Source organism: Seriola dumerili, unplaced genomic scaffold (genome assembly GCF_002260705.1).
Source record: "Seriola dumerili isolate Sdu_G_001 unplaced genomic scaffold, Sdu_1.0 BDQW01000331.1, whole genome shotgun sequence".
In the NCBI taxonomy this organism is placed as follows: domain Eukaryota; kingdom Metazoa; phylum Chordata; class Actinopteri; order Carangiformes; family Carangidae; genus Seriola; species Seriola dumerili.
In genome coordinates, this window is record NW_019174586.1 from 9386635 (window position 1) to 9530813 (window position 144179).

General features: G+C 39.8%; 1 protein-coding gene across 1 annotated transcript; it reads left to right on the forward strand.

Moving 5' to 3' along the window:
• The first annotated feature begins 8094 nt into the window (after positions 1 to 8094).
• Positions 8095 to 107612, forward strand: htr4 (5-hydroxytryptamine receptor 4). Its single transcript, XM_022760176.1, has 6 exons — positions 8095 to 8303; positions 61851 to 61964; positions 67407 to 67607; positions 83542 to 83695; positions 86648 to 87225; positions 107549 to 107612. The coding sequence occupies exons 1-6, from the start codon at positions 8095 to 8097 to the stop codon at positions 107610 to 107612; spliced, it is 1320 nt and encodes a 439-aa protein (XP_022615897.1).
• Positions 107613 to 144179: the final 36567 nt, after the last annotated feature.

The window sequence follows — 144179 nt, forward strand, 5'->3', positions numbered from 1 at the left end:
CAGATAAGATGAACAACAATGAGTCTGGAATGGGGTCGGAGTTATGAGATATAGTTGTTGCACTTGTTGGTTTTCCAGACTGGAACTTTGTGTGAAACTCAACCAAGTGTTAAAAGTGCTGTTTACACCAGGCTGGTTTAACCAGCACAGACTGGGGCTCTTACTGGGAGAGAAAAAGACAGTGTGAGGGGCGAAGACCATGTGGGAACACGTTAAACACGCATCTCTTTTCCTTGTAAACAGATGAAACTGGATGGTAACGTAGTTCTGTGGAAAAGGAGACACCAAATTAGATTTTGGTAGCATATTTTGGGTTTTCCCTACAGAGACAATCATGGTTTTTATCTATGATTATCCTTAAAGAGATGTAATTCAAATTTTGATGTATCTTCCTGTCAGGATCAATCTAAACAACTTCCAAGGACAATCTTCTAATTGTTTCCTCATGAACTCCCTCACCTGTTACATCAACAATATCATCAATGATATTCACATACAATTAAACTGCTGTCCCAATTAGGTTGTGGTGGCATCGTGAACACTGGCTGGGAAGTGCCACATTTCCACAGTCCCGTCTGTGGTTTAGGCAACAAAAACAAGGTTTGGCAAAGATGGTGGTTTTCGTTGATTGTATCTAAACACGTTGCGTCTGAAGTAACTGAACTTTTTTCTGGATTAAACCAGACCAGCATCTCTGAAAGACAGATATTTAAAAGAGTAGACAGAGCCCGTATCTGTGTGTGACAGAGTGTATGATCATATGTTTACATCTTGGCAGAGTGTGTGTGTGTGACTGAGTATTTAGCTTTAAAATCCATGAGTCTGTTCTGTTTGCACCTGTTATCACGCGTGTTCGTTAATCAATTACAGTCGGGTTTCGATCACACACAAAACAGATGTAAACGCACCCACTGTGTATAACTGTGTCTAATAAAACAAATCACCAGTAGGAGTGAGTCCTGGGAACATTGATATGTAGATGCAATTTGTCTTGAGGGCCATCTCCGAGTTATGTTACTTGAAATGAACATTAATTCATGTACATACTGTATCCATCCAGCTCGGTAATCAGCAGGCAGCACAGACAGTAATGTAATACTAGGTTAGTTTAGATGTGGATCAAGTGAAATGAGGTGTTTACTCTCAATTTTTAAGGATGTTGATGTAAAAAGGAAGTGACGTGCATGAAAATGTGATCAAGGGAAAGAGAGATGCCAGGATGCCGGATGCGATATAATATGTTGAAATAATACGTAAGTGATGGAGAATGTCAAGATTAAATGTTTGCTTTTTCATGGAAATATGACAACTTTTCTAGAAGCTGTAGTAATTGTGACAAGTGGCATATATGGTCATTTAAGTTGAAGAACTTTGTTGGAAAATCAGAGACCACACTCCCCACGACCATGACTCCTCAGACCCGGCTACCCTACTGAGTTTCAGCTTGCTCTCAGTCCCTCCTTGCTCTCTTGTCATCAGGTATAAAGGATTTTTAAGTCTTCAAATTCACAACTTTGTTTTTGTTAGTAGCATTTTTTTCTGTGTCTGGTGTCAGACAATGGAACAAGAAACAAACAGGGATATGATCATGATTAATAAATACTGCCTGGTTACCAGGCAGCCATCACTTTGCAGAGCAAGTAGGGCTGGGCAAAACGATTATTTTTGTAATCGATTAATCTAGTGATTATTTTTTCGATGCATTGATTAATCTAACGATTCATTTTTTCAATTCGATTCGAATTTGATTTGATTCGATTATCGATTATTTTCTCATTATTTGACTTATAAAGCTAGGATATTGTAATAAGTTGAAAACTTACGGTGTTTTGTCATCCACACAAGCTGCGCCTGGATGCCGCCTTTTGATGTGCTGGTGCATCGCCGTCGTGCTTTTATGATAAGCCATCTCCATTTTACACAGCCGACAAACGACAGAATGGCCTCCTTTTATGGAAAAATACTCCCATACCTTTGAACTACGAGTTCGTGTTCTACATTGATCAGAGTCAACTGACTCGCTGGTATCGATACTGCCGCTACTTGCTGCCGCCATTGTTTGTTTTCAAACAACGCATCGACGTACAGTTTTTGCGTCGACGTATTTTTTGCGTCGACATATTTTTTGCGTCGACGTAATCGATGACGTCGATGCGTCGCCCCAGCCCTAAGAGCAAGATGCAGATGGATGCAAATGTACATACTGCACCTGCAGAAACTGAAAACAACACTCATTACAAACTCTTTCAGCTGTTCCTACTCCTGTTCTGACTTTTTGTGTTAACATTAAAGGACTGAACCAATACCTGATTGATTTACACACGCTGAACAAGGAAGCTTTAAATTGAGGTGGAGCTGTTGCGGTGCTGGATTATCACTTCAGCTCTCGGGCAGACAAACATGTAAATTTTCAGGAAACTCTTTGGAGGGGCTGAGATGAGACAGAGCGATATGATATCGCTGTGGGAGCCACTGCAGAGTAAACACACCACACATGCTGAAGAGGAGCGTGTGTTGTGCATTCCTAAGAGTGAAATCCACATGCACACAAATTGGGGTTTTTGTGTGCATGTTGATTTCCATCTTTAGTTCTAAATATAGACTCATGTCGATCATGAAGCCTATTGTGTTGTTTGTGCAGATGAAAACTACATGTGTGTCCATCTGCTTGCCTGCATTTTTAAGGCCTGAATTTGTGTCTGTATGCATGTTTACTTTTACGGTGTGGGGGCGTGCGTGCACATCTCTCAGTTGTGTTTCCATGCATTGACAGTGTTTATCAGACAGTCGACAAAAGTGAGTTTACTAATCGGTCTCTTGCTGAAGCAGCTGTTGGTTGGCTGGTGATAAGTAGCTGTGAGGAGCCGCTGTAAAGATCTCGCAGATGATCACAGATATGCTCCTCTAAACAAAAACCCTCCTCAGAGGCTCTGAACTCACTGATGCTGTAGTGGGGGCTGCTGTATGCATAATAGTTTCTTTTAAACCTGCTTAGTTATTAGTCCTAATTAGTCACAAAACTCTCCCAGCTCTGAGCCAGTTTCCAGATCCTTTTGATTCATGTATTTGCAAACTTTTGACTGTTCAAGCATGTAGAATAAAATATGTGATCACAACTCTGAGGAACATTAATCAATCTATGGATTCTTATGTGAGTATTGGAAAACCTGGTTAAAACCTCTCTTCTCCCCTTAGCCAGATATTGATAATGAAGATCCAAAAACAAAAGAATCTGTCAATCATCACTTCAATGATAACACAATACTTTACAAACTTTTTTTTTCGTGTTTCCCAGTTATGTGTTTGTTGATACAAACATCATATCCTGGTTTCAAGACCTGGACAAGCCTTTATCCTGGTCCTTAGAAACCTGATTATGCTAGTTGGATTACTTGGATACCATGGTTTTTGATCACTGTTGTGAGCCATCATCTGGAGTTAATGTAGGTAGTTTCTAAGACATGTGATGTTGTTATTAACTGAAATTAAAGTCAAAGTCCTTCTCATTTTCCTTAACTGGTGATCAGATGTAGAAACCAGAAACTTAAGTGGGTTCATGTTCAAATGTTGAGGTGACTTTGTCGTCATAGAAGTTCCAGGAAGTGTCTACAGTATTGATGAGAGAAGAGCCGTCAGCACCAACGCACACAGTAAAAAAAAATCTGGATTCTGACTCATATACAGGGACAGAAATAACCAGGTTTCTCTATGTCCACTATAAATTTCGTATCCAAAATATAATCAAAACCAGGATAAGAGTTAAAAGTACACTATTAGTTTGTATGTTCATATACTCTGTATGTCCTGTCCCACAGAAATGTTGTTACTGCCTGTTAATATCCAGAATCACAGCGATGTGTTCTCCAGTATTTCTACAGTGGGGAAAAAGTGTTTTCAAATTAGTAGATATTAGTGTCATCAGTCTCTCTAGAGAACATCCTTAAAACCAACAGCTGAGAACAGATCTTTGACTTTTCCAAACGGCTCCCCCTGTGGTCAGAGCCAAAGTGCAGCAGTAAAAAGTGGGTCTCTCTCACTGGTTTTATTCCAGTTGTGAGGTCCATGTCTGAAAGGAGATGTTACATAAAGATGAGCTATAACAAACATGTTGTTTATCGTTCATAATATACTCTGTAACTTAATACCTGTATCTTTATTTAATTGAAGCCGGTAGCCGTGTGTGAATAGACAATGCAGAAATTATTTCCTGCCTGGGGAATGTTTGCATTTGGAGTTGTACAAGAGTCTTAATTTGCTGCTGGCGTCCCTGACACACTAAACATCTTGGTTATCTCCCTGCGCTCGGATGGATGACGTTGATTATTTCCATCCATGCAAAACAGCAGACACTAACAGACTCTGAGTCATCACCTCCCCAGGTGAACATGAAGAATCAGGTGAATTAAAATCAAGATTTTAATGACAAAGCGGACAGTTTTGCTGAAGCTCAATCAGGTTATCAGGCCTGAGAGAGACAGCGATGACAAAAAAAAATCTCATAGCTGCCCAAAAACAGTTTAATGCACATATTGGAACGTCAGATCTGCCCCTGATGTGCAGGTCAGCGCTTTGCATGGCAGCGCCACCACCAGTGCTGTACATAAATGTCTGTCTGTGAATGTGAGGCTTTGTTAAGCACTTTGTTCTCAGGATGAAAGTGCTATAAAATTATAGAGCATGTACCATCTGTCAAACCACCACTGACCAGACCTTGAAATAGCTGACAAAAGAAACAGAACTGCAGCATCCAATATTTCTTACACTATACTGAAGCAACAATAATGTAGCAGCACTTTACTGTTCACAAAACAGCTTGAGGACAACACTTTTATTGACTAAACAACGAATTGATAATTAAAAATAGAAAATCCAAATTATCACATGTTGGAGCTTTTCCTTTTCAGTGGTAAAAGAATTTGTAGAATTAATAAAAAAAAATAGGTTCTGCAATTTGAAATACAAATGAAATGATTAAGTGCCTTTTAATATATTGTATGTATACTGGCGGGTACACACACCAGAAGTTAATGTATTTCCACAATTAAGGGAGGAGTTCTTTGTGTTGACGGAGCGATCGAACATTTCAGCAGGTGTGTCAGTGGATCAGTGCAGGATTAATGTCGAGGCAGCCGCCACTGCAGGTACTTTCGGTTTGTACACGTCAAGAATATTTGCCAGACTCCTGATTTTGGAGAGGCTGGCAGGCAGGCTGACATGGTGCACAGAGACTCAGTCCTGTGCCACCTGGCCTCATTCTTCATCAGCCCCCCTCTGACTGTCCCGGCCCCGCTGAACAGAAAGCCTTTCCAAGTGTTTGCTTTTCTGCGTCTGTGTGAAGAAGGCTGGAGAGGAAGGCTAAAAGATGAGAAGTGAGAGAAGTGGTTTCAAACAGAGCTGGTGAAAAGGTCTGATATTTTATCAGGCAGATGTGAGTCTGATTTAGCTTGTTTGCTCTTGCGTGTGTTTTTCAGCTTTTTTTTTTTTTTTGGAGCTTTTCTGTCTGTTCCACAAATAACAAAAAATCCCAATAGGCCTCTGAAACTGTGAATTTAAACCAGAGGTGTGAAAATTGCTGTTATGTTATTATTCTTTTTCAAACATTCAATTTAAAGGATTAGGGCACCAAAAATTATTAATAGAGACTGAACAGTCTACAGGTCCCCAATTTGAGGCTCAGGGCCCCCACAAGGGGTCACAAGATGAATCTGAGGGACTCTTGCATGAGCTGGGAACAATATTCTTTTCTCTAATTCTTTAATTTGTCATTTTCTTGCTGAATACTTTAACTTTTATTGGCCTCTACAGTTATTCATTTGTTATAACCTGCTCTGACCTGGTGGCAGTTTATCATTTGTTCCTCTGATTGCCTTTCTCTCCTGTATCTCTCCCTTTCTCTTTGCCCACTTGTTCAGAGTATTCATGCACACTACAGACAATGTGGAGGGAACAGAGGGAGAGAAATGAAAAGGAGACAGCAGAGAAAAGGAGGAAACATAGATTTTGGCAAAAAAAGATGAAATGGAGTGAGGAAAAAAAGGTTTTAAACTTTAAGAGTTGAAAGGAAAGTATGATGGAGAGAAGGGAAAAAAGTGAAAGCTTGGTGTCCTAGTTGTGTGCAGTACTAGTGCACTTTGCCTGGAAGGGCCATCCGTGTGCACCAGCTGGACTTCTGCTCCATCTTAGGAAAGGGGTGGACGGTTACGACCCACAACAAACTCTCTGCTCTCACATAGAAAGACAGAGGGGCGATTTGAGAGAAGTCGAATCAGCTCAAGGAGAGATTTAGCCAGAGGAGAGCTTGTCTCTCTGCACCGTTGGACCCTATGAAGGAGGGAGACAGAGAGAGAGAGACAGAGAGAGAGAGAGCACAACATTCCTGGAGCTGACACTTCAGTCCATGAACGCCCGTCTGCAAACTGTCTGACTATTTACTTTAGGTCGTGAGGTTGGTGAGAACTCATCAGTTTATCCTGGCAGCGCGCTCAGTCAGTCAGTAACAACAGGCTGAGGTAGCACCAATAAGACCTCAGGACCTGGCCTGCCTGAAAGAAACACACTGCCTGAAATCATAGCATGCATTTAGGTTTATATACTGAGTTTGAACTCTCCTTCAACTTGATTTGCAAAGGCTACAGCAGTCAAATGAACCTCAGTAATAAGATTATCGACATTATAAGAGCCAAACAGTGTGAATCTTAAGATCACAGCACACTGATGGATTTATGTAGGATATACATGTGACCATAGAATGATCACATCGCAAGAAACAAGAGGTCAGGCACTTTTAAGGGCATTTTTAATTTTTAAATTCTAATTTTAACCTAAAAATACTTGTATTTTTTAAAATTTAATTTATAAGTTGTATTAACAATCTGTATCTGCGTAATGATATTGAATAAAGGGAAGCAATGCTGCTGTATGAGTGCTACGAGTACAGACTGAAATACACAAATCAGCCTCAACAGTAAATCCAGACACTGGTTTTAATATTATGCCTAATGGGTGTATGTTCTGCTGATGAAAGAGAATGGCACTCCAGAACTGTTTGCTCAGAGTGCAGACATAATCCCAACCAAGCAACCAAAAATGTATCCACTTAAATTTCCTCTGATATTTGGCAGATATTTCTTATTCCTGGAAAGCTGAACAGAACCAAATGGAAGTCTGGACTGACGCTCAGACTCTCCTTCATTCATTGTTAATTGCTGAGCTAATTATCTAGATTAATGTAGACCCCATTCTATTTCCCGTAAGAAGTTGTAGTTTTATTCAAAGTAAATAAAGCTTTAATAGCTGCAGTACTTCAGCCAGTTTTAGGATAAAACCGTCCATTCTAGTGGCAGGTATTTTTCTTTCAACCAGCAGGCCTTGTTTCCACACAGTGTCCAGTCTGCATCCTGCTTTACATGAGGTGGGCTGAGGTGCTCTGTGGGAGGGCTTATTTTTAGCAGAGCTCCAATAGGAGATGATTTAATAGGACACAATTCCCATCACACACTGCTCCCTGGGAGAGCTTACTGTCATATGCTAATATATTAGCAACTATCTGATGAATAAATCTTATGATTTAACAGTGGGATATCTGCGACCCGATAGCCGGTTTGGTGATAAATAATAAGACATGATCAGTTTTGTATTTTTGAAATAAGAATGATTATTGGAAGGGGAATTTATTTTGATCCTGTGAAGCTATTTCTTTTCTAAAATTAGAGTTTATTATCCCCACAGTGATGAACCCCATGAAGTCGAATGTGGATTTATTAGTGTGTATTTATGATTTTGTCAAGAGCACAACTTGTTTTCAAAGCAGCAGAGGCAGTAAAACATTTTGTCTGGAAAAACACTTTCCTGCAGACAAATAAGGGCGAGTCCTGTCTTTAACTGTTTATATAAGAAGTGTAGGAAAACATAAACTGCAGTGAAACTTAGATTTTAGTGTAATTTCTTATGTAGATTTATGTGGTATCACTTTGCTAAATTAAAGCACACAGAAGAAGAAAAAAACAGAAATTGAGGACAAAACCCCAGTAGAAGAGATGCTGAAAGATATTGAACAGCTAAAAAACAAAAACCAAAAGCTGAAGGCAAACGAGTATGTGGACCTTTCTGAGGAATTTGGAGAAAATGTTCAACTCGTTTGATAAAATGTTCACTGAAATGTTCAAAGTCAAGTGGACGGAGGTGTCAAACAAGAACAACCGTAAGCAAGGAGACAACTTTGATGCCTCGCTGACAGAGGAAGACTCTAAGAAGAAGGATGAAGAAGAAGAGGACTCAGAAGAAGCTGATGGATTTACAGGAGGGTATGATAGAACTTCAGGAGTTGAAAGGACTCCTGAATTATGAGAAGAAAGAAACGGTGCCCTTTAGAAGGAGATATAGCAGCTTAAAGAAAATGCCAGAGCAGAGAGGTAGGCGCTTGAGGACAAAACAAAACGAAATCGAGAACCTGAATTTGACAGTGGCACAGTTACTGAAGACACCTGACAGGAACCAGGCAGATATAGCTGTTCTGGAAGAGAAGACCTCCAAACTCGAGACACAAAATAGATCATGCCTATAGGAGGAGTTAAAGAAGGAGCACTGTGATGAGAAGGAGACGAAAAAGGGAGAGACGAAAGAGGTGCAGGAAGTAGAGGATGTGAGGGAGGCGAAACAGAAGAAGAAAAAGACGAGGTCCATTAAATCCCATGATCAAAAGGAGAAAAGAGAGAGGAGATGGCGGAGTCAGAGGAGGCGAAAGTGAAGGAAGAGGCAAAGAAAGAGAAGGAGGTGAGAGAGGAGAAGGTGGAGGCAGAGGAAGTGAAGGAAGAATCAATTATGGGATATGTGGAACAACTTCAACACAAAGTAACCACAAGCATTGCACATCCAAAATGATGACATCGTGAGAACACACTTCTAAAAGGAAAAAAAAAATGAGACAAATCAATAAATCAAAATGAATCCAATATATTTTAAAATAAAATCTCCAGTTACTTGGGAAGAATCATTCACGCAGATTAAATCTCTCCGACCTGAAATGCTCAATTGCGGCATAAATATGCATTTATAGAAAACATTTAACATAATAATCATTTAATAAACATTTATAGTAAAAGTTCTCATTTTTTTTGGTCAAATGAAAATAGCAACAGGTGTTTCCCCTATGGCCTGAACACAGTCTGACATTTACAATCCATTCAAACTAACATAAATGAAAAAAAAAATGTGTTAAAATAATAATACATCTTATTTGTGTAGCTCTTAAACAACAGTCAGTTTCGCTTGAATGTCCTTGTCAATCCTCTTGCATACAAAATATTATTTGACATAATGATACATAACCAGTGTTGCGTTTGTATCGCATTCAAATTGGCTTGTGCAAGGATGTTTTCAAGGTTTTCCCCTCCAGAAAAGACAGATGTCATTTCCTTCTTGCTCACTGCTCTCATTGTGAGTGACACTAACAACATCTGCCAGCCGTCATCCTGCTCAGCTCCGAGCACATAAGAGTCAGGTCAATGATGGGACATAAAAAAACAAAACAAAATAGAATTGTATTGCCTGAAAATAACAGAAACATTTTATATTTAGGCAACCAGTGGCTCCCTCTGCTTGGTGGCCTTTATGATGTTTTAGTAGTTAAGCAGAAATTAAACACGTGAAACCTGCTTTGGGGTACAGGCTTATTTATACAACCTCTAATCTACTTTTTTTTATTCTTAATTTTTATTTTTTTATAAAGATGGTGATAGTGGAGCAGCCATTTCTTTGCGAGGTTTTTCAGTGTGAAAAGTTTTAGATGCTTGGAAAGGTCGATCATCTGCTGCACCTATATTTAATTAAACCGTTTTCTGAGTCATGCAGAAAGTTTTAGTCTTTATTTCTATCTTCAGGAAAACTATCAACATGATAGTATATTCTTTTTCAGGTGAGCTGTCACTATTCATCCATCATGTGATGCAGCTAGTCCATCTTGAATTGCAGCACAAACATTTTCCTTTTTAGTCTGGTAACACTCCTCATTAGGTCAATATTGTATTTGATCTTTCCACCTCTTTGTAAAACATAAAAGCTCAATGCAACAAATTGACGCAAGTTCTCTGGGTCTTGTTGTAATTCTTGCAAAAGTAGGTAATTGATAAATGGAGTTGAAATACACAAAAGCAGGTTCAGGGTGTCTGTAACGAAGAGATAAATTACAACATTTCATCATAACAAAAGTCCTGGAATGTGTTGATACCGACCGTGTGAGAGCATCCAAGGGTGATATTTACTTTAAGCAGGCAGGATGGAGTTTTAGTTATGCAAACTTTCCTGCGAGGCAGAGCTGCTCTGGAGGCATAAATAATCTCACTGGTGGGGGTAAATATGGGTGGACCCGAAGAATTAGCAGTTTTTTTCCGCTCTAGAAAACATCAGAATGAAGATGAATAAAAGAGGTGTATGAATCACAGGGGGTCAAAAGTGTAGTGCAGTTGCATCTTGTCTTAGCTTTGCTTTGCTGAATGTGTGTTTGATTTGAGGCCCAGTTAGTGGTATCTCATTACTGACCTGCTGCAATGAGTCAGCCTGCCAGCCCAGTCTGTGCACGGGCAATGAGCTGATGTAATGAAGCCTATTTTTAGCTGAGCCCCCACTGTTTTGACTGGTCTACTTTGAAGACGGTTCCTTCCTACAAATATCTGAATTAGTTCAGTTTATGGCACAAAAGGCCCTCATACTGTTCTACCAGGGACTGAAAATAACATAAGCCTTTATTCACCTAAACTAGGTACACAATGCTCTAAAGTCAAGTAAAAAAACAACTTTATTGATTTTTTTTTTTTTTTTTTGTGGTCTTTTTTGAGATACCTCATTGTGAAGATACCTCAAACATAGATACCGCTGCTGTGTATCACTGCGATGTGCCAGCACGTCCACACGTCCAACCCCTGTAACTGAATTTAATTTCAACAATTAACCCATATCATGTTTAATTTCTCACGTTTACAACAAACCAGATGTGAAAATGGGTTGAGAATGAAGCGAGTTGTTGAAGTGTGCGTCTCTGTTTGTTTATTGGCAGATCTCGAAGGCTCCAATATGGCGGACGCCTGTCAAATCACTGAATGCATCTATATCTCTGGGGAAAAAGATAAAACTGACTAATGGTGACACATGCATGACACGTTCAGTGTCTATTGCACTGTATGGAAAGTCAAGTTGTCCTGAAAAGTGTGTCATGGGAAACTACACTTGGTAAATATTATTTTCCACAGCGATGTCACCAAGACAAATTGCTGTTATGATCTGTTGTACTTAGCAGGTGAACAACTTCTGCATTAGACAAAAAATAATGACCTGCAATATAATTTATTATATTAGATACCAAACCGTAGGTAGTTGTGTGTGTTTATTTTGTAGGGTCATAAATAAAGTTTGCATTAAAGCTCTATTTTATTGTTAATATCTTACAAAATAACAATAAATAAGGTGACATATAATGTTGGTGGATTCCCTCACAGTGACAGACCCACCCCTCTTTGGAGCTTTTCAGCCTCTTTTAGCTCATTGTTCATGCAGTCATTACATCCGTTGTTTATATGAAAATATTGATCAGTTAGCACGAAACAATCCAAAACAAAATTGCAACTAAAGCATCTTGAAGTGATTCATTACTCTGTATAATGTCATAGTTTTAACTCTTATCTTGGTCTTTTTGTTGAAGTAGGTCTTCATTATTTTGAGAGCTGGATGTCTCATTATGAAAAGACACTTGTTCAGTAATGTTTTCTGGTCGTGTTCAAGTATCAGGGCTGCTGAGGTCAAAGTCTGGCCTCAGTTGATGATCAATTTATCATTAATACTGTGAGACAGAAAGTGATGGCTTCCTCGCAGATCGTTCTTTCTAATTAAAGCTCTCCTAGCTAAGGCCAGGAGGACTGCAGAACAGTTTTATCTTTTTATTGTTCGAAGTTTCCAACTCTCAGCAGAATAAAGCATCTAATCTAGTAGATGGCAGATAGTAGCTTTGTAGATCTATGGTTTATAATACTATCTCTGACACATGGCTGTGGACTCTGAAGTCAAGTCAGTTTATCATCTCTGTGGTGCCACTGTGCCAGGAATTGCTTGCTTAAGACTACCAGGGTTATGGCACTACAATAAAAAAAGGCATGAACACACACACACACACACACACACTCAAAGGAAACTGCAAACTCACAACAAGAATCACACGGAGCAAAAAAGAAAAGAAGCACAACAGAGATTAATCTAAATGAACATATAAAGACATAGACAGAAAAATATCCACACACACACACACACACACACACACACACACACACACACACACACACACACACACACACACACACACGCACACACACACACACACACACACACACACTGCACAGGGCTGATTTATGCACCTTATTACTTCATGATAGACTGTTTCATAACCACATGTTGATACAACGGACTTTGGCATTCATCATTCATGGGAATGTGTGGACACACATACATACACACACACACACACACACACACACACACACACACACACACACACACACACACACACGCCTTGAAGTCCCATTTTGTTAATCGGCTTCATACTGAGACATGTGTAATATGTAAGAATCTGATTGTGATGATTGTGACTGTCCATAGATCATTTTTGTAATGACGAGGCAGTTTTTGATTGTTGAGTTATTATTAGTTTATATTTGAGAATGTCTTTTTCATACTTTAGCAATGGCTGCTGCTTATTTATTTACAATTTATTAATGTTAATGAAATATTTAAGATTTAAAACAAAATATCCAGATACTTTAAACCTATTTCTCATGCCAGAGTAAACGAAAAAATGTAAAGCACCCAAAAGGGTTTGCTCCAGTTCTTAAAAAAAAAAAATTTTTTAAGGTGGAATAATCCCACCAAATAGTGTTTGGCTGTTATGTGATGCTAGAAGTAAAACTTTTATCATTAAATAATTATGTTATGTTATCAAAAAAGTGAAAATATATTGGAGAACAGGCAGCTCCAGTGATGCTGGTCGGTGTGGATGATGAGTAAACTTGTGTTGTTTGTGCAGAAAGGCACAGCAGGGTTTTCCACTGCTGAGTTTGTGTTTGCTAGGTTCGTATCTCTGGCTGTTTTAACCAGAGACCATATTCAGGTAGCAGTTCCCACTGTCGTTAATGAGCTGCTACAGTGATGTACAGCCGTGTTTGTGACCTACATGCCCGTAGCTCCTATCGATGCAGCTTAACAGAAATGACCATTAAGGTTAATGGGACTGGGGACACATGCTGGCTGTGGTGGAGTTATCCCCAGTGTTCTCCTGTGTCTCTGTGAGTTTGCTGTGTGTTTACAGGACTTAATGTCACTTTTAATGGCCAGTTTTAATAAGGTTTTTTATTGGATTTTCAGTTTACAAACAAAGCCAGAGGCAGAGCTCCTCTGGAGGCAGAATTCATCTCATTGGTCAGTTTAAGTCTCCTGGGGTGGAGCTGAAGAGCCAGAATGTTTCCAGCTTACAAACTGAATTCCAGTGAAAGGCTGTGCTGAAATGAACACTTAAATAATCAGTTAGTTGATCAACATTAATCAGAAACTATTTTGATAATCAGTTAATCATCTAAACAAATGTTTGCAGTTCCAGTTTCTAAAATGTTTGTTTTTCTTTGTTTTGTTTTATTGTAAATAACTTTTACAGTGACACAAAGGCCAGTTTTTTTTTTACAGATAATGTGTTAAGGGGTTATTGAAGAATTACACAAGAAATTAGTTATAAATGAAATAATAGTGTGCATCAGTCTGTAAGATCAAATCAAAGATTGGAGGTAACAAATGATAAAGGCTAGTATTAAAAATTTAAGATAAAATGCAGCCTGATTCATTAAACCAGCTTATTTTTCCATTGCATGTCTAATGTGTTTAATATATTAGTTCACATTTCTCAAAATTCACTCAACCAATGAGACTCTTTGTCTCTCAAAGACATGTTTGTATCCCAGAAAATACAGGTATTTTCTTCTCTAAAAGTTTTAACTTTTGAAATAATTTATGTTTTTTTTCCTTCAGTTGTATCAGAATACTATTAAAGTGGGTTTAAAAAAAAAAAAGTATTTAAAAAAAAGTGATGTCTTGAAGCCGTACAAATAATGAGTATCGTCTCTCAGTACAGCTAAACGTCAACTTTGTTGTCTTTTCACTGTGAACGTAATCCTCATCTGCAACAAGTCATTTTATTTCCCTAAGCGTACCCAGGCCTAAACCATAGAGGTGGCAGATCCACCTGTGAGTTGTTTTGAAAGGCAATGATCAACCTCTGTTGTTGTTTTGACACCTCTTAGGTTTGATTTGTGTGGTAACATATACCCCTCATGGTTTTTATGACATGTTTTATTACATTTCCGCAGTCTGTGCGTCTTCTCTAGACTTTAGTCACATTAAAAGGGAAGAGATTGTTTGCCAGTTGGTCGTTGCCAAGTTGAGGTTGAACAATGTTTCCTGAATAGTCACAACACACCCTCCGAAGTGATTACACCTGGCGTTAACCGAAGACTCTGAACACATTGTCCTCTTGAAGCAGTTTACTGAAAACAAACTAAAGTCCTAAATGTCAATTATGACTTCTGCAAACTCTGATAATGAAAGTACAGATGGAGAAAGAAGACCATCTACGATATTTATTCTTATTATTAACCATCACTGTACCCAGGTCCAGTATTACAATGTTAAGGGTACAGGAAACCAGCTCTGGTCTTGGACTTTGCCCCAGATGACCTGAATAACAGGAATCAGGGCTGTTGGCATTGGCTCGTTAAGTTGTTGGGGGTGTTAGCTCGTAAAAATTTGGCATGCGTTAAATAATGCATGAGACAAGAGGTTGCATTGTTCACAGATGAGAGAGAAATAATGTTCTGTCTGTGTTGGCGATGGTGGGACTGGGAATCATCGCTTGTAATAAACTCTTATTTCAAGGTTGTATTCTGCTGTAAAAATCAGAACAAAGCAATTTTGTTGTATATTTGTTGTATTTTAGTTGTATATTTGTGTATATATTATTATTAAAGAGAACACATTATTTACTACAAACTTACAGCTATCTCAAAATTATATGGTATAGATTCATAAAAGCAATATTTACAAGAGACTGCCATGACCTGTCAACATCTATTGTTGCTGGTTGTTAACATGATGAGATCCTGCATTGACTCTCTGGTTAGATAAAGTTAGTTTTTTTTACATAATCCTTTGTGAATCAAACTGTTGATCATCCCAGTCCTGCATGTGTCCTCGTCTCCCTCCTGTCTAACAAGGAAAGGACATTTAAGAGGATTATTTTCAGTTGCTACATTAGAGCGTCATGAAAATTCGGTTGGGAATAAAAAATGAACTTGATTTAAATACAAAATTACAACTGAGTACAACAATTTTGGCAGTAAGTAGTATGAGCTATGGACCATTAGCTCTAAGGGAGATGAGGTAAATTTTAATCTCATTGTGACTAATTACACAAAGCCCTAACATAATGAAACACAGCTAAAGAATTTCATATGAACATTAAGTGCTTATTTTTTTCAATTATCTGATATCAGAGCTACTTGTAAGGTTCATTAGGGTTTCATTATGTATTTTCTATCAAGGCCCACAAACCTTGGCACTACCTTCTGGTTGAAGTTCACTCAGTCACGCCAGTAAATTCTCAAATCTCATTTATATTGGCCGTGGTGATGATTGATGGTGTTGCTAATTTATTTGGCCCTGCCTCATTTTAGAGTGTATATTATTATAGTCATGCACAATACCAGTGAGTCTAGGGTTATTGGACTTTTTATTCTTATTGTCTGAGAAACAGAGAACAGTTTTTATACTATTGGTATTTACTGTATAATACTTTTTTGTAACAGTATTTCATCTGTAGTGCCCCCTGCAGGCCTGACACCTGCAGCGCTGATACGGTTAACTTCAGCTGTTTGCCTCCGGGGAAGAAGGAACAGAACTCAAGTATAATAAGTATAAAACTGTGTGTGTGTGTTTGTGTTTGCATTTGAACTCAAGGACACTGAGTATGTATTGACTTTATGACTTATTACATAATCAAGTGCTCTATTAAATTATCATCAGGCCTCTTACCATTTGTTCACCATCTGCTGTTCCCTTCTTCTGTTCCCCGTTAAAGTTCGTACCAACTTTGCTTTTAAGCAGTAACTGTTCCTGACATTTATATCATTGGCCTGATGTCTTAAAGGTTCTGTGTGTGTGTGTGTGTGTGTGTGTGTGTGTGTGAGAGAGAGAGAGAGAGAGAGGTTCTTTGGCCACAGATTTTACAATCACGGTGTGTGTACATGTGTGTGTCTTCAGTGACATAGTTTATACAGTTGTGAGTCACCTTCTCTCCTGACGCTCTTTGGACAGTCGAGCAGGTTTTTATGGCTTTTTCTCCACTGAGTCACTCTGCAGCTTGATGCTCCCAAAGTTTCTGTACACTCAGGACAGACAGACGTACAGACAGACAGGACAGCTGGTCAGGGACCACTCCTGAGCGCTTGTGTTATTGAGTGTTCTGACATTCAGTTCAGGCCAATACCTGAACAAAATGCCATGTGCTGTTTCTGCCTCCACTCAGTCTTCTTTACCTGCTCAGACTGGGCTGAGTTCTGACTTTATCAAGTCTTTAGGTGGGGTTCTCCCCTCAAGAATAACATCTGTCCTAGGGCTGCGAGTAACGATTCTTTTTTATTATTGATGAATATGCAGATTATTTTTTGATTAGTCAGTCTATAAAATTTCAACCAATGTTGAAAAAAATGCACTCAGCAACTTCCCACACCCCATGGTTATGTCTTCAAATGTCATGTTTTATTTCCAACAGTCTCAAGCCCAAAGTTTATGATGATATGACCAAACAATCCTCTCAGTTCAGAGGCTGAAGTTGGGCATTTTTTCATGGTTTCTGCTGAAAAATCATCAAAACGATTTTTTTTCTGTTGATTGACTAATTCATCCATCGACTAATCAGTCAGCACTAGTTGAAAAAAAAAAAAGAAAAAGAAAAAAGTGTCTACTTGATTGAAATACACAGATCAGGTAGGGGCAATCCCTTGTATATACTGCGTGATAAAAATCTCTAAATAGCCGCAAGATGAAATGAAGCTTCTGCATGAAAAGTCCCCCATTTTATTCAAATTCATACAAGTTAAATTTATTGAGAGAGCCTTTGTTTTCCCAAATAGAATGAAAGCTTTCATAACAAACCTAAACTTGATCCAAGTACACTCCTTATTTATTTGATTTCCGTGTAGAGATTGTAGTCTAGACATAATTCCTCAAAGTCTACATCTAACATTCACATTGGTGCTTGAATTCAGACCAGCCCCCTTAATTTGGTGCAGCTCCTGTCAAGACAGCATGCGAGGGGGAGGGACATATCCTCAGTTTGTCCCAATTACTTCAGTCTGTCATTCAAAAGTTTGTCCAAATTATGAAACCATTTACTTGGAAGTGAAAATAAAGACCTAAACTGTCTGTTCTCAAACATCCAAAACATCCATTTGATTCTGCAAAGCCACTTCCTGGTTTATTCTATGACCCAATGTATTAACTGCAGCTGCACGTGCAGCTATAGTGCAAAGGGCACTGAAACAGACGCCTCCGGCTCACTCCCTTTTTGGTTTTACCTCATATGAATGGTTCAGTTATGCGGATTAAACTTCAGAACTGTCTAAAACTCATCTGGTTGGTTGAACTCGTTGGACTTTCAGCAATGAAACTGGTGAGTAAAATGTTACTATAACTGCTAAGAAAGAAATCGAGATGCAGGCTGTCAACTAAAGAAATTAAGGGGGAAAGAGTTTTCACCTTTAAGTACTTGGCCCCGTTCCTTCCTCGTCTCTCTGCAGTCTAGGGTTTATTCTCAGTCAGAGGCCTTGAACTAAGACCATACTGACATTTAACAGGGCAAATGCCCATGAAATACCATCCAGTGTCAGCTGATATTAGGAATCAATAACGTGATGAGACACAGACTGAAATAACTCCTGGCAAGGTCCCATACGCTTTCTCTCTGTCTGTTTGTCTTTCTGTATCTTTTTAATTCTTCTTTCCTCTTGAAATCCTTTTCCTCTGTGATATTTTTAGCTGTGTTTGATTCTGCATCTATTTTGTTTCCTTAATTTCATTGCATTTCTTTTTCCCTTTTCTCTCCACACATGAAAAATTCAAGGCAAAATGCCAATTCCTCAATGGATACCTTAATGAACCTGAACAGAAGTTTGGGTTGAGTATGTTAATGAAAGTTGTCAAAAAGCCTTGATGGATTTCATCAGTGGAGAATGAATAGACTCTTAGCAGCTCAGTGTTCTTGCATGTGCAACTAAAGACTGCAGAATGCTTATTATTATCAGTTTAGCGAATTGGGCTCTGACTTTTGGATTAGCTGAGCTCTCCTGGTGTAGAAGTCGTACTGAAACAGTTGTGAGAACGAATAGGAACTTAGTGAGTCTAAATACAACATGGGAACTAAAGGAGAAGCATCCATTTTGCTTTTTGAGAGAGAAGAGCCCCAAGACTGCCATCAAATTCAAATTAGCATTTAAATTAAATTGAAAATTTCATCAAGAAGTACTGAAGTGTGCGTCCTTGTCTTGTGGGTTCTGAAGAAAGCCATACCTCTCCGCCAGACCTTAGTTTTCTGTCGCGCACATTGATTCACATGGACTCTCACTCTGTCACAGTAAAGCATTACCCCGCCTGGAGATCCACACAGTTGGCAGCTCGATTGCTCCTCACCAACAGGCAGGCAAATTTAATTACCGCTGTCAAATAAAACCAAACAGAGTCCTCCGTGTGCCTGCACTTGGAGGGAAACTAGAGAGAGAGAGAGAGAGAGAGAGAGAGAGAGAGAGAGAGGGAGAGAGGGAGAGTCTGTCCAGATGTCTAAAGGGTAATTTCTGTTGCTCCTTAAGACACCACAAACGGGAAAGTTATGAGTAATGAGGGATTGGTTGGAGAGTCTGGGAGAACGCAGGAGCATGCAGATAATTGGAGTGAATCAAAACAGAAGGGAGGAATTTGAGGTGGGATGGCAGCTGCTGTGAAGATAGAAGCTGGCAAGGACCAAGCTTTAACTCCCCCTGGAGGACCAGAGCAGGGTAAAGATTTAAATCAGCATGTCCTAAACTAGGAACACACACTTACCAGCCTGACCCTGAATGGCAATTAGCAAAGTTAAGCTCCTTGATATCAGGTGTAAAATGCAGAAAAATTCATATATTACTTCAAGGTTTTCAGATCCCTCTCTGCAGTCCTCCTTTTAAGATGTAATTTTATAATCTGAGCTGAATTAAAAGACAATTTTCTTAGTTTGACAAAATAATCTTCAATCAAAGTCCAGTTAGTAGATGTTTCCTCACGGATAACTTGAATCTCACGCTCACAGATGAAGTGCGAGTCCGTCCACTGATGAAGACGGTGAGATGCATTTGATTTAAAGACATCCCATTAGAAGACTGAGCAAACAAACTCCTCCCACTGATGAAAGCAGTGATGATTCAGCTGAAAGCCCTGGGATAAGATGACTCCATCACTGAGATACATTTGAAAGCTTTTCCAAAATCTCAAATCAATGTCCGTTTGCTAGCATTTTCCAAACTTTTTTTTCTTCGGTTTTTCCAAGTAACTTTCACACTCAATCCAATCTATTTTCAAAATTTAGTTAATTTCATTGCTCATATCCAGCCTTATATTTTGCTATTTTTAAGATAACATAGTGTTTATTAATGGAACTAAACATTCAGGAAAGATTATAATCTTAGTCATTCTAGTTGACCTTATTGGTGATACCAGTAGTTTTTTTTAGCAGTTTATCAAATGTTTACGCAACAATGGGATACCATTTTTCTTAATTTAAACTTTGTCTTATTCATGAACTACACTGAACTCTAACAACCATTTAAATTGCTTCATTATTTTGGACACGTAACTGTAGATCTTACAGGAAGTTCAATAAGAGAAAATCAATACAAACTGTATAAGTAAATTTACTGAGGTGAACAACTGAAGACTTTGGCGATTGGACCCCATTGATGCGATACATCTTTGATAAGCAGAGGCCAGTGAAGATAGGAGATAGTTTCATTCCTCCAGAGTCTAGACACTGGTGGTGGTGGTGGAGATAAGTTGATGGAAGACTGAATGTTGCTGCTGAAAGACTTGGATCATCCTGCAGGATAAGGTGGTGATGGGGAGCAGGTGTGTTGCGTAATTGTCTGTCTGAAAGAGAGACTGATGGAAGCACAGTGATATTTAAATAACAACCCCAGAGGACTAATGGGCTTGAGGAGCACGTGCAGAAAGATCATTGGCCAGGTATGCTGCCTCAGAGATGAATGAAAGGGACTTTGACAGTGTGGGAAAAAGGGAGTGATGGAGTAGATTGAAGTGGAAAAGCAGTATAGCAGGAATTTTCTGAGAGGGGTGGAATGAGAGGGAAAATCTTACTTATTTGATTTTCTCAAAACCCTCATTAAAAGTAAATGTAGTATTTAAACTGTTAGACCATAATGTACATGGACAGTAATTTTAGAGTAATTTAAACATTCAGTTTTGTAATAAAAGAGCAATTCACATATGTATCGAGGTACAGTGGAAATTGAATCCTAACTCTGGCAGTGTATAGCAGTACTTCACTTTATTTACTGAAATAAAGTATTGGTAATGTAATACAGTATATACTTCATATATATATATCATATACTTCATCATAATTTGCACAGTAGAGGTATTTTAGAAACTGTAGTGACACCACAGATCAGCAGATTTTAAAACTGCTTGCAAAAGGTTGGGTCGGTTTCTTTTGGCATCCTGCTGACATGATGCAGCAAAAGGCAAAACAGTAGTTATTTATGTAAATGATCGCAGGCGGATGATGGGGATTGTAACTGGATTATGGTGATGAAATACATAGATAGCATAGATGAAATCTCTGAAGTGCATTCTCTTTAGTCTAACCAGACTGTCTCGACTATACCATAAATACAGTGGAAGGTGAACCCACCGAAAAAAGTTGTGTTCACTGTTGAGGTTGTAAGTCGACTCACATCATGAGGCAAACACTTCATCAACAGTGTAAATTAGTAAATCCATATCTCAAACTATGTTCTTCTAGTCCTAACAATTACATTCATATGCAACTAAAATCCATATAGATGTGATCATCGATAATTTATGATTCGGTCCAATGCAGGACGCCGTGTGATGTTCAAATGCAGAGTCAAAAGTTGAAGGGAGAAGGTTTTACATCCCCTTTTTTGATCCAAACTTTTTCAATTAGTAGCATTTTGTTAATCTTAACCATGTATTTTAGCTGCCTAAATAATAATGAATACATTGACAATGTTTAAGTTATGAGAAGCAGATATAGCTATTGGAGGGAAAACAAATAAAAAATACTGTCAGTAAACATTAGCAGATATGTTTGTTATAAGCATATCTTCCAAAATGATGCCAGTGAAGATTATTATTGTTAACAGCAGATCTGGACAGCATTATGTTTTCCCCCAAAACATGTTTAGTTTTGTTTTCACTGAATTGTGAGTAGAAACAGTTGGCAGAGAAGCTCAGGTGTGTTTCCTGTCTGAAGCATTCTTGGCCTATGTCCAGAGAGAGCTCTCGCCCCTGTGGTCTCCTCTTGAAAAGTTCTCAGTTTGGGGGAGTGTCATTGCTGCCAGAGGTCCTGGTGCAGTTGGTTGGCCCCCTGACAGGGCCCGGCTCAGGTCGCCTCCCTCAGCAGTGAGTTCTGTACTGAGGCTTAATTGGGCCCTCACTGGGGAGACGGGCAGCAGATGGAGCGGGTGACAAAACCACACAGCTGGATCATTACAAACACATACACGCACATTGGTGATTTAAATCTAAGATGTATGTGTGTGTGTGTGCGTGTGTGTGTGTGCATCCCTCAGTATGTGTAGTCTTTATCCAGTCTTTGTTTTTCTCATTTTGGCTAGTTATCCATTTGAGTGGCATTAATTTACTGTCAAAACAAGTATAATAAGTGTTGACAGGACATTAACCCCAGAAACTGTGGGAGCAGAAAACAGCTACCTGTCATCCATTTCATTTACAGTTTTAACTGTGGTTTCTTTCAGAGGTGTTTTAATTATTTTAATTCTTAAAATAATTAAAACCTTTTAACACAGTCTGACATTTCAGAAATAATTATACCTGTAAAGTGTTTTCATCTTTACATGTTGTTAAATCTATCATTATACCTGTGGAATAATTTGTTAAAAGTTAAATGTCAATTTGCATTTGTAATATTCTCTGTTGACTAAATTATAAAGCAGGTTATCATAGAAGTAACATTGGCTGCTGTGAGGTTGAGTCGGTCTCTTCATCCACTCAGAAAGTTTATCAGAATTAAAGCTTTATATGTGGCCCTGTGTATATCTTTCATACTCAAAGGAAAATGTCTTTCATGACGTTTTAGTGGCCGAAATATGTTTGTTACACATCAGAGTTATTGTTATCGTATGAAATGAATATATCAGCTGGCTTCATGGGAGATGCTGGTGGTAATGTTGTGCAAATATGTTGTAAAGTTACCAATCAGTTCTGTCGTTCGTCGAATAATGTATGACAGTGGTAGACTGTAGAGGAAGCATTTCCACATCACATGACATGACTCATCTCATTAATTCAGTTGGACACCTGCTGCGCATGAAAGTACCACAGCTGTGCCGTGTCTTGGTCAAGCAGCTTGACTCTTAACTGTTAGAACTATAGGACTCCCTGCTGTGTGTGAGGAAATGTAAAGCCATGTGGTTGGGTCAGCGGGTTGCTGCATGAAGACAACGAGCAGGGTAACTGAAACCTGAATGACACCAACAGACAGAGGAAGGATATGGATGAATAGATGATGATGGGGGGGGCAGTCGGATGTTGGAGGAGCATCAGTAGTTGAGAAAGTCCATCTCAAAATATAAAAATATTTCTGCAGAAAAATGTAATATTAAACAAAAATGTTTTTCTTTTAAGTCAGAGAACAGTTGTTACAACTCTAATTGCAAGTCCTGTAGTACTGACTCATGTGTGATGATGTTCACACCCTCAACCCCAAATAAACCAGAGGAACCTCAGATTGACATGATGTTAATTTAAAGGTTTTTGTAATTGTAGTTCTGCGTTGAGCTCTGCAGGTTTTCTCACAAGATAAAAGGGAGTATAATTTATTGAGTTCACTCGGGTCCAAATAGTTTGACATTAAAACAACCACTGTTTATATTTTTTTCAAATCTTTCATGCTGTTAACGTTGGAAGAAAACTTCTAACTGAAAGGTCGGATCTCATTCATATTCCCAGCTGACTAAAACTACATAATTGATATTTAAATTTCTGAGTTCTCACATCTTTGTCTCCATCTTGGAGTCAGTGAAGGCCAATGTTATTATCTTTAGACTGGATATGCCAAGAGCAGGAAACATCATCTCCGCATCAGCAGCAACAACAACAACAACAATAAAAGAAATTAATTGTCTTTCTCCAAATTGTATTGTTACTTTAGACAATTATTTGACATTACAATTCCCCAGTGTGCCCCCTCCACAAACGAGATGGCCAGTGTAAGTAAATGAGATACTAAGAGTGTACACATGTTTTACATTTCTAAGCCGGTGCACACGTGTTTTGGATTGCTAATGTCATTATGTTAGGAATAAAGCTGTTTTCAAATTATGTACTGACATTGGTGTTGAAATGTCAATATTATGAAGCTTGGCAGGCACCAGGAGTGTAACAAAACATATTGAAATGTCCATTATATCCATTTAAGAGCTGCAAAAAGACTCCACATTGTGTTTAACAGGCAGAATCCAAACCATATGGTCACATTTCAAACCAAATCAAAATAAATGAGAATCACATTCAAGCTGCTCATTTAGTTTATCCACACCCCGACAACTCTCACTGTTTATTCTACGCTACGTGTGTGCAGCTACCATGAGTTAAATGAATTGTGATTCGTGACTCAGTGCTCATGAATTGGGAAGAGCTCCTCTCTCTCCTGCCGGTTAACATTTTCTGATGTGATTTAATGATAAGTCTCTCTGGAAAAGATGTTTAATCTGTCTGTCTCTTGATCAGTCCACTTCCTGTGTTTCCTCCCAATCATGATCTGATAAATTCATGAGAAGTCTTAAGAAAGGTTTGTTTGACCCGTGTCCTTTACTTCCATCCAGTATTTATCTTCAACTGAGGGCTGTTTGTTTATTTGTTTCTGTTTGTTTGTTTGTGTGTTCTTCAGCTGATTATGTCAAAGACCTACAATCTGTTAGTTGTTGTGTTTTTTCTGAGGAAGATGATTTGATATGTTGGATAAGTTGTAAAACCCTCTGAGACAAACTTGTGATTGTCTTCTAAATAAACTTGACCAAATGGAAATGTGAGTTATAGTCCAAGGAATGAGTGAGTAGCTTTTGCACACAGAACTCTGAATTTTACACTATTTCTATAGTTTTTTTTTTTAAATATATTTTTGCAATATTCTCATGATCTACTAAACTCATTTGACTTAAACATATCAGGAACATGTATGCTGTGAATGATGATGGAGATAAAAAAAAATGTAATTCTTTACCATTAAAAGTACAAATGGAGAATTGTGTAGCCCCAGTGGAGGTATACACTTTCTGAATGCTTTCTAGGTTTGTGTGTGGTCTCTTTACATTGTCTAATTAATCCTAGTTTGACATTTTTGTGATGACATTTTTGGAAAGTGAACATTTAGGGGGTTGGGGGGTGTCCATCCCAGTTTCTCATGAATCCGAGGTGTCTTTAAGTAGCTTGTTTTGTTTGACCTAAAGCCAAAGTTCACAATGATACTGAACACAGAGAAGTTGAAATTGGGATTAGGTGTCTTGTTCAGGTGGTTATTAAACTTCAGGTCCTCACATGTATAACGTAAGTAAAAACGTGACCCGGGGGGCACAAACCTGACCGGTGAGTTACAGCTGTGCTCTAACAGCCTGGCATGATGCCATCTGGTTCCTGTGGTAAAACCATTAGTTCAAGCTGCATTTGCGTTAAAGCCCTCTGAACGCATCCAGTGTTTCCCATGTGGATGTGCATTAGGACATATGGAGCCAGCTTAAAGGTCAAGTGTCTGTGTGTGTATTTGTGAGTGTGTGTGTTTGTGAATGTGTGTGTATTTTGTTTCTTCAGAGTGACTATGGCAGAGCTATCCCTACACCACTCACACAATATCTATGCTGTTCTAAATAGTTTAATATGGTTTTAGAGTTTATTAATCCAAAGGGTTTGGGTTAGGGTAGGAAATGTCACTGTCTATTTTTAGACTCTAATTATTTTGTGCTCCTCCTCAAGGATTACAAAACTTTTTCATCTCGCTGTACCTTAATACACTTTTATATTTACCCAAATCAGCTGTCACTGTAAATAACAGACAACTAAATTTCTGCTGTGCTGCTTCCATCTGCTGTTCCTACATCTCTTCCCTAAAGTAATTATACATCACTGAGGCTGAAAGTCTGTTGTTCTCTTTGGAGCAACAGCAGTAGGTAAAAAATGTGACATTGTATGAAATAAATTCAAGGAGCTTAACTGGTTTTCACTGCAATAGAGAAGACTCAGGTTTGACTTCACTGCAGGATAGATGTAGACTGAATGGACTGGTAATATAGATTTGTCTGTTCAGTTTTGGAGCTACAGGCTAAAGTGTTTTATTGTTTGTTGGTTGTTGGATTCTGTTCTGTTTGAATTCCAGCCAGGGGACACTGTGTGTGCGTGTGTGTGTGCGTGCGTGATCCATGACTTCTATTGAAACGACTCTTGATAAACATACAGTGGTTGTGGATTATCATAGAAGTACCATTATGTCATAAAGAAGTTAATAAGAGCGGACACTCAAAACAAAAGTCCAGTGAAGAGGTGAAATGTGTTTCTATGCACCAGGGCAATAAATTGAGGGAAGAGCGTTGCTGTTAGCTAGTAACTCGTTTTATAGGATGTTTAATGTCTGAAAAATGCAAATCTGAATCTGCTGATTGTGGCACTTTTTATTAACACAAGTGATGCTGAGAAATCTACATGAATGAGAACATTCATATGAATGTGTTTGTAAATTTATGTCTTTCCTGTCTTTTCATAGTATTATGTAGGATGCCAGCATATATATATATATATATATATATGCACCAATAGTTGTAATGTTTGAAATTACATCACATTTAAAGTATATACTTTAATACTTGTAGATATTTGTATTATAAGTGTGTATACGGAACATTGTAAGTACTGTAAAGGTACTTTCAGTATATACACACTTTTGTAATAAAGCTACTTCCAGTAGTGTTTAAATTCTCTAAAGAGAGATTGAAGCAGAGGTGTAAAAAGAGTTGAAATATGCTCTAAATTCCACCTAAATATGAGGCCAGGAGGCCACTGTGCCGAGGTATCATCTGCACACAGGAGCTTAGTTTTGAATTAGCCTCACCTTCACTGGAAACCTTTGGCTGAACTTCGGGAAACCTCTACCAACTTTCACTCACAGTCTTAACAAACACAGATGAGCCCTCCATCCCCTCGATTCCACTCAGACTGGAGCTGTCTGCTCATCTTGATGTGTTTGTCTTTCTTGTTCTACATTATTTCTATTGCCCCTCATGTTGTGTATTTGATTCACAACATTCTTCTCAGTACCTTGTACATGCACAGACACAACTCTTTCCCAACCTGCTCCAATTTTTATCTTACAATCTGATCTACTCTCATATTGAATAGGGTCCTACATTTTATCCATTTCTTCTTTGGTTTTTGCTTTTCCTCGACACTCAAACTAAAAGTTGGCAGAACAGGAACACCAGCTGTTGTGGGGCGTCCAAGTGTTGCAACCGCTAGCGAGTAAAACGGACTATCCCATCACAAAAACACCAACAATCAATAGCACAGTAATAGCAAATGGGAAAACCTTTTCATGCTGCCTTGACACAATCGCTCTTCAAATGCAGCCTTCGAAGGACGCTTCCCCTGAATTGAGACACAGCTCACAGGTCCTTTTTGTGCAAGAGCAAACCCAGAAACAGCATCAGGCTCTGCCATGATTCTGGCATTGTAGCAGCAGTTTAAGTTGTAGGGTATGTGACATGCTCCGGTCCAGAAAGACTTTTTTTCATTCACATTGTAAAAAAGTTACTGGGCATACATTCAGCATTTTTGGAATCATCTTGGGGTTATTATAGTTTTGAAAATTTAAAACTGACAAAAAGGTCTGAAGGTCCAGAGGTCAGCAGGTTCCACCAGATAAGTGCTCATGCTCTATGAACCAAAAATGTATGAAACAGTTGAGCATCTTGGGATGGAAAGCAACCTTGTCCAGACAGTTAACAGGTAGAGCTGACCGGGGTCACGTCAATGCCTAAGCAGCACAAGAACACGCTGTCATAACTGTCCAGAAACTGAGCGGCAGCTGGTGACGAGAGTTTAAATATTTCATGAGACTCAGTCTGGAGGCAGGAATGTTCTGAATGTCCTGTCAGCTGCTTTCTCAATGACCACAGTGAGACCCAGATACAGAGTAAACAGACCAGCTCCACTAGGACCAATAGTAGTTCTACTCCATAAACGTAAACATAACCACTGACGTGTTCTCAAGTTTCTCATATTAGCAGTATCTGTGTTTATGTGTTTACAGCAGATTGACTGGGCTGATTGGAATATGATCTTACTTGGGCTTTCAAACTTGGCTGTTCAGTTTTTGTGCATCAGCCTAAAATCTGTTTGTCTGACTCACCAGATTGAGAAAGTGTCAGTGCATGAAAACACAACAATTTGCTGCATCGTGTCTGTCTCATTTTGTCTCCTTCTTGTCCAGTGTTTCTTCGTCTTTTTCCATTACCATTGCGATTACCTTTCTCTTTCTTTCACTCAGCTCCATCAGCTTCTCACACTGTCATACTCTTCCTTGTACTTCTCCTCTCCTCCTCTCTGTGTGACTGGATGAGAGCTGACAGACTCCAGTAAACCCTCTCAGCGGCCTCGCCCATTAGCTCTGTCATGCGTTCAACTTACCTCACGTCCCCGACTGTGTCTATTATAGAACAGAGTAAGCAGGCCCCCGGTGCAACCTGAAGACGGTGCCAAGCACATTTCAGACTCCTGGCAAATCAGCTTTAAGATGATATAATAATCTGTCCTGGATTAATGAATGCTTGATTACACTGGTGCCATGACCTGCATTACATGTATAGGAGGAAGGTGGCAAATTCTGTTTCAGTATGTGCTTATGTTGCCCATGTGAGCTGTTGTTTTGCTCCACACATTCCTGTACATTCATGTTCCTGGTGATTTCATTTTTTGCATCATGAAAAATGTAAAACAATGTCATGAATAAGGAATGTAATAAAGAATTTGTGAGACAAAACAACAGCCCACACACTGGAGAAATTTTCCCACCTTTCTTCTAATAACACAGATCACTGCAACAGTATAACAGGGTACCTCTCACATCTGAAGGTGCCAAGTCTGTCTAATTAGTTTAGAGGTACTTGATAATAAATGTAAATGCTGTTACACAATGGTGCTATTTTCCTAAGTGACCCATTTCTTGCTATTGGAGGGCTGGGATTATGTTAAATCTACTTGTCTCTTTAGATGTTGTGTCTCCTTAGTTTGCCACTGGTAAACCTACGCCTGTAGGAATCATCTGGATTTGCTCAGAGTTGGAGGGTGTTTGAACCCCGCGGCACTTCTGGAGTGCTGCGTGCAGTCACCTGGGGCTAAACTAGCTGCTGATGCCAGTAAACACTTCTCAACTGTAGCCTGGCTGCTTGTTAGACCACAGTGTCTCAGTTTGTGTTTCCACAAATTCAAAAGATGTGAGTGCAGCAGCTCTGCAGTTGTTCAAAGGCACCAGTGATGGAGATGTGCTGAGTAATGGAAAGTAATGTAACAAATAATGTAATGTCATTTAATTACTTTTTTGAGAAGTAATTGATTACACTTTTCGAGTGACTTGGTCAATACTATTAACACATAAAATCTGCCATTAAGTCACCAGAGTCCACTAACTTTGACACTTGCCAAACGAACAGCGGCCCTCATTACTCAGAGGAGATGAGGGAAAATCCATAATGCAAATAACTTTGCCAGTGCATTTACTAATAATATACTTTTGTATTGATTTCACAGAGACATTTTGGCATAAAAACATTAGAGTGCTTTACAGATGAGTTCCTGACATATTTTGATTGAGTTGATGAAAAGGTTTCCAAAGTAAATTTCAAAGTGTACATGATGCATTAAAAATTAGAATTTTATTTTCACTTACTCAAGATAAATGTCATCTATGATACCATAGTTTTAATATACTGTTCTTTTTAAGCCAGGCTCCAACTTATCCAGATATGTAGATATCAGAGCTTAACCCTCAACAATCACATAATGTAAGCTTAAAATTTAAAATGTGTATTTATGTGAATGAAATATGTGCAGTTTGGAGGTCGCTTCTATCCAAAGAGCCTCACAGTGTCGTATGAATACATATTCATAAGTACATATGAACATACATACTGGTTTGATTTGTTACACTGGATGGATTTGCATATGTGTGTGTGACGACTACCAGCACACACGTGTATTCATGTGACATCCAATTAAGGCCATCTCCTTTTCTCCTTTATTCTAAGCGGACTGTATGTGTTGAGGATAAATCATCCTGGCAGGCATATATATATATATATATATATATATGTAATACTTGTGCAGGAAGATTATTCACAGACACTGTCATATGTCATTTTGCTCCACCGGTCTATACAGCCGCCCTTTAACCTCTTATCCCCAGCAACCTCTGGGTCTCATCTTCCCTTATTAGCATGGAAACATGGGTTCTGTAGCATCTTCAGACTCAGTTGATACTGAGTATTGTGCTAGTAGTTTTTAGTCCTGTTTTTCTGAAAATTCAAAAGTATTATTTTTCTGGTACTCCTATTTATTTAAAAATGTTAAGACAAAATGTTAACTTATGTCATTAATAATCATAAATGAATGATCCAATTATAACTAACAAAGAAAATGAATGGAAGTCGAAATGGCAGAATTTTTATGAAATTAAAGGGAAAACCAAAGTAAAGTGTCCATGAAGCTGTTGTGGTGGCCCAACACTTTTCAGTGCTCCTTGTCATTGATTCTCCAAGTCTCTAAACTCTCCTGGAGGGAGACTAAATTTGTATTTTCCCGAGCTTGAGGCATTGAAAGTGTCCAGTAACTCACCTGTGGAGGTTTCCTGTTAAAAAAAGAATATGAATCCAAAAGTTTTGTAACATTTCAAAACCATCCACTGACCTGTCAGTCAGTGGAATGGCAATGAACTGTCACCAAGAGCATGTCACATACAGAAGTTTTATGCTGACTCACTTGACACACTAACTTTTGTACCAAGAGTGATAGAAAGTTTGTGAAGCTTATTGTGGTGTCTTTCCCACAGCAGTGGACTGAGTCGAATCAACTGTCAAATGGCCTGGAAAACAAAAAGTGTTGCTGACTGTCACGTTAGCAGATGGTGAAACTTTGTTGTCCCAATTGCTAGACCTTGACAGATAGTGTGTGTGTGTGTTTGAATTTCAGAATAAAGAAGTTAAAGCCACAATTGAACAGCTGAATTAGCCACATAAAGGTGCTTTATTGGAAACAATAATTCTTCTTATTGCAAGTGAAAAGGCGTCAATGAAAACAGGTTTTAGCGGGAAACAAAATGAATATTAGCACCATTTGTTATTTAAAGATAATGAGATCGCTCTGTCATTATGACAAGTGAACAGGCCTAAAAATATATTTTTAATGACTGACTGTGCTCAGTTTCCTTGTGGATACAGTCTTGTCTTCACATCTGTAAATAATCCAGAATAATGAATCCATAAAACAGTTCACTCCAAGCAGGTCATGTCCATCCAGGGTATGTGTGTTAAGCATCTGGAGTATATGCCATCTGTTGGATGGTAATCCACTGTGCAGTGATGCAATATAAGTCTATGTTTACATGATTGCATGTTCAGTTGGTCTTGTGCATCTGTGTGTGTGAGAGACAGTGAATATTGTGTAAGAAGATTATGTACACCAGTATTATTCTGGATGTCATAAAACTGGGTTTACTTCATGTTACTACTAAGACTAACAAACATTTTGTGTGTGTCTGTGTTGTCTGATCATCTATAATTTAAATTACATTTTGTTCATTCTGCCCGGGACCATTTTTCAACATTCTCGTCAGTTTCTCAGGAAACTAGAACGGCAGTCAAGGCCAAACACTCCCACCAAATTGTACAAACTCGTAGATGTCAACATCATTAATGTGTCTGGATCTTGATGTAAAAAGAAAAAAGAAAAAAGAAAATCAAACTTTATTTCCTGAGAAATTTGATGAAAATGTTGAAAAATACCCTATCTAGCAATGTGAATGGGTTCAGTTTGTGTAATCCTGGTGGCAAACAAACAGAACAGACATGGGTGAAAACACTAACATTCTTTCTGGAGATGGAACTTAAAATGTCACACACATTTATGGTGTTGAGATCTATGAGATTAATGAGGATCTGGTGGAAGACGATGCTGAACCCACATTGCACACACAGAGTTGTAGTTGTTATTAATAGTAAGTAACAGTGCATGTGGCACCAGCTGTCTTTTTCCTTTTATTTCCTTAGTATAAGAGCTATAAAAACATGTATAGGACTGTTTGGCCTTGGCGGAGGCATGTGCTCCACTGAGTGTCACTCTAGTTGATATCTTTACAGAAAATGTGTTTACAGCAACTCTTTTAGCCGACATTTAACCTTTCGCAAGCTGTTCATGCTAAATTAGTTGTCCCTGCTACTGAGAAGCGAGTCTGTGGGAATTTTATTTTTCATTATCATAAAAAAAAATCCTTGATAAGAATTTAAACACAGTAATTATTTACCACATAATGATCATTATATGAAACAAAAATGACCTATAGTCTGTATTAGATGCTGGTTTTGGTGACCACTTGACCTTTCCTCTGCACGCTGCTGTTGGTTGGCTGCTGTGCGTTTGGTGGACACGTTTAAATGTCCACATGATGAACTGGCTCTGACAGCTGCCCATATGGCTGAAGTATAATGGGTTTTGTTATTGAAGGGGTAAATCTGCAGGTCAGGATTCTTCCTGACCTCTTTGTCATGCCGACCTTCACTGTCCATCCTCTTTGTGTCACCTCAACAGCCGGGCTTTGCTCCATCACTGTTTTAGTTGAATTCTGCATGAGGGAAATGAAGTATGAATAACAATGTACTGTCTGATGCATTATTTCCCCTCATTAGCTATCTAGGATTGTCTCTATTTTTGCAATATGTTTATGTTTTACTTAGCAGAAGTCACAGCAACCTGTTTATTTATTTATGTACCTACCCTTATTTAAGATTTATACCAGCCTAAAAACCTTGATGAACAAATTTTAATCAACCCTCAGCTGCCTAAATCTGCTCACATATCATGCCGGGTCAAACGGCAGTGGACTTCAAATGTCAAAGAAAATGGCTGCATTTGCATAACTCATATTTGGTTCAATTCAGTTATGTTAATGTAATCTGCTCAATCGTTAATGGCATGAATTGATTTACATTTGTAATCCTGTAATAATCAAAATGATTTTGTCAATTTGTTAATTATGATCTTCTTTCTGCAGGGACTCTCTGCATTTATGGTCACATGAATGTCAGCGCTGCAGGCCAGATGCCGGTGATGGAGGAACTTGTCAGTGAGAGGTGAGAATGAATCAGTTCTTATGTAGAAGTCTATTCTACAAACATACATGCAAAAAATCTTCAAAAACTTTATTTTAAGTCTAAAGATCATAACACTGTAAACTGAGAAGAAGACACCAGAAACACTGCACGATCTGTGCTTTATTTAGTTACGACATTCATGTTTAATGGTCTGTATTATGCCTAGACTAATTTTTTCAGTGGAAGCCAGTGACCTTATTGCAACATACAGTCCTTGAATTCTTCAATTGTGTTCTTGTTTAAGGAAGTGAATGTACTATGTTTACATCATTACAGCTATAGGAAGTCAGTTGACCTTAATAAGAGGCTAAACGATATTTCCAGCATCTTCTGATGGTTGGACTCTCAGGCTTTATGGGTGACATTTGTAGAGATGGATGACAAAGGAAGAACCAACATAAATGTCTTTTTAAGGTTAGATTGTTCCACCCTGAGCTTCTTTACTTGTTGGCACAAAGTTTCCAACTCTGTAGAAGTCTACTGGAGGGATGGAAACCATTCTTCTCACAAATATTCACTCATTCAGTGTCTGATGTCTCCTTTATTTACTATATGGTGCCATTGCCATGAAGCTGTACCAACATAGATAATAAATATAATAATAAATAAATAAATGCATTTTTCTGGACATCAAATGAAATCAAAACATACTGAAACTACCAACAGCTACAACAGCTGGGTGCATCTGAATTGTTCGTCTATTCATCCACACAAACTGTTGCCTCTTTATCTGGGAGAAGAGCAGACATAGTTGCTGCATTGTGTAGTAAACCAGTCCCACAGGTCTGCAGATCAAAAAATTATTTGAATGCTCTGCCTCTTCTTTAGAAGCATGTTCATCTTCAGATATTTCAGCTGAGGAAACAGTAGAAACAGTGGGATTTGTACCGCGCCGCTCGCTGCCTCTGTAGCTCTCTTGCCCTCAGGATTGTTGGTTTCATTAAAACAGGGATCCTGCTAAAACTTTTGGGTGGTCTTTTTTTGCAGCGCTGGAATGTAAAGAGTCATTTCATAGCTTCCTCTGCTTGCCTAATGTTCTTTAGCCCCAAGGGTAAGAGAGAGAGATTTGTGATGGTGCGGTGGGACCACTCTTCTCTGACAGACTGATAAGAGTAAAGAAGAAGATAAAGGGGAAAGAGACGGAGAAGAAGCCTGGGTGTAGTATTTCAAGAGTGCAGAGACACTGTGGGAGAATAGGAAAGGTTAACCAGAGACAGAATTTGTATGTTTTTGTTTTTATATTTATACACCAAATATATTCACATTAAGAAAATTCATATGCTAGTTTAATGTCAAAACTTATTGTTTATTTCTTGTTTATTTGGATCGTCATTCGTTGTTACCGCGGTAACAACTAGATGCTTCCTGAACTAACTATGAAAAAGATAAGAGCCTGGAGTAGGAGAGCACAAATATCCCTGAACACATTGTTCTTATTATTTAAGTTCAGTTTTAAATTATTTTCTGTCTCTGCAAATATGTCATTAGATTTAGAAATTTAATGTCCATCTGATCAGTCAACCAAACCTCAATAAGCCGGTTCTTGTGGGACATTTGAAGAGGGGTTGCACAGATGATGTTAAAAATGATGATGGGTAAAGAATTAGAATTCAGGTAATGAAGATCTTCAGTGTGGTAAGACCAGCTAGTTTATGAGATGGTGGGTTTACACCATGCGACCCAGTTTGGTGCTGCTAATGTTATGAATTGGCTCCATCCATTTGTTTCATGGCAGCCTCCAACTGTCTTGAGAGACACCTAATGGCTTCAGGCAGAGAGTGTGATTTATGGTGTAGTGTCACACCTGCCCACAGGTTGTCCTACATACATACATACATACATACATACATACATCCTGGTGTCACATATGTTAAGTAGTGTGGTGTTAGACGATGATTCCTGCATCAGATGTGGTCATTATGTACATGATGTGTACTCCTGTGGCGTGAATTTGTAGAGATAATGTGGTACGGTTTACTGGCAGCTTACCAGGATCTTTTGATGCTATAGTTGCCATGTCACATCTTGTGCAGACGGCCTGAATCATAGCACTATAAGTATAATTTGTTCACCCTGAATCATAATTAGTTAATAACTGCATGACTGTTTATATTAGAATTGTTCCGATACGATACTAGTGTCAGAAATACTGGCTAAAATACTGGATCAGGTATTGGCGAGTACACGAGTCAATGCACTGATCTGATATGTATGTAATGTAGTTTCACATCTGGATAAAACAGCAGTCTTGCTGGAAATCAATTCGACTAATTTTGAATTTTTTAATCAGCCAAACATGGCTGATCTTCTACAGCCTTTGAAAGGTTTTTTATTGGTGGAGATCATTTCGAAAATCCTTTCTGTTAGCTTGTCCAGGGGGCCAGATGATAGCATTTTTCATGTCACCCAGTTTTTACATAATGATTGTTGGGTGGGAATGTACAGAGAACACAAACATTTATCACCTTTATTTGCCAGGTACATTACACCATATGTACATGAGAAAATGGAGCAAGGACCCACCTCTTCACCACAGTGTTCATAGTCTATCCATTCAATTATCTGTACAACAGCAGTTCATGACACAACAGTAAACATACCACTTTCGCTTTATCACCAGTAATAGACAGAGCTCAAACTTCCATTAACTGGTGCAGCGTTTCCTCTAGATTAATAAGAAAACATCTGTTAATGCTAACGTTGGCTGTGTAGCAGAAACAGAACTTACAAGTAGCTCCTTTAAAACTCATTAAAAGCATCAATTGCCCTTTAAGAAGACCCTGAAAGTTTCCCAGCCAACTCTGGTGAAAGCAGAATGTCTCTGCAAATGTCCATAGAGTGTCAGACTATAGCTGTGTTTAACCAACACCTAATGTTTTGCATGTCAAACATATTCTGCAGTGTCGTAGCTCATCTCGGTGTGTGCAATCACCACACGGGATCATCCTGGACCAGGCCGACGTGTTGGAGCTATGAGTCAATACGATGCAGTCAGTCAGACTCAGAGAGATCAGATAGCAGCGGGCTTCTCTTTCCTTCCCTCGAATCAGCTTTCCCTCTCGCTCTGCTGTTTCCTCCCCCCTCTCCTCACCACCTCAGGTGTCCTGTGACAGATCCTGTTTTCTGGATGATTGCTTTCACCAGGAAAGTTTGGCCTGAGACAGCAGGAAGCCAAACAGAAAGATGGCAAGGGAAGGTCACCTCTGCTCGCTCGTGTTGTTACAGTACATTTGTCAATTGTTTGCTCGTTCATTCTTCTATTTGCTCATTCATTCATTTCATGCAGCTGTTCATCCATTTTTTTGTCTTCTGTGTGATCCACTCAGGGACGTGGCAGGAAATGGATAAGGAGTAAATATCCCTCCAGTTGATGATGATAATAATACAAATGATTACTGGTGGAATGAAAATCTACTTTTTACTTCATACTAACCAACAAAGCTGGCTGTTTAGTTTTGGCAACAAAAACTACTGGTGAAGGTTTGGGAACAGTCTTGGCCGTGATTGAACTTTCACCTAACACCTAACGGAGTGTGTTTGGTCTTCAACTTTTAACTTTCATTTGCCACAACCGTGAGATTCTCCTAAACTTAACTGTACTTGCAGATAATGTAGATAGCCGAGATTACTTCATATTTGTGAATTGTCCAGCTCTCTAACTCATCACCTTCTGTTGTGTGAGTAAATAAACTCATTAGGCTAACGTCTATTTTTTACAAAGCCACCAAACAGGTTGTGGCACTTCAAGCCACGTATAGATAATTTTGTTTTTCTTTTCCTTTTGGGCATTTCTGCCTCTAATTCGATAGTTGCAGTAAGAGATAATTTTGACACTGCTTCTTCACTGCAGTGGTGGCAGGAGGACAATATGAGCGTACTTGACTCTTTCCTATCTCTCCATGCCAGCCTTACTTATACCGATTGGTGGCTGTGTTGCAGAGTGCAGAGTTGGCAGTGTGCCATCTTTTTCTTTCACAGACTGAATAATTCATTCAGCAACTGCTTATGTAATCTCAATAAGAAATCTTCCATTCATATAAAAAGCATTGCTGATGCATGAAGCAGAGCACGCACATACACACACACACACACACACACACACACACACACACACACACACACACACACACACACACACACAAACTGCGGTGATGGAAAAAAAAGAAACAAAAACAGGATGCCCAGACTTCCATTCAGCTCAGACAGGATCATATCTGTGAATCGAAGCACACGAACGACGCAGTCAAAATCTCCGGCAGTAAAACTGATGTCTGTCAAGCCTCTGAATCCGTTATCCACCCAGATGGAGATTGTGTGTGTGTTTGTGCGTGTTGAGTGCTCCATTATACTGTGTTTCCACCCCATTTCCGTTTATGCCTGACAAGGTGATTCATCCCACCTGTCACTGATAGCACTTCCAGGCATGTGCATGATCTGCCTCCCTCGTCTCCTCCCGCTTTTTGATCCTTTTCCTTTCACACACATTCAGAAAAATCTTCCATCACCTGCTCTTTCATGTATCTCATGTCTTCTCCTCAGAAATGATTCACTACATCTGTGGATGCTACTGAGGACAAGGTCATACCCTCTCTATTTCTCTGAGGATATGAATGGATGACATGAATGAACTGTGGTACAGAACTACGTTTTTTTAAAGGCTGATAAACTTAGACCAATTTTTTTTTTTTTAATTTATTTCAAGCTTCATTATATTTTTGTTATGAATGGATCAAGTGACTACTACATGAAAAGGTAGTGACAAATTTATAGAAAATCATCCTACACCTCCGTACCTCCCAACAGCACTACAGAGCGTTCTCTATGAAAACGACCTCCACAACTTCACTCTTTGTTTGCTTAACCCTGTTTCCAGTAGGGCTGAACAATTATTGGAGTCCAGTTTTTGGTTTAAGCTGTTATGTTTATCTCAGTACAAAATTTAGCCTCTGCAAAAACTTATTCAAAAGTTGTTAGCCCCAAAGAAATTGAATGTTTGAGTTGTAGAACCCATTGTCCTTTTGTAAACCTTGAATTTTAGTTTTGAATTAAATGCTCTGCACGGGTAAACGTCTCACAGACTGACTTTCTGAATAAAACGTCATGGGTTGTTATCATAATATTATTCATAATATTTCATCCCTCACCAACCATCCCACACCATTTATCACTCTGGAGTGCTGACTTTTGGTTCTTCAGCACTAATACGGGATAAAAGCAGGATAAATGAAGGTAGTGGGGCTTGTACAATAGCTACCTTTCTAATGTGTCACTTCTGCTGAATAAAAGCTTCTAACTTAAGTCGTGTTGTTTGAGCTCAGACGAGGACAGAAGAAAGAAAATTAAAAAAAAGGGGGGGGGGGGGTTTATTTGCCAGCGTCTCCACTGAGGCAGATATTTCATATTTCGAGTTGAAGTGCAGAACAATTAGCTAATTTGTGCTGACAAGTGGCTCTGAGCTAAAGTCTGCCCTGTGTTTTCACATGGAGTTGTTCTCTTTTAAACACACATTCAAGGAACTGCTGTGGAGTGTGTTGATCTTATTGACACACACACACACACACACACACACACACATGTCCACAGTTAATATATCCCCTTTTTTTCTGTGATACACTCAGAAATATAATCACATTTGAGCAAACACTCGCACAAAATCCTTTGCACACACTCTGAGCCGTATATACTGACACACTTTTGTGCACACACAAACATGCAGAGGAAAGCCATGCAGTAGCAATTGGGAGAGTATTTTAATGATGTGGAGGAGGACGAGAAAACTGATGTTTGCTTTGGGTGTCTTTGTTGTGGTTTCAGTCGTCAGTGCATCCACACCGCTGATTAAAGATGCAGTGTGGAGGGGATTAGACCAGGAGCGGGGAACAGGAGAGAGGATCTCGAGCTGCAGGATACACGCAGCCTATGCAAAACTTAATATGTATAGTAGTTGCACTCTGCATCTGTGCTGAAAATGGAGCTTTAAAAATGTTACATGGGGAATTAAGTGACATTGTACTGTTAGGAAAGGGTGGGTTTAGTTTATTTTGCAAAGATAATAAAAAAAAAATGAGAAGAAAATACACATACACATATGAAATAGGGATTGGGTCATGCCAAAAATCCATACGAACTAATGAAGACGGAGCAGCAACCATAACAGAAAAATACTAAAAATACTAAAATAAATTGGCAACTAGGTAAAAACAAGTTTGTATGAAATAGAAATGAATAAACTATGAAAATTACAAATTTTGACTAATTAAATTTTTCTGTTTCTTCAACTGACGCTTCAGCTACAGTCTGCTACTGAAATAGCATGAGCTTAATTGAACACAGCTGTACATGCGTTAGGATTGATTGCATGCACCTGAGTATGCCCTCTGAATTAGCAGCACAAAAGGATTGGTTTCTGGGGGCGTGAGCTCGTTCCCACTCCCCTGCTGGCTGAAAGACAAAACAACTGGCCAAAAAATTCCAGAAAAAATGCAGTTACTGGGCTTTCCAAGTAGTAGCAAGGACACCATACACAGGAATATCTGTGAATAAGATGTCGCACTTTGGTTACAACTGCAGCCTCCACATGCCCTGTGTTCTCCTTGATCTGCACATTTTGGCTTCAGTGAAGGAAACACTGAACAAAAAGAAGTCAAATGCAAACTCTGCAGAAAAACAACTTCAGCGACCAAAGGTAAACCCACTAATTTAATTTATCACTTTGAACACAGTTACATTTCTGAATATGAATAGTGCATGGCTCAATAAAAGAGAAGCACCGATAAGCTCCAAAGTAATTGTTCATAAATCATAATTGAGGTAAAAGTTTGAAATAATCACGATATTCACTTGAAGTCATATCGCTCAGCCCTAATAATGACTAAGGTGTCCAAAAAAACTAAGTCTGAAAGAGGCGTCACCTCTGGTCTGACTTCATCAAATTCAGCCAGTAACAAGATAGTAACAAGTAACATTATTGAAACATCCAATTTAGTGTTTTGAATGGTTGATTAAATCTTTAATGTTGGGATTGGGAAAAATCAAAATGCATAATGATGTATTGATGTTAAAATAATAACCAGGGTTCTTCCTATAGTCCTCGTCAGTCAAACTTCCTGACGTGGTGAAATCATGGAGGGAACGTAGTACCTGACATCACATGCTGTGTGGTTGTGTGTGTTGGGGGAGGGAAGGCTCCGGTTTCTTGTCGCATTTGATCTTCCGAGGAGATGAGAGGATGAGTGTGCATGAAAATAGACCTGTTTGTCTTGATTACAATCAGAGAGATGTGACAGACTTTTTCCTGATGAGACCAGGATGCGAAAATCCTCATGCAGAATTTTAATGTGCTCTGGGGTGAAGATAAGGATGCACCATGTACAGATTAGCAGTATAGAAAATGCACCACTGATACCTAAGAGCTGAAATTAGTTTTTATCAGTTCAATTAAAGTAAAAGTGATTTTGATACAGTTTAAAAGAGGGAGAGGACCTGTCTCCTCTAGACAAGTTCATATGCTCTTTTATTACCTGAACTGTGACGACACTGAAGTCACTTTTTTAAAACCATGTCCTCCCTGATCACTTGACTGTTTAACCACCTGAAGAACGGTTTTAAAGCTCCGAGTGGGCTGCTCAACCGTCACCATCTTGGCAGTGGCCAACTCCACCCCTGACTCCCAGCTAATCCAAAAATGGGCAAAGGGATGGGGTGTGTGTGGAACCGAGACTTCAGTGCATGCCAGTTTGTGGCAAACATACCCTCACCCAACTGACACTCACATGGACACGACGGAAATTAGCTATAGAGACCAAAACTGTTTTTTATACAAGGCCGTAAAACATGTTTATTTCTGCTATAAAGTTGGGCATTTTAACATGGGAGTCTATGGGGATTGACTTGCTTTTGGTACCAGCCTCATGTGGCCATTTGAGGAACTGCACTTCCATGTTGGCTTCATTTTTCAGCCCCAGAGGTTGCCACTTGTGTCATAGAGCAGCAGTTAAATAAACACCGCTGCTCACACAGTTCTGTTTGTGGGTAAAGTTATAGATATATATAGATATAGAGTCAGTCCAGCTTTAAACTGTAAGAGATTTAAAAACCCAATTCTGTGTTAAAACTGTTTTGAGCTCTGTCTTTTTCCCTGAAATTGCGGGCAGTAAATGTGCACTGCTCGTATAGGAACACATCCAATTTTATGTCAGCATTACACGAACATCCTGAGAAATGAGACCTCAGTTAGTGTTATCAGTCACTGCGGGACTGTGGAACTCCTTCATGGCGAACATTTTCATCTCTCAGCACAGGTGTAACTGATCATATTAATAATGACTCTGAGTTTCCCAGTGAGTGATGTCAGTGAGGCAGCACACACAGTGGGACAGCACGGGAACTGGAAACCTAACACAGCCATGATTAATATTAATTACACCTGACATTAAAATTCTGTGACTGATTATATCCTCACAAGGTGAAAGAGGATGATCAGCCAATGATGAAGATCTGCGGGAGTGGGGAATAGGCTTGTCCATACAATTTCACAGTGACTGTGACTTTAAAGTGTGTGTGCACAGCTTTATAAATCTGATTTATAAATAGTGGTCTCTTAGTCCAGTTGTTTCCTTTGCTTCCAGTGCTCAATTAAACTTCTGTGAATAGAAATAAAACTTCCTAATTGGTATTTTTCCAAATCACTATATGATAATTCCCATGTTTATAGCAAAGGTCTTGAGAGGACGCAGAGTCATTTGTATTAGAGTTATATTTTCATTCCCTTTGCCTCAAAGCACTTTGCAACAGTACGTGTCAGTTTTTTAAAGTGACGCATCTGAAAGGCAAATTTCATCTCTCCTGTGGTTGAAGGAGCAGGAGTTGGGTACTGACTTAATCTATTGAACATTGGCGGCATAGTGAGAAGGCTGGCTGTCCTTCAGCTGGAGGACCATGTTATAAGAATCTGCCAAAGTGTCCATGAGCAAGATGCTGAGGTCCTACAGTCTGCTCTGATTCTCCCACTGATTAATCTTCTCACAACAGCAACAAATGTGAGACACTGAGGCACAGAGATTAGTTCACAACAGCTAAACTAAAAGCTTTGTTCGAATTTACATGGAGCAGATGGTTGAAGTTTACTGCATCAGAACTCATCACATTAGTCATCTGGCATTCAACAGTGTTACATTCATGTGCTGTTTTGCTGAAATCAAACAATAGGCAGTTGGAAAGTAAGTGTGTAACGCACCCTATATTCACGCCAGAAACCCAGTTTGACGTCACGTCTGAGATCTACAAATTATTTTTTAATGTCTTCCATTTATCACATAGTTATACTATTCATTTAAACTGTGTGACAAACTGTCTTTAACCTTAATGAAGTTTCAATATAGTTGCATTAACTGTAAGAATCTCTTAACCACACTGTAGTGTTTGTGTGCAGATATTTCAAGAATAAATAATGAAAACCTTTGCCACTAAACATAAAAAAAAAGGTCTTGAGTATAATGCAGAATTTAAAGGAATTGACTGGTATACTTTCAATGTTCTGTGCAGTGAGTGGTTTGCATTGCACCATGTAAAGTTGGGTGCAAACCTTTCTTAGATTTTGACCTTATTTATAATATTTATTATACTTAACCCTGTCTCCTAGAAATTAAGTTCATATACAACTAAACTTCCTAATTACGTTTCGTGGCAACGTATTCGTTAAATGTAATTCCTAAGTCAATGAAGAGCCACATCTGCTACAATGACAGTGGAATTGGCATGAGCTGTTTTTTATATGTAAAACATCTCAGATGACTGTGTCTCTGTGTCACTGTGTCTCTCTGATGAAAACTATGTTTTCCTCACGACGTCTGTTTCTGCTTCCATCTGTCTGGGTTGTGTTTTTTTTCTCAGGGTGCACTGCGAGGCTTTGAGCCAGAAAAGTGGCACTTTAGTCTAGCGTGTATATGCTCCAGGTTTGTTTCTTGCCTGCGTCTGTTTGGTATATTGGTGACTCGCTGTCAGCTCCACTGTGGCTGAGTGGGAGGAGGTGCAGTTGGCGCTGTCAGGAGGGATCAGGCGGCACAGAGCGACTCTGCTTTTCACGTCTGTCCTGCTTAGACCAGATCAAGATTCACGGTGAGAAGTGCAAGGGGCAGCTAGATTATTTTCATGTTTATACCACGTGATGCACACATAAGCAGATCCTTCTTAACTTGCTCTGAGGCCTGCTGGTTCTTTTTGTGGGTGACAAGGGTTGGTAGAGTTGTTATAAGATGGAAAAGACAAGATATGACACCGTGGAGCTCCCTGCCTCCTCCCAAGCTAACTGAAGGAGTTGTAGCTGTATTCATTCTGTATCTATACCAATCTGCATCTCTGACACATGGTTATCGTTCTGCAGAGATGCCTCAGTGTTGAATTGGCTCTGAAAAGGAAACAAATGACATCAAAAGCAGCTGCTATATCACATTGTGTTTATGCTCTTCCTGTTGATAAGTGGTAAATGTAGGTTTGTGATATACCAAGACAATACCTCAATGATCTCCAACATTTGATGATCCGTTGGGATTAAGGTCTACAGAAAGAAAATCTTTACAGAAAAAGTCATTTGTTTGTATTTTTGTCAGTGTCAGTGAACATCAACAAACATTGAAATATTCTAGAGTCAGATAGGATAGACAGGGTAGATCTAATTCTACACCCACAGCCAAGACTGTATATAAATGCTATATATTTTTTAAGTACCAGCCAACTACAAACTAGTAGTGTAGTAGTATTTTCTTCAGGTAAAGTTCAGGTAAAGCATTTTTTAAATTTAAAAATAATAAATAAATAAATAGAAAAAGGTTTATAGATAAAACTAATGGTATTGGCAGTAGTATTGACATATTTCCTACCCATAACAGCAGAGACACTGCAGCAAAAAAAACTCAAAAACTCAAACTTCAACTCAACTTCTTCAGTGAATCATTACAGATTGATTCATTTCATCTGGTTTTAATCTCAGTCATTAGTTGCCATTTGGAAAACACTACATATAAGTTCACTGTTTAAAATAAGTCTATAACAATGCAATGGACCTGTCAGGACAGTAGCAAAGAAATAAAATAACTCTCACACTCACACCAGGTGTCAAGGTGTGTGAAGTAAAACCACTTTGTTTGATCAGCTGCATTAATTTCTCTTGTCACTGCAGCTTTTTCACTGGCTGCCATTTACCAAAGAAAACAAGTAACCAAGCAACAGAGAGGACGCTCACATCTGATCAGCTGCTGAGACAGAAACAAAGATTTATTTTTAAGTGAAGCAAACACCCTCATAAGAAAAGACAATAAGAGAAAAATGTGACTTACTGTAAGTTGAGCACTGGTCACAATAAACATTCAACAGTTCTATGTAAAGTTCCACATGTGAACGACAGGTTACTTCATACATAGACCATTATCTCTTCTAGGTGTGGGAATCACAGAGTAACTCTCCATTCGTTGTCTATGATGATGACGGTATCACGATACAGCAATTCTGCAACACTACATTGCAAGACAATCATCTACGATACGTCACAATATCTTTGAAAGTGAAGAAGCAAAAATAACCTAAAGACGCAAAAAGGAGGGATCATGTATTTATTCACATACACTGAAGTGTAAGTGTCACACAATTTTACAACTGAGATGAAACAATGTACAACAAAGTGAGTCTTAGCTTAGTGCCGCTTAAACACTCACAAACACCGTCACTCCAGTGTAGAATAACCATAAACTGGCAAAAGGCTGAACGGCCAGAAAGCAGAACAGTTAATACAAAAATACACATTTCTCTCTTAAATCAATATCAAACACACATGAAAAAAAAAAACAAACACATTCAGTGCTTCATCAACTTGTTTTTTTGTAAAGCTGGACACATATCAGTTTTCAGACTTGCAGACTGCAGTCTCTGTCTCTGTCACCTTCCAGTTATAATTCAGGTGACAGAAAAATGCCCAGTGTGTGGGTGTTTGTTTCAGACTCATTAGCAGCAGACTGCTGACCGGTCCGCTCCTCGTCATGAAGCCTGTGTGTGTTTACGCCCAGGTGTGTGTTGGTGTGTGAGAGTGAAAGACCTGCTCACTCCGCTGGAGGACATAGAGCCTGGCTGCTGAGACAGCGCTGAGTAGTTAAAGTGTATGAGTGTGTGTTTTTGCACAGGACAGTGTCTCAGGTCTGGCAGTTTTTGTGTGTGTGTGTTTTTGTTTGTGTGTGTGTGTGTGTGTGTGTGTAGTGTTATTGCCGCACAGTCTTTATTGATTTTATTTGTCCCGCGAGTGTTATAAAAGTGGGCCCAGACTTTTGAGTTGAAAGCTGATGGTACCTCTGTGATTTGTTTTCCCCCGCTGTCTGCACTGTCCGCCATATTCCCACTGTGACTTTCTTCCTCTTCGCAACAAGTTTACCCTCATTCAATTTAGAAGTGCCATGGCGACAAGCCATGAAGTAGTGACTCTGGTAAGTGAAATTAGCAGGGGAATCTGTTTAAAGGGCCTTCATGTTTTAATAAAAATATCCATATTTGGCACCAGTGTATCAATAACGTTTCGCAAGAGGAAGTAAGACAATATATTCCGCTATCGATATTTTGTCTGCTGACTGAAAAAACTATGCAGAGAAACAAAGGCAGAGAAACCTGCTGGAGGAAGCAGCAGAATTAAAATCATTCTGATTTACTTGCAGATAGAAAATGATTCATGTTGGCACGTGCGTTTGTGCTTGTGTGTGTCTGTGTGTGAGAACTTAAACGTTGGTGTATGCGCGTGTATGTATGTCCTTGTTAATTTGTCCCATAAACACAACAGATTGAATAAGGACAGCCGGGGAGGAGGAGGGGCTGGAGTGAACCAGACAGGATTCTACTTTACAGTGGAGACGTGAGGAGGAAACTTTCATGTGTTGAAGTCACCCACTTAGTACTTAGTGTCTCTTATATTTGTCTCCAAACCAGCTTTGTCTGGTCCTTGTTAAATGTCAGAATTTACATCAGTTTTAAAGGGTCAGTTCACCTCACTGACCTCACTGTTTTCTATGGGCTAAGAAAAAAATCCTCTAGATATTTGTACATTTAAAGGGGCATAAGTTGCTCCCAGTAAGCACTTGATTGCACAGTGATTTGTAGGTAAAAAGATAATGTCTAGATGTTAGTGTTAAAGTTGTAAAGACCAAAATTAGCTTAGGTAGCAGATCTAAACTAGACATTGAAATGAAGTCTTTTTACCCGCTGATCATCTGAATTTGTTTCCTTTCAGATTGCCTTTGAACTGCATGTGTTTCAGTAGATTCACTTTATTTGTGTTGCTCAGGTAGGGCAGGTTTTTTTTTTTCTTTCTGTGGAGCACAAAAAAAAAAAAAATGTTTAAGATAGATCAACTTTTGAGGAGCTGCTACATTGTGGGCAACTGTGTGCTCTGTTGGGTGATTCATATCAACAGTATTTTTCAGAAGGTGTGAACTGTAGCACGAAGGCTCTGTCAGATGCGTTGATTCAAATCTAAAGTTGGACATAAACCTTCTGTAGACCTGGCAGCCCAATACAACAAAACCACAAACTGTGGCCTTGTAAACTTGTCTGACACAGACCCAACAAAGATCAATGATTACAAAGTGAACCACAGTAGATTTGTTGCACTGTATTTTACAGATTCTGCTTTTGCCACCTGTAATTTTTCAGGGGGTTCACACTTTGACTGCGACATGCAGCAGCAGGGACGTGTGGTTCTCTGTGGGTGGTGCAGCAGCTTACATTGATTACTGCGGCAAAGCTCAGCTGCGGCACGCTGCGAGTAGACGTGTCACATCCCTAAAACGTCCTGTGTAGCAAGAAGATTGAGTGGTAGCACCACACGCGTAGACTGACAGGTAGGCACGGATTCATCTTTGAAACATGCAAAAAATGCTAGAATTATAAAATTTACTAGAATTACTGTCAGTGTTACCACATCTTCACTAACTGTTGTGGCTGAAGGAATGTGAAACAGGGAAAGTGCTGAAAAACTCTGGAAAATAAAAATGATGATCAAGGTTCTGTACGAGGTCCAAAGGACAGTAATAGTCAGTTTGGACAGAAGGCCTAAACAGTATGATGGAGCATTTTCACATCAGTTTGACTCTTTCTGCACAAAGTGAACTTTGAAGGCCTGTTTGAACTCAGTAAATAACATGACACAGAATGATGGATTAATGTGGGCCAGTCGTACCAAGGTGAGATGTGGAGAAAGTCTGCAGATGTCATTCCACCTCTTCCTTTCTCCATCATCTCTCTGTTTGTCCAGTCTCCTCGCTGTCTGTCTTAGTCAGATTGTGGCCGGCTGTTTCTTCTTCTGGTTTTTCTCCTGCTGCGTGTGTGCCTTCCCTTATTAACCTTCTCAGTGTCTCTGATTCTTTGACGTGCAGTTAACTTTTCTGAGCTCAGTGAATTCACTGTGGGAATCCCTTGAGCTATATATACACTTAATACTGCATTCTTAAGAGCTTTAGCGGACATTCGTCTGCAGGCAGGAGAGTGTGCTCCTCACTCCGACACACACGGCAACCTCCCCAAAATATACCTCAATCCCACAGGAGAGAGATCAACATGAAACGCAAAGGCTTCACTCGCTGCTGTGGATTTCATTTCATATTATACTGCTCAACTATTCTGTGTGAAACAAAAAAGTTGAAGAAGTTTCATACAAAACATGACTTTTTTAAACTGTTAATTTCCTTCAGATGAGTTATTCTCAACTTCCTGCATTCAAAAAAAATCTTTCTTTTCTGAGTACATGATAAAAAACTATTTCATGCAAATATTTTAAAATATAAATTGTAAACATATACAGTATATAAAGATATTGCTTTTACTGCAATTAGAAGTGCAGAGCAGTGAGGAAAAATGGGACGAGGGAAAGATGGAGTAGAATCAGGTCACTGAATACTTTCAAATCCAGCATCTTACTGGATTTTTTTTAGCAGTCTAAGACTTTTAGTTTGATTTTATTGCGTGATAGACTTAGACAAAAATTCACTAAAGAAAGACTTAAATTTCTCTAATTAGGCTGATTTGTCCTGTAATGAATAGTGGATAACTGCGATGACGCCCAGAATTAGACATTATTGTCAAAACCTGAATAAATCTGGCAATCGCAAGGGAATGAGCAGTCAGTGGTGTCCAGTAGCTCCTTCTTCATCTCCACCTTCCATAAAAATCAAACTAATGTTTTTAGGTCGAGTGAAACATGAAGTGATGGGTGAGACGAGAGATATTGTCCGTGGAGGAAATTTATGGATCAGGAGAGTGGTTTGGACATGAAGTTTGGAAAGTTTGCCTGCATGTAAGATCTGCAGTTGTTATATAACTTTGTTAGGTCAGTGAGCTGACTGTTTTCTGAGTGATCAAATACAGGTAAACACTCAGAGAAACCAAATGTTGCAAGGTTGGATGGCATTACCAGCATTAATATAGAACCTAGACCTGCTTTATAATAAAAAAAGACATGGAAATCTCACGTTATATAATATGGGACCTTTAAAATGACAAGTATAATAGTAGATAACCATTAGGCTGGCAGTATAAACAGAAGACATCTCATAAAAGGCTTCTAAAAAAGTGAAAGAAACCCTCCATGCAGAAAAATGTTGTGCAACAGGAAATAAAAAAAAATGTGACTTTAAATGCTACTGCTAATTATATGTAACAAAGAGAGTTTTTTTCCACATGAATGGCAAGTAAATAACAAAAACCACTCTTCACAGTGGTTTTTCCAAACTTGCTGCAATTAAATTCTTCCCAGAGAGGAATCACTTTAAAAATTACTTCTTTTTGCATCGTTTTTCATTCATCAGAAATTGTAAATTAGTGATTAGAGGCTGGTTAAGAGCCACTGCATACATGAGAGGTTCAAAGTTGAGTTGTGTTTATGTGCTGCTGTTTAATTGCTTGTAGCATCAATGCAGGACAAGGATAAATACCACTTCTACAGTGGCTAACACTGTAATTACTTCAGACTATCATTATCATCATCAGTAAAAAGTATGCTTCCTCTAATAATTATGTTTGACATGAGCCACTGGTTTCATATTCAGCATTCAGAAAGATTTGTTCATTTCCTTCTTTGAAAAAAAACAAAAAAAAAACTGCTTTTCCTCTGCTGTGTTTGCTGTGTGACTTTAATCACTATGCTGGTCTGTGAACACCTCTCTGCCACTGTGATGGGAGCCAAATAAAAGCGGAGTCATTTACACTTGGTCAAAACATGTTGCCAGGCAACACTAAAGTTTGACTGTGGCTGTCCCCAGCCTGAATTTCTCCAGGAGTCTTCAGGAGATGAATGGGATGTTTCATCAAAACAAAAATATTTCCAGTCAGCTTGTAAATAAGACTGTGTTTCCTCCGAATGATTCTCTCTAAGTGTGATTGTTTGAAGGTTTTGGATTTTAAAATGTATTCTGCTGTTGCTTGTACCGTCACATGGTGTGGGTAGCTTCAGCTTAATGAGAAAAACAGAAAATTAAACTTTACAGAGAAAAATGAGACTGTATTTCCATCATTCAGTGAGTAATGATAATTCTGCTGCTGACTAATATACCATCAGAAAGGGATTAATACCATTTTCTTTGCTTCTTTTTATACCACTTCTTTTCTTCTATTGAAGTATGCATGCTAACCAGCTAGCTCTGGCCCAGTTGGCCTGTCTTCTCACTTTCCAATACCAAGTCACTTTAGTGTCCAATCTGCCCGGAAGAAGTAGATGCTCTGGGACATATTGTAATCTCTTGTCTTTTAAACACAACCATGACCGAAGCTCTTCTCAAGACTTGAAATGCTAGCTATGTAGCAATAGCAAAACTTACAAATAGCTCCTTTAAGATTTCCTGTTAATGAAGCTATAAGAAAGAACTAAACCAAATCAGGAAAAATGAACATTATCCATAACAATACATGCCTAACTCCAACCTTTAATGTATTTGTTTTAATTCAGGTCAATTTTTCCCTCAAGGGGCAATTCAAAGCAAGTGAGTGACACAGGCGGAGCATTCATACACATAAAGCCTGCTAAACATCAGCATGTCAGTATTGTCAGTGTGAGTATGTTCGCATTTAGCTCAAAGCACCACTATGCCTAAGTACAGCCACACAAAGTGTTTGCTTGGTTGTAGACACTTGTGTATTTGATTACTTAAATTTGTCATCATTTTCTTTGCAACTTGAACTTTAATTGATGTAAAATACTTTTCATGGAATATTTCTGCTGGGCTTCAACAAGGCTTCAACAATGGGCACGAGATGAGTTTGCACTGGAAGCTTGACAGTTCAGACTCATGTGCTGCCACTCGGTCGGAGATTGAGCAGCATGGTGACAACCTCCCGAGAAAAAGAGACAATTTAGGCTTTAGAATGACAGAATAATTTCCATGTGAAGAGACGTCAATCATGTGTTTCAGAGTCGGCAGTAATTTAGTAATTTAGCTCTCACCTCTCCAGCATGTTTTTGTGTGATGGGGCTGTGGGTTGAGATGGGATGTGGTTGTGCCGTGGGTCACATGTGTTTACGCGAGCTCAGTATCAAACTCAGTCAGACCCGGCCCCAGGTGCAACCCATTTCCAGATTTCCCCTGTTGGATTACTGGCAAATCCGACATCAGGATGAGGCCAATGAAGGATTGATAATTGGAGGGGATATTGATGTACCACCACAGACATTGATGACAAGAAGAGAAAGTAACTGGATGAAGTTGACCTCATATTGAGTGGCCTGCGATGTGCTTCTTTGACTTCAGGATGTGTGTGTATATGTGTGTGTGGGAAGCTGCCAGAATCATACGTCGTACCCCCGGGCAAATTGTTATGAAGACAATTAGCTTGATACGACTCGCAGCGCGTCTTATTCCACATTAACACTGATGGCTGTCTGATGCCTCATGTTGTTCTGTCACTAATTTGAGTTTGAATCAAATGAGAAATTAGTCAATGACTGAAAGGGAAAGTGCTTCTGCCTGTTTCCTTAATTTCCGTCTGAATTCAGAGCTCTGACTTACTGATATTTGTTTTCGAAATCACAGAAGGCGAGATGGAGGGTTGGACGTGAGGAGGAGAGGAAAAAGCCTGAGACTCATAATTTCTTACGTATTTAAAGGTGCTTTAAGTAATCTGTGACCTTTACTGACCTCGATCAGCGACCAGCATTTATAGAATCTATAGTTTATCCTCCTGTGATACACAGTTACCTGTAATTGCCACAAACAATCGAGTTACATTTTCACAGCTGAGAGGAGAGGAGTATGCAGGTTAATTAGAGATCAATTAATTAGATAAGATTAGATCCAGCTGGAGTGTGTGATAAAGATTTAATACATCACCATGCTTCATACTGAACACAACGCCGTGAAATCTAATCAAAGGCTTTTTGACACCTGATATCAACATTTTCCTTAGGCTGAGCAGTTAATTGTATGATACATGCCATTGTATTCTTAATAATGATATTAATCACAATTGGCTTTCATTATTTATTGAAGGTGCAATATTGACACTTACATCGTGAGAAACTTGATTCAAAGATGGATAAGTCTCTACGTTCAGTGTGGAGCTAGAGAACAGGAGACACTTAGCTAAACTTAGCATAAAGGCTAAAAGCAGGTTGGTTGGCTCTGCCCAAAGTGAAAATATACACTTAGCATTTCAATCTTAAAAATTAACTTATAATCTTGTTTGTTTCATCGGTACACAACCAGGATTGTAATAACAAACATCTGTGGGTTTATGGAGAGTAAAGCTTGACTTATTGTTGCATGTTAAGGAGCCTCTATGCGCTGTAGGATAAAAAAAAATTTAACTCCTGTAGCACCTCTGGGCTACAGCAGTAATGGAGATACAATGCAGGCACCCGCAAGAGCTGTGATAGCTGCTTGTGATTTCTACTTCAAGTTTCTGATGCTGGTTGAAATATTTGATAGTGAAGAACACATTGATAGCAGCAAGCTATCATGCAAGGTGCTGGCCTGACCATCTGGAGCAATTTAGGTTTCAGAGTCTTTTCCAAGGACACTTTGACATGTGCACAGGAGGGAGCTGGGGATTAAACCGTCAACTTTGCATTTGAAATTGCACAAATGAAATGTTTTATCATTCAACACTCAGACAGTTCCTCAGGCTCACAAGAGTCCAGCAGAAAAAAAATCAAACAAGGAGAATCCACAGTCCTGGAGTGTTGCTTATATTCAACAGTGTCTACATGTATTAGCAACATCAGAGATGAGAAATTACAGCAAAGATACTTGTGATTCTGTTTGACATTTCTGCACAAGCTTTGCTTCATTTTTATCTGGGCCATTTGAGCCTCAGTGCATCAGATATGGAAATGCAGCAAAGTTAAAGCTCGCATGTTTTGCTCCAGTAAGACAGAAGCAGTGCATCATTATTGCATCCTTACTCAACCACACCACACCAGATCAGACTTTATTGACTCTTATCATGAGGCAGATTTCACACTTGGACACACACACGACTCCGAGGTCCTTTTCTACTCTGAACCCTCTCTGGTGTGTTTAATGTCAGGTCGGTTAGTGCGCACTTATTGTCCTACCCTGCCTACACCATTGGTCACACATCATTAACCGTCCCATTCAGGAAGACACGGGCGTCACATTATGTTCAGGCAACCATCTCAGGAGCCCAGATGAGTTTCACCGACCTGAAATGGGCTCAGCTATTCCTGGTCTATCAGTACATTACACCGTCAGGAAACAGGAGGGAGGACTGGGAAAATGTATTTATATTATAAGATTTTGACAGAAACCTACCAGTCAATCAGCAAGTAAGTCGAAGTATTTTCATTAAATCCTAGAAAACATCCTCTTATAAGCAACTGAACAAGGCTTGGGCGATATCAAATACAATATCTCCATACAGTCAAGCCCAAATATCACAATATACAATATTATCGTGGGGAATATTCAAATATCAGCCCAAGCCTAAACTGAACCAGACCAATTGATAAAATGTAGATTTAGTTTATGAATGCAACTACAAGCAGTGCTGTAGTTTGACCTGAGCCGCAACTTGTCACTTGTCAGTTCTGAACGCTCCCAACAGGTGAGCGTGATTCACAATATGAAACTGATTCAGAAACTGATTTCAGTAGAAATTTATAATCTCTCCAAACAGTTTTTCCGTCCGTCCGGTTTCAGAACACGGTTCAAAAGTCATGGACAGCTTACCAAGTAGAACATTCGGCTGAGTTGATGTTGATGTCTCATTGAAGGAAAGCTCCTGTCAGTCATCTGTCAATTGGTCCAATCACCTGAAATGTAACTTTGACATATGAGCACTGACAGCAATGAAAAGCAGCTGATTGAAAATTCAAGTTTGATACTGACAATCCAGCAGGACTGACATTAGTAAACAACATGTTTATGAGTGGTCTTGAACATGTCACTGAAACATCATGAGTCCGACTTTTTCTGCTTTTGCTGCTAATGTTGTTTATGAAACAGTTTGTATTTCAATTCACGCCTTTGATGTACCACTTCCTGTAAAAGGAGAAGTGGCCTCACCTAACTCCATGACTTTAATTCGTAAACAGGATACATCAACTCAGATGCTCTTCTCTGTCCCAGCCCCAGTTTGTGATTTAAACTGAAAGACTTTTAATTTTTCATAAAAATCCAGTCTGGGTTTAAAAAGAATACGTAACTAGAGATGTTGCTTCTATGCTGTTGGAGATATCCACATGTCTGTGTTTGAGTTACAAGGGTAGAAACGTTGAGGAAATGTCTGGGACTGAAGTTTATGTGTGTGTTTGTGTGTGAGACAGATGGAGAGAGATACTGTCATTATTTATGAAGTGGCGATGCTTTATTGTCAAGAAAAAAGACAAAATATAGAGAGTGAATTGGTTTAGATTGATGTACAAATTAATCTGTCCTTATTCATGTTTATGAGTTTGCAGAGTTTGAATAGATAATGTGATTCAATTGTGCACCGCTGCTGCTGATGATTGCTCCTCTAGTGTATTCTGCACTTCATCTTGTGCAGGTGCTGTTTTCCTCTTTGTGTGACCCAATCGGTCAAATTTAATGTGTTTTTCGTCTTTTGTGTATTTTTTTGTTGCAGTGTTCTCTTAACTGCAGAATTCGGTCCAGTTACAGCGTCACATTCTAACAAACAGCCTCAACTCTGGGTTATGAGGTGAAAATGATGCATTTGTGTTTGGTAAAGTGTCAAATCGATGTCTGAGTTGAGGCGCCTCGAGACACACTTTGTTTCAGACTAATTGTGTGTTTTTTGACAGCTGGAGTTGCTGCTTGGTGGTTAGGGTTAGTTATGAGTTATGAGCTACAGGGAAGTTACATGAAAAACTAAAACTGGTGAAATGGGGGTGTTGACCAGGGGTGTATTGACATAATTCTTCAGTGGGACTGGGAATTCTTCATTACAGAGAAAAACTATGTCTATATAACAACTGCAATTACAGGAGGCCAGAGCGGAAGAGTATTCTTTTCAATAGACAGTTTTTAATATAAATTTTTCTCTTCATATTCTCTCCAAAATAAATTTGTCAAACCTGGAGTTTTGTTTACCACCTGTCCGATGACCTTTTTGGTTTTCCCAGATCACAACTGATTTTGTTACAGGTAGACGTGATTGTCATTGCCATAAAAATAAGACCCAAGTTTTATCAAACCACAGTTTTTCTTATAAACTTTTACTCATAAAAAATCACAAATAAAAGCAAATAACAGAGTAATGGTTCTAGTGCTTCTCTTTCACACTACAACGTCTGTCACGTACAATATTCATCACACTAAAGCTACGAGAGCAGCAACCAGTTTCAGTTGTTGGAGCCGTCACAAACACTTCAGTGCTTTGACTGCCAACACTTTGGAATCAGATTGTGTTTCATAAACCCTGTTGCTGATTCTCTCCTGTAGTAAAACCTCTCTTTCCAAGGTGAAGTCAGGATAACAGAGCCTAATTGGAACAAAACTCCCGTTTGAGCCGTCAGCTCAGTGCAGAAACAGAAACCTGACGTTCAGAGGCAAAACCTCAGCAGCAGCAGCAGCCACAGTCGTCTGCTTAAGCAGCGCTTGTCACAGTAAAGAAAATAATCTTCAGGGACTGGAAAAAGACGGCTCACTTAAAGAGGCAACAGTTTAGAGGTGGGCACCTTCACCGTGACTAAAACACCATGTCAAAACTTGATTGACAAGTACAAAGTTATAGGGTTATAAAGGTTATAAATGATGTTTCATTTATTGACCCTGGGATCTGGTTGGAATTTTTGGTTTCAGGTTTATTTAAAAAAGATTACATGCAGGTGTCAAGTTAAATGGTGGTTTCTGAAAGTTTATTTTTCTGTCCTGGTCAGGAAAAAAATGAAATCCAGAGCTTTTGGATGGATACAGATGTGAGAAAACATTTACTGCAGTGTCAAAAAAATACCCACATAGATGTTGAGTTTTTCATTACGGACCCTGTTTGATACAAAGCAAAAAGAATTTAAAAAGAATCGTAGTGAAATAAGAAAAGTCTGCTAGTCAACATCCAACCGCTCATTTCTGCTCATTCCCACCCACACCCTTCATCAAATTTTTTATAGCTGGCGGGATCACCTTCTTTCCTGATTTATTTTTACTCGCAGGCTTTCAAGCTTAATTATTCTTGTTTTTCAGTCTCAGCTTTTGCTCTCTAGCTGTCCAGCGGGAGAAACTGCCATGACCCAGTCTTCTTTTGTGACACATTTTCCCCTGTTTGTGACGCTGATATGATACCAGTTTGGATGGGACCCATCGCCTCTGGTGCCAGTCTGCATAATAGCAGACTTGTGTTTGCCTGCTGGGAGGGAACGCCAGTGTCCAGACAGCTATTGTTTGCAATTAGGGATTCCCAGTGAGGCCTTCAGTGCCAGCCAAGTGTTTTTTTTAATAAGAAACAATGTAAAGTTGTTGATCAGATGTTTACCCACACATGAGATCTGATGGAGGTATTCAATGTGGACACGTTTGGGTGAGCACGAACAGAGAAAACGGCTAGAGTGATGGGTGCTGAACAAAATGATATGTCGGGATGAGATCTGGTCATTTGGGGTGACCAAGACTATGTCCTCGATTACAGAAGTTTGGTTCAGAGAGATATGAAGCTGGCAACTGGTAACCGATTATTTAATAACTGATTATAATCAAAAGAACTTGTGATAAAATGGGACATCAACACAGATTGTAGCAAGTCAAATTAAACAAATAACAGCTCTTGAATCATCAGCATATTGCTTTGTGAGCCAAAAATACTAACATGAAACTAAATGAGAGTGATTTTCAGGCTGAAGCCGAGCATAATTATTTAAAAAACCACGTCAGAGGCTTCATATTCCAGATGAAATGTTTCAGTGTGGCTAAGAAAAGAAGTTCACTTTAACTCAGCTTCTGCTCGAAGTCTCATCACAGTTTGGTTCAGCAGTTATCACTCAGGGAGCAAACTGCCTGTGTCATATCAGCTGTGACCATCCTTCTTCTTTCCTCCCTGAAAATTATGTCCAGCCCGTCCCACCACCATCTTTTAAATTCCTCCTGTCTGATAAGAAAGCTCAGCATCTGTCCTGTACGACCTCTCACCCAGAGATAATGTGTTCCTTGATGCTGATCTGTGCCATCAGATGAGCGAGGACTTTCTAGGACAGTCAGGACAGAAGCTCTTAAATCATGTATTAGCACTGGATGTTTACGTCAGAGTCCTCTTTGCACGTAACTCTGCATGATTTAGCAAACTACTAGTTTCTTTTCCTTTGGTTTACTACCTTTGTTTTTTATACTCCAGACTCTCTGCACTCACTGCAGACTCTGATTACATAAGCGACAGTCAAGTGTTGAGGTGGGAACGAATGTCTCTGCATGACTTTGCGAGATAAGTTGCGTTTTCCAGCTTTAAACTTTGGTACAATAGCAGATACCTTCACTTCATTCACTGTGAGTTTGCAGAGGCCTCTAAAGACGACGACCTCTGTGCAATCAGCTCACCTCAGCTGACTCACTGAAGTGTACCGCTGGACGTTTGATTTTCACTCGCTGCCTCACACAGAGCTGTCTAACTGCAGTTGTTGGTCTGGACCACTGAGGCTTCTGACTGCCAGTCATCACGACTTTACATCCAATCAGTGGCACTTCGGCAGCTTGTTCATAACAACCACCTGACGTGGGGCCACGCTAAAGGCTAAAGCTCCAGATAAGCTGAAAAGGCAGCGATGCAGAAGATATTCTTAGACAGTGAAGGTGACTTGAATTGGTTTTTTTTTTTCACTTCCTGACACAGGAGGTTCTTTCCAAAACATTTTTCACATTCATTTTTAAAAGCTGAAGCCTCATCTCCCCCTGCCCTACAGGTGATTCAGCAGAGAGTTTAAAATGACTCAGCACCTCAAAGTAAAGTTTGTGAAACAAAACAATTTCGAGAAGAAATACATTTTGTCTAAATGAGAAGCAAAACAAAGCAGCTGCCCGGTGACAGCCTGGAGCTTTAAACCTTCTCGTCTGGTGGAAGTATTTCCCTAGTCGCCCCTCGTCTGTCTCTGAGCGTCTAATTGAGGCTGCTGGTCGCTGATTGCTCACCAGAAGTTCAGCTCAGCTGCAGGTCAAAGTTCATGTGTATCAGATCTCAAAAAAAGTCTTCTGTTTCGCTCTGTCCTTTCCTTTAACTACGGCTCTGTGTTCCTGCAGTCTCTCTCTTCCACATGTGCACAGATATATAAAGTAGGGTTTAAGAATTCATTACTTCTTCATACGTCTGGAAAATCAATGTAGAACATATTGGAAAAGAGAAAAATGAGAGCAGTTGCCTTCATCTTACATGTCAGTGTATTTTACTGCAGGTCTGTTTTGCTGCAGGTTTACTTGAACTCCCAAAAGTTCTGTTTTCAAACTCACATTAAATATGCAGGAAAAGGGAGCAACGTGTGGACTGACTAATGTAACACATTGTTTGATATATAAAACCTAATTTTTCAAGGTGAAAACATTGAATTTAATAAGTTTTACTCTTTAAAGGTATGGTGCAGATACATTTGTCATCTACAAAGGAATGTAATTTCACATTATTAAAAGTTGCTGAGCCTGATATTGAATCGATTCATTACATTACTTTAAAGTTTTTAAAGATCTTGCGATGGTAGGAACAGCACTTTTGTACAGTATGCAGTACAGGGCTATACCAATGAGCCTGACCAGACATTTGACCTGCTAAGATTCTTGTAATCATGGACCTCCAGTGATTTGGCTCTATGCATGTCAAACATGTCTTAGTAAGGACTCTGTCTGTCATGTCTCCACAGTGGTAGAAAGACAAGTCAGGACAGTTACTCTTAGTCTCTTAGATGTCTTTTTTTCGCCTTAGACAAAGTGCTTCTCACATGGTCAAACAGCAAACCAACGTGATAATCGTCCCTACTACATGCAGCAACTATCCAGGTGTGTGGAGCTGGGACAGTGTGCAGGGTGTGAGCTCTCTTATTCTTCACACAGTTTCTTTACACACAACCATTATTTCAGCAGCATTTCATTGACTGTATTTCAACATGTCTGTAAGGGGCTTCACGGAGACATGTTTTATCAGTTTTATGCCACTAGGCAGCATCTAGAAAAACACATTCAGCCCAGTTTAAACTTAGACATTGTTTGACTTGCAAATCACCAAATCAAGGCTCAGTAAAAAGGTTAAATGAAGTAGGTCTGTGGCTGTAAGAGTGGAGGGACAAGTCTGTTATGGTGCAACTGAGCATCAGTAGATCAATAGAGGAGTGAGGCTGTTCTGTGCAGCTCCCAGGTAACAGTAATGTTGCTGAATAAGAGCTTGCTGCCTAATAAATCTTTTGTCCCACCGGACAGCTGGGTGCTGATCTTAATTGTTCCTTAAGAATTAGGCAGAATAGGAAGCAGATGCCAGCAACTTTACATTCTGAAGTCATGATCGGTAAGTGTGTGTTTTGAAAGCTCAGCTGCTTCCGCATCCGATTCATCTTAAAAACCAAAATGAGGCGATGCTCTGGCATGAAGGAGTATGTTTGTATGCTGCTTGTCACACTCGTGGAAGTGTTAAAAGGTGGTTGCTGCTACAATAACATGAATATTAATGTCTTGTTTTGGGGAAAGGTCAGCTCGTGTAGCTGACAAATTCAAGATGAAAGAAGATTACTGTGCTGTTACTCAGGCCCCCCCATTTATTTTTTTTGGTAATGTTTCTGTTGAGAAGCTGTCAGCATTCCCATTTGATCTGATTAGTGTGTTGGCACCACTGATCAAAGAACAAGCCTCATTTCCACACTATCACGTCGCCTTTGAACCTCAGATGCTGAGAGTAAAATAATTTGGCAGAGAGGGACGAGGCGCACCTCCTGACTCCAGCAGCAAATCAGACAGACGCACATTAGCATGTTACAGGTAATGTGGACAGAACATAAAAGATAGAAATAAATGGAGCCCAAACTTGTGAACTTCTGTAGACTTGCAGGACAAAGACACAGGAATAGAAAATTGAAATTATCCTTGTGTAATGGAGCTTTTCCCACTTTGTAGAGAAGGTGATGGCACATTTCTCTGCACTGACCCCTTCCCTCCTCTTCCCACAACCTCCCTGTCAAACCTTCAAGTGCAAGAGACCGCAAACCTCAGGAGGATTACTGTAATGCATTACCAATGTCAAACAAGTCTGAGATTAAACAAGTCATTTTCAGAGAGCTCTTAAACCACACAACTCACTCCGAGGACTTTGCTTCATAACTCACTCCGGCTACATTGCTCCACCTTGAGACGTTTTGCTGAAGCTATGCCAAGGTTATATGTATAAAGGAGTGAAAATGCAACCTTGCAGTTTTATGCCACAAAATATATCATGTTCCTCCATGGTGGATTGAGAATAAGCACTTTACATTTTACCCTTTTTTTTAAATTAAAGCAACCCTGGCCTAGAAGGAAAAATTTCCTTTTTGCATTTTTCTTCACATCGGACAAAGAGTTCTGTTCGCTGCCAGTCACTGTGAATGACATCTGTGTCAGTTGTGGAAACTCTAAATTGAGTGTCGAATGGAAAGGATGTTGATTTTACCGCCATTCAGCATTCCCAACAGTGATGAAATGACTCAATTTAAAGACCTTATTATGTAGAAGATAAAGATCAGCAACATTTACTGGAATCAAAATTTAATTTATGCGTTTAATTCTGGGCTATTTGGAGAAAAGAAAGGTCACTCCTAATTACTGTTGATTAATATGTTTTAATTAGTGGATTTATATGGGAATATTGAGTATGTACATCATTTATATTACCCTCCCTACAAGGAAACACTAAGTATGGCAAAACATGGGAGTGGGGAGTGACGATAACAATTTCCTCCCCAGAGGAATGGAAGATTTGGAGTCTTCAGGTGGATGCTGGGTTGGAGGTGGGGCTTTTGAAATGTTATACAGCTGTAGTGAAAGTAGCAGCTCAGCTTTGAAGTGAGAGGTGTTGCAGCAAGAGTACTGGAGTGTGAGTACACAGCGCCAATTAAAAGGGCACATTGGATATACGGTACGTTGCAGAGACAAGAGTAGGCAATGCAAGTGTAGCAGTGGGCACCAGCTTGATTGCGTCCTAACTACTGTTTTCAGTTCAGAAAAAAAAATCATAGAATAGTACATGATGTTTAAATGGTATCTTCAAGTCTGGGTCCAGACCTCTGAATTGCTGCCCACATCTCAGATTCTCTCAGTGATTCAAGTAAGTGTGGTGCTTATTAACGTGTGTCCATGGTTGTACAAAACAGTCTGGATATTCTCACATTCTTGTTCTTCTACCTAAAAAAAAAAAATTTTTTTGCAGGTTGTTGGAAGTCAACTGACACAAATGACAACTCTTAAACTGTCATATTTATTTCAGTTTCTGTGTCGACTGATAATCTTAAGCAGCTGCTCTAACTGGTCAGTAATGACTAGGGATGGGTACGAGTATTTGTTGACGTCATCATTCGAGTAGCGTTTTTCTACTCGCGCACCTGTGCATGTGTTTTTTTGGCTACATGAGTTCAACTCAGGTAGCGTTACGTGCACCATGGCAGCCGTGACTCGGGAAAGTGATGTTGGGAAATACATTGGTAGAAAAAAAGACGACAATAATGTGCAGTTCAAGATATGTGGCGTTAAACTTGCATATCATGTTCTCTGACAGCCAAACAATATGCTTCGTCTGGAAGGTCCGTGTCCGACTGGACTATATATGGAATATATATATATATCTATATATATGTATATTATCTTTTATAAAATTTGTGAATAACTGAGTACTTGTTCATAAGGTAATGAGAGTACTCAAATATTGAAATTACTGAAAATGCCCTAGTAATGACTGATGTGTTAGTCAGTCAGTCTTTGTTCAGTCAGGGTGGCTGTTGCAGCTCATGCACACAAACACAGCTTTTCTTCTCCTTTTATTACTCATCAACCACAAAAGTGGCAACAGGTATCATTTCCTGTGAAAACATCAGACCTCAGAAGTTGTTACTCTTTTGGCGGGAAACACAGCTTCTTCTAAAGAAATCAAACATGTTCCTCACATTACATCTGTCTGTCTTTGTATCCTCTCTGATGTTCACTTTGCTGATTTTAAATAGAGTTTTGCTGCTCAGGTTGCTGATCTCATCAAGCAGGTGACCTTGGATATGGAGATATAAATAATTCTCACTGGCACCTGAATGTTTCAATTATAGCAACATTCACAAAACCATAGATAACAAACATCTGAACCTGATTGTTCAGATCATGTATATGTATCATATCAGATTTCAGACTCGAGACAACTTGATGAGCAACAGAAACTTTCCATTGGATGCAGTGCTCACTCGTTAAAAGTATTACTGCCTTTAACTGTACCAATATCTGAACTTTTAGCAATTAGTGGGAATGGATTAGTTTTTCACTGATGCAGAAGAAAGAAAGATCTCGATCACTTCATCACTCTTATCTGTAAAAGACACGGTTTGTAGTTTCACTCTGCAGATTCTGAACCGATGTGTTCATGTTGTTCTCTCTTTTTGTGCCGTTTCCATAGCGACAGCATGCCAAAGCGGATGGCTCTGATCTGCTTCCTGTCTCTGGTCATGCTGATGAGCATCCTGGGAAACCTGCTGGTCATGGTGGCCGTCTGCAAGGACAGGCAGCTCAGGTGGGTCAGAGCTCCTTTTACCTTCAAATTCTGTCTCATATACATACACTTAATATACACACTTCATCTGACTTGATTAAATGTTACTTAATAAGAGAAGGAATTAGTCTGTGTGTGTCTTTTTGTGTTTTTAAGTGAAACAAAGATAGAAAGGATGTTTGCAGGACAGAAGCAGAGAGAGAGTAAGAGAAGTAGAGTCAGAGAGTCACAGTTAAGTAACACTGTTTTTAACACTGCATTCCCACAGTGCCGATCGCACAACCACAGCAGAATATTCAGCAGCAATGGAATGATCAATTCACAATTCTTATAATATACTGTAGAAAACATTATTTCACTGCAAACTGTGACACTAGATGAGCAACGCCAACAGTGCATGTGACATGGGCAGAGCTAGCAGGTCATCCTGAGGACTGCTGGTCATGTGGGAGCCGTTGTCACCGTAGTGATTCATTCTTCTTCTCCTCCTGTCCTCTCCACCTTTCCTTTCACTCTCTCTCTCACTGTCTCTCTGATAGTCGGTGTCTTTCTCTCTTTGTCTCTTTCTATCTGAGGACACCTGAGAGCTCAGGGTGACCTTTGTCCCCAGGATGTTGACATGAGGTGTGAGTGAGTGTTGGGTGGAGGATGAGGAAACACACACACACACACACACAAACAAAAATTAATTTATGAAGGTGTGTGTTTATATGTGGGGAATAAGTGAGATTTCATTTATGTGTATAATTGTGTGTGTGTGTGTGTGTGTAGTCTGTGTGTTTAAGAAGACTGATGAGTGACAAAGTCGAGGCTGCGATGTCTCACCTCCCTGAGGAGAAAACAATGACACACCATCTTTGTCTCTCCCTGCCTCATTGTCTCACTGTCAGCTGTGAAATACACACACACACAAACACACACACACAGAATCCTCGTATGCATAAATTCACAAATGCAAATACGAAGATGCACACAAACTGTCAGACAGACACACACCTGCTCAGTGGGAGTGTCCCGGGGGTTAGGGTGTTCTTGACATAAAATGAAACACCCAGCGCATTATTAACAACCAAGAAAACTTTTCCATGTAGGCAAACCAGCCAGTAAACAGCTTGTTATTTCACCAGCCTTTGAGTTGGTAAATCAGACCATCAGTCAGTCAACCTGGCCACACTAAATGAGTATTGTAGATGTGGAGCATCTGCATTAAATATCAGTGCAAGACATTAATAAAAGTCATCATGAATTTAGGCAAAAATCCACCTGCACAAATTCATAATGGTTCAACTTGAGCAAAAAACACTTTTCCTAAAGCTTTATGATTCCAGTTTATAAATAAGACAAAAGAAGTGAAGAAAGTCTGAAAGAAAAACTAAATCAGAAATAAGTAATAATAAATTTCTGGTTTCTAAAGACGCTGTTTACAAATTTCACAGCTTTTGTGCAAGTTGCAGGTAAAGTCTGTGCAAATAAAGGGCAAATAAAGACAGACAGTCCAGCTGTCAAAATTTGTGTTCTGTCTAAATAAACCTTTTGTCTGTCCAGCCTTTAAAAGAGGAACGCTGCTTGACAAAGTTAGACATATTACACACACACACACACACACACACACACACACACACACACAGAGTTATTCGTAGGAAGTTGACACCAGCAGAAGGTGATTCAGAGGGTGCCTAACCACTCATTAATTACCACCACACAAACACGACCACTGTTACCAACCACCTCTTGTTTCCCTCAATGTGTCACATTGAAACACACACACACACACACACACACACACACACACACACATGCTGCCACACAGTCTGCATGTTGTTTATACTGGACATTGAACAGCTCTAGAAGGAGTCACGCTGATGTTAATTGATGGTGATTCCAGCAACCCTGGTCACTTATGATAATCAGGAAGTCTCTGACTGCTCATTCATATTTTGTAATTTTATATCTAATATTTGTAAATAAAACCTGCCCGAGGATTTTTAATTTACTTTTAGTTGAATGAATGAATGAATGTGTCTATACATTTAAATCAAAATTTTACTCCTTCTCTACTGTCTTCATCCCTCTTTTCCTGTGTGTTTTTAATCTCCTCCTCGTCTCCCAGTCCACACCATGAGCGCCTGTATATTACACCAACCTCACAGCGACACATTCACTTTTAATAAAGTTTATTTATTCTCAGCACTTTAAACCAAACATGATATGTCATCCTAACTAAACACAACACCACTCCCTCTGGGCCTGTTAATGGTTTCTAAACTGTTCTGAATTACAGCCAACACCACTGTGTGTGTGTGTTTTTGTGTGTGTGTGTGTGTGTGTGTGTGTGTGTGTGTGTGTGTGTGTGTGTGTGTGTGTGTGTGTGTGTGTGTGTGATTGTGTGATGTTGTGTGCTGTGTGTTGTGTGTTTTGTGTGTGTGTTGTGTGTGTGTGTGTGTGTGTGTTTTGTGTGTTGTGTGTGTGTGTGTGTGTGTTGTTTGTGTGTGTGTGTGTGTGTTTTGTGGGTGTGTGTGTGTGTGTGGGTGTGATGTGTGTGTGGTGAGTGAGTGTGAGTGTGAGAGACACCATAGAGTATTTTGTATGTGTGTGTAGACTGTACATGCTTGTTCATCCACAGTTTGTGTGTGTGTATACATCAGTTCATGTGTACTTACATGTGCCCCACATGCAGCGGGGCAGGGCAGACAGCTGGTTGTTTCCAGCACTAACAGCCTGTTTTAAGGGGCTGTTTGGGTTAGAGACGGGCAGATGGAAAACCCTCACAGACATCCACTCTTACTGAGGCTATTTATAGAGTGGCAGGCCATCCACACTGCAGGGAGCGTGGAGAACAGGCCGACTGACTGACCCACTCTGTCGCTGCTCGGCTGGCGTTGTTCGTCTGTCAATGCAAATAGGGCTTATACCTGATAAAATGAGTGAGCACTAAAACACACCATTCTGCTACCTGTCAGGATTTCGTTCTAATAAGACAGTTTGATGGACTGAGGAGTCGACTGGTCAGCTGACTGACCTTTTTTGTCTCATTGCACTGAGAATACTTATTATGCTGTTCACTGTCACACACACCAAACCACTCTGCCAACTCTGTCTCCTAGAAATTACATTTATATAGAACTAATTTGCAACAGCAAATACGTTTTGTAGGAAGCATAATTGCGACCAGATTAGGTTTCCTATTATCATAATGAGGAAATGTTGTTAATTTACGTATTTGACAAGTTGCAAATATGTGGATGCTGAACAAACAACAGACAACAGATTTGCCTCTTTTTGTGACTCCAGCATCATTAAACTGTTAAATGGTTCTGTTTAGACTCTCAAAGCACTTGGTAAAGATTAGTGAAAAATCCTGGTCTGGTTTAATACAGAAAAATGTAATGCTGGCTAAACCACAGACAGGACCATGGACGTGAGGCCCGGTCTCTGGTGTGACAGTTGTGCACATGCCACCCCAACCACCTCCTGGTGCCTCTGAATATGTGCCAGTGACTATGTTGCCACTACAACATAACTGGGAAAACAGTGTAGTAATATATGAATATCATCTGTAGATGCTGCCGCATCTGCTCACACATAGTTTAAATTAAGTATTTCACCTGAAAGCAAAAGTGAGAGTTTTATTCATGCATGTCTCGTAGGCATCCAGCGGCTCGCCTAGAACAAAGAAAAATAAATCTTGCACAATATACACACTTAAAAGAAACATAAATTATGCAGGGAAATAAATGAAATAATGTGATGCAAAAAGCCTCATACAGTATGCAACGCATGATAAATATATAAAAGAACACAGCGTTTTACTGGATACATAGACCACCAGTCTAGCTGCTGTCCCACCCACAATTGCTTTGAGCCCTGCTGCGTGAACAGCATAGAAGATGAAAGTACGTCTGTGAGTTTGTCTGTGGGTCCATTTTATTGTAAAGTTGCTCTTTTTTTAATCTCTGCAATACTTTGTAGGAACAGCACGACCCTCACCTGCGACAGCTGTATTGATTAGATAAAGAAAATCACCTTTTAAATAACAGAGAACGGGATAAAGGCTCGGGAGGCTGTAAGTCACAGAAATCAGGGTGGATTTAGACCTCCAGTCTCTTTGATATGCATATGCTTCACCAATTTGCAGAATGAATCTACTTTAATCTCTCTCTTTCTCTCTGTGGTTTTACCTTCTCCGGCTTTTGTGTGTTAGAGAAGAGTTCTTCTCTTTCACTACTCAGCATCTCCCCCTGTCTTCATCCTTCCACTCCAGGGAGAGGGAAGATGGATGTTTCCTCTTCTTCCTCTATTTCTTTGTTGTTGTCGTCTCCTATTGTTTTGTGAGTTATTGAATCAATGTTTGATTTCAAATACTTTTTTTTCTCTATTCTCCTTACTCATAGTGTAAGTCAAACTTAGAACCTGTCTGTCCTTTCCTGTCTGCCTCTGTTTGTCTTTGATCGCTATTTCAACTTTAATGAAGTTAATGTTCCCTTCAGGGGCTTAAAAGTTTCAAAGAGGTATATGTATATGTGCTTCCAAAACAGGCAAGCCTTTCCACAAGATTTTTTAACTTGGCTTCGAGGATTTACTCTCTGGCTCTCTTCAGACCTGTCATTAACATATGTCTCCACATGCATCTCCAGTGACCAGTTGTGATCAGATCTCACTTCCCTGCAAACACTATTGGTTTTTAGCCAGTCCGACTGTGACAGATGGGTCCATTGTCAGTGTGTTTGTGAGAGAGAGAGAGAGAGAGAGAGAGAGAGCAGGACAAGGGGGGGGGGAGCGAATCATTGAAATAAGTAAAGTATTTTCGGTTCATTATGAAACTGTGTATCAATTGTGATTCCATCATCAGCTTAGATCAGAAATAAACAGGTAAAAAGAAAAAAAATACTCTTCCAAGTCTTAAGAGTTGGTGAGCAGTGAGTAGTTACTGCCGACCTGAGCTGTTGTCTGTATTCATCATCATAAAAAAACACACTCAACAATCTGCAAATACATAATGTGAGAAATGTTCCAATTAACAGTTATGCCAATTTAGTTATTCCATTAATTATTTAGCAAGTATGATCCGTTACTATTCATTAATAATTATCTTAAATGACTAAAATGTTTTGCTTTCCCTTTACAGAATGTCACTGTTCATATTAAAACAATTTCATGGAAAATACAACTGCTGTTATTGCTTTAAATTAAAGTGTAAAACTAAATCTTTCATGTATTCAAATAATATTTTCTGGAGTGAAGTCTTGTCTTGAACGAAACTGTCAAAAAGGCAGCGATTCATATTACATCTGCTCCAACTGCATCCTGTTTAATTACCTTAATATGCATCTTAATGATCATTCATTATTGATTCATTGATCAGACGACCACAAAAGAATGAATGCTGATACTTTTTAATCTGAACTGCATTTCTGTCGGTTTGTTCCAGAATAATTCAATCTTTCCCCTTCTTCCCTTCACCAGGAAAATCAAGACCAATTACTTCATCGTGTCTCTGGCGTTTGCTGACTTGCTCGTATCGGTGCTGGTGATGCCGTTCGGTGCCATCGAGCTGGTCCACCAGCACTGGATCTACGGCGAGACTTTCTGTCTGGTCCGTACGTCGCTGGACGTCCTGCTGACCACAGCGTCCATCCTGCACCTGTGCTGCATCGCCCTGGACAGGTGAGATATTTTGGTAGTATGCGTGCATTCATGTTGGGTTGATTTGTCGTGACAGCGTACGCTTATTCTCCAGTTTCCTTGCTGGAGGGTCGCACTTTGTGGTCTGTCAGTTTTAATGCTCAGGTTTCCGAACTCACACCCCATCTGAAAAACCCCATCTCTTTTTCATTGCACTGCAAAGGTGAGGGGCTTGGATTTATGTAGGCAATATATACTATTGTGTGTGTGTGTGTGTGTGTGTGTGTGTGTCTGTGTTGTTTAGTGCAAACAACAACACAGCGAGTGTAAATCTGTAAAGATTTCTTCTATTCACTGTAGGTTTCGCAGGTATTTCCAAAGCTCTTTATAATCTAGGTCAAGATAATCACACCACTACACTCACTTGAAGCGCTGTTTATCTGCAGCGTTACATCAGACTGATGTGAGGCCTTGACATACATGGAAACTCTTTTTACGTATGTGATACAGTGATGGGTTAGGGAAGTGATGTAGAGATTGAGTCAGAATGAATGTGCAGTTGGGTTGATGAGTTATTTCAGGTTAAAGGTCAGAGCATACAGTGCATAAAGGCTGATGTTGTCAGTAAATGTATTTCCCCACTTCCTCAGGTGGTCTTGTCTCAGGTCTTGTCTGGTGTCCAGTTTCGTTTTTTTTTTTTTTTTTTTTTTTTTGGAAGTTTTCAGATGAAGAACCGAACGAAACCTATTAAAACTTCTCCCCCTGAACACACTCCTGAAAAAGATTCATTAGTAGATCACTTACTGTAGAAAATGAGCAGCCTCACCTCTCTCCCCATCATATAAAGCTAGTCCATTCATCTGTTCATTTTGACAGCTTTGATATTAACTCCGGGGAGAGGACTTCCAGACTGATAGCACAGATGTGTGAGGATAGAGACTGGATTAATTCTTTTTACTGCCTCTGCAGTCAAACTGATGGAATTCAATTAGAAAAAAAAAATGCACCCGACAAATTTCAGCACAGCAGCAGATATAAACATAACAGACGATTCAAACAGCAAGAGTGGAAAAGTTTCTATTCAGGATCCACAGAGTACACGCACATAGCCTACTGTTCATACATCACCATGTACCATGATGGTGTCAATTAAAATCTTGCAACAGACAGTACATATGAGTGGACAGCTGTGATACAGGTGTTTGTTTTCAGCTCTAAATTATCCACTAGCTTGCAAGAGTGTAAGAAACTAGTGTGTGCGTGCGTGCGTGCGTGCGTGCGTGCGTGCGTGCGTGCGTGCGTGCGTGCGGGCGTGCGTGTGTGTGATAGAGAGATAGAGATAATTAGCAGTTGGTTGTTAATTACATCTTATATCTGAGATGCAGCACTATTTTGTGCTTGTGAGACGTGTCAGCTGTTTGGGGTTTGGCGAGGCTTCATATTACCCAGTAATGAAAACACTGCTCATTCTTTGGTCCAGAAACTCTAGTGTGTTTATGATAACAAAGAGGGTTTGTTGTAGGAGTTCCAGAAATACGGTTACAGCTGACACAGAGGCAGTGAAGCTTTGGAAGTCATGATAGTCTGATTGGGTATCCACCTTACATAATAATCAGATTAAAGTCTATTTACTGAGTATTTTTACAGTGTTCAGAAATAGAAACAGAACATATCCAGTCTAACCAAGTATCTACCCAACTCACCCGCTTACCCAATCACCCACCACTAGGACTGAGCGGATCGATCCCAAAATATCGATACTACAGATACTTCGTCTTGTTTTTGAAGATCGATTCTAGCGTGAATAGGATTGATAGTTTCAGTTTCTCTCTTCTATGTTGGACTCATTTCAGAGTAGAACTGTCTGCAAACAATGTTCCATTGTCATGAACACATAAGTGCACCTGGTCTTTGCTTCTCCACAGCTGCTGTAATGTCGTGTAGACTCATATACAAACATAACAAAAGTTAGTAATTGCTGATGACTACCAAAGAGGAGAAACGCAAATATTACAGGGTTACACTCTCTGCTTCCATTCTTTCTACAAATGTCAGCTGCCAAATTATATAGAATGTCAGAGCAGACCTTTGGAGAGAGTATCTTATGTCTTCTAGCTTGAGATATTGTATAACCTCTTTGATCCAATGAGAATACACGAAAGTTGAGAATTTGACAGGAAGTGCTGTTTCCTGTCCAGCGTCACCCGGCTGTGACTCAGGCCTGACTCCCTTTTGTCCCAAAGCTAGCCTGATTGCTGCTAATGGGAGCTCATTCTCAGCCCAGATCAGCTGTCAGGGTGCAGTCATAGGGACTAGGGTTGTTCAAGCTTAAAGTATGAAGCAGATATTCTGTTATGTAAAGATTTTGCCAACAGATGTAAAAAGTTTTTCTCTCCTGATAATGTATAGGATCTGTCTGTTAAAAAACTGAGTTGTCGGAGAACTTCCTGTGATTATTTTTCCTCTCTTCACACTGTTGGTATCTGCTGTGTGTCGAGGGCGAGGGTTGCAGCCTGTGATGACATGAATAAAATCAGACCAGACAGGGCAAATCTTATCACTCAGACAGCCGGATTAAACTTCACCTTGACTCGACAATGCACAAACAGGTGTGAGCAAAAGACACAGTCTTATCACCAGTTTCTTCACTTCTCAAGCTGATTTGTGTTCACTGAGATTTCAAACATGCTGCAGTATTGTAAGCTGAAGGTGGTAAATAATCCTCAAGGACCTGTTTGTATTAGAAGTTTCTGAAAGTCTGACTTATGAAAAAAATATTTTGGCTGTTAAGGATGTCAACGCTGGCTGTAACTTTTAAGGTAACATTAGTAGTTACTGGCACCATCTTAGCTGTATGCTGGGATAATATTGTGCTGTACTCCTGTGATTTTTATATTTTACTAATGATGTGTTCACAATGAGAATACAGGAAACTTGAGTGCAGGGAGGACCTCTACGAAACTCTCACACGAACTGTGTAGAGTAATAATGCAGGCTGATGCTAATGGCCGTGACCATCAGATATCTATTCTGTTGAAGCGAGCTCCAGTATGAACATGTGTTTTTAATGTAGGTACTCACAAGAGAGAGTTTTCCCAATTAGACAAACCAAAGATGCAAAGCTCAGCAACAGTGACGGAGGAAATGGTCTCCTCATTCAATTATCTGGCTGGAGGAGGTTTGCACTCTTCTATACATAAATCTGCCCCTGCATCCTGGAACAACACAACTTCCATTACCAATTCATAATGAGGTAATCGCCCTCCATTACCTCCCCTCCCCTCCTGTTCCCAGTGAATCATATCACTCCATAGACTCCAATGTTCTCCCTCACTTACCTTAATTGCCTGCTTCTTCTGTTGTTGTTGATGCTCCTTTCAACAACAAGTCTATTGCTGATGCCACTACCTCTTCCTTTAACTGCTGGTAATGATACTGATAAAGAAAACTATGTAAACTCAAGCTTTGTGCTTTTGCTTTGTTCTCTCACTGTATCTTTTTATTCCATAAAAAAGCTCCTAACAGAATTTCCAATATTGGATATTTTTTCACAGTCTGACCCACAGCCAAGTCTGACACTCATTTCACTGATTTGATTACTGCACACTATGTTGTACCTTAGCTATATGATATTATAAAAGCTGTTTGGAGAGATTGCAAATTTCCACTGAAATGAAGTTTCTGAATCAGTTTAATATTGTGAGTCATGCTCACCCTCAGTAAATGTTTGGAAAGTTCAGAGAAACTAAAACCACATTTAACCGATTGGTCTGGTTCAGTTTAGGCTAATATTAGACCCAGTATTTCATAATATCCAATTTCTCAAGATTTCCTGCCATATGTGATGCTTTTCATAATATCGGAATATATATATATATATATATACATATGCACAGTTTATATAGTCTGATCTGCTGCTAAGTCTTAAAAAAAATAAAAACTGAACTGCTGTTTAGTGGCAGCATCGCTTATACCTGAAACATACTGTAAAATACACTGATATAGTTATATTATAAACCCTTACCCAGCTCCATCCCCTTATGACGGGCTGGACTGTATCGAGATATTAAATTTAAATTTTGGCTATCGCCCAAACCTATATCCAATGTATCTTAACGATCAGTCGAGCACTGTATCATCCGTCTGACTTGTTGATTGTCCCCTTTACGTTCAGTTTCAGCTCACGTTTATTCACTGCCATCTTACGTTGTACCTTATTTTGTTTTTCTTTGTTTTCTTTTATTTCCTGTTCTATTATCTTATTAACTAGCATATTATTATTTTATATCCCAATTTTATTGAAAAACACTTTAAAAAATAGCAATTACAACATTTAATTAATTACTAAAATGATCTACTGAGCAAACCAGAGCCAAGTAGTAGGTCTCAACATCTTGAAAAACCTTTTTCAAAAATGTTTTATTTTCTAAAATAAAATAGACAAAAATTAACACAATGGGGATTCATCAATAAAACATAATATAACGTAGCTCAATTAAAGTGTCTTTTATTGTTCAATGTTTCTTTCCTCATGTATTAAGAAATAATTATTTACACACACACACACACACACATACTACACACTTCAGCTTATTCACAGACGTGGAATAATGAAAGTTGCTAATTCCTAATTATAATGGTCAAGTAACATGCTAATTAATGAAAAGGGCCCTTAAGATATAATAAAATGTCATTATTAGGAGCACCATGGTAGTTAAGAAGGCCAACAGCATCTGTATCATTGACTCTGCGTTTTGCTTTCATGTGTTGAGTAGCTTGTAATATGCGAGCTGTAATTACTGGTTGTCAGGCCATTTGAGAATCCCATCATGTCTGTGGTTGTATAAGGACAACAGGCAGACAGACAGGCAGGCAGACAGACAGACAGGCAGACAGACAGACAGACAGACAGACAGACAGACAGACAGACAGACAGACAGACAGACAGACAGACAGACAGGCAGACAGACAGACAGCTTGAACGTTTTTCTCTTTGTAAAACTGCAGGACGAGACCAAGAATTAATGGAACTGTTAGTTAGTTAAAGAGAGTCTGCAGCCCAATGTGGTATGAATCCCAGCATAACTTCCTAACTGTGTGTGTACAGTATGTGTGTGTTTAGCTGGATATTTCGAACATGCAACAAACACACACACATAAAGATTCCCATACAGCAGAACAAGAGAAACAAAGGCACTAAAGCTTAAATCAAGTCTTGGCAGATTTAACTGGATTTGTTGGTAATCCTGCTTCATCGCCACAACTTGGAACCACAACTTCTTTTCTGTTCAGGAGTTCATCTGCCAGACCGAGATAAATGCTATCACACTGACACACGGACAAAGACTTGTGGATTAATAGACCAGAGAAAGAAGAAAGTTGTTTTCATGCAAACGCATTATAAACCTTATTCAACCAGAGAGCAGATACTGATTCATGCATTTGAGGTGGATGTGCACTTAAAGGTCCATACCACCATTTAGCCCATTTGCTACAAATAATCTATTTTATATTATATAGTAACAAACATACTGAATACCATGCTGCTGTTTTGTTAAGACACAAATATTTCCATACATTTCCATTTACTTATAATCCATCTACTCTTGAAACTTGCTTGAAATATGTAATTTATCACACTTAAAATCAAGTCTCCCTTACTTTTTGTCAAACTTGCATCCATTAATTTTAAAAAGGTAATGTTGTTCAGACTGTTAATATCAATATACAATTATATACAATTATATGACAATATATACATTTACAAACCCTGCTTAAAATTATATTTATTTTCATTACTATAAACTTAATATTTGTTAGATAATGTTGGAGCTGTACCTTTACTACAAAGAGTATCGTCTAATAATGCTGTTTCTTTGACTGATGTTCATTTCTTGTATCTCGTATACAATAATATTATAAATTCACATTGTTGTTGTAAATTTGTATTTAGATTTACCTGAGCCCCTCAAGGCAAAACTCCTCAACTGGTTAAGGTTCATGTTTGGGCCACAGTTTGGTCTTTGATGAGTCCTGAGAGGCAGCTCTGCCTGGAGGCCCAAGTCAGGGCAAAACACACTAATTAGAGTCACTGAGCAGCTCCACTAGTACAACACAGGTTAGTGCCTTGGTTTAGGGCACCTTGACTATACAGGTCTTGATTTCCCCAGCCAGTTTGCAAAAAGGGCCAGCAACATCCATTTCAAAGTGCAAATAGTTTTGTGTCAGAAGTTGCCTTTTAGCTCTTCAAACAATCCCTGACAGAGAACAGGCTGTTGCAATAGTCCTTAGCAGTTTAGTTTATTTTAATCAAGAGGAAATTCTTCTTCACTGGCGGTGCATACCATAAACATTACGGAGTTACAGACTCTCGTTCACGAAAAAGAAAGTTGCAAAAGTCTTCAGCAGCAAACAGAAACAGTACAACAAAAGCAGCTGCAACGAGCAGTAACAGCCTTCTGCTGCCGTCTGAGCAGCACAACCAACGTGATACGAAGCACCACGAGGGGCAGAGAGACACAAGGGAGAAGGGGGAAAGTAAATTGCAGTAGTTAGGAAGAAAGACTGAGAAGAGAAAAGAAAGAAGAAAGAGATTTGGAAAGTACTGCTAAGAAGGACAAAAGAAGGAAGAGAGAACTTCACACAAAGGACAAAGAGAGAGAGATTAAGGACTGAAACAAATCTTATTAAATTTTACTCTAGATGCAACTGCTGCTGTGGTTCTTGGTTGTACAAGAAACGCAAGTGAACCTAAGGATAGAACTACTGGATCCTCTTTACTGTGACTCTCAGGACCAACCCATACTTCATTGATGCAGTTTACTTCTTCTACTGAGTGTTTCTTCGGTTTCATGGCTAACAAAAAAAAATCCTTATATATTATTGATTAACCTTTGTATGTTAGAAGCTACTACTTGGTCCTTCCTGGGCTCCACTTGTGTTGCAATCTGCAAATTGATTTCTCCTGAACCAACCTGAAAAGATGCTTTGAGAAACGTCTTTGGGCTCCATATGGTTCCTTGCGCACATCAGCGGAAAAACTTCATCATCCAACTGATCCTTACTGTCTGCTCACCTGTGCAGTGCAGGCAGAGCTGGAGTTCAGAGCCGCAGCCTCCAGATGGCTTTTTGCACTTTAGGTTTTGGCTGTTGACGGGCTCTGGTTCAGTGGGACAGGGACAAGAAATGACCTTTCTCTGGAGTCCCAGCCGTCTGACACTTGCTGCTGTTTGTGCTCTGAAAAGAAACTACAACACATTCACACAAAGTGAAGAGTGCCAGAGAGACAGATAAACAATACAGTGAGATGTGTGCAAGAACAAACACACATTGTCAGGGATCTGTACACTGATCCTTTTAATTCTTTTTAGTAGCACAACTGTTGCAATACATGGACAAGTTATTTTTACTTTTCTGGCTGCCGGACCAGTGAAGAGGTCAGTAAAGCTCTGATCTACTGTCCAAGTGGGACAGTGGGGAGAAAATGTTGGACACTGAACAAAGCAGTTTGTTTGAATCATACTGAACCCCTTTGGACCAGTAACTCTGCCAGCTAATCAGCACAGATTATGAATAATTATGGTTAATGATGGTGACCCCTAATGGCACCAAACATGATTTTTGGTGAAACTAAGGAACTCTGAGATGCACAATAGATCTCACCTTGCTGCTATCACAAAGTCCTCGTTATCCCAGTAAATTTCATTTTCCTGAGAAAGAGATGAGTGCGACAGAGACACACACACATACTGTGAGTGTTGTTCTTTACCCCAGCAAATCAATATTTTATTCATTTAATACCAGCACTAAGAGGATAATTGGCTGGGTGAGAATCTGCAGGATCAGAGAGAAGGTGCTGCTCTTACAACACAAACTTTATCGTAACACTGGAGTTGAAGGCTGATGGAAAAATCACTTCCAACATGTTTCTACTTTTCAAGCAAGGTAACGAAGGTTGTTGATGTTATTTGTAACTTCAGGCATAAAACCAGAATGAAAAGAATGAAAGATTTTTATCAGAAAAGAGCGAAAACAAGAAAATAATGCAACAGGAAAGAAAAGAACACATTTCTCCAGTAAATCATGAATCTCTGAAAGGAAGCATCTGTCGACTGCATCAGTTGAAGAAAAAGCGCATAAACACAGAAGGAAACAATGAGAGACTTTTGAATACGTAACATAAAAGAGTTTAGAGAAAAAATGCACAAAAACAAAATGGGAAACATTTGTAGCACTTTTTCTATTCATGTAAAAACCATCATCTCAATTCTTTTTTGAATCAACGAGTCAAACCGTCACTGTGTACAATGTGCAGAAAATATTTCCTGAGCCAATAATGAATGTCAGGGTGTCACAGAACCACAACATAGGATGGTCAGATAGTTTAGATTAGGACATACAAGGTTGGTCATGTATGTGATGGTGGCAGCCATCTTTTTCCTTCAGAGCAGCGAAGTGAGTCTTTTAATCATTTTGGCTTTGTCAGGAAATTCAGCCAGAGATCTTGCATCAGCCAAAAACATTCCTATTAACACACATCACTTCATGTATTTATTTTTTTTATTTCAATTTTAATTATTAGTTGTTGTTTTAAAAAAAAAAAAAAAATCAGTTTCATGGCTCCTCAGGTGGATTTTGGCACAATGACAAGATGTTCCCGATTATTTCCCTGAAGAAATATCACCTTTGCCAGACTCTTTTCAAAGCAGCTTATAAACAGCATTATTATTATTGTAACATTATCAAGTTATTTCCATGTTCACTGTCACTGTTGGTAAAAGAGCCTGTTTATGATTCATGGCTTGACTTGCTTCTCTGTACTACCTCTGGTAAAGATGGGGAAAATTATTTAATGATAATAATAATAATAATAATAATAATTAATAATAACATTAATTATGATAACAATAATAATGTTACACTTTCTTTATATAGCACCTTTCATAAAAGAAATGCAGCACCAAGTGCTTCACATGAACAGACATCAAATGAACATAAAAACATGTTTAAAAACATTAATGTAAAATGAGATGGAATAATAATGAAATAATTAAATAGAAATGAAAAAATAGAAAGAAATAAATCACCATAAAATAACCTCTCTTTTATTTTTCTATTCCTGTGTGACTAAGCTTTTTACAAGACACATTTGAATTCCTACAACAGGCGTCTTTAGACTGAGTGAAAAAGCATAATGGGTCTAATAAAACTGCAATCTGCGTCACACTATCAATATGAGGCATGTTGGTGATGAAGGCAGGGTGAATCGTAGCACTGTCATGTCAACAGAAAAAAAGCAGCAGCTTGCATTTTGTTTTGATAATGCAGCAAATCAATAACCGTGCTTTGGTCATAGTGCCGACCCTTCCACGCTTCAGAAACCCTCAGTAGTGTGTATAGCCAATATATTCAGCATCAGATCATGTTGTATTCTGATTGGTTGCTCTGTAATGAGTCATAGCAGCAGTCTCATCACACTGGGAAACTTTCTGACACCAAACCGCTTGCTCATCAAATCAGCCGTCAGTGGACGTGTGTCACATTGTGATGTTGGACCACGGGTTTGGATTGATGTTTCTCTGATGATCGTTTCAAACAGCCCAAGAATTGCACAGTGTAAACGGGCCATGTCAGGAAAAGCACAGGTGTCACTAATAACCATAACAATGGTCCTGCTCGATTCAACAGTGTGACAGTGAGCCAGCAGGCACAATACCAGGACCCTGAAACTAGCGCAGCTAAATGGAATTCAGTCATTATTCATCTGTGGATTAACACCTGGCTCTTTCCTACTGTGACATATCAAAACATCTGCTGTGAGAAAGACCTGTTACTTTTTCCTCGTCTAAGTCTTAACTGCTTGTAGCTTCCTTCCCAGCAAAAGCAGTCTGATTACAAACCTGGTTGTTTCAGCTTAAAGCAGGTCAGTGGTCAGTGAAATGAATAACTGAAACAATGAATTTAAAAACAAAGATCCAACAGGCTGAAAGATGAAGAGTAGGGATGCTTGTTACACGCAGTGCTCAGGAAAATATCTGTTGCCTCCGGTGTGTTCCTGCTTTAGGAACTTGGCTGACAGACAAGACAGAGGAATGTGTATGTGACAGAGAAAGAGAAAGAAAAGACTAGGATACTGAGAGAAAAGAAGGGGAAATGGAGAAGAAAACAGAGAGGAAAAGAGAGAACATAGAAAAATAAGTGTACAGCTGCAGGATAAAGCTTCTCATTCATCCACTGTGAGCTGAGAGATGCTGAAAAGAGCTGAATGGAAATGAATTAAAACTAAAAATACCAGAATTGCCACAAGGAGGATGCTCCAACACAAAGGAATTCAGCGAAGAGGCTAACACACACACACACACACACACACACACACACACACACACACACACACACACACACACACATTTCCACTGAGAGACACAGGGAAACCGAGGCTGAGATAAAGTGACAGGAAAATAGGTAGATGGAAAAATAAAGAGATAAAGATCACCTCCAATATGGCCGATGTTTACTCACCGACTTTAGTGATTTGCATAATTGCATGGTCCCATCTTTGGAATCACTACATAATTACAGTTATCAATATTGATGATTACACAATGCCATTTTAGACCAGATATTTTTTACATTGAGAGGACTTTGAATTCAACAGTATAGTCTTAACTCATCAAAGGATAAACAAGACTAAATCCTTATTTTCTAATAGCAAATTTCATACTCTTTTTTTATTTTTCTTTAAACAAAAATTTTAATTTGAAAAATCCAAAATTCTGCTATTACTGACTTAACAGATAGATAATTTAAGCCTGCATTCCCGAGCAGGAAACGTGATCAGCTGCCTCGGGGCTCTGAAATCCTCATGTTGCTGTAAATAGAAAAAGAGAAAGAGAGGCAGACAGCTAAGAGAACATGGTGGGCTGAGTGACAGTAAAGCAGAGTCATTCTTCTTCTTACAAGGAAAAAGATTTTCACTCAAAGGTCAAACTGAGATGTGACCTTGTTATAAATGCACATGGCTCTCAGGAAAACCTTCCTTTTATATTATGAAAGCTATTATAGAGGTCTGCCTTCTTGGTTGAATACCTCTGTCTCAACGCCATTAATTCTGTTCTCTCCTATCTTGGATGACAGCAAGCCAGCAAATTGTCCTCCACTATCACTTGCCGCCATAAATGTCTGGACCCGCCAATATCAATTTATTTCCCATAGACAGAGTGGGGCAGATGTTGATAAAGTTTTTGATGGATCACCAGAGACCAAATTTGACCCAGTTTTTTTTTTTTTTATCAGGCTAAAGCCGTAGTTGCTAATTCTTAAGAGTGGCGATTCTGTTTTGTGCTCCCAGATAATTAATCATTTACTTGTATCCAGATGGCTCAGCTCAGTCTGATCAGCTGAATCCCAAATCAACTCATTCATATTGAAGGTCGTCCAAGTGGTGCGAGCTGTTTCCCATCAACGTAACCTCCAAACAAACTTGTTCATTGTATAGCTTCTCAGTAAAATACCTTTGTTTCTCACGTCTCTTATGTCAACTCATGAGAGATGAGCAAGATCCAATGATGAACTTCATTAACTCCGGATAAAGATTTGATCTTCACAACTTGAAATAAAAAAGATTACATCAGGGTTATGAGTGCACCTCCTTTCTTATGTCATTTACTGCCGCCAGCGGTCTCTCAATCAAAACAATAATAAAAGACAGAGTTTGGCGACATAGCTAAGTAGTGTGGGATCATGGGAGTTGTTGTCTTCATCACCACTTCGTCAGCTTCTTCTTCTCTCCAGAAAAATCAGACCCGGTGATGAAATCCTGTAAAAACACTGAATGAAGCAGTTTCATTTTAAAAATCGGTGTTTGTCCAGCACTGTTTGGGTCGGAGGGGCTGCGAGTAGAGCTGCCGCTAACGTTTCCTCTGCTTTCTCTGACAACGTTTCAGACGTTCGAAGACTAAAATCCTTCATCCGATACACAACTTAACAAAATGTATAACACAGGTCTCCTCGTTTTTAGACAGTTGTATATGAAGAGGTCACATATTAAAGCATTAAAGTCAAATGTTACCAGTGATTATTCTTGAAAGCAAAATAACACAACGGCCATTTCAGTGGCTAAACAAAATTTATTTCCAAATATCTAAAGAGTCTCACAGTCTTTTTTTGTTATCTGAGTTTATTATTGATTTTTAGAGGGTTTGGATTGATGACTGATTGTGTCGATGGAGAAGTTAAACACTCAAGAATCTTTAAAAACAAAAAAATGTCATCTACCTCACTAGTTTTTGTGATTAATGTCAAGCTTGTTTGCCATTTATACAAAGCTTCTTTTTATATATACATGTATTTGAAAATTATGGTGGTTGTTTACCTTTGATGGGCAGTGTGTGTGTGTGTGTGTGTGTGTGTGTGGGGGGGGTGGGGGTGGTGGGTGGGTTGGTGGTGTATGGGGGGGTTGAACTGGCCTACTCTCTTGTCACTAACCTCCTCTCAAGTTTGACGATAAATTCAAACGTCCTGCGGCAGCTTGTGGACGTGGAATGCAACAACATATTTTGGGTTTGGGTCGTTCTCAGAAACACGGTCCCCCCTTATAAATAATGCCTGAATAAAATTGTCAGAAATAAACACAGAGAAATGTTTTGTAGATCAAAAGGAAACAGGGACCATTTAAAGTGCTCATGGCCAGGACACTCCGCCATCCAACCGTGCTACGTCTGCTTCTAATCTTCCCCAGGTTAATGTGTGTGTAAGTGTGTGTGTGTGTGTGTGTCTATGCATACTATTGGTTCTTTGTACGTATTTAAGCATCTGGGAATGTGTGTGCATGCTGTGCTCTTGTGCATGTGTGTTTTTGTGTGTGGGGACATTTGTATTTACACAATGGAAATATTCATACTTGTGTAGGAGACAGTTGGGGGTGGGTGGGGGTGGGGGTTCTGTCTTTCAGACCACCACATCCACACTTAAAGCATCAATCTGCAACCTTTCAGCACGACTATTTTGGGAATTTCAAATAGAAAAGGGTGTCTTGACCTTTTTCTTAATGCCACAGCACATGCGGACCACACACAGCCACTCCACATTACTGATGGCTGTGAAATGCCACACAGCACAAGTAGGTAATGAGGTAGGATCACAACAGAAGAGGCAGCAAAATATCCACAGTGACTGACGAGGGGATAAACTGGATTAGGTTTAATACTGCTGCAGCAGAGCTCCGTGTTCAGTCAACTGTCTGATAAGCAGAGGTTATAAAAATGTGTATATTCAGCCTTTGTGGAGAGGATGAGTGTGGGAGTTGGACACTGAGACTTTAAAGCAGAGGAGAGCTGCAAGTACAGTTTCCATTATTATATAATCAATCATTCAGTGAATATTCTCATGATTGATCAGTTAGTTGGAGATGCTGCAGCTTTTGTCTGTTTAGCTTCTTGGGGCCTGACGAAACATTAGTGTTTATAAAGCTGTGAGCAAAGAGTTCCCTATTTAGTCGTCCAGCAGACTGTCTCTGTCCTTACACTGATGACTGATTGATCATAAAAGTGATCGGCCTTGGATAACAAACTAATACTATCCAACCAGGATATTGATCCTCTTCCTCCACCATCAACCTCTGCAAATGAATGCGTGCTGATGCTTTGATACCAAATGTGAGTGTGTGAGGAAATAAAGATTAGATTCACAAATTACAGTTACCACAGTAACTGACTCAGAGTTGAAGTGATCAGAGTTTCCCTCAACTCTGAGTTGTCACTGAACCGCGGTTTGAGGGTAACGGAGGTCTGAGTGGCTCGGTTGGTTGACTTCATCTGTTTCCTATCACACAGGAACAGGTCCAGCTCTGGTCAGTGTCCCCACGCACACACATGCACACACATGCACACACATGCACACACATGCACACACATACACACATGTCATTGACCAGGTAAAATTGCAGATGTAGAGGATTTGTTACAGTAACTGATCCAGCATCTGTCATTTGAGCTTTTCTGTAAATGGATTAATCTCTCTCTCAGTCTCCCTTTTCTGTTTTCTGACACCCATTTTGTTCTCTCTCTTCCTTCTTATGTTTCCTTCCGTTCTTCTCTGCTTCCTGCTTCTCCTCTTTTCCCCTTGCTCCCATTTACCAACTGTCTTTTTTCATTCCCTTCTTTTCTATCCTTGACTCTCTCTCTCTCCGTCTCTTCCTGTTTTCCTTTTCTTGCCTATCTCCTCTTTCTGTCTTTCCGCACTCCATATCTTTTGTTCTCTCTCTCTCTCTCTCTCTCTCTCTCTCTCTCTCTCTCTCTCTCTCTCTCCCTGCTCATTCACAGTATTTTTTTTATCGTCCCTGTGATTCCATTCATGCAGTTTAGCGCCAGCGTCTTCTTAGCGATATCACAATGTGACAGAATGCTGGGAATTCCTGCTGTAGTGTCTGATATCATGCTCACACACACACAGACACACTGGTGACAATGTCAAAGTGCGTGTGTGTGTGTGTGTGTGCATGTGAGTTAGGAAGGGAGTGAGTTAGAAATGAAATGAAGCAGATAGAGAAGCAGAGAAAGACAGCAGAGGTTTGAAGATAATCCTGTTGTGCAGAATCATTGGATATGAGCAGCATTAATTTGTCTCACTTGTTTGAAAAGGCAGAAGATATTAAAGTCCAAACTGAGTTTCGGTATAAAAGGGAGAAATACATGTATAAGAGGAAAGGCAGAAAACTTAGAGGGCTAAAGAAAAGAAGAGAAGACGAGAAAATGGACAATAGGAGTGATGGATCTGGGTCAGAGAGAGAGGAAGAAATAGATTGTTGAGTTTCTATGTTTTTTAAAGAGATACCTACCAAAAGGGACATACATGGCCAAATGTGAGTGGACACTCACTGACACCCACATTTGACAGCTGAACATCTCATTCCAAAACAATGGGCATTAATACTCAGCTAAAACAGCCTCCACCATTCTGACCTCAGGGCTGAGGTCAGGTGCTCTGTGTAAGTTCTTCCACACCAAACTGGGAAAACCATCCTTTGCTGGATCTGGCTGTTTGTATGGGGGCATTGTCGGTTTGAGAGTGATTAGAGAAAAACAGATTGGAAAAAGACATGATAAAAAAGGGGAGGGGGGCATTTGATTTTTGAAAACACTCTAGTGCTTAATTATTGGTGGTTAGCTTATTTTTGCAAATGCATTGGCAGAAAAGACCCTCTTCCCTTGCCAAAGGAGCTTATTGAAAATGGAAACGAGAGACAGAAACAGATGGACTGGTGACAGTAGAAAACACCAGCAGCTAGATTGGCACTCAGTAGAGCACATACCTCCGCCAAGGCCAAACACTTTCTTCCACCCGATCCACATTATTATCTGAATCTGCACCAAATTGTGCAAAGTCGTAGCTCTCAACACCATTAATGTTAAGCTGAGACAAATTTTTGATATAAAAATATTTGTGGATCCGCCCCCTTTAACTAGATCCACTCCAAAATTTAATGGGTTCGTCTCTGGCCCACGCCCCATCCCTCCACCCGGTTTCAATCCTGCTGACAAACTAACAGACATGAGTGAAAGAATAGCATCTTTGACAGAGGTAATAAACAAGCTGTCATTGCTTTCTTCATGCAGTTTTTGGCGATTTAGATATTAAAGAGTCAAAGTAAAGCATTTATCTACAGCAGGTATGTTACTACATTTTTAAAACAACAGAACCAACAGGAATGAGCAACCTCAAAGAATCAAGAAGGTCTCAAAAGGCTCAAGTTTCTTTTATTCTACCTCAACATTTCTTTCATCAACTGTTTCACAGCTTTGGGTCTATTGATGAGTTGACCGATTACTTACATTCAGTTACGTTTTATGTGTGTCTTCTTTGTCCACATGTAGTGTCTCACCTGTTAATCATTTGTACCTGAAAAAGAGCCACTTTGGGCTTTAAATCTTGTACTTCTCTTAATGTAATAATGTAATAATTACTGTCATCTTTTCTTCAGGTACTACGCCATTTGCTGCCAGCCACTGGTCTACCGGAACAAAATGACACCAATGCGAGTGGCTTTGATGATCGGCGGCTGCTGGGTCATCCCCACCTTCATCTCCTTCCTGCCCATCATGCAGGGCTGGAACAGCATCGGCATTGACCACCTGGTGCGTAGTGTGGTTTGTGTGTCTGTGAGTGTGTGTGTGTTTGTACACCAGGGAAAAGGAGTATTTAGCGTGGTTTTATATGGAGATGCAGCCAAAAATATTTTACATCTCCACAGGATGTTTAAGTTTACACTGCTGTTAACTGCTGCCGCTAGGGGAGAAAAAGAGGGATCACAGAAATGAGGAAAACAGTCAGAAAAGTAGAATGAAACATGCTTTACATAAACATTATAAACAATTCGAGTCCACATGCAATGAGAAACAAACTGTAGTACTGAGGAGCATCGTTTACAAGAAGGAAGAAATGCTTCATGCGTTGCTGCGGAAACTAAATCAACATGTCAGATACAGGGACAGAGGGACAAGGCCACTGACACCACAGACAGTCAAGCTGTTTCTTTGTTAAACTCTAAATATGTAAAGTAGGTTTGCCAGTGTCACGAGTGTCTTGTTTGTGCACTGAGGTTTATTTAATGTCAAAGAACATGCAAGTGAGAGGATACAGAAAAAAGGCTTCTCAGACACACAATAGAAAAGGATAAAATATCAAGTCACAGTTCTCACATCGTGTGTCCGTCCTCTCTGGATGGAGTTATACAACTGTAATTTCATCCAGTGAGAAAGGAAAGAGGAATGTTCAATTCTCTTCAGTTAGGATACTGACTTGTTTCAAAATTTAGGAACTACCGAATTAGGATAAAAGCAACTGCTACTTCCACCAGATCACACTGAGTATATAAATCTTACATCAGATTAAACAGAATAACAGAGGTGGAATGGAGAGATAAAGGTCCAGAGGTCCTTATTACTGGCCCTGAGCTCTAAAGATCATGCAGCAATCTGTGCGACCTGTAACCTCCAATATCAAGCTGTAACTCAATCCAATGAGACAATAAAAGAACTGTGAAAAAGAAAACTACTTTTGGTGTCCTGTTAAAATCATGTCTGGATTTTTTCTGTTCATATTAGGAAATTTGAACAATCATGTTTTTTTTTAGTTTTTTAAAGTCAAAAAGAAATATTTCTGAGGTCAGACATATTTTATTATTTCAAAAAGCTGATAACTGAATAAATGCTCCTGCTCCTCATGACTAGATTACTGTAATGTGGTTGAAAAAAAAGACAAACAACACTGAGCATGTATTCCTTTCTCTCTCCATTGACTGCTAGTGATGTTTAAAATTTAGTATAAATTGTAGTTATTACTTGTCACCTGAAACCTCTAAGTACATTTCTGACTCACTCTGCCCACATAATAACTAACTAAGTGTCTTAAAATGAAGGTAGAATGAGCATTTGCCACATTGGCCTCTGAGCTTTACAACAATTTACCTCTCATTATTAGTTCCATTATGAATCCAGTTCACCAAACATTTTGTTAAAATGTCTCCGGAGGTACTCAATTTTCTTAACTGATGATTTTGCTCTTTTGTTGATGTGCCTTTTTTCTTATGTTCTTATATTTTTCACTGTCCTTATAATGTGTCCTCAATGCTTTTATTTTGAAGAATTTTGTAACTAAGGGGTATAAGTCTCCATATCAATGTCTAAAGGACATTTTCATGCATTTCTGAATTAAAAATTAGAGGTAATAAGTTGTTAACGAACGACAGCGTGACCGTTCTGAATGAGAAGAACAAAGTAAAGTAGAAAGAGGACAGAGACAGGCAGACAGGTGTGCAGACAAAGACAGATGACAGCATGAGTGTGTGAGGAGGGGGAGAGAAGAACACCCCAGCCACTATTAACCTTGCTCGCTCCCTGTGCGTCTTTATCTGAATGCCAGAGAAAGTTTCTTCCAAGCTGACTGTCAACAGGACGACAGGCTGACTCATTTTTGGCAGCAGTGGCAGAGACACACACATCTTCTTCTCCCTCTCTCTCTAACACACACACACACACACACACACACACACAGAGTTTACAGCACAACAGCAGTCTAAAGTTAGCTCTGTGCAGCAGTGGTATCAGCGTCTCTCTCAGGGTCTAATTAGAGCTGTTGAATATTCTGAGTAGCCAGTCATCTCTGGCACAAACTGCAGCTCCAAAACTCAATAAAACAACCAGGATTCAGCTGCACATACGACTCACTGTCTATCTGTGTACTGTTTTCTATGGCCCGGTGGAATACACTGCTCTCATCGGTAAGGCACCACAGTCTGTGGTTTTACACCAGCTCACATCCCTCAAGTGAAGAAGTCTGTTTGTGTTCAGTATAACTTTACATGTTCTATCTAGAATAGAAACATCCATGAAATCTGGTTCCCAAAAACATTTATTCTATCCTTAATGACGACTTTTTTTTTTGCATGAAACAAACACTGCCTCCAGGATGCCATTTGGTAAGACGTTTAACCTCAAGCGGCTCCAGTGGAATAAATCCACATGACCCAATAAAGGACTATTTTATCTGTGCATGAATCACTTCACGTACTCAGGGTGCTTATTATTGTCTGCGTTCCTGCAGCATGCAAGATAACCTAAACATGGAAACACTGAACATTTTACATTTAATATGTCAGCCCACTCATAAAAACAACCTCTGTTTTACACATGGGGGAACGTGGTATCGTGCAGCGATATGGATTGATCTCTGTATTATTCATCCCATAGCCGTGAGCAGTAGTTTCCCACAGAGATGAGATGATAGCAGAGGAAAAACCGGGATGGGACTTCACTGTGATTAATGGTGACGTGCAGAGACTCCTTCTCCCTCGGGAGCTATGTTCCTCTCTTACTACACGGACTCAGCTGAGGAGAGCGTGGGATTTTTAGTGGGTTGTTGTGAAGTCTGGAGGCGTGTGGTGGTGTAGCAGGGCAGAGTGTTCAGAGGTTCAACACGTGGTTACTTGGGGACTAAGATTCCACCTTTTACTTATATTGATGTGTGTGCCAGTGTGTGGGCATATTAAGCCACCTCACTATTCCCCCTGATGTGATCTCTTTTACTAGATCGAGCAGAGGCGCCACAGTGATGGCAGCAACTCCACATCCTGTGTCTTCATGGTCAACAAGCCGTACGCCCTCACCTGCTCTGTGGTGGCCTTCTACATCCCCCTGGTCCTCATGGTGCTGGCCTACCAGAGGATCTACGTCACGGCCCGTGCACACGCCCTGCAGATCAGCATGCTGCAGCGGGCAGGAGGAGCGGCGGGCACTTCTGGCGCTGGGGTTGACTCTGCTGACCATCAACGCAACCACCGCATGCGAACAGAGACGAAGGCAGCAAAGACTTTGTGCATCATTATGGGGTGTTTCTGCCTCTGCTGGGCACCCTTCTTTGTCACCAATGTGGTGGACCCCTTTATAGACTACACAGTGCCAGACAAACTGTGGGCGGCCTGCCTTTGGCTGGGCTACATCAACTCCATGCTGAACCCCATCCTCTACGCCTTCCTCAACAAGTCCTTCCGCCGTGCCTTCCTCATCATCCTGTGCTGTGGCAGGAAGAGGTACCGCAGGCCGTCCATCCTGGGGTCCGGCGCTCCCTGCACAGCCACGCAGATCAACGGCTCCACACATGTACTCAAGTAAGTTCCCGAATCTTTTAACTCATGGGCTCTGGGTTCATGTTGTTAATCGTTGACGTAGTGACTTGGTGTGGCCAACAACCAAACGTTAACACAACATTTGCATTCATTTAATATTCCTCACTGACATATTCCTCTTACCACACTACTACTACTTCTGCTTCTTCCTCAGCTGTCTCATTACCTGTGCCAGCAGGTTCACGATCGAATATACTATATATATATATATATACAAATATATAATAAAATATAATATTTCTGTACATGGATGTTAAGGTAGTAGAGTACAACAGGAACTCATCCTTCATCTTCCCTGCGGACAGTAATTACTGCAGACATTTCCTCAGTAATGTTCCGTGGGTCAAATGTCAAGTGGCGACAGTCCGTTGTGATAACGATTGATTTGTTTTCATGTTTGAAAGAGATGCCTTTATCTCTGTAAATACCCTTCCCCGTACCTTCGCTTTCAACTGCATAGTCTTGACTCATTACTCTCTCGTCCTATTACTGTTTCTAAACATAGAACACATGATTCACAGCGATAAGAACATGACGTTTAACATGTACTCCACAGTGGCCTGTTCCATATTTAATCTTCATTTCTTTTCCATCCTCTGCCCCTGAACAGGGCGATTTTATCTGTGTTCAATAATGATGAATGTATGACTGCATCTTCTCTACATTTCTCTTTTTTTGTGCGGTTTGCACAACACTTCCCATAAATGACACAAAATACACATTTTACACATATTAGAGACAAATTAACCAGTTGATTAGGGCAGAGATTCAACAGAAATGCAGGGTGAACAGATACTGTACTAAAAACGATAATATGTAAAAGAGAATCTTCTTCTTCCTTAGCTCCTTGCTCTTTTGTGTCAGTAGCATCTATTCAGTAGTTGAAACTATGACCAGAAAGGTGAGCTGCTGTTCTAAAATAGAGCTTGAATTAATTGCTAATGGGCTAAAATACATAAACATGTGACGTGGTTGACCCTGGGCAAGAAATGCCACATATTTATATTTATTTATTTATTTGGATCCCCATTAGCCACTACCAAGAACTACTCTTCCATTAATGCTTTTCTATTCATATAAAACCATAATTTTTCCACCAAAGAAAACAGTCTGCCCTGACTTTCCTGTGGTCTTTTTGGCCTGTTGTTTCTAGAGTTTTGTTTCCTTTATTCTCATGTAAGACCCGAGCAGTCCTGCCACAGTCATCTGTTTGCAGAGTTGTAGCCAGTAACAAGTTTGTGGTAATCTGGCTACAGTTATTGGCTACGTTATTTGTACATGCATTATATAGTTCGCTGCTATAGTCAGAAGGGAAAGACTCGGTATAACCACTGCCTTGACCAGTCTTAAAGATAAAGACTTTTATTCAGACATCTTGGAGTGGCACCTCGTCTCCGGCAGTTTGAGTTTATCTCTGTGACAGTTTAATTTAGTCCTTCCCCTGTTGTATGGAATCTGTATTCCTAGTATTGCCCCAGTTTTACACCATTTCAAGCAGTTCTTTTCTTCATGTCATCTTCTTACTGTGAGAAAAAGGAGATAATCTACAATGATTATGTAATTTATGTAAATAGAGACCGGAGACAGCTTTCCATTCCTGGAGGCTGCTGAAGTGTTTGGACATTGTTCTTCATCTTAAGAAAGATAGTTTAATCATGGCTCAGGAATTGAAAATGGTCTGACCTTCTGAGTAGAACCTTTGTAAACCGGTCTCTGCTTCCTCTGACGCTGTAATGCAGGCTTACCCAACATACCTCAACAAAGGTCTTTGGTGTCTCGCTGTCCTGTGTTTGGAGCCATCCACCCACCTCTTCCTTCTCAGACTTTGTCACTCTTTATACTGCGTCACTTGTCTTCCTCCTTTGCTCCCATCATAATTACTATGATCACTAGAAGCTGCCTAATAATAAATCCTAACAATGTGTTGTAATAAGCTTCCAGCACAGCCAACCTATCGAGTCGTTTTTTTACGGGACAGTTCCACATACCTACACAGGTACAAAGGGTTTCTTTTAAATTTATCATGCTAAAATCAAAAAGTTCCTCTCACCCACCGTTTCTGACAAACACAGACTTGACAGACTGTGAAAAATTTCAGTGTGAATCACTTCCAGTAACCTTGTCACTCTGGAGCAGCATTTCTTCTTTTTTTGCAAAGGTTTTTTACTTTTTCATCCAGTGACCTTGATAAATGTGGGAGGTACTATTATACTCAAATCTCCATTCACCTGAATGAAGTCTGCTAAAAAGGAACAGTAACTTTCAGACGTGATATTAAGACTTTTCATTTTCATTTTCTTCACACACACTGAGACATCGCTGGAACAGGAAGTTATTCATATTGAATTATCTGTCCTTTTTTTTTTTTTTTAATACAATGGCAAATGTTAGCCAGAAACTACAGATGTAGTCATTGTAGAAGTCATACTTGTTGAACATGCAGGATTATTTTCGGTCCAACAGGAAGAGCAAATATATGTATTTATATTTCTGCTTCTGAAAATGATCTGAAAGAATTGTTCTTGAATAGAAATACAGTATATAGATGGACTTGTTGCACACTGATCCTGTGAGATTTCTATCTGAGCTCCAGAAACAATTTGTTTGAGTCATTTGAATCTGTGTGGAAAACCATATGGGACGACGCCTGCTCTCTGTTGCAGTGTCGAGAAAGCACATTTTCCATTTGCACTTAAAATGACATTGACATCCTGAGACATTATGGAGCTGGAGCTCATTGTAAACAATCAATGAGTGTGTTTATAACAACACAGAAGCCCTAATCAATTAATGTCCGCTCTGTCAACAGTACCGGCAACAGTTTCACGCCCTGTCTGACATTTCTGGACCACCTCCAGTGAGTTGTTACTGAGGATTGAAAGCCGGCTCTTAATATAAGCCTGTCCATATGGAGGTCAACTGCGATCAACTCTTTATTTTACCCAGACTGAGTGAGCACCGCTGCAATCAACTTACAGTTATTGACACTGGAATATTAATACCAGGGGACCACCTGTTACTTGTAGTCATTGTTATTAAGCCTTCATACCACTACACATTACCAACTATACTGACCGATGTGATCTAACAGTAGTCCTTTCTCAATTGGCTTTTCAGTAACTTGGATTCCATGGTTTTCATCCTTTTAAGAAATACAGCTACAAGGAAAAGATTAGCGAAGACAAACCCGTGTGTTTTTTGACATTGGTTTTACTTCCTCATTGTCTGGAATCTCACAGAACTACACCTGTGTTCGAGACAGTAATTAAAATAATTGCAAAATCAACATTTTTTCGTTAGTTAGTTTTCTCTTATCTTCTAAAATAATTCAAACACAGTTTCTAGAAAGGTATTGAAGTGACACCTCTGTGCCAAAAACAGAGCTTGCACATTTTATAAAGGTAAATTAAGCATTAGGCATTATAATCATATAAGGACATACAGCATGTTTTCTATTTTACTTTTGCATAAACAAATACATTTTCTTTTTTGCCAAAAAGTAAACATTATTAATATTAAGTATATTAATATTATTATTTATTTATTGTTATAATATTAGGTTTCGTGAGCTGTAAAAGGGCTTAATAATAAATTTTAAAAAGTAGCACCGGTAGTACCATGGGTGCAAATTGGAGGTTCAGCTACGTTTTCAGCAAGAAAAGAAATCGGCTCAAATCTAGTAAAATAGCAGAATCTCAATGATAAAATGAACAATATCATGGCAGCAACTGGTAAAGAACATTTTGTGTTTAAACACTATAAGCTCCTTGTGTTGTGGCTAATACTGGAGCACAGTTACTTACTATACTAACTGAAATAACTGTAACCAGTTAATACTACTCCTGTGTGGAAATGGAGCAGACCACACGCAGTGTAACCTGATTGCTGTATTAATGACTAACATCAGAACTGTAACTGTGGGTGTGAGCTTTTATTGCTGTAATAAAGTGCGGGGTACAAATGGTTCTGAATGAAATATGAGCAGTGATTTAGCCTGAAGAGCTGCAGAGTCAATGAAGCTCTTTGCAGGAAAATATCTGGTGGGCACTAATGACAATCAATATCCCCCACTGACAGTTATTTTCATTTATTTTCAATAAAAGTATTCCACCCCTTTGTATAATGGAAGTCATTGAAAGTTTCTCTACCTTGTGACATTTGTGAATGCTCTTATTTTGGCGAGATAGTTGAAAACATTGTGGTTTTTACAAAGCCGGCGTTACACACCACATTTCCCTGCACGTGCTTTCGTTATAGCTCATGGTGTGCTGTCGATAGGAACTCCTCAGTGCGCTGGCACCTCTGGACTTTAGAGGTTTGTGGCTGCACAATGAAAGACAACCATTAGTTTGCTTCAGTCTCCCCGGAAGGCAGGAAACTGGACAAGTGGGCTGTGTAAAAGCTGAGAAAGATGCTGCTCACGTCACCACATGTTTATAGCCTAGGCCTGGACACACATTTACACTCGCACACCGAGTACATCGGTACGGTGCTTGACAACTCCAGGGTTAGAGGTTCAGGGTTTAGTTTCCGAGACTAAAAATATCCACATTCAAGGCTTTCTGCAGGTGAAGCACACACACAGAGTTATACATATAAATGCAAAGAGGATTCACACAGTACAAGGACATGAGGGCAAGCAGCTGCACACACACACACTGCAACAATGACAGTGATGTATTACTCTGTCCTATTGTGATTTGTGATTTATGGATCTGTGATGTTAAAACGTGTCTTTTGCTTCAAAATAAAAGCTTCTCAGTGACTCCTTGATAATCATCAGAGAGAGGCTGATAGGCTTTTTAATGAATACCACTGGGCTCATGATCAAGATCACCTGGACGTTATAGTTGTCCAGCTTTGGCTCCGGCAGATCACTGCTCATTGGTGTGATACAAACAACTTGTGTAGGAGATGACTTATGTTGTTGCTGTTACTATTGGTTACAGATTGATAAACATTATACCGCCTTTATCAAGCTGGTATATGAGGTTGATTCTAGGGTCTAAATCTAGAACTGACCAGTAAGTAATGTGACTTTACAAAATGAGGAATATATTAAAAACGATACAAAACATGCACAACATTTTACCATTCATGCGAAATGCAATTGTTTTAAAAAGTGCAATATTTATAATCAAATGAATCAATTTTCTTGCACTGATATTTTTCAAATCACAATATAATTATACCTCTTTAATTTTTAATAATATTAACCTCATTAGTATAATATGAAAAACTCAAGTGTCGAATTAGAACAGAGGCCTTTTCTTCTTTTATTCTTTACAGGGTTTTTTGTTTGTTTGTGCCTGACAACAGGATGAAGAGCTACAGCTTGGTTACAGATCATTTCGGATAGCCGTGTTAATGAAATGGAACATCTCTCCATACATGTACAATACACACTCATAAAAATACAACAAGGAGCCTGGCACCATTTCTTCTGTCGTTTCTGCACAGAGGCAGGCTGCCAAGTTTTTTTTACTAATGACTACAAGCGTTACACATGTTTCTTCCTGGTGACATTTATATGTTCCTGAAATGACAGGATGCAGCAGATGCACAAATACACAAAGTATCCCTATCAGTAAATTACTTTTGCTTCATCACATACTCAAACAGAAGACCTGAAGACACTGTGAATAGTTTTTTATTTTTTTTTTAGTGGCTTCATTTGGCTGGAAATTATTTCAGCCGCAAGCCTTCTTCTCCGCTCTTCTGAGTTAATTTAAATCAGTTTTGACCATTTCCTCCTTTCAGCTGATGGGCTTTGACAGTTGAAGCAGGAATTAGTTAGCTAACCAGATCGTGGTAATCAGCTGTCAGTTTGTTGTATTTGTTGTCTCCATTAATGGTTGTGGTGATCACATCAAGTGAATGTCGGCAGGAATATGTCCTTTTAACTCCTTTTTTAATTGTCCCAGAAAAATTTAGACACAATCATGAAACAGCTTGTGCACCAGTGATTTTATTAATTTTTTCTTCAGAAAGTCATAACAACGTGTTCAGAGCAACGGAAAAGATTTGATAAATTGGATAATTTTAAGTTTAATACAGCACTTGAAATGCTTTCAACAGCAGTGGTTTCCAGCATTTTTGTGCTTTTGGTCAAAGTGACCACGCATCACAGGCTGCCTGTGTGTAAGTGAGTAGTTCAAATAATACAATAATAATAATAATCCTTCTTTATAGATCACATTACAACGTGCTTGACAAAGGCAGCAAAATATAAAGGAAGAGAAACAACAGGGTTTAGAGAAAAGAAAAACAAACAAAGCACTTAGGTGTATAAGAACTAATACAGCGTAATTTTAAGAGAAATAAAAACAGCTCAAGGAAAACTGACTCTGTCCCGGCCCCACAGCATGAACACAGTTAAAACAAGAACCCAGACACAGTTAAAAGCCAAAAAGTGAACTGTGTTTTAAGAGTTTTCATTGACGGATTAAGAGCATATAGAAGGAAAGAGAGAGTCTATAACTCTCAGTTCCACAAGGTTTGTTTGAGTTACTAATTCATGATCCTGGACTGAACTAATTAAGATCAGACAGCTGCAAACTGGGATTAACACGTCTGAAATACGTGAAGAAACTGAAGCGGTTGATGCCGACACAGACCCGCTGGATTAATGTGTCTCTGGTGAGATGGACGCATTGATCCTGACACTGATGATGACTCAATTGATCCTCATCAAGTACGGCAGCCGCCACCCCCACCCCCTGAGGAGGTAGTCAGTCTTTAACCTGTCTTTAACCTTTATTTGTCCAGCAAGTGTCATTTCAGGATACAATTACCCAAATTCTGCTGCTCTGTTTATTTAGTTTTCGCTTCCTTTTCAATTGGTTGCTGTGGTGAAAAGGGAGATGGGAACTGTAGTTGAATTGTGGTTGTATGAGTTTGAGTGTGAGGACGTGTCTGTTATTAATGAGGAGAGTAAAGATCATTTTAGAAAGTCAGGGGCTGAAGGTAGTCAGGGTGAGTTAATGAGATCAGTGGTTCACTTGGTTCAATAGGTTTTTTCTCTTTATATCTGTGTTTTACAGCTAAAGTATGGTAAAATTTATTTTTTTAGTTTGTTTATATATCCCATTTCTTATTTTATTGTGCTATAGTTGCATCTGTATTGCCAAACCATTTTTACAACTTTAGATTTTAGAAATTTCTCTGGTTCCTTCCATCATATCTAATGATTACAATTACATTTTACTCACAAGTGTAATTTGCTGAAATCGGACTCCATTGAGGCAGGAATAAGAGCAGTCATTGTAAACAACCCAGTTCAGTTTTATTATATAGCAAAAATGACTGTTTGTGGGATGTTGGTTAGTTTGCAGAGTTAAATGCGCCTTTACAAAAGGTGAATATGTCAAATATTTGCCTTTTTCTTCTCCTCGGTTTGTACACAGCCTGTGTGATTGTGTGACCACACAGTTTCTTGTTCAGTTTATACAGCAGCAGTGGCCCTGGGTCGAAATGTTAACAGATTGTAGAAGTAAAGTAGAATGTACTTTTACTACTGCAGACCTAAAACCATTTGTTTAAGATTAGAACAAACTGTGGTAAAAAAAAAATCTCTGCTGGTTTGAATAGAAATGCGGCCACCCATAACCCCCCCTCTACACCCTGACTTTGTATAGTGATGTATGAATGTTTAACTACCTCTGGCACTTGGCATTGAACATTGCTATTAAACAGAAATGTCCACTTACACAAATGCACAAGTTCAATGTGTTGCAGAATGGGCTGCTCATTCAGACTAAAATTGATTAATGCATTTTAAGTCTTAAAGAAACTGTTAAAGAAATGTAAGCACATCAGTTAGATTTGGTGCATTCATGAACGAATGGGCTCATTCACCAACAGTTGCAGGCACAATTCATCATTGTGGCATCTGATTTAGACTGTCACTCTTCCTTTGTTCAGCTCACTGGCAATGACATGGGCATCAGTAATAATAGCAGCTGTATTGAAGGGCAAAGTTCCTGCAAAAAAGTGTGTGCATCAACGCTTTTTCTCAGTAACAATATCCAGTATTGTTGTGGCAGCATGATTGAAAAACCTTTCCTGAGGTCCTGAGAGTCTCATCATAACGTCATCATGCTCAAATTGGAGGTGCTTTAGATAAATTATTTTGATCTGTGCCATTAAAACCAAAAACATTTTCACCCTTCCTTCCTCTACATTATAACCATTTATTTGTGTTTTTGGGACACAATGCAGCGCATGTCATCATGCATTAGGGGAAGGGCAGGCTGACACTTTTGTTTATAGAAAGTTTTGCTTTGAAATACTTTTTTTGCTGAAGTCCAGGACTTCATGCTGTGGAGTGCTTTCAGTTTTTCCCTCAGGGATGAATGCTTTAAAGCATCAATCAAATGGGATCTTGAGCTTCTTGCTTCTCACTGGAAAACAGTGCATCTTTAGTTGCAGCCTCGCGCTGCACTGCTGGGTCTAAAGGTCAAAGACACAGCAGGGTTATTAACACCTTTGTCAGGATACACCACTGAGCTATTTGCCACTATCAGCAGGTGTTTCAAATCATATTTGCTATCCAGATTGGCACATCCCAGCTACAGTACTTTGACCAAATCTTATGGCAGGCGTGTATTATCTGTCACTAAAAGGTCCAACCATCAAAGCCATCAACTAGTATTTTTCTTCATAACTATTCACCAGTTTACATTACATATATTACATTTACATTTGCTCATTTGGCAGATTCTTTTATGCAGAGCAACTTACAAGTGAGGGACATCACTCAATCTTCAGTACATTAGGAAACCTTGAATTAAGTACAAAGTACTACATCTATTGTGCAAGTGCAGGGAGATCACGTAAGGACGTGCAGCAGAAGTGCATAGCAAGTGCTAGTCAGGCATGTTAGGGTGTTAGAGGTGTTAAGAGAGGAGGTACTCTCAGAAAAGACAAGTCTTTAAGAGATTCTTGAAGACAGAGACGCTCCTGCTCTGATAGGATTCAGTAGCTTGTTCAACCGTTGCCACAGACCAGAGCAGTTGGACTGCGATTGCCTTGTGTGCAGGGATGGCAATGCCAGACGATATTCCTTGGAGGAACGCAATGGCTGAGAAGGAGAATATTGCTATATGATTGAGTTCAAGTAGATGGGTGCTGCAGACCTAGAAGTTACTCTGAAGGCAGCTTTAGTGACTTGAATTTGGGCAGCCATGGGTAACCTGTGGTGGTCGGTGAGTAGCGGAGTGACATGGACTCTGATCGAAGAGCAGACAGGCTGCCACATCTGCAATGGTTTCACTGTGCATGAAGGGCATTGCAGTCGAGTCGAAAGATAACCATGGCCTGGACCAACGGACATACATTGCAGTAAAAAAAATGATGATACTATTCCATGAGGCCATGAGTTAGAGCTTCTTTGTTTGTAACAGCCAGCCCTGCATCCGACTGGGGAGTACGGTCACGACTCTGTCTTGTATAAACTTTATCCCCCTGTACATTACAGGAAGGCCTTTCAGCCTGACAGAAGTAGTGCAGGGGTTCAGCAATGCTGGAAACTCACAGCTCAGATAATGGCTTCTAAACTGCAGTGGGTTCTGCTTCTTTGACTGGTACACTACAGGAAATAGCTCAGGAGTGAGATACGAGGTGGGATTAATGCATGTCTGACTCACACAGTGTGCTGAATTCAGACTCTCGCTGTGCTCTGTCATTATCTGAGGGAGGTGGTGGCTGCTTCTTTTCCTCATTCATCCTCTATGAGTCAAACAGAGTGCTCTCACAGGTGTGGTCTCTCGTTGTGAGGGTCAGGGTGAACTAGAAAGTGATGTATCTGTGTGCCCGAAAGCATGTCGGCACAAAAATATGGCTACACGTACGTCACTCCATTTAACTAACACAATGGCTGTGAAGGAACATGCAGTACACCCAGCTGCTGCATGCTGGGTAACAGTCCAGTTATAGAACATTCAGGCTGCTTGCTCAATTTACACAGATTGGAGTTTGACCCCTACTAGCCTCGGTTTCAGAGCTCATCACTGAGGATTGGTTTGTCCACCCTCAGGGAAAAGATCGTGACTCACTTGTATCCTTGATGCGCTCTCCCACAAAATGCTGATGAGGCCTATTGTTGTTCTTTGTACCGCTGTGAATGGGACTGAAACAGAGGCAAGATTAGGTTGATGAAAAAAAGATTTCCTAGCACAAGTTAAAAAGTAATGATGCAGCTTTTCAGGTGACTTGTATTCTTCGTCTAGAAGCAGATTAGCTTTTTAGGAGTTTAGTAGCAAGTAAATAGAGTGTCCCATTCATTAATCTGTCCTTAGCATATGACAAGTTTACTGACATCATAAAAAGCAAAACTGAAGCAATAAAATTTGATTGAACCAATAACTAAACAGAAATGAAAATGGCATAAGCAGCGCTGTCAAACATCATCATTTTAAGTCAGTTATCACTAAACAACAGTTATCACCATACCTATCATTTTATAACAATCACAAATTGTGGGAGCCCACCAGGTAATCTGTTTTTTAAAAACTCAAAACAAAACTTTTCATCTCCTGCTTTTGTATTTCAAACACAGTAAATATAGTTATTTACTTAAATGCAGCTTAAACAGAAGCTTTTTAACAAGGCTTCCTGTTAAAGACCAATACACAGACACATGATGTGCTGTGACTTAATGTGCAAAATTGTAGGAATTTAAAGATTAGCCAACTATACATACTGTGAGCACATAGAGTGTATATATAATTACTCAGTAACATGAAGTGGACATCTGGACATCACTTCTTGTCTGCCCCTGTGTCTCCTCCTCTCTCTGCCCCTCTGTTGACTCCTAAATGTTTATGCGTGTCAGCATTATCCAACAGTTTTATTTCGTTATTCCATCTTTTTCTTGCTATTGATGTCTCTACTTTATGAAAGAGAAGGACAAGGATGAACACACACTCACTCCTTCACAATATGTAAAACATGCATCCACATACCTTGACCTGCATGTCAAAAGGCGTACTGCACAATAGATAAAATATGTAAATGAGAACAGGTGACCGTAACCCAATAAATACAAGAAATAATGAATGTATATCTGAAATACATTAATGCAAGCAAACAATACAAACCACCACAAACTGGATACGCACCTGAGGACAGGCGAATATTCATGCAGAAAAAACATGCATACAAATATACCACAAAGATCTAAAATACAATTTAACAAATAACTGTGACATTTTCACAATAAAACTAGTTTGTTGTGATACTTCAACCCTGTAAAGAGATAAAAACTCTCTGTGAAAAGATGCCACAGTCCCATCAGCATTCTTTGATTGATTGACAGGTGATTTCTGGTAAATATGGTGCAAATTACCGTGCACTACAGCAATGAAACAAAGATGGAGATGATACAATAAGAACATGGATCTGTAAAAGTTCCCTTTGAGCTGCACACCTGCTGTAAATGAGGCTATTGAGCATGAGGAGCAGCTGTTTGCTTAATATTGAATATGATGTATCAGCCAGTTAACAGTGGCCAAGCAAAGTATGACACATAATACTTCTATCCTCCAAGGCATATTAATACACTATTATACTCACACACACACACACACACACACACACACACACACACACACACACACAGTAACCGTAAGGCTGCTGAGTGTTTATGGTCTCATTGGAGTCATATATCAGAGAACAAACTGTATTCAAGAAGCAATACTTCACTGCCAGAGGAGAGGGGAGATGAAAGGAAAGAGGAGTGGTAAAAAAGAGGAGAGGAAGAAGGAGCGGAGAGGAGATAGGACGAGAGGAAAGATGGGCGGAGAGGTGAGGGGAAGCCAATGAAGGAGAAAAGGGACAAAGAGATTGGAGAAGAAAGAAGAAGCAGCGAGAGGAATAGGAAATGAGATGGAGATGAGGAAGAATTAGCAGCAAAAAGAAAAGAAAAGCTGTTTCTGTCTAATATCAGAAACTGCTCCTAACTTTCTATTTGAGTTGGATCTTTCCTCAATTCCAATCCTTTAAAATGCTGTCAGCATGATTTATGTCAGCATGTTTTAAAGCCTTGGCTTAATAGGCAATTTCCATCACGTGTGACACCCTGCTTCGCCGTATGAAAGCTCACACCACCTGCCGTGAGCTGAACAAACACTGAGCTGAAGTATTTCACTGTGGACTCATGGAGCTGGTATGCATACTGAAGTTTTTGTTTCAGATGATTTGCAATGAAACACAGAGGTGGTTAAACACACAACAGTAATATGACATAAACAGTGCCCGACTGGGAGGAAAAAGACATCATCACTTTTAAAACACCACACTTAAAAGATGTGGGGAAATTGGAGTTCTCACTGTTTGTGTACGGAAATATAAATTTTATTTTTGCATTTCTTTCTGGAGGATGAAACAGCTGTTGGACATATTTGTGGAAACAGTTTCTTAGTGGGTGTTTCCCATGGCAACTGACTGACAAGTGAGAGCCACCATTGCCAAGAGACACGCTGTTAACTCCCGTGGTGCACTACTAATTGGGAAATGTCACACTCTAAAAGCCTACAAATGTTGATACAAGGCTTTTTTAGTTAAGCCCATGCACTATTTGTAAGTTAAGGATGAAGAATTGTAGCTATCTACAAACTACAAGGGTAGACTACTACAAGGTAGTCCAGATGTCCCTCTCCTCAGCAATGTTTTCCAGCTTCTCCCGGGGGACCCCGAGGCGTTCCCAGGCCAGATGAGATATTCAGTTCAATTTGTAACAGTGCTGAATCATAACATACATAATCCTAAGGCACTTTACAGGGTAATGTCATGACCTTACCATATTATAGAGAGAAACCCAACAGCTCGTACAATGAGCAAGCACTTGGTGACAGTTCTGGGTCTAACCCATGGCCTTCTTCTGGTTGGATGTGCTCGGAAAACCTCCAAAGCATCCTGTTTCAACCACTTCACTATCCGCAGGCTCATTATTTCAGTCACTACCCAGAGCTCATGATCGTAGGTTAAGGTTGGAATGTCGATCGACTGATAAATCGAATAGTTTTGTCTTCTGGCTCAGCTCTCTCTTCACCACAACAGTCCGCAAAGCCCGCTGCTAACACAGCACCAATCGGCTTGTCAAACTCAGGCTCCATTTTACCTTCATTCGTGAGCAAAACATAGATAAAAAAAGAAAAGATACTTGAACTCCTCCACTTGAGGCAGCAACTTGCTCCCAAACCAAAGGAAGGAATCCACCATTTTCTGGCAGAGAATCATGACTCGGAGGTGCTGACTCTCATCCCAGCTGCATCACACTCAGCTGCGAACTAATGCACCATTAAAATTTTAATGTTGTTTATAATATGAACTCTGTTTTTTAACCTGTAACACTTTGTGAAAAACATTCTGTCAAGTGTCTCCAAAGTTATGAAAAGATGTTACAAAGCCAAAGGGTGTATTTATATGGTTTGACTCTGCTTTTCAAAGTGCTCCATTGAAGCTTTAATAGCACTTGTACCGAGTGAAATATACAGACATAAAACACAATTTTTTATGGATGCATCGTATCAGTTTCTTCCTTTCTCTCTACGTACTTTAGCACATTAAGGGTTCCTCTGCTTCGTTTTGTATTTCTGTAAGAAAATAATGTGGCGTTTGCTTAATGACAACACACAAGCGCACACACACACAGAGCTACTGTACTTTCTCTCTGTGTGACAGACACGCGCATAAAACACCGTCACACTCTGTACTTCAATTAAAAGTTAATTGTCCTTTCAGATGGAATCAGTTCAGCATTTCTTTCAATCTTATTTTGGTTAGAAAATTTGCTCATTTAATTATATCTTTTCATGTCGTCAAGAAAGAGATTATTTTCATGTGACAAATGGATTGATTGGTGCAGCTGAGTGTATTACAGTGTACTGCTCCATATCAGAGCTTCTTCAATCAAACGTGGCAAAGTTTCCTACATTAAGATTAGCTTTATTCATCGCTGACAGGAAACTGGGTTACCGTGGCAGCAGAGACACGTGGATGATGAAGAGGGTCCCAAACACTTACAGAAGAGTGCAACAGGATATAGATATAAAAAATACAATGACATATAAAGTTAGGCACCTACAGTCAAACACGCTGAACTTGACGTTATTCTGTTTACTCACTGTAGGTTTTGACCTTTAACTATAGACCAACATAAGCCATGAAGCGTCCTCTGTGATTGTGGTGCCGTGTCAGTGCTCCGACTTTAGAGACTCTTACAGTGTTGCCATATTAGACAGTTTATTTTCCAGTTGGACTGATTTTTATTTTATTGAATGTATAAAAAAATGGTTTGCATGGTGTCCCCCAATGAAAAGTTAACTGGGCCCTGCTCTTATAGCCATGATTTAGATTGACAAGGCACAAAGCCTTTGGCTTATCAAGTCCTCTAACCTGAAAACCATACAGGTCGTTTGTTCAAACCATCTGATATGACCCATAGCAGTGTCTCCTGAAACAATGCCCCTATGGTGGCAGGCACACCGGACCTTGGTTGTCATGGTTACAATGATAAATGATCATGGCTTGGTTAGGTTTCGGAAAAGATTTTGGCTTGGGTTTGGTTCCTCAGTTGTCATGGTTACAATAATTATACTACGTCACCAGACTTTTCCCTTTGCTCCTGTCATAATCACTATGGCCACTAGATGTCACCGAACAGCAAAACACAACTATTGGTCTTGATAACTTGCTGCACAGACGACCTATGGGCTCGGAGGACAGTCTCCTTTGTTTTGTGCTGGGAGCCGGTCGTTTGTTGATGTTAGCGGACTCCATTTCTAAGCTAACGTGAGATGGTCTTGCATTCTGTTGGCGCTGTAGGGGAGCAGTGGAGAGGCACTGAGGCCTGGCACTCAGAACTGAGCATAAATGTCACATCCAAGTCCTTTGTATAGAAATCAGTCCATTCAGGGAAATACTTGTTTTTTTAAGTTACGTCACAATCTGTTCACACATTCAGAATAAAGAAGTGATAAGTATATGTGAATTGCTTCACATTCTTACATATAGTACATTTAAAACACTTACTAGTTGGTTCAACTTTAACGTATCAGTTTTAAATTGATTTTCCTGTTATACAGCTGGGGCTCATTTCAACAACCACCATTTTGTACCAATATACAGGGAGAACTCCATCATCAAAGAGGCACAGTCTGCTACACCTGCAGGAGCAGAAAATAGACCAGAATGCAGTGCAGCCACAAGACATTAAGTTTTGAGTGAAGTAGCTTGTTCGCGTTGTGTGAAATCACTAACTGAGGAAGCAGTAGATGAGGCAGCTCGATTGGAAGTTGTTTCACCAAAAAGTAAATTATACGCTCCGTCCAAAGTAAAAAGATGACTTCTGGAAATGTGTTAATCATCAGCCCCCCTCTCTCTCTCCCTCTCTCTCTCTGTCTCTCTCCCTCTCCTTCTCTCTCTTGCTCTCTCTCTCTCTGTGTGGATGTTTGAAGCCGTCAGACATCTGAGGTGTTTTAGGGATGTGAAAATGTTGTCACACTCCATGGGTCGGGTTTTTCCTGGCGGAACAAACAGCAGCGTCTCTTCATTATTCACCGAGTTCTCTCCAGCTGGGAATATTCACCTTTGGCTGAAAATATACAGCTGCTACTCAACCCCCCTGCTGCTCTGTTTCTTCTGCGTGCAGGAGGCGGGAGGAGAGGAGGGTCAGACACTTTCACACACAGACATATATACATACCAAGATACTTGGAGTCTATGGACATACACACACACACAACATAATGTGAAATGCTGGTGTGTTATTCTGTCTGAATTCAGGGTCCTGCCACGGTAACACACACACACACACACACACACACACACACACACACAGAGTCTCGGACAAACAGGAGCTTCATGCATCACTTACAAGGCTAATAAGGAGAAGCCAGCTAAACAACCATCTAAAGCCAACACAGATACACACATACACGCCTGCACGTACGCACACACACACACACACACACACACACACACACACACACACACACACACTCACGAACAAAGACACACTAAATTACCATCTTGGTTTTGTTTAATATATTGTCAGGAGACTCAGCTACTGTTTTACTTTTTTATCTTTTTCATCCTTTTATTTTTCAATCCCGTTTTCTCCATCTATCACCTTTGTTCTTTTCTCTCCTTTCACAGTCTTTGTTTCTCTATTTCTCTTTATCATTTTCTTTCTCTCTCACCCTCCTATTTATCTCCCCGTCAACAATCTTTTCTCATAAATGTATTTGACTTCATCTCTACACAACGGTTCCACCAGTGTTTAGTGTGTGTGTGTGTTGTGTCTCTTTGTTTGGTTCCTCTATAATGGACCTGAAGCAATACCACACACACACTGTTTGTCGGCTTGTGTATTTGTGCATGTGTGTGCTGCATGTACACTTGTGCAAGAGATAAAAAGAGAAGGAGATAACAGGTGTGTGTTTGTCTGAGAGGAAGAGAAGTGATGGAATGTGTGTGTTTATTTGTCTTTTCATTCCAGTGTCCATATTTGTTTCTGCATCAGTGTGTATGTCTCTACGTGGGCATGGGCGTGGGCGTGTGCGTGTGTGTGTCTGGACTGCATTGTCTTGAGGATATAAACAAAATCAAACAGAGAACAGGAAGCGTTGCTTTCAGGCTGTCGGGTTAAATGCCACTACGATGCTGTCAGCTGCTTTCAGCCACCAGCTCACAACAAACAACTGCAGCTCCAGCTCCACACATGCTCACTATCTGGCTCTGCTTCCATATATATATATATAGCCACATATATATATGTAATACTGAGAGGGGAGAGGAAACAGCTACATTTTAGTACAAAAAAGGTCAAACTCAAATCCAGAATATTATCCTTGACCAAAAAAAGAATGTCTTTTATTTACCCAAACCTGAAGTAGACCTGTTTATAAGAAATGAACTCAGATTCATATCTGATCAGACGCAACAGCAACTGGACTTGAGCCTGTACAGACCCAAAGGATCTGCTTGTTTTGCAAACGGCAGTTTTTTTATCCCACATTAAAATCCATCTTGTGTTTACTAATGTATTTGTTTTTAAATTTCCATGTTTCCTGTGAAATCTACCAAATTTCCATTCACCCCTGTTTTACTTCTCGGTGACCCAGGAAGAGAGCATGATGATATCGTGGGGATTCGATGAATATTAATATCCGGTGTCATTAGGCGCAAAGCAAGCAAACTGCGTGAAGCGCAGTATTAAACTGATATAGCACAGTGTGAAACAGAAACAGTGTGAAACAGATTATTATTATTATTATTGAGGCTGTTTTATAACCATTCTCGTCCTCAGGACTAAATGCGTTGCATGTTTAGTGGCTGATCAAAAATGCTAAATTTCAAAAGACAAACCACCGGCCTGGTACAACGCTTGCATTACTGCTGACAGTCCTCCTGTCCAGCTCTCGCTCCGTTTTACCATCGCTTACTAACAAGATCCCGAGATACTTGAACTCCTTTACTTGGGGCAGAAACTCTATCCTATCTCGAAGAGGGCCATCCACCGTTTTCTGACTCTCGTGCTCGCTCACTTCACACTCGGCTGCAAACCGCCCATAGTGCACGCTCAAAGTCACAGTCTGATGAAGCCAATGGAACCACATCATCTGCAAATAGCAGAGACGCTATTCTTAGGCCTACGAACCGGACCTTCTCCTCCCCCTAGCTGCACCTTGAAATCCTGTTCATAAAGATCACAAACGGGATTGGTGACAAGGTGACAACACCCATTGAAAACGTGTTTGACCTCCGGCTGAATACAGTCTCACTCTTTTTATGTAAGCACAGAATGGCTCGTAGTATCACCGCTGGAAACCCTGTATTCCATATTTTACTGATAGTATTGGAAGATTCATTCACAAATAAAAACAGAATTGCAACAAACAATATGTTGACATACGTTTCTGGCAGCCTTTATAGCTTTCTGGACTTTTACACAGTGACAACAAAACATTTAGAAATCTGCTTCTTCTGGAAAATTAAACCTAATTAGACATTGATTAGCTTTAGTTCACTTAATGGGTGTTTTATGTGAACATGCTGGTAAAATGCTTCATTATCCGGTAGTGTAGTAATAATGAGAGTTTTCTCCACAGTACTTTTTGCAGCACCTTTGGTGTCCCCTTCAGGAAGTGCTCTTGAGAAATGTCTGTTCCTGGTTCAACATTAAGAGGTTTATTTATTTAAATTGCATTTGTATTTCCCCACAGGCAGGATCCGCATCACAAAATGAGAAGGTAAAAATGATTCATGCAATACATTTTTTAAGTGACAGCAGAAGTCTGTAATTTTGTCTCTCTCTGTCCATTAACAGGTTTTTCAGTGTATCAGATCCTGATGAAGTGTGTGTGTGTGTGTGTGTGTGTGTGTGTGTGTGTGTGTGTGTGTGTGTGTGTGTGTGTGTGTGTGTGTGAGGGAGGTGGGGGTCTTCAGAGACTCTGGGCTTGTTATGTCTGCATGGCTGCTCCACATCCCCATCAAAAGCAGACAGATTTGGGTCGAGCTCATTAGTTGTCAGATTTGTCCAAAATTTCACGGTTACCACCAAACCACTAAGTGACTATGTCGATGTAGATATGATGTTCGGGTGTGTGTGTGTGTGTGTGTGTGTGTGTGTGTGTGTGTGTGTGTGTCTCTATGTGTGAGAGATTGAAAAAGAAAGACCAAAACAAAGTGTGATCAAGAGAGACTGATGGCCTGAGGTTATATGGACAGTGTGTGTGTGTGTGTGTGCGTGTGTGTGTGTGTGTGTGTGTGTGTAGTGAATACGTGTGAAAGTGCACATCTCTTTAATGAGTCGTTTCGCCTGTTTATCTTACACTGATTATCAGTGTGTTCAGTTTGTGTATCTTTTGTTAACACTGTCTTTCAGTGGTCGTTTACTTTTTGTTGCTACATCATACAGACACTGGTTTCACTGGTACGTTTGATCCAATTTTCCATTTGTACCAATTCCATACATATGGATGATAAACTTTACAAATGAATATTTAATCAGGTTACCAATAGGGTCTCGTTTGACCCTCTGTATGGTGTCCCTTTATACTTTATTTTCTTGGTCAACATATTGATCCACGACAAGTTATCTCAGCAACTAGTGGCCGGGTCGGTGTGAGATTTTCTGTGTGCATTCATGACCCCGAGAGAACAAACTCTCCCACTGTTGCTTTTCCATGAACTTTCCTCTCACCAACTTTGCACATGAAGTTATGTACAATCTGTACAATTCACCTCGTGCTTCTCATAGGATAAACCCTGATGATTTGAATGACTCCTATGACCTTTCTTCCTGCACCACCCTTTGGACAAACTTTATATTTTTCACCTGACTGCTGTTGTAAGGCTCTAACCCCGTTCACATGTACTGACACAGGTGTAGGTTATTTATTCAATAAGAAAACCCATTCAATGGTGAAATGATCTACTTATACCAGTGTAGTGGCAAGAGAGAGTCTGTCACTTTAAATCTGCGTCACCATTAAAACAATATTCAGGATAATTGCACTGTTTGTGTGCGTGTGTGCTCTACATTGTTTTATAATGTAGCTCATGATGATGATAAAAGTTTAATCAAATTTTGATTTATGATTAATTTGATTTGATTAATGTTGATCCTCCCGGTTTGCTCAATAATTATAACGCAGACGTCTTCAGCTAGCTGACACACACACACACACACACACACACACACACACACACACACACACACACAATCAGAAGTCTTGTCTTGCCTGCTGTCTGATGGGTCGTCTGGGTGTAAACTAACCTTGTTTTTCCCTTTTCTCTCTCCCTCCGTCCCTCCTGCTCTCCTTTTTTTATTACCTTCCTTTCCCTACTTCTTTCCTTTCAATCGCTCCTTGATTCTTCTTTCATCTTTCCCTTATTTCTTTGCTTTTTTAAATTAAATTCTCCACTTTGATCAATTTTTTTAATTTCTATTTTCTGCTTTCCTTTTTGCTCTTTTTTGTTTCCTTTCCTTTCGTTGTCTCATCCTTGTTATTTGTCTCTCATTCATTTGGTCTGTGCTTCCACTCTTCTTCCCTCTTTTTTAATAAATTTGCCATTTATTGTCTAAATTTTTATCTGCCTTATTTCGCTTTATCACTCTTCTCTCTTCTCATCTTTTCTTGTTTTCACTTATTCTTTCCTTCCTCACTCTTATTTAATCCGTTTTGTTTCCTCCTCTCATTTCTTTCCTCTTCTCTCCTTCACTGGCCACACCTGCCACCTCTCTTCCACGTTTCTTTCCTCCCTCCTCTTCCTCCTCCTCCTCCTCCTGTCTCTCCAGTGGCTGCTCCTCTGCCTCCAAGCTCCTGCTCTGGTTCTGCAACACCAGGCCAGTGCCTGTCTAGCTGCTGTATGTCTAGGGCGCCTCAAGGCTCTATCAAGTGAGTCTGCTGCCTCACACACACTCGTTCACACTTGTAAAAAATACACAGATCGACACAAACACACCCACTGAGGTCAGATGTGCAGTTGTTAACAGAGGTGCCCATCAAGACATGTTCAACCTGGATTAGTGCCTGTTACTTTAACGGTCAGTGCATCCATGCTGTGATGATGTTTATGCTGCGTTAAACAAACTCTTTTCACATTACAGCTGTAATTTATTTTTTTCAACCACAAAAGAAGAATCTTGTTCTTTTTACGTCGGTCATTTCTACCTTGTTCCTGCACAAAAGGAGGCATGAGGGGAACAAACATTTAAGTTTCATTTCAATTCATTTTAAAGAATTTGTGTGTGTGTGTGTGTGTGTGTGTGTGTGTGTGTGTGTGTGTGGGGCAGTGTATCATGGGAGATCAATGGTGCTGATAAAACCACTCCATCTTCTCCAGCTTATTTTCCATTACCTGTGTGTGTGTGTGTGTGTGTGTTTTCATTTAAAACTACAAGTGTCTCTATCTCCCTTTTTTCTTCTTTTTCCATTTCATGTCCTTCCTGCCTCCTTGTTTTCTTGCTCACCATTTTCTCTCTTTCATCTTATTTTTTCTTTTACACTCTTTACTCTTGTGTGCGTGTGTGTGTCTGTGTGTGTGTGTGTGTGTGTGTGTGTGTGCACGTGCGTGCGTGCGTGCGTGTGCGTGTGTGTGTGTGTGTGTGTGACCTGGCTGCTAATCTTCTCTGGCTGTTGATCTGATTTCTGTCTCTGCTCAGGGTTGATTGTCTTCGATTGGTGTCAGGTTTTGAAAAACATTCTGGCAGAAAACTAGAATCCGTCACATTTGTTGACTTGAAAATCATGAACTTACAGTCGTAGCTTTTTTTGTTATGATTTTGACTTTTCTAAATTCGAGTGTCTTTCAAACGCCAGCTGTCTCTTTTCATAGATACTGTTGAATGCTCCAGTGTTGTCTGTAATGTTTCTGAATGACTCTCTTGATTGTTATTTTATACTGTGAGAGGGACAGTGAGTTGCAGATAGTGTGAGGTAGGTGATTCGAAGATAAAAGTGACAGCGACAAGGCTTTTTCTCCACCAGACACCTCAGACAATAGATTTTTGTCTGCAGAGAAAAGAGTGAAATTGACTGAAGTGAGTGTGTGTGTGTGTGTGTGTGTGTGTGTGTGTGTGTGTGTGTGTGTGTGTGTGTGTGTGTGTGTGTGTGTGTGTGTGTGTGTTCATTTGTAACACTGAGACAAACACAAAATGTTGTCTGTATTGTCATACAACAGGCTCTGTTGTATGAGAATGCAGACAACATGTTCTTTCCTACACTGTGTGTTGAGTTACTGAGTTTTGTCAGCATCACTGTCCTTGCATTGCGATGTTGTGCGATTGCAGTAAACAAATGGTAGCTCCAAACTGTATAACAGTTATCAGTATAACCTGAGAGTGTAAATGTGCATTATTGTTCAAAGTGAAACGAGTTCAGTTTTTTCCTGCAGATGCATTTGCAAACCTCCGTAATTGCAGCGTACAATTACATGCAGGGAATGATTGCACACCTCTTTAATTCTGAAAAATCATGGTGTGCTATCACTGAACACGCCGACTACAAGGGAAGAGAGAAAAAGAAAGAGGAAGCACTCACATGCTTTATACTTTGTTTATGACATTTTTGAACATGTAAACAAAAACAAAAAGATTCATTCTTTTCTTCCAGTGGACTAAGTGTTAGCGTTGCCAGTAGCCCCACCGTCTTTTTCTATAAAACCCATTTGGTTCATTTTTGCGTATGAGCGTTAGTGCCCACACTCATCAAATAAAGAATTCTAATTTGTAAAATAGTAGGTATCAATACTTAAATACAATACCTATAAAAAATGTTATAAAAACAATTATAAACTGAAAGAGTCTTGTTTGTGCAGCAGCAGATTTAAACCCAGAGCGAAAAGGGAGCCTGAAAACATTAATGAGGCAATCTGTAAAGTCTGTCTGAAGAAGGTGGCAGCATCTGGAGGCAACACTTTCATCTACAGATACTGAGCCGACAATGAGATTGTAAAATGTCCGGGTAATCAGTAACATACATGTCTCAGTAACATGTCTATCGTTAGAAAAGAATGGCAACTGCCACAAAATTGAGTGTGCAGTAGTATGCAGGCATGAGAAGCTGCAGTTAGAACTCATACGGCCTCAAAGGAGAATGTGGGCAGGTTAAAAAATCATGATGTAGAATGATGCTGTTTGTCTGCTAGTCAAGTTGATGACAGCAGCTTCCCCTGCTTGTGTCCTTGTCCAGCATCACATCACCACAGGAACGTCATGTAATGCAATTTTGATATATAGTAAAAAATATAGGAAAATATAAATTCAAGTCATGAATGCATAGAATTTATTTTTTTAAATTTAGTTTTTCTGAAAATAGTTGCAGTTTGCAGTTTGACTTGCTGTTTGGTACCAAAGATGTTTCATCGAGTCATACCTTTCAACCTTCAAATGACATTTTTAAATGAATATAATTTCAATAGCTGACACCACTGAGGACAAAGGCAGGCGAAGGAATGAGAAATCAAAAGCATTTTACATAACATACTGGAGAGGTGCATGGTAAATGTTGAAGAAAAGAAGTGCTGGCATCCCCATGTGCAGCCTCAGGAGAAAGGCGGCACAGTAGAATTCAATGTCAAGCTCGCACTTGTTTCCTAATCTTCTTCTAATCTTCTTTAGTGAACAGCAGCAGCAAAGTTTTAAAAAACAATTCATGTGAGTTAATGGAGCATGAAACACACACTCAGTTTAAAATTGATTAGATTAATGTTAGACCATTTGTTGTCTGCCTATAGCACTTAGTGTAATGACTTCAGGGGTCCACTTTTACATGTTATCATGTCTACACTGTGACTCTTTGGTGTGTACTCTTATTCTCAGCAAATTACATTGAAGATAATTTAAAGTCCGTATAACTACTGAAACTAGAAACCTGCAGGCACACAGCTGGTCACCATCGTGAGATGTCGATATTTAGTTAAATGTAGGTTCTGTCAGGACAAATGTCTAATTTGATATAGACAGCTGACATTGATATTTTATTGCTTTTAAGTTGTGTTGTTAAGTAACCAAAATCCAACGTCTTCCAAACGTCTCATGCCAACGCCATCTTGACACGTAAAATACCAACATCCTAGTCGTGAGTAAAACCCAACGTCTGCTAAACATTTACTAAACGTCTGTTAAACGTCTGCTGAATATCAATTCACAATATCAATTAGCCAACATTGTGTTTTGATGTCAACGTGATTTTCATTTCCAAACAAAATTAAACATCTGCCCAACGTTAAAGTCGTTAGAGTCCAACGTCTTTCTGACGTTAGATTGACATCCAGTGCCTGCTGGGAACTACCAAGCAAGCCAACAGTTAACTAGTTTCCCTGTGCTGGCGTTCCCATAAATGTGTTTTATTTTAGATTGCATTGAGAGAGTTGGAGGGAGGACAGAAACGACATTGTCAGAAACTCGACCATGATCTCTTCATAGCTTAAACCACCGACCCAGCAATGGTCAGATCAAAGATGTTGTTGTGCCGACAGAGTGGTCAGATTGTACAACACTCATATGGTCATCTTAGAAGTCAATGACAGTTTTTTTTTGTTTGTTTTTTTTTCCTGGAAAGAGAGGAAAAAGAATAAAGGAAGGGGACTGAAGGATGGAGGGAAGATTAGCCGGATGTTAAAGAGACTGAGAGGGGTTCAAGGGTGCTAGTACTAGAGCAGATCTTTTTATTCTCCCCCATTGTTCACTCGAGCCTCTCTGCTCCTCTCTGGTCCACTTGTTGGCTGCTGGCAGGCTGCTCAGATCTAATTACATCGCTCCTCAACACTGCTTGTGTCCCAGAGGGGTTATAAGGCTGCCAGATCCCTGGGCAGACACACACACACACACACACACACACACACACACACACACACACACACACACGCATGAACACACATTTTGTAAACACATTTTGTACATTCATATTCAAAAGCATACACACAAAAACATTTAGTTCTTTTACACACACCCACACACACTTTTGCATGATTATGAAAGATTTTAAATTTGGCTCCTAGAGGGTTGATCAAACTGAAATCAAATCATGTGCTGTAAATACACAAACAACAGTCCTACGCGTTACAAAGAAAACACTCACAAAGAGCTGTTTCCCCAGCCCACATTAAAACTTTCAAGAAATCTTCCTCTGAGCCTCTTCCTCACTTCCACTTGAGTTCAGACTCAAAATCTACAAAAATTTGTAGATTAACACAAAATGAACACAGGTGATTTTCACTAAACTACACTAATTCAATGCATCTAGTAATGGACATACGCTCTACATGCAAATATACAGTGCATCCACACAGACACACACACACAACACACACAACACACATACATACTGTCATATGTTCACACATGCTTGCATTCACACACATGCACAAATCTGATCAGTACAGTATATTTTGTGTAAGTGTGTGTGTGTATAAGGAGGTTGAGAAAGGGATGCTGGATATTTAGGCCTTGAAGTAGTATGACTGCTGTGTGTGTTTGTGTGTGTGTGTGTGTGTGTGTGTGTGTGTGTGTGTGTGTGTGTGTGTGTGTGTGTGTGTGTGTGTGTATGCAGATGATAGAATTAAAAAGATAGACCATTTTTTTTCACTTAAAATTTGACAAACAAACAACATTTTTTCCACAGATTTGCTGCTGACATGCAGAACTAAATGTTTCCTAATGTTTGAAAACCTGTCGCCGACTTTTTCCGCTGCTCTGCTCTTGTTTTTCTTTCCATTGTGATTTTCATTTTGTCATTTTCATTTTCATCCTGACATGGATTCCAGACCTCCAGACCGAGCAGAGTCTGCTCACAATACCGTCTGACAGATGCCAAACTGTTGTCGCTGCAGGTTTTAGGTTTACTGTATACATGTGTGTCAGACGTACGTGTGCAAGAGGAATCACAAAAATCAACTTGACAAACGCCAGCGACATGAGATTTGGATTGAAGAGTTTGGTGCAGATCGCAGCGCCATTTTCAGAGCTATAAGTGTGAAAGTTGTCATAGCTCTTTAAATGGTACTGCTGTACGCGCTCAACTAACCAGCCACCTGAAACCCAGCACCGTGACCACTGTGGAGGAAGTCCTCATGAAGGATTCTGTTCATCTGTCTGTCTTTTCTGTTGATCTAAAGAGCAGAGATGCACCATCAGGAGAGGGAAACTAGGCAAATGCGTGGGCTCCCCAGGGGGAAGAGGGACACCCAATGGCTCCTTACATTAGCACATTTTAAAAAGACAACTGTAAACCCTTAAACCTCCCATAAAGACAGTATACAGTGCACTGCCCCTGATGATGTGTGCTGTAGCTAGCATTGACGGATTGCCTGCATGTGAGGCGTTTACGGAACATCTGTAGATTGTAGCATCTGCCAATAATCTAGGATCGCCACTGCTGAAGGTGGATAGTCGTGTCAACCTGCGGTCGATATCTATTATATTTGACAACGTCTGATATCTTTGCCTCAACCATTGTGGGTGAATAACTCATCACAAAGGCTGTATGAAGGAGAGAAATCACAAATATTAAGACTTCTTTAGCAGTCGAGTGGCCAAGTTTAGTAATTTAAAACTGTGCCTGAGCTGGAGATCCTGTGTGTGCTGACAGTTTATGAATGAGGATGTGTGTGTGTGTGGGAGTGATCCTCAATCTGTCAGGCGGTAGGTCATGTGTCAGTCAGGAGCTTCCCCTCAAACTCTGGGTATCTTTTTCCTCTTCTTTTGAAAGAAATGTGCTGAACATATCTTTGTGCTCGGAATTTCAAATATTCAGAACCGAAAAGCAAACTGACATTGTCCCTGGCAGGGGTTAGCAGGGCACTCAGTGACTCTGTCATGCTGTCACAGGACCTGTCAGAAGCTGGGATCATTCATAATTCAGGCTTATTCATGTTGCAGGAGTCAGCTTTCTCTGCAGAGTTCAAAGGATGAATTATGGAGCCAGGATAAACCAACTTTGATGGGTTTATCAAATGCAGTTTACAGCTTTGGTTTTTCACTAATTGAAAAAAAAATTTGATTGGAAAAGTCAACGATTTCATCACTGAAGCATCTAAACTTAATTCAATTTAAAGACATCAAGGGTTAAATATCAAACATGAGACATTTTCCTGCAAAACCACAATCCTGAAAGCTCAATTCTGCTTTAACAAAATGCCTTTGTAGAGAAATAAATCTTAATCTGAACTTAATCTGAAAATTACTGGTGGTGTTAATTATTGCATAGTGAAGGACTGTGCATATGGGTAGGTTTGCATGTAAAACATTAGACATTTGCACTGTTGGTGTAGGTTTTTGCAGTAGTCTGCATGTTCAAGCTCTGGTATGTTTCTGATACATACACATGCATGTATGGATTTTATTCAGTTTTTACTTAGTTTGTATCTTTGAGTGAGCGGCTGTTCTGAAGAGGCTCTTTTGCAGCTAAACAAAGTGATTGTGGTGTGTTTGCCACACATGCTGGCTTTTATTGCTGTGGGTGGCTATTGGCAAGATACACACAGGCACTTTAATGATGGCTATGATGTACGCTGTGTATGGAGAATCCATTATTGTAGCCATTTAATTTGGAAATAACTACACTAGAGAACTGAGGGATCAGATCATTGAGATTATTGACATAATTAGATAGTGTCCTAAAGACACCAGGACCTCAGCTTTTGGTATAAGGGGACAGTGAAGAGTACACAGAGACAAGATGTCATCATAACACTCTCCTTGTAGACAGTCAGTATTTTATCACTTTGTGCATTGAGGGAATTTAAAAGGAATTATTATATTGAGTAATGGGACACTAGTATCATTACAAGAGCTGTAGGGGTTGGAGCAGCTCTCAAGGTAAACATACAGTTAATTATACATGTATACGTATATAAATGTTAATTATATACTGCGAGCACTTCTGTCTTGGAAAATAATATGTACTGAAACACATCAGGAGCATATTTGAAGCTACTTTGTGAAAAATAATTGCAACTACACATTGATGTGTTGGTTTTGGTACACGGCCCCTTCATCAGGCTGCATGCATAATCTATGAAGTGCATGTATATGCACCAAAAAGTGATATCAATTTCCAGTGAGGATGAAACAGTATAGCCTCTGCTAGTCCAATACAGCAATTTCAAAGTAAAAGCTCAAAATAAAATGGAAAATAAACACTGTATATTATATTTAATTCAATAACTACAAAAAAATCTAATGCCAAAAGCATCATTCCTCATTTGAAGCTTTTTTTCTAGTTACTTTAGATCAATATAGTTGTTGATAGGAGGCTGTGTACAGCCAAAGCGACTGAGCCAACATGAGTCTGCTCACCTGAAGTAGGTCCATAAATAAACCTGACTGAACATCATTAGATTTAGTTCTAGTCACAAAACTGCACACAACACAAAACACAAAATTAGGTAGAGCAGCCCACTGTTGACCCCCGTTAACTGGCCGTGACTGTGCAGCAGCCAAGTTGATCAATGGGACAATCCCTCCTTTGCAGCTGAGCACTGGCCTTCATCACTTTCCCAGTTATATTACAAAAAGCTCAGATGTACCTTCAGTTCAACTAGTTGGTGTGTGCTGCAGAAGGACACACAAAGAACAAATGTGCAGCGAGCAGCTAGAGCGTCGTTCCTCAATCAGTAACCACATTAAACTGGTCAGGAAGGATTTTCACTTCCTAATTGAATTGACTCTCTGTGTGGGCTGCTGCCTCACTAACTTCACCATCAGCACAGCTCTTTTCTGTTTGTTCCCCAGTCTCTCTCTCTCTCCCTCTCTCTCCCTCTCTCTCTCTGTCACACACACACACAACTCTGTCAGCTCGTCCAAGATGAAAGATGGCAAGTTACCATAAACAATATAGTTCATCTGGCTCACATCTGCATACACCCACATACACAATATAATTCAGCGTAAACATCCCTATGTGGTTTCAAAGCTGCTGCATGTGTCTGTAAAGTCATATTAGTCAAGTTAACAGCTGTTCCAAACGTACATGCTTTTATATACAAGAGCATAACATATAGTGTCTAGTTTAATGTATTTACCCTGGTCAGTACATTCAGGTCAATCCATCCATCCATCCACTTCCCTCATCCATTTCCTGTTCTTTTCACGGTCACATTCAGATCAAAGTATCAAGAGTACTGTGTGTATTACAACCGAATACAACACACCATCTATAACTTTTGGTGCTTAAACCTAAACCTGACCACGTGCGGGTCTCCGCTGTCAAAGTGCTGCACTGAATGCACTATGAATTTCATGCTGTGCATTAATGCAGCACTTCCCTCTGTCATAAAAACGTTGCCTCAGGACATAATCCAGGCAAAAATCACACTTTCTTTCAAAACATATGTGGCAACACAACTTTGTGGCATGTTTGTACTATACACTGGGCGGTTCACGCTTTGTTACACTGTTTTCTCACATTATTGAGATGTTATTTTTGTGACTGTGCTTCTCCTGACAACATCTACCTTCATCAAAAACAGCAACAGCTTCAATGGTTGCGAGTTTGAAAGGTCAACTGCAGCGTGTTTAAAGTTAGAAATAATTTCAACTTTTCATTAAGGCATCCAGGTGGAAAAACTAAGAGGTGCATGTTGGGTAACACTGTGGCCTCAGGTCATGTGTAGGCACCATGAAGTTTTCATAATGAAGGCCTCTGGGCTTCCTCTTCTTCTTTCATACTCAGACACACACACACACACACACACACACACACACACACACACACACACAGACTCTTTCTCCTCACATTCTGTGACACACAAACCCAACGCACAAATATACACACACGCATTCTGTCTCTCTGAGGTTTCATTCATGATTGCCCCTCGTCTGCTGATGGAGATCTTGTTTATTTTCTTCTTTTTGAGCATCATGTAAATATGAAGACATTTCCTCTCGTCTCACGGGACTCCGCTCTGCAGAAATGTCATTTTTCCTTCCTTCCAGGTAGAAAGCTGTGGAAATTTTTTTTGAAGCAGCTGAAAAAGACTGTAGTGTGTGTGTTTGTTCTGCACTTATCTGCACTATAAAAAAGATTGTATGTTATTTACTGACTCAACTGTATTGTAAATAATGTTAAAAAAAAAGGTCCCAAGAACATCACAGACTTTGTTTGACAACACACAGGCCAGGCTTAACAGAAGACTAGCTTTCATTCCTGACACATGGTCTTCCTCGTCAAATTTGCTCACACTTAGTGCTGAACATTTTCTCGACAACTGAGCAAATCTGCTGATGACGACCATGTGACTGAATTAAAACCCTCAGTTTGTTTTTCCCAACTACTACAAGATGAACCGATCAGACAGGTGTGATAAACAGTAAACTATATAGTAGATAAACATATAGATTATGTTCACAGTTTTCTCAGTCATAATTAGTCGTGCTCTTAATTAATTTAAATACCAAATTTTCCAATGTTTGTAGCTGTGAACATCTGGCTCAAGAGTTGGAACAGATGGATTGACGGATTAACAGACTGACTGACCAACTGACTGCCATCACTGGCCTCAGGCCTCACTGCCAACATGTCAGGGATCAGATTAAACACCCACAGCGAGCTGCTGCTACATTCATTCAAACAGCAGGAACAGTTTGTAGCAGAGTGAGGAAATGTCCATGTGTGTTAGACAGATGCTGCTGCTGCTGCTGCTTCACTCACTGTAACAGCTTATTTTACATGTACAGAGCAAAGCACATTAACTACAGTGTACACAGCAGATATAACTGCAGTTTGCCTCACTCATGGCGTCAGCTCAGGTCTTATCTTCCCACACAGAACATGACCAAACACACTCTCTTTGCAATTCCACCATGATTAAACCTTGGCACAGTGTATCTGTAGCCTATACCTTTATGTCAGGTTTGGCTTTTGTGAGTTGGCACTTTGCTGCCAGTTCTTACCATGATGGACACTGACCTGATGTTTGGTTTCAAGCTGTAACTAAAGTCATTTTTTGCTGATGTTGCTGTGTGTTTTCAGAAGATAAGAAATAAAGGTGTTATCATTTAGGTGGATTGTAGGTCAGATATTATTTGTGTTGAATTGGGCTTATAATAAGCTTACCAAGTTTATTTAGTGTTTATGTGCAGGCTTTATTTAGTTTTGGTTTGTTTACATTTATTTGGAGCTGTGTGTGTATTTAGGTCTTGCTGTTTGTGCACTTTACATATGAGGACTGACTGCATGTGTTTAAACATGCATCAGGTTAATATGTGTTTTTTTAGGTAGCAGTGCAGGAAGATATTGGAGGGTATAAGTGTCCGAGTTCTTTCAAGTGTCTGAATGATCATACAAGCAGTGGCTGATGGAAATGACCATGAAATAAAACTATTCATTCAATCATTCATTTTATTCGCTTGCAGTTTTACTGATGACAGTCCTCCAGAGGTTGTTAAAGCAGCACCAATCTATATTTTTATATTCACTATATATCAAATAACTGTGAGTAATGTGCTTGTCGAGTGGTTCGACAGCGTCAGAAACCCCCTCGTCAACAGTAAAGTGTCAAATTCAGCAACTAGCTAATGAACAGAGCCACATATTTCCCTCAGTAAACAACTTTATAAAGGGATTGTATGTCAGTGTTGTGTGCATAACTTGCTCAGTGCCTTCAGGTGGCCAAAGAATAAGTGATTACTGCTTTAAGTTGCTCTCCATTTGACATGTGATGAGTGGAGAGCTGATGACTGTGACGTCTCTGTGCGAGCCGGTCGAGGTCTGACAGGACCGAACTCTGACGAGGCATAAATGTTCAGTGAATCTGCTGGTGGCTGGTGACATGGGGATGTAAACACCAGCTGCCTCTGTGTGTGTGTGTGTGTGTGTGTGTGTGTGTGTGTGTGTGTGTGTGTGTGTGTGTTTGTGTGTGTGTGTGTGTGTGTGTGTGTGTTTGGTAGTTGTATCTCTTCTCGCTGCTTGTGTCTGCCTGATGCGTTGTGGACGTGTTTGACATGTGGAACATGGTATAAAATGTGCGTTCCTGACCGTCTTTGTGTGCGTCCACTCATTAGGACTCCTCTCATGTCATCAGAGGACGGCACTGCCAGCGAGTATTTGTCTCCATTTAAATGGTCTCTTCATGTGTCCATTCTGTAGTTTGCCAGAGGAACTGATGGCTGATTTTTTGTCCACAGTCACGCAGAGAAAAACAACAAACACCGGTTTGAAAACCCAGAGGATCATGGCAGACATGAAATATTTACAATAACAAATCAAAACAAGTGTTTACAGTTAAATTACATAGCTTCTCCATCCTGATGCTGACAGGCTCTTTTATAAAATACAAGATAACTTGACGGTTGAGTTTGTCCTAAAAAATAAAAGACAAACATTGGTTTTAAAATCATGGGAGCGTTACGGGCACATTTCAAAACAAATGTTTACAATGAAATCAGATCAGTTTTTCATGCTAATACTCACAAGCTCTTTCTCTCTTTTATTACTGGGCACTGGGGTTTGTCTTTTACTGGCACATTAGGATTACACCAGATGGTTAAAATAAAGATACCACAATACTTCAGCACATGTAAAAGGGTTTAGTTAAAATTCCGCCACGTATTATCAGAAAAGATACAAGCAACTGTGCATGTAGTGGAGTAAAAGTACAATAATTCCCTCTGAGTTATTAAAGTATAAATGGTGCAGTAGAAGTAAGTTGCACAAATCATTTCACTGTTAATTAACTACAATTTGATGGTAAATGCAATAGAAACAGACAGTATCTTCTACAGTTGAAGTGCACAGAGCAGCTCCTGGCCCTGCTTGAACCCTGACTGGGTTAGCTCTTCATGCCGAAGTCTTGCTGGAGCTGCGGGGCCTACTGGTTGCAGTCTATGCAATCTTCTGTGCAATCTTCTCGTGGGCGGTGTAGCTAATAGAGTGTCAATGTGAATGTTCTCCCACCAGATAAATACAGGAAAACCTCTTTTGTCATTGTCGGAGGATCTCATTTGCCCAGACAACCAAACTGACTGGTTAGCCAACAAGAAATAATGAACATCAAATGCAACAATGTGTAAATAAAAAGGTTTCAGTCCAAAAAGGTACATTTCCATTTTTGGAGGTAAATAACTTTTGGTATTTTTCTAATTATATTCTCAGTCATTAACTCTGACTTTTATATTTTATGGAACCACATTCAGCTACTTCATTATGTAATGCAAACACAAGAGTCAAAGCAATTATAGTTGTGTGTTTTATGATAATTTGTTTCTCAGTGTGGGTTTGGAGTAGATGTCTAGGATTATTATTTATTTAGTTTCAGTTCCACTTGTTTGTTTGTTTTTTCAACATTTTAGGGTTGAACATTTTTGGGCCCCAGAAACGATTGTGTAAATAAGCACAATGATAACATCCAAATCTTTTGCTCCTTGTTTAACCAACTTCTCTCTTTTTACTTAAGGCACGGTGCATGTATAGCTGTAGACGGTTCATTTGTTTGCAACGGACACTGTGTACCAAAAATTAATAAATTATATTTCAGTCACTTGTATTTACTTTAATCATTAGATTTAAATAAAACATTATATACAGTATGTTACATTTATAGTGTTTATACAAGTAGACAGACTTATTACTAGTAATGACATTGATTGGAGAAGTCATAAGTTTGGAAAAGTGCGTGGTAATTTGAAGTGGTAAAATTAAGCCCCTGAAGCTGTGAACCACCAACCTCTATGATGGTGTGTCAGCAGCCAGAAAAAAAGAAGACTTCAGGTGAAGTGAGCAGCGAACAGATGAAAGTGTTTGTAACTGTGAGACAGTGTGACTGACAAAGATCAGACATGCTCAACTCACCTTCAGTGGAGAAATCCTTGTGACACAAAATCACACGACTTAACAAACTGATGATAAAAGAGATGTAAAACTGCACCTGCACACTGCAAAGTAGGAATTTGTCAATGCAAGAGTTGGATGAGGCTCTAGCTATATTCTTAAATTTTTATATTCTTCTTAATCCCTGCTAATATATACCAGAGAAAGTCTAATCTCAACCCTTACCCAAACCTTAAACCCAAGTAATTCCCAAAGTCTAAAACTCAAAGTGGTCCTCACAAAGATAGGAGTACACACACAGAGACACAAAGCAGTGATTTCTCCTGATTCAAGTCATGAGAGCAATTAACTGAGGAATGGTGCGTTGCAGGCATCAGTCATCCAGAAATAATCAAACCTCTGATCTACTGAGAGCCAGCAGTACACTGATCTCATTCCCTTCCCAAAACACACACACAAGCCACGTCCCTTTTACCTTCCCTATGTGTGTATTTTCAGTGCAGCATTTTCTCGAGGAACAATCCTGCTTGCTTAAGGATTTTTGCTTCCATTCTTGTGTTGGGACAAGTGTGTGTGCCCACAGGCTGTGCAGTATGCATACAAACACACGCACACACACACACACACACAGAGACACGTGTGCGATCGTGTGTGTGGTGTGTACTTCCTCACAGGCCTGCCTGCCTCCGTACTTCACCCTCATGCCTCAGTGGTTGTATCCAGGCTAAAGCTTGTTTTAATGTTCTGAGACAAACAGAGCAGGAGGTGGTTCAGTGAAATCAGACTCAGTGCTGATCATCTCAACGCTGCAGGTCAACTCAGTGCGCCTACAGCCATCTGAAAGTACACTCTAAACAAAAACTTCCCTCTTAGTTTCCAGAAAAAGGTTCTGTAGATACCTGAGACACTGCAAAGAGAAAAATAAACATAAGAGTGCAGATCCAAAATGGAGGGAAAAATTTTCGAAAAATACTCCAATGACAATGTGAAGTAGTTTCACTTTCGAAATTACCACAGAGGATAACAACCATTATTTTCTGTTTTCCCTGCTATTTTAGTGTGTTCCATACAATTGTGCTTGTTTGCAAAGCTGATACATTAACAATGTAAAAAGAGATGTACAGAACAGTGCTTGAGATTAATTTGGGGTTCCCAGTATTGGCTCCATGTCACCTTAAAGCCCTTTATGCAGAAATGATTTAAAAAAGAAAAAAAGTTTGTTCCAAACATGGTAAATGTAAATGGTAAATGGACGACCACATATATAGAGAACTTTTACCTAAAGACCTTGTAAAGGTATCTCTCATCTACCCCTTCCATCCACCATCCTGCGATTAATGGCCAACCCACCTGAGCCACAGCAGCCCTCATCACTGCTCCCCCCAGTCATTGCTCAGTGAGTCCTCCTTCATGAAGGTTATAATGTTCAGTTTTTGTTGAAGCTGTTGTAGAGACGTCGACTTAAGTTCATGAGACTTTTGGACGATGTAGTTTGTGGTGCTGTTGAACTGTATTACATTATACCGAGGTGTTTCTGTTATGTAGCCTATCCTCATTGATATAAATGGGGTGGACAAAATAGTAGATATGATATGCTTATTCAGAAATGACAGAGTCACAACATTACTATAAATATTCACAACACACTGACTGTACAGAGCAACAGAGGAGAAGTGGATTATGCTGCAGTGATGGTTTGGAAAGTTTAGTATGGAGGCTTTGATACTGGTGATTCTGGGTGGTCAGCTGTTCCCTGCAAAGGAGCAAGATATAGACTCTTCAATATCCAAGCCTATGGAGAGTGTTTGATACTCAGAGATTTTGAATGTCCTGACAAAGCCCAGTGGAAAGAGGAAAAAAAGTCTGTCAGAGAGGAGGTTTATGTGAGAAGAGAATAGAGTGCATATAACAATGTCTTTCTGCCAGTCATGTTGACTGTGTGGTGTCCCTGTTATCAGTAAAAGGTCCATTGCAGAGTAAACTGTTTTCTCATTGAGACAGCCCAGGTCCATCACCGTCAGAGTGGCTCAGTCGAGGGCTGTAGTCAGATTGAGCCCCACGGCCAACAGCTCAAAACCTCTTTAAAAGAAGGAAGATAAAAAAGGTAAAAACATAAAATAATAGGCTGAATCAAAGCGTCCATCCTGATACCTCTGCGTCCTGATGCAGTGCCCCGGTATGAACCCAGAGAAGCCTCAGCAGTATTATGACGGACACCCTCCCTCCCCTCCTGTCTCTGTCTCTGTTTCTGAAGCTAAGCTTAAAATTGCAGATGGTATCGCTGTGACAGAAATGGGAAGGAAGTTTTTGCTAGTTAGTGAGTGAAGCTTTGCAAAGCGAGCGACGCCATCTAATCCAACAGGGCTTGGCAGGGGAGCTGCACTGTCATTAGATCCTAACGAGGGAAGCTGATGGGGAAGACTGTGGTGTTTTATATGCTGATCAGCAGAGCAGCTGGAATTGTGATATGCAAATCAGACTCAGATGAATTGTCCTCTAAAGCAGTTTATTAAAGTCTGAACTCTCACCTAGCTTCTTTATGTTTCAGTGCAGGAAAAAACTGTTATATTCAGTTTCTTGATGAGATGGTTTTAAAGTATCTGTCCAGGGAGAGTTGACAGAAACCAAAATAATCTCTGCTCTTTTCATTTTTATGATACTTTTTGGTCTCAATTTGTTGCTTTGCAGCACTGGAGCATCTTCTGCATCACACTTTCAGTTTCAAACAGTAAAGTGTGTTCAGACATACATTACCTTATTGTAATATTTCACACACTGAAGTCAAAGTTAAGCCAACAAATTGCCAATTGAGCATTTTCCAAGTTCGCAGTCGTGAATTTAAATCTGAAAGATTGATAAAGACAGTTTGATGTGTCGTATAGAGGTCTTCATGGGTTCACTCGGTTCTGAGGAACCAAGACCCGACCTGGGACTCAAGTCAGGCCAAATTCTACTGAGTCTAAACAGTTCAGGTAAGGTCTCATTTTCCTGCTGCGAGTCGTCTATGTCCCAACACCTGAGTGGATCCAAATGGACCTGAGGTCATGCGCTATCATCACGTGATCACGTGATGCATCACCATCACTGCAGGAGAAAACAGAGTGTTTTGAGGTGAGAGGGAGACTGAGAACAGTGAACTTCACATCTCACTGGAGCTTTGTGTCAGGGGAAATGAAACTGAGCTTATTTTAGGAACATCAGTAACCTACAAGATTCATGCTATTAAATGACAGTTCAGTTCAGTTTGATTCACTGACATTAATTAGGTTAGAACATTGTCTTTGTGCTTTGACTATCTATCGCCCAGTTGGCTATGGAACCTATAAGGAGGTCAAGAAGAAGCTACTAGCTAGCTAAGGCAGCTCACTCCCTAGCCGGTTACCTGGCATGATCACTGGCTTGTTGTACCGGCTCCCTGCCCTGGCTAGCTAGCTGTCTGGCAAGCTAACCTGCATAGGCACCATTATTCTTTCTGAGCTAACAAAAGTGGACATTGATGCATCTCTGCACTGTGGGGGCTAAATCAAAGATGACTTCAAACTGAGATTGATTTTTGGCCACTAGGGTTCCAGAAGAGCTCCCAAACAAGCAGAAAGACACAAAGTTTGTCACTGCTAGCAAAACTTTGAAATTACCAGTAGTCCTTCAATTCAAATCAATGTTAACTGCCCAGTACAAGAAACATTTATTTTTGCAGCTCTAAATAAGCAGCACTGTGGGATTATGATGCTGTCGGCTTCCTCTCACACAGCCTCGTTTCAGTGACCTTTGTGCAAAGTTTGGAGAAAAGTTACAGAACTTATCATTGTGCACTTAACACCAGTTTCTCATTAACTTCCCCTCTCAACCCCTCTGACCATATATGAAATGATCATGGTGCTCCATCACTGTGGAAACAGCACAGATCTGTGTTGCCACATTCGTTCAGGATCTCACCTCTCTTTCTGTCTCTGTTTGCCCGGTGCAGATTGGGTTTCTGTGGCCATGGCTAAACCTCTCCCAGCTCTCCCTAATGCTTTGTGACGTGTCTTCAGAGCAGCCTCACGGAGCAGGAGGGGAGGAAAACCAGCCGGAAAGATTTAATCCCATGAAAGGCCGACTTTCTGATTCCCTCAGTAGACCTGATATCAGCAATGTTGCTGTAGCTCTGTAAACTTTAAGTTGATTCTTTTGAGTTTTTGGACTCTGGAATCAACATTTCACCGTCATACATTCATTTCTTTTTTAATCTTCTGCTTGAGTTATTGCTCTACTATTTTTATTTCTACTCTTTCTATCCTGGGAAATGGTGCAAATAGAGGTTGTGACCTTTCTCCCTCTATGAACTTTTCTCGCAGGTGAGAAGACTGCAGACATTAAATCTTCCTTAACTGCTGTGATACTAAACTGTTTCCTGCCTCCCCTTGCTCTTTGTGGCCTCTGTCCTTTTCTCTTCCCAACCAGCCCGTAACAGAAAACATTACTCAATGTTACTGTAATTGAGGTGATGACACTTACCCACTGTAATTCACTTTACGGTGAAGGCTTTTGGATCTTAAAGTTGCAAAACAAATCCTTCTTCAAGGTCGAAGGAAACTGCAAACTTTCAGGCTATTATATGATATATTTTTTCTTTTTAGAAAGTCATGCTGCTCTTGCCAAACTATATTTTGCTTTTTGTTGCTGAGCCACAGGCAAACTTTCCCCGTTGGCATAAACTTTGAATCATTTTTGCATAAAATTCTCTTCTCATTTTCTCTCTAGTTAGTTCAATACAGTGTAATCTCTTTTCTATTCAGCTCATATTTCTCACTCTTCTTTCTCTCCCCCTCCCCCCTCTCCCATCATCAGCATCGCAGCAGGGTGTGAGCTCTTATTTCTCAGTAGGGTGTTTTTACCTCGAGTGGCGTGTGGCTTGAACTGGCCGCTTGTTGTCCTCGTTGGGTCGTGGCCTGGACAAGGAGGAATGAGGAGAGCTATGCTTCCTGATTGTGATGATCATCAGAAGAAGTGGAGAGAGAGAGCGAGGCCGAGTATATGATTAGAAGAAGTGGAGAGAGGGCGAGAGACCTCTCTTGTCATCAAGAGAGAGGGTGGATATACAGCAGTCGCCTGTCCTTCTGTCACCATCCGGCTGTATCAACAACAGCAGGGATATTCTATACGTTTTTTATCTTAGACAAAGAGGAGTAAAAGTAAAAAAAAGTGTGTAACTGCCAACGTATGATTAGACTTTAGATTTCTTTATCTTTCTGTGTAAATGCAGCAAATATGAGTAAGAAAGAAGCCAGGTGGACGTTTTATGACCCTAGTCCTGGGTCTTTATGACCCTTTATGGCTTTGGTACAAGTGCTGGAGAGGAAGAAACACAACACATTTATGTTCTTATGAAAAGCACAGAAATGTGGTTGTATAATATGTTCAGGTGCATAAGTCAAGAAAATAAGAAGAAAGTGGGGGCAAAAAGAAAAAGACTTTGAAAAAGAAATTGACTCGGCAGCAGGATTTTCAAAATCCTTTGGATGAACAAAAAAAATGCTTGATGAGCAGAGTAAACAAAAGTCTAAAATACCTGAAAACTTGAAAGTAGTTTTTCTTTCATACTTTTTGAAATGAAAATCTGTTTAATCTTTTTATTTCTGTCCACACTTTGAAGGGCTGATTGTCCTTGTACTACTTAAGACACACAGGAGAATTTGCCAGGTGAAACATGGTGTGTTTCGGTGTTCTCCTTCCTCTGGATTAACCAGTGAATTAACCTTTGTAAAGCTTTTGTAGGAGCACGATGTTACTTTGTTCATACACTATGAAAAATCTTCTTCACACACACAGCTAACAAAGCAAAGATGAACTGTCCTCCGTATCAGAACAGGACTCATTTACACAAGGTTGATTCTCAGGTTAAGCTGAGGTAGAGCAGCGTGAAGTCAGTGTTGATAAAGTTGAAGAGTGAACTGAAACATGAGGCACTTTATTATATCTCTTGCTAGTTTCACACACACAGACGTGCACCATCAAGAAAGGCAAATCAGGAAAATGCTTAGGACCACCAAAAGGAAAAGGAAACCCCCAAAGGCCCCCTCATATTGGCACAATGCATTTGCCTGCATGTGAGGCATTTAGGGGACATCTGTAATTTGNCCCCCCCCCCCCTTACACCTTCCATAAAGACAGTGCACTGCTGCTGTCCCAAAATCCCCATGGAGCCCCTGATGATGTGTGCTGTAGCTAGCTTCTACTGATTGCCTGCATGTGAGGCATTTAGGGGACATCTGTAATTTGTAGCATCTACCAATGCAATTTATAAATTAGTGATATTTATCTTTATCTTAGGTTGTGTTCATGTTCTGCTGGGAAAGTCAAACATTTTAGACTACACTTCCAACAGCACTGCATTCAGTGTCTTGGAAGATCACACTCCAACAAGACAAACCACAGAACATAAACTGTCATCTATCAGCTTTGCAGGTGTGATATACAGCATTAATACTCAGCCAACTGTGCTCCGGGTCAGTGATGTTATTCGGACTTACACCCTTTTAAATGCTCTCCTTCCGGTCCCTCTTCTCCACGGGATCAGAGGTCAGGCTCTGCTACACGGGCACTTCATCAAGATGAATGTTCGCCACATTGCCGCCCAAAATATGTAGAGATGTTTAGTCTGCTTGTAATCCGGACCTTCTGTGTCTCTCTCCCCCGGCCTCATTAAACAAATCTCCATCCTGTCTCCTGCTCTGCCAGTTGTCCTGTTGGCTCAGCTGTGTACAAACAAAACCACAAATAAACACAGGACGGATCCAGCCACATGTCCTGCTCCAAATTTTCATTTGATCCAAATATAAAAATGAAAAAAAATTTGCTCCAAATGAACACACTGAGACTCTTCAGTTTTCAGCACATTAGTATAAATACATATTTAGACATTGCTCATGTAGACATCAGTGATTCTTCCAGCTTTCTCTTCCTGTTGTGCATTACATCATTATATCATTTATATTATTTATATTTATATGAATGCATACAGTATATTAAAATGTTGGTTACACATTCACATTGGTCCACTGACATTCTCTATAAAAAGAAAAATCAGTTGCATTTATATATAGGCCTAACTTGGAAATTAAGTTGATAATGAAGATATTCTGTATATCTTTTATACATCGGTTTAGTCTCATTATTTCATTGATAAACAAGGATTTCAATATCAATCAAATGACAACAAAAAGGAAAGAAATGAATCATTTGTCGGTTCAAACCACATCCACCTCTGCCAAAGCTGCACGATAAACATATACAGTTACATATGGTGGCACATTAAATATGAGCCGTGTGTGAGCTGCAAATACGATAAAGCATCGCTCACATGAATCAGCTTCGTAGTTAAATGGATGTTTAATTAGCTGACTGTATGTTTGATGAAGACTTACATGACTGAAAACCTTACTGGAGTCAATGAAAGATCAATGAAGCAGGCCTTGTCTTTGTTTCCAGCAAAGAGCAAAGCAGCTATACCGTCGCAGCACCACAGAGAGGCCGGCTGAGGGTTCAACGCCACAATGTGGCAGCAATTTCTGGTTCCGCCCTGGCGAGAATCTGCAGCCTGTTTCCTTTTGAAAAGCTCTAAATGTTCTTCTATCTGGAAGGTGAATTTCACGGCCAGTTTGGCAGCAGGAAGTGTCTTTGGTCAGGGTGTTTGTGTAAACAGCTCGTAATGGTTTTAGCCCGCAGTGAGGCCTCTGTGGTACACGCACACACACACACACAAACACACTTGTGCGTACACACAGATGTGTCTACACAAAATGTAGGCAATCATTCACTGTATATATCTCCGTACACACACACACACATACATGTATAATTGAATGTGTACCACAGGCAATCATTCTTCTCATTCCAATGCACTGAAGCCTGTAGTCTACACAAGTGAGACCGATTATGGCGGCCAAATGAGTTTCTCTTCTATCTGACTTTATCAAATATGCTCGGTCCTCTCTAAAAGAGCTGCGCTGGCTGTTGTTGTGCAATAATGTCACGTGCATTTGTCGGTGCTAGATTGTTTGTCTGAGCCAATTACAGTTACATGTTGGACATAGCATTAGTTTCCGTGTCACGTTCGTCTTTTCTCCCGCTAAATGCTTCTTTATCAGAACATGTAGCAGAGCCGAGCCTATTACCATCGTGTTGTTATCATTGTGTTTTGATGTGTGTGTCAGCTTGGAAATAGCTCAGCAAAGTAGATAAATGGATGCTATAGCCCTCTGTGTTCTTGCTTAATGTTAATGTTGATGTTCATGGTTTGTTCTTGTTGTCCTGCGAAAACAATGTATCTCTAAAAGTTCAGAGGAACAGTCAGTCAGTACTTTTCAGTATTTGCATTTTTTATCTCTAACACATGTTCCTGTAAAACATTAAAGCATTCCTGATAATATTACACTCGTATTATTGGGCTGCTGTGACCCCTGACCCCTTCTTTGCTGACTTCTGTTCGTGATCTCCGACTTAATATTTATTTTTTTGCTCAAATATGTCAGTCCGTATCTTCAGCTAATGACTAAACCACACAACAACCGCCACACGCTCCGTTGGATTTTCATCACATCGTAAAAAGAAAAAGTCATCTGGATTAGAATTCAAGACGGGATCAGTCTGAGGAGCATGTGCGTATCCACTCAGCCTGTGTTTTGGTTCTGGACACATGAAGTGACAGTGGTGCGTGAACACTCAGATATTCAGGTTACCATCTCTGCCCCCTCTGTCTGGTTTTTACTATCACAGCTTCCAGCGCCACTAACGTCTGTGATTGGAGTCAAACTGCGGTCAGCTTAGACAACGTCTCTCCATCACCCGCACACTGTAACTCTGACTGCGTGAGTGTGTTTCCAGTAAGCAGGGATCGGACTCATTTTCCATCAGGAGGTTGTTATGAGTCTTTAACTAAGTGTGCTATAAGTTTACAAAAGCCTATGAAGTCTAAACTGTTTGGCAGAGAATACGATACAGGCACCAGGTCTGATATTGATTTCCATTCAGTCTTTAAGTGTTAAAAGCCTGATTCAGCTCAGGTGGTGTGGAAGATCGTTGATCATGTCAAACTTTTGGTGCCTGTCACTGTGTTTCTGCTGACACCAGGATTTATTACAGCTGCTTCGGGGCGTCATTTCCTCAATTAAAAAGACCTGAGGACAACCTGTCCACAGAGATCAATGTTTTCCAGCTGTCAAAGGGTTAAAGTAAATGATGAAAGTATGATATCTTATTGTTTGAGAGACATTAAAGTCCCTTAAACAATAACTGCCATCAGGCTGCTCAGGGACCTGTGACCATGAGGAGGCATGTGTGAAGTCATAGCTGATTACATCAATTACCTATTTTTGGAAGGTAGAAATAATAATTACTGCTTTTATATGGTGGCTATATAATTATGTCAATTATTTATTGACCTAATATGTTATTTAGTCAAATAAATAAGATTATATTGAGCATCAGTATATCACAGCAATGTGATTTTTGGTCTTTAAATCACACAGTATTTATAGTCTTAATATATCATCTTTTCCTTCTCACAAACAGGTTTTATTTGGTTGGTCGTCGGGAGGTAAAGGTCAGAACTTACGTAATACAAGTCTTAAATAACCTCCCTCTGTTCTCTCTCAGGTATTCTGTCCTTCACAACGGGAACCACACAGAGCAAGAGAAGAAGTCTCTGCACACCGAGTCCCACGAGTCCTGCTTGTGACCAACGACGACTCCTCAGTCACATCTCCGACGTCCTCGGCTCTCCCACCGTCACCACAGGAGCTGAAGGAAACGCACCCCAGCCTTCACACATCCACAGCTGAAACACAACACACAAGATGCTACAAATCTGGCAGAGCCCCAGACCCGGAGCCCTGACGGGATTTTGGGCATCTGGGAGGGAAATGTGACATTGCCAGGGGCGCATCTGGTTTTGAAACTCGGCTGAAACTCAACCTGTGGTCTTTAAAGGTGGCAGGGACTGGAACCAAACCAGCACTCCCACTCTGTAGTGCTGGTTCTGCGGGCCCACAGAGACTGCAGTGGCCCAGTCAGGCTGAACCAGAGCCTGAACATGACTGTGATCCCATCAGCAAGCCTGCTGGTCACTCACTGTGAAGCCCTGCTTGTCTTATGGAGAAACCAGCAGCTTCGGTGGAGTGTGTGGGAGAATTTCACAGCACGAGATGTGATTAACGACTGTGTTGGGGAGTCGTGGAAGTGAATTATGTTGCCAAAGCTATTTGATATAACACAGTGGACCTATTTCTGAATATTATATGAAGCCCCCTGTTGTTTTCCAGTGAAAAATCAGAAAGATTGTAGATAAGATTTTAGAAGGTTGTTCGTTGTAAAACAAGCATAACGAGTTGGCAAAAATGAGCTTTTTAAACAAGTCTTTTACTCTAAAAAGAGGCCGAGTTTAGAACAATACTCCTTCTGCTAAACAGCACACGTGAAACATTGCGTGTCGTAGCCCCTGACACAAACCCGAAGAACCTAGTTTGTCTCCCGGGTCGACGCTTCCTGCCTTTGCTAAATCCTCACTAAGCTGAAAGGAAAATGTGTTTGCAGGGTTGCGTTAAATCCTTGACCTAAACTGTCGAAGTGCATTATTACAGAGGCTGCTAGCTCACACTTTGTTCATCTGAACCATTGTTTTCTTTTTCAAGTTCCACACAATAAGAAGTTCGAAGTGGCTCATGATGTTGGAGGAATATGTGCAGGTTTATGGATTGTGTGTGTGTGGGTGTGGGTGTGTGTGTGTGTGTGTGTGATTACATCTGCAGGTTTGTACACTGCATCTGTGTGTGTGTTTCCATGCTGCTTCTGTGTGGGTGTGTATATTCACCATGTGTGTTGTTAGTATGTATGAAACATCCTTTTCCCATCATCCCACGCTGTGTTGCTCCCACTTCTTCTCGACATGCCGCCGGAGGCCGTGTTAAAGAATGTACCAGAAATATTTCCATTTGTTGATGTTCATGGAAACAGAGAACACTAAAGACAACTGTTTACCTGCACCCACAGTATAAACTTGTCCTTTTTTTTTTTTTTTTACACACAGTTATAGTTAATCTCCCATCATTCCCCTGTAAGATTCTCCTCTCTGTGCCCTCCAGTACTTGTGGCTAACAGCATGACAGCACATTCAAAAAGCCGCTCACTGATCCCTGAAGGCCGAATCTCACTCTATGATTCGTCACCAGTTACATTCCACATTGTATTAATTAACGTTGCTGCCACTTGAATACATGAAGATCACTGTGGGGACGTGTCTTCATTGGAGACAGTGAACCATGATGCTCATAAATCACTCCTGCTCATGCAGCTTTTATAGAAGAAAACTCTTGGAGAAATAATGATTTTCTCCTTTTTATAGATGTTTAAAGGAATATCAGTTGGTTGAGGAAGTATTTTTTTAATTATAGACTTATTTTTACTTATTTCCTTCTTCCTGTAGCACTGAAGAAAAAAATATGAAGTTTTAATGCAGCATAACAGCAGGAAAAAAAAAAAATGGCTAAAAACCCTTTTACAGTGGCTCACACTGTTCAATACTGGACGAAGGTTAGTGCAGAAATGGAGGCTGCATAATGATAAACCCTGTATGTTCTGTCCCCAATCAATATTTTTCTATTAACAATGGATGAAATGACTCTGTATAATGTGAAGGGGTCACTCGCACTGATGAACCCACAGAGAATTACCACCAACACTGCAGCTCTACAGAGGATTGTAGATTGAAGATTTAGCTCATTGTTTTGGTGTTACAGCACAAACTCCAGATGAATGCTGATGCTGCTCTGTGTCTGCTGGGCGTGCAAATACAAAAAAGATTGCTAACACATTAGCTATAACGCCTTCATGAAGTTGTGATATGCCTGTCCTCAAGTGGTCAGAAATGGTTTATGCAGCTAAAATGATCAGTTTCACAAAATCATTATTCATAGTTTGACTTAGATGGAACTCATGTGGCTGTAAATGTCAAAATGTGAGTCCAAGAGGCGGGACAATTCACAACTGGCTTGTACACACAATTTAATTTCAGTTTACGGATATGCATATTACATATATGTAGGAAACAGCTGTGAGATCTTGAGAATCAGAGCACAGACCAGGCACAGAGACAGATTTGCAGAGAGGCAAACAGCCCTCTCAAATCAGTTGAAAACACTGATTCACTGGCAGAAAAAAAAGAGCCAAAAAAGCTCTTGACTGAAAACATGAGGAAGGTGAGACCTAAGCTCATTTACCCAGTTTAGTAAGTCACAGTTCAATGGAAACAACCAGTCCAAGCTGAAACTTCAAAAAATGACACCAGCTTTCATGTTACTCCTGACACATAAACATGAGCCAGTTCAGTCAGGAGAGAGTGAGAGGAGGGTCAGCTGGCTCACTCACACCATCAGACATCATGTACACTTCACTATAGTTCAGCTCACTGCATGAGTTTATAAGACGAAATACCATCGCTATAAATGTCCTTGAGCAGATGAATATCCACTGGGTTTTGGCTGGATTGGCCGCAGTTCAGAGTTACATCCCCGTATGTCTGTGTCCGACTGAGTGATGAAGTTACCCCATTGGTCGGCGGGCCAAATGTTGGAGGTTCCCTTTTAGCCGTTGCTCTTTCCAAATAAAGTGGCGCACATAGTTTCCATTACGTCATCAGGGGGCGTTTACAGGCAGTGTGGACTCCTCTTTCTCTCTGGATTTGCCAATTTTTCAGACTCCTTTAGAGACTTTTTATTTTTCAGAAAAGCACCTAGCGACAAATCTAGCAACTTTTTGGACCAACCTCAGCTACTTTCCGTAGAAGAGAGTTGCCAGTATTTCCCCGTGAGCAGAAACAGAAAAACATTTAAATGAGAACAGCTTTATGGCTTTATATATACTGCATATGTGAGCACAGAGAGTAGGAGAGAAGCAAACATACGAGGAGAAACAGAGCTGTAACTGGCTGGCATTAGGCAGAATGCTAATGCAACGCGATGATGTAATGAATATGCTTATTAGCATATTTCGTCATCTAGCGATATTTATCGACTTTTCAAGCTACTTTCCATTGAAAGTAGTTGTTTACACGACAGTTTTCAACTACATTCTCAATTTCACCTTGACCACACCTTGTTCAGTGATTCTCCATAAAAAAATCTGTCTTTTGAATATGATTCGTCAGATTTTTAGTTTTCCTCCTCCGTGATGAACAGCCGGTGTGGTCAGCTTGGATTATATCAGAAACAATGGATTCAAATGATTCACGGTGGATTTAAAGTATCAAAATTTCCACCAAAAGTTTTCAAACCACTCCTGCAACATAATCCACTTCTCTGCTGTCCATCTGTCCATTCAGTGTCCGTCAGTGTTTTGCCAAAATATGGCCATAAACACGTAGCGAAACACTGGACGCTCAAGGAGGCTGTAGCAGCATCTTCCGCGATATTCTGTCATACAAACGGACAGTGAACGTTGGTAATGCAGGCGTGTTTTGAGAAGTTCCCATTGATCTTTTATTACATTTCCCCGATATGAAATTGATCAACACTGGCATCCCGACCACATCCTGTTTGATGGAGGCATAACAGCTTTTTTACAGCCACATTTCCAGCCTCTGCTTGGTGTGTTTGATACTCAGAGTATAGATTTTTGGGATGGAGTATCACTTTAAAGCTCGTGGGGATTCAAGGACACTTCTGCATGGTGAATGGTTGCCATATTGGTGGCTTGAAACTTGACCTGCAAACACAAAACAAATGGGCAGAAAAGTGTGAGTGGACAGATGAAGCTTTCACAGGAGGACTGCGCCATATGTACTGAATTGCTGCTGCACTTCTGCTGCATCTCCATGAGGAGTTTTACTCAGTTTCAGTTGTTTAAGGATATGATGACAGTCTGGGTACTTGTCAGATAAGAGCTGTCGGTGCTGCAGGATGAATGCATGATAGGAAGTGTGTGAAGTGTATGACTTTTTAAAGTATTTGTGGCTGCTTCAGAACAGGCAAGTGTTGGAAAATAGGAAATATTTACTTTTCTCATTCATGGACAATTATATGCATTTCTTTCTCTTTTGATTTTATTTCTTTCGTTTTATTTTTTCTTTCAAACTGTGACCTTTTCCATAATTGAAGCACAAGCACTTTTTTTGTGATTTAAGGAAACATCGGTTTAGCAGTGTCATCACACACAGGTTTTTTAAGATATTGGGGCATTTACAGTATATAATAAAATAATTCTTTAAACTGACAACCCCTCCCAAAAGCAACCCACTAATGTTTTTTCAGGTGCATTTAAATATTATTTCTTTTCCAGAACACTGTATGTCCACTGTTCCTTAGATAGTTAAGAAATAGATTACCTGTTTTCTTTATTACATTTTAATTAGGACCACTTGCCCATTGATTTATTCCCCTTTTGCAAAACCTAATTTGTGAATGTTTTGTTTTGTTTTTTTTAAGATTTCCCAGTTACAGAGATAATATGTTTAAAAAGTAAGATTCAGGACTATAATGGACAACCTGTCGTGGTATTTCTTGCTTCTTCCTGATTTTTGATGTTAAACTAATGATCAAAATCGTCTATATTTTTATCCATTAACTGTTAAAGCTGTAGATCATGACGTGCCAAATTAGAGCCGAACAAGAAAAATGAAAGGAATAGTCATTTGTCTGCCTGATCAGTTCGTTTCACTTTTGGCAACCTATTATTTTTTTACTCAGTCAATTAACCTCCTGAATGTTTTGGATTTTTAAGGTTAATTACATCTTTCAGTTGGTGTGTAAATGCAGCATGAAATCAGTGAAAGGTAGAGGCATAAAGTATTTATGATTGAAAATGTTTTTACAGTTTTTCCTCAAATCTCAAAACAGCTTCATCTTTTACTTTAAATCTCTGATGAACTTTTCTTTTTGTATTCTGGTGACATGAACTCTACATGATAATAATGTACCTTTCGCTGAGGTGAAGATGCCCCTGTGTCCCCACTCTGCCCTTCACTAACACAACCTCTGACTGCACGGTGAGGCCACGACAGGCTGAGAAAAGGAGACTGCAGAATATAAACTGAATAATGCACAGCTCCCCAGAGGCTTTCTGAGTCCTGACAGGCTCGGCCTCCTTTAGATCACATTCGTGTTTCCAGCAGCTTTGTTTTCAAGCAAACATCTGTTTGTTTTTCCATGAGCATAAAAGGAAACAGACTTTGTGGCATTGAGTGTCAAGCTTTTTTATTTATTTTTTTTAATTTTTATTTTTTTTCCAATATTCTGTTCAGTAGCCGCCCACCTTCACTGCTGTCAGGCAGTTTGCATGTCTGTTCTTATGTGGAGAAGTTTGTGCGTGCGTGTGCGTGCTGCGTGGAAAGCTTCCCCAACAGGCTTAATTTAAGAAACTCAAGTTCACCTACTTTCATGAAATTTAATGAGCCAGAAAGTGTCAGGAAGACCATTTTTAGAGATGTACAAAACACATCATGAGAAAAGTCAGTCTGAGCCGGTCCATTTGGGAACCATCTGAGAACTATCAGGGGGTCATAGAGGTATTTCAGGTAGAATTAGAAGAGGAAGCGAATTGAGAAGAAAATCCTGCTGACAAGAAAGAAGAAATCTATAATTTTCTTTTCACTGCTTAAAAAGAAACAGTTAGAGCGTCTGTTCACCTGTGAAGGAGTTTGTAATGCAAGTTTTGTAAAATCCAGCCCCAGTCCTCAGACTCCCCGGTCCATCAGTGGTACCTGAGTTGAGCCGTGGTCAACTGAGAGAGTTCGCTGAATTCTTTACCAGTGTTCCTTAGAGAGATTAAGAGCAACACAAATCATCTGCATGTGACATCAGTCTGGCTTTCCAAAATCATCTTAGTCACGAAGCACGCACAAGATTGTGGCTTTTATTCCAGAGAAACAGTTTTAAACCTCAGACACTGTAACATCGTTTTTTTTTTTTTTTAAATAATAAAAAAAACCATCACATTTTGACACCAACCTTCAGAATCAAAGAGGAGAGTTTCCTTTAAAGCTGCCAGTTCGTTCTGACGTTCAGCTTTCATAAAAGAAGTAGAGAAAAAAGACCAGAATGCAGTGCAGCTCCAGGGCTTGTTGGATTAAAGGAGCATGACTGCAGACCAACACAGACACACCACAAGTTAATGAAGTGACTGAATGTCCAAACACCCACCGTGACTGAGAGTAACCTTTTCCTGCAGGTTGCTGGAAGTAATTTTAGGACAAGAATACAATAGAAAGACAGATTGAGCACGTGTTATAAAAAGTTGAGTTATTGCATCAACTATTTCCTCCCTTTTGAACGGACCTAATCTCAAAATGTGTTAATTGTGTTAAAGAGACAAATGTAAATGTAAGCAGCCAGGCTTCATCTGGATGACATTTGAATTCTATTAAATCCCACCACGAGGAGCAGCCTACAAAGGAGATTCAACTGCGACAAGTTTGTTGTTGATCATTAATTATTTTTGTATTTTGATGCTTAGTCTTGATTGTGCATGTGAATTGTCACAGGCATGTTTCAAAAAAGGACAGATTACTAATCAGCCCAAAAAAAAAAAGAAAGAAGAATGTTATTTTAACCGAGGTGAACAGGAATTAAAAATCTTTGATAGCATCAAAAATTAAAATACAGAATTGATGATTACTGTCTTATTTATCTTTCAGTTTTCAGTTTGCCTGATTTAATCATGAAGCGGCAAGACATGAAAAAAATCTGGCAACATATTAATTTATACATTTATTATATATTTTATACAGTAAAAATAACTCAAACATAAATGAAAGGATGTTTTGTGAGTACTAAAAAGTCCTTTCATTTTAGTAGCAAGGTGACTTTGGGAAGCCTGTTTGTAAAACCAGCACCTCTGGACGGTTTAGATCCAGGAAGGAGCACTGACAATAACACAAACTAAATACAGTATGTGAGTCATGTAATAACTTCGTACCCTGCAGAGCTCCTCCATGGTGACTGTTGGATAAATCAGGAGGACTTAAGATACTTAATCTCATCAAGAATCCATTCATTTCTTCTTTACCTTCAGCAGAATCTGTAGCCTTTTAAAGCCTTTTGCCTCCTAAATATCCCATGATGCAGTATGTTATGTCAAATGATTTCCAAAATAAAAAAAATGCTTCTTTTTATTTTTGGGAAAAGTAAATATTCCTGTAGGTGACAGTAGAAAATGACTTCATACACAGAAACTCGTGGAAGCAAAACAGTTTATCCAACATAATCACAAAGTTTCTGGTTTCATTCATTTTTGCACATTTTCAAATGCTGGATTATATTCTTCATGTAACCTCACAGGTACTGAAGTCCTCAGCTCAGCCTCTTTGCCTTTTTTATTTGCAAAATGAAAATGTTGTGAACATCTTACCTGCCTTCTTAAATGTCAGTTAAAGAATTTCTCAGATGCAGCCACTGTGTAATACTGTGTATACATTTTTGCAGAAACGTGCAGCTGTCAGAAGTCACCGAAGAACACTCTGGTGACTTCTGACCGACAGGCCGTTGCTTGTATTTACAGGATACAGGACTGGTTTGGACCCTTATCATTTTTTTTATTTATTCATTTACGTTTGCAGCTTACAGCAAGAATGTGTATATAAAGAAAAAAGAAATCCCACAAACTGTCCAAAGGAGACAAAAAAAACTTTTATAAAACTCTTCAGTATTTATTTTGACAGAACAAAATGGGTATTTTCATGTATTAAAAGAACATAAAAGGCTTCTCTTTCAGGGAGCTGATATGTGTTTGACTTTTTTCTGTTGCTATGTGACAGTTCCGACAAAGGCTAATTAAAGATTAAAGAGATGTTGATAATCCCGGTGTTGACTTTTTTTGTGACTTGGATAACAGCGTGCTTGTCAGTTAGTCTGCTGATTAAAGTGTCATTAAAGCACACACTCCACTCAAAGGATGCCTGTTCCCTCGCTGAGCTCTCTCTTTCCCTTCCCTTTACTCTTTTGTAAATGGAGCATTGACGACTTGGAGGTGCTCGGGAAGATTAAGTCAGCGATTCAATAGTAGAAACTCATAAAGGGCTTGAGTGATGAGCAGAAGGAGCGTTTAGCACCTCGGCTCATGTCAAATGAATTATGATACTGATCTGTGGACCAAATGTGGAGAAACTTGTTGAACTGATCAATCAATTAAAGGAGCTATTGCTAATGCTAACACTAGCTATTGCTACATAGCCAGCGTTAGCATTAGCAGCTGTTTACTTACCAGTTTTGGAAAGAGCTTCAGCCATCGTTGCTTTTACAATAATACGTCCTCTGAGCAGCACTACATCTTCAGGAAAGCCTGGACGCCACAGTGACTCAGTATCGGAAAGTGACGAGACGGTCCGGTCAGACCAAAGCTAGCTGGCTAGCATGCTAACTTCAGTGGAGGAAAAGAACTGATAGAAATAGAAGAGAGGGTTGCTTTCCACCACTGGAGACAGCTCTTGGCAAGTAAAGGAATCAGGTCTGATGTTGAACTCACAATGTTTGTTCTTCTCTGTCAAGTAAACAGCTGCTAATGCTAAAGCTGGCGATGTAGCAAAAGCAAAACTTACATATAGCTCCTTTAAAGTTACAATGACATAAGACAAAAGCAGTAAAGTTTGAGGAGAAGGAACCAGTAAATGTTGCTACAAAAATGACTTTTCTTCAGTTATCAGACTGGTTGTTGATTATTTTTCTGTCTAGCTGTTCAAGATTTTTAAAATACATTACTTCAGTAGCTCAAGTCTGTCCACGTTACCATGTGAGACAAAGACAAGGCTAACGACATGTTTACATTGGACAACGTGCGGGCCTTCCATCTGTTTCTACAGCGGCTGGGTGGGGTGATTTTTGCCATAATTAGTCAGGAAACAGTAGAGAGCTGACTGGAAATTGATGGCATGCAACAAAGGTCACTGGCTGGACTCAAAGGAGAGACATTTAAATTACATGGCCAGCATCCCTCAAGCTGGGAAGACGCTGTGCATGTTGTCATACTTCACATTAATCAGCCTTTCTACACGGCCAGAACTTGTGACTTTTATGCTCACACCATATGATAAGACACAACGTGGAGGTCACACTGAGCGTTTATCCAAAGTTTTATCCAGACAGATGACCTTGTCCTCAACAAGAGAGGAAGGCAGTGTTACTCTCTGCAATCGTACAGTGAATGAAAAATGGGCCATTGGCCAACTATAGGACAAGGGACCTCAGGAAATCCAGAAGTGCCCTGAGGTGTGACAAAAGTTTCTCTGCCACCACCCACAGGGTGATAATGATGGAGGAATTCAATTGTGTGGTTTTAAAGTACTTGTTTAATAGGCTTCGATTCACAGTTGAGGCAGATACATACAGTTGAAAATACGCAGCTGAACGCATCACTGTAAACAAACTGTAAAACTCTAAACCCTGTTCGTGGCACTTTGGGGCAGAAATGTTCATTACACTTACTGTATATAGTAGCATTAACAAAAAACATTAGCAGTACTGTAGAAATGTCACATTAAAGAAGGTGAGGAAAGGCCAGGAGGTCATTAAAATGAAGTAGTCTTACCGTTCTGGGAGATACAGAAATAGGGTTTTCCTAATTTTAGCAGCACTTACAGAAACACTTTGATAACAGAGCTCAAGATGCGATGCTTCTGTACCGAGGGAGTTCAAGTGTTTTACAAACGCACATTGTCCCAGTTTTTCGTTGAGTTTAGTCTCCAGTCACGTAAAGGAAGAAAAAGATCAGAGCAGACCAGGCTGTACTATGTATACTTAGATTCAATAGGTCTCATTTTCATGTGCACATATCCTCCCTGACAAAGTAGACACTGTCCAAACTGGAGGAGTAAATCTGCTCCCCATCAGCTGGAGATTTCACATAAGAGACTCAGTAGATGTCGTCTGACTTTAGGTATTGGAGGAAAATTAAAAATTGGGTCTTAATGTCACTTTTCACATGATTATTTGCATTAAATAATACATGACAGATGTGTAATCCTTCACTGTCTCCACTGATAAATTATCATCCAAAACTCCCTGACAGAGTGTTGGTTGGAATAAAATAAAATAAATGTCCTCAGAGTGAAGAAAATAAAATAATGTCATGAGAACTGAGCTTCCAATTCCGTCAGCGTGTGCCTCACTTCTCTTTTGTCAGCGCTCAGCCATTAATCTGGAGGAACACACTGATGAGACTTGCAGGCCTAAAAGGACAGACCTGATGAGACCAGGCTCTGAGGCTTTTCACCAGCTTCACGTCTCTACACGTGGCAGTTTTACATGAACTCTTGATTCTGATGCCACCGTGGGAACCTTGCAGCAACACAACAGTTAGCTGTGTGAGAAACTGAAGCTCTTTAAACTCATTATGAAATTATTCATCAGCGTTATTGATATAAAGCAGGAAAGTCTGTAAGCAGTTAATATTTCAACCTCATTTAGAGTCATGATGTTGGCTGGGTCAATGCATCAATCATTTAATATAGAGCCCACAGACTTTTTAGTGAATAGCAATTTAGAAGTTATGTCTATGCTTGTTATTTAGATTAAGTTCCTGAGCCCAGAGAGCACAGTGTTTGTTGACAGTGTTTTGTTTTTATTCTGTTGGCTGCACATTTTAAGTCTCAGTGTCTCAGTAAAACGTTTAAACAAAGAACTTGGACGACAGGTTTTTACTGAAGCGTGCACTGGGCAAAATGTGGGCGAAAAATTTGACAAAACCACACAAACATGATTTAGTATCTCTGCTGGTGTTTTGAATTTTGGACACAAATGTGCACATGCATGCTTAAACAAAAACCTTGTCAAATAGACAACAACCAACAGCTCTGTGAAATGAACTTGGTTGGACTTCTTCCTGTTTTTCTGTGTTTTTATTGACAGTGGATGCGCCGCTGACAGCTGCAGGCCTGCAGGGACGCTGCAGCACAGCAGAGCGAGAAACTGAAAAATTAAAAATGATTGGTTACTGCGTTCAAAATGATTCACAAACATGTCAGAGGAGATCAGTGCTGCGAGCAATGCTGAGACCGACACATACACACAGACCAAACATGCGTATATCCATAGGGATTTATATACAAAAATATTTGTAATGATCATGAATGATAAAGTACATTGAAATAATAATACTAGATACACGTTCCTCATCATTTGACGGGTGGTGATTCAGCCTCTTGCCGTACCACTATACAGACTGAAGTTCACCTTCAGTTTTATGACTTGGAGTCTGTGCTTTGGCAACATGTTTTTTGGATTCAACTCAGTCCAGCTGTATTCACCTGCACAGACCATAATTCCTGCAGAGCATTGAGAGAGACAGTCAAACATGGAAGATAACTGTCGTCAGGGAAACCGGACACGTCTCGTCACTTTCGATACTGAGTCACTGTGCGCGTCCAGCTTCCTGAAGATGTAGTGCTGCTCAGAGAGTATTGATTGTAAAAGCAACGATGGCTAGCATGCTAACCTCAGTGAGGAAAAGAAACGATAATGCTAGAAATGAGAGGGGTTGCTTTTCCACAACACTGGAGACAGCTTCTTGGCAAGTAAATGGAATCAGGTCTATGTTGAACTCACATATGGTTTGTTCTTCTCGTGTCAAGGTAAAAAACAGCTGCTAATGCTAAAGCTGGGCGATGTAGCAAAAGCAAAAGCTTACATGACTAGCTCCTTTAAAATTTATCCATATACATAAGACAACAAGCAGTAAAGTTATTGAGGAGGAAGGAACCAGTAAATTGTGCTACAAAAACGTGAACTTTCTTCAGTTATCAACTCGGTTGTTGATATTTTCTGTCTAAGCTGTTCAATGACTTTTTAGAAAACTAAGCGATGTCATCTTCAGTAGCTCAAGTCTGTCCACGTTCACCATGTGAGACAAAGACAAGGCTATACGACATGCTTTATTGGACAAGCACGTGCGAGGCCTTCCATCCTCGTTTTCGTAGCAGCAGCTGGGCTGGTGGAAGGTAATTTTTGGCTCATAAATTAGTGCAGGCGAAAGATGAGCTGACTGAGAATTCGATGCGCATCTGCAACAAAGGTCACGCTGGCTGGACTAAAGGAAGAACATTTAAATTACATGCCAGCAATCAACCTCAAGCTGGGATAGACGCTGAGCAATGTGTTGCATACTAGCCATTACATCAGCCGTATTCTACATCGGCACAGAAACTTGTGATCTTTGATGCTCACAGGACAGTCCATATGATAAGACACAACTGGGAGGATCAACTGAGCGTTTATCCAAAGTTTTTATCCAGACAGATGGACCTTTCCTCAACCAAGAGAGGAAGCAGTTACTCTCTGCAATCGTACAGTGAATGAAAAAATGGGCATTGCCACTATGACAAGGGACCTCAGGAAATCACAAAGTGCCCTGAGGTGTGACAAAGTTTCTCTGCCACCACCACAGGGTGATAATCGATGGAGGAATTCAATTGTGTGGTTTTAAAGCTAACTTGTTAATAGGCTTTCGATTCACAGTGAGCAGATGACATACCCTTTGAAATACCGCAGCTAACGCATCACTGTAAAACAAACTGTAAAACTCTAAACCCTGTTCGTGGCACTTTGGGCAGAAATAGGTTCATCTACACTGTACTGTATATAGTGCATTAACAAAAAACATTAGCAGTACTGTAGAAAGTCACAGCTTTAAAGAAGGTGAGGAAGGCCAGGAGGTCATTAAATGAAGTAGTCTTCCGTTCTGGGGATACAAGAAATAGGAATTCTTCCTAATTTAGCCGAGCACTTACAGAAACAACTTCTGATAATAGAGCTCAAGATGCGATGCTTCTGACCGAGGGATTACAAGTGTTTTAAACGAATAGCAGACAGCAGGCCATTGTCCCCAGTTTTCGCTTGAGTTTATCTCCAGTCACGTAAAGGAAGAAAAAGATCAGAGCAGACCAGGCTTACTATGTATACTTAGATTCAATAGGTCTCATTTTCATGTGCACATATCCTCCCTGGACAAAGTAGACACTGTCCAAACTGGAGGAGTAAATCTGCTCCCCATCAGCTGAGATTTCACATAAGAGACTCAGTAAGATGTCGGTCTGACTTTAGGTATTGGAGCGAAAATTAAAAATTGGGTCTTAATGTCACTTTTCACCATGATTATTTGCATTAAATAATACATGACAGATGTGTAATCCCTTCACTGTCTCCACTGATAAATTACATCCAAAACTCCCTGACAAGGTTTGGTTGGAATAAAATAAAATAAATGTCCTCAGAGTGAAGAAAATAAAATAATGTCATGAGAACTGAGCTTCCAATTCCGTCAGCTGTGCCTCACTTCTCTTTTGTCACGCTCAGCCATTAATCTGGAAGAAACACACTGATGAGAGTTGCAGGCCTAAAAGGACAGAGCCTGAATGAGAACCAGGCCTCGAGGCTTTTCACCAGCTTCACGTCTCTACACGTGGCAGTTTTACATGAACTCTTGATTCTGAATGCCACCGTGGGAACCTTGCAGCAACACAACAGTTAGCTTGTGTGAGAAACTGAAGCTCTTTAAACTCCATTATGAAATTATTCATCAGCGTTATTGATATAAAGCAGAAAAGTCTGTAAGCAGTTAATATTTCAACCTTCATTAGAGTCATTGACTGTGGGCTGGGTCAATGCATCAATCATTTAATATAGAGCCCACAGACTTTTTAGT

Excerpts from the sequence above, each read along its gene's own strand:
- htr4 (XM_022760176.1), top strand. The coding sequence starts at position 8,095 with ATGTGGACCTTTCTGAGGAATTTGGAGAAAATGTTCAACTCGTTTGAT. Across the intron at positions 61,965-67,406 it reads TGCAAGGACAGGCAGCTCAG|GAAAATCAAGACCAATTACT; the intron begins GTGGGTCAGAGC and ends TCCCTTCACCAG. Across the intron at positions 87,226-107,548 it reads GGCTCCACACATGTACTCAA|TGGCTGCTCCTCTGCCTCCA; the intron begins GTAAGTTCCCGA and ends CTGTCTCTCCAG.